This window comes from Cupressus sempervirens, chromosome 6, assembly GCF_028749045.1.
Source record: "Cupressus sempervirens isolate cs-2001-9-10 chromosome 6, ASM2874904v1, whole genome shotgun sequence".
Classification (NCBI taxonomy): Eukaryota; Viridiplantae; Streptophyta; class Pinopsida; order Cupressales; family Cupressaceae; genus Cupressus; species Cupressus sempervirens.
Window position 1 is genome coordinate 539,665,436 of NC_143123.1, and position 144,179 is coordinate 539,809,614.

The 144,179-nt window shown below is 36.7% G+C and overlaps 1 protein-coding gene across 2 annotated transcripts; it reads right to left on the reverse strand.

Annotated features, from left to right (window-relative positions):
* Positions 1 to 4,737: 4,737 nt before the first annotated feature.
* LOC149553384 (uncharacterized) lies at positions 4,738 to 121,522 on the reverse strand. Of its 2 annotated transcripts, none has more exons than XM_089788851.1 (8): positions 121,242 to 121,522; positions 120,623 to 120,767; positions 120,360 to 120,456; positions 67,447 to 67,564; positions 67,096 to 67,238; positions 5,910 to 6,012; positions 5,728 to 5,793; positions 4,738 to 5,563 (listed from the first exon to the last, which is right to left on the reverse strand). In XM_089788851.1, the coding sequence occupies exons 2-8, from the start codon at positions 120,744 to 120,746 to the stop codon at positions 5,120 to 5,122; spliced, it is 1,095 nt and encodes a 364-aa protein (XP_089644977.1). In that variant the 5' UTR covers positions 120,747 to 120,767; positions 121,242 to 121,522; the 3' UTR covers positions 4,738 to 5,119. The 2 variants fall into 2 exon arrangements, with proteins under 2 accessions (XP_089644977.1, XP_089644976.1); XM_089788850.1 differs by having other exon boundaries at positions 121,226 to 121,522.
* Positions 121,523 to 144,179: the final 22,657 nt, after the last annotated feature.

The window sequence follows — 144,179 nt, forward strand, 5'->3', positions numbered from 1 at the left end:
ACAGGGAGCCATTGCCATTCCAACAATTGACAAGCAGACAGCCAATGGAGGGCTTAGACTTGCCCAATTGTTGGTGCTCAAACCATCATTTGGCTTGGGTATGTCTCTCATCCCAACCCTTGGGAGGTGAGTCACGAATAACTACTTTTAGATTCCTTATTACTACCCATTTCCCATTACTCCTTGCTTCTACCATGAGGCTTCTAGAGTGCTTTAGTTCAGCTACCTATGATTTTGTGAGGTCCTCATAAGGAAATATCTGTGGGAAGAAGAGCTTCTTCTTTGCCTTGAGAGCTTGTAGTCGATCAACCAGTGAGAGAAACCTAATAAAAAGCGTGCCATCATGTCCAAACCATACTCTGTCTAATGTAATATCGGAAATTCCTAGTTGCTTACTGAGAAATGAGTAGCCTATGGGGAAAGGGTCAATGGAGGACGAAGGAAGACCTCTAACCCAAAGGTTGAGTTCCCTGAAGCGCCTAACTCTATCCTCTGCCAACTTCTCTTGGACTTTCGACCTCAGAAAAAGGCATTGTGCTAGATTTTTTGCAAGTGGAAGCCCAAGTTTTAATTTGCTGCTCTATTTCAATCAAAAGATATGTTTGTTTATTAACAAGCTCAATCTGCTTGTCCTTGAGGTTTCCCATATCCCTGAAATCATCAATAATGGAGTTGATATCTTTTGTAATGCCTGTTGTTTGTGTGGTAAAAGTTTCAGAGAGGTCTTGGATGCATGAAGAATTAGCCACAACCTATTGGTTCAAATCATTCAATGATTGAGATAGGGAGTGAATAGTGTCCTGGAGAGTTTGATTCATTGATTCATACTTTTGCAACTGCACTAAGAGACCTTGGGAAATTGTTGAGAGAGAAAGAGTAGTGACTTTCAAAGCTGCATTATCCTTCTTCATTAATGTCAAGCGATCAACTATCTGTTGTAGTGTTGTGGGATCGGGTGTGCTTCCATGATTCAAAATAGTACTACGCAGTATATGAATAAACAAAACTAATCCATATATTAGTAAACCAAAGTAGATACAATACCCGACATTCTGTCAAATAGTTCCCATACTATCTTGTTTTGTAGTGGATAATCTACTTGCGGTGGATAATCTACAAACTAGAACTAGAAACAAGAGATCCCTGCATGGTGAGTCAGATTTTCAACCCTCTTTCACAAAGAAACAAAGCCCCACATCTGCGGGTCGAGTAATAAGGGTTAACAACGACAACCTTCAAACTCTCAAAAGATAACAAGGGTTAAAATCCTTCTTCGGAACCCTCACATCCTTCTCTGAACACACAACCAACGAATCTAAAGGCACTCACGAAAAATAAATCTCAACGACCTTTGGCCATGAGAACAACACCAAATCAGTCGATCCTTGAAACCCTGGATCTACTAGAGCGCACTGGTTTTACATGAAGCGCAAATAATGAGAAACTCTAAAGCCAAAAAATGCCAGTCATACAGTCAAAGAGAGACTATGCCATTATTTTCGTCATTATTTTCGTTGATCTGGAGACTTGCACGAGATTTTCTCGATTGCCCTTAATTTCTCAACTGCCCTCACACCCTTCTCTGAACAGGCAACCAACGGATCTGAACACATAGCCAAATGGAGATGGACTAAGATGAAACAGTCGATGGCCCTACGGGCAGCTCGACAACTTTCTGTCTCCTCCCACCCATTCTGGCTAAGATCTGAACACGCAGAGAAGATAGAAGAATAGCTAAAGAATCAACCTGCATGCCTAGGGCTAAAATGTCTTACATACATGAAGAAGATTTAAAGAAAGTGTAGTGATGATGTAAGTGTTGATAAGTGTATGGTATCCAGTGGGCACTTGAATGAGTTAGACTCTCATAGTATAATGTTGGTTTGATTATTTTACATTTGATTAAGTGTTGAGATCATGTATAAGAAAGACAGTTTGGTCACTAAATGAAGAACCACAATATTAATCAAGCTACTACAGTTGTCACTGAGCAACTGATGAAGTGAAGAATGTGTAGTGTTAACCAAGCAATTTTGGTGTTAATCGAGTCCAGTATTGACCTGGCAAGATGTAATGTTAACCGATCACGAACAAGGAGAAAAAGTTTATAAAATATTTAATCTAAGGTCGACATTTGATGAAAATAAAAATTGTTCAAGAAGTTTCAAATATAAGGATGAAGTTAGTTATAAGATCAACAGTTGGAGAAATTCAAAGATCTGATGAAGGAGATTTAACAATTTGAATTGGAGCATAAAGTTCAAGGTGAAAATTAATTTTCCAAGCGTCTAGATTCAATGAATCTAAACTTGATGAAGATTTGGCAATTCTGATTAAGTGACAAAACCTAGAAGATTCTAGAGCGACAAAAAATATTTAAAGGATGAACACAATGTTCATTTTTGTTGATCAAGTTGAAGAAGAAAGTGATGGCTAGAAGGAGAACCGATCATAACAACATTGTGAAGATCAAGCAAGATAAGTGTTAAGTTGATGTGTGAAGTGTGTGAATCAGCCAGAAATCAGAGTATTGAAAGAGATTGAGTGACATGGAGATTTGAAAAAGCAAGGTAGTGTTAAGGCCTGACAGATCATTTCATTGTTACTTTATAATCATTGTAGCAGAAAATATCTTAACCAAGTGGACCTAATAGTCTCATTGAAATCCTCCATGGTAACATTTTGTTGAATGTTTTGTAAGTCCTTTAGAACAAGTCACTCTTTAAAAAATTCAAAAAGTGATAAGGTCTAGATGATCTTCTATGAAAATCCTCTAACAAGGTCACATTAATGATGTGTATGTAACCATTAACAAGGTTGGCTCCTAACATAGCTCACTTAAGAAGAGTGAAATTTTTGTGTTGTTGGTTCCCAAGTGGTTTTTCCCATAACAGGATTTCCACGTTAAATACTTGTGTCAAAATTGTGTGGATGCTTATTGTGTTGCATGTTTATCTCATGTCTATTGTTTATTGTTGCAAGTCAGTATAAGCTGGAATTTTATTCTATTCTCGGTATATTAAGTTGACAGTTTAATGCAAAGTTTATATTATGATGATTAGATCTAGTCACCGAGTTAATGACCTAAAATTTTGAAGTGTTTGAGTTGGTGAAAAATGTTTTAAGGCTTGTAAGATAACCGGTTATAATTATTTGGCAAGGTGAGGAAGATGGAGAATTTGAAGATGAACAAAGTCTACCACAAATATTTCATCAAGAGTATGAGAAGATTGTTCAATGAGCGAGTTACAAAATAACGATGGCCAAGTCTACAAGAAAAGAAGAATTATCAGTTACTTGAGTTCCCTTGAAAAATTCAAGTTCAATTAGATTATGAGGAATAATCCAAGTACATGAAGTACATCTTCACTTCTGTAAGTTTGAAATCATGACAATGAGAAGGTTTCAAATAAGTTAGCGAAAATTTGTGAAGATGAAGTAAATTGTGAATGAGCCATCACAACTAAAAGCTTCATAATGTTAAGTATTAAAAGACATTTCCTCATCATCAAGGAGATGATCAAGTTTATAAGATAGCCATGTTGAAATAGTGCACACTCATCTTCAACCAGTTGGAAGACTACAAGTATGTGTGTCCACACACAATCAATCAAAACATGCTAAGTGTATATGTGGAGTCTATATCATATCTCTTCCAAACTTATTATTTTCTCATTGGCTCACATTGCAATTTTCTGATTGACCACAAGGTGGTGCCTTCATGTAATTGGATAAGCAATTAATGTGTGTAGTCATTAGTTGGATTAGAGCTTTGTTGAACAAATCTGGGCCTTTAAACTTGAATTGAACTTGGTCATCCAAACTTTAAACAGCCAAGACCTTCTCATTTGTACAACTAAATTAGATTAGTTTTAGTAGAGTAGAGGGAGAGACTTGTTGAAATTGTTGATATAATATTATCAAAGTACTTGATAATTCATTGTTAGTCTTCATGGTGGATTACTCGTGCTCCTTTGGAGTATTGTGTGATTTCTACAATTTCTCATTTAGCAAAGAATTCATTCCATGTTGAGCAGTAGTTTAATTATACGAAGGTGATTGTGGATGTATTTTTGGTTGAACTCGACCCATACCAATAATTACATATTGATTATAAATTTGCATTGCATGATCAATTGGCATATTTATGAATTTTACTTTGATTATTGTTTGCACATAGATGTGTCCATTGATGGTGTTAATGGAATAGTAATAGTTTGAACCTCTTATGTTTACCTTCTAGCTTGGTTGATGTTGATGGCTAAACTAAGTTCAACAGTAAAAACATTCACTATCTTTTGCATTCTAGAAGTAAAATAACTTTCTAAACCCTTTTATCTCTTTGCAATTTATTTGGTTGAATAGTTGAGTTAATGGCCATTGAATGAATACTGTAAATCAATTTTTGATGTCCTACATATCACATCATCACGGAGTGAAAGTCCAAAAAATACGAACAAACTTTGGGGTTGTCCAATTTGATCACACAATCAATAGATATTGTTTAGCATATGAATGAACTTATTCTAGAGGAAGTTTGAGATTTGGTGTTTCATTTAGAATACTAAGTATTTGATTCTGCATATGGTAGTTGCATAAAACTCACATCAACGGGTCCTAATACCATTATCATTCTACTGTGTTGGCATATTTAATCAAAGGGGAAAGACAAACTATTAAATATGGGTAGAAGTCAACACACAAAATTATTAACAAAGAAAAATCCGCTATAGAATATTTACCTCGTAAGTAGCCATCGGCATGGTTATATTATCATTGTATTCTAGTTACAAGTTCTTATGAAGTGTATATCTATATATAGAGAGGGAAGACATGCTTAATGACCAAAAGAAAGAAACACGGAAAAACAAAGGTCCCGCTCGTTGCCAACACTGACAAATGAAGCATCTCTTACCACTGACAATGTGATAAAAGAACTCTGTAGTTGTATTTACACCAAAACAATAAATTACTGTTCATACATTTTTTTTCACTAATGCATTCTCAGCTTCCAGAAAGATGGCTATTGGGAGTTACATTTATAAAAATAATGTTTACTAACAATTGGAATTTGTAAGACCAGAAAGACGATAGCTACAAGAAAGTAATTTATGAATAGTCACCCATTAATCAAGGCATGCCAAAGCTCTTGTGGAGAATTTGTAAACAAAGCTTCAGATGCATTTGACTTGGCGAGCCAAAACCCTCTCTTTACTTCACTACCCAGCTGACCCACAAACCACTCGGCATGACCATGAAGTATTTGATGTGTAATTACCAGGGTTTCTTCTTTTGCATATTGAAGCACGGGAGAAATCTCTCTTCCAAGAAAAATCCCTGGCAGTAGTTCTGGTCCCCACTCCTTTGTAAACCGTTTCTCTTTACCAAGAGACTCGTTGCACAAGTATTTTGGTGTTGATGCTTTACAACAAGCACATTTATGTAAAACCATCCAGTCATTTGGTGCCACAGGTCCACCGGCTCCATGTTCTACATGCTTAGCAAGTGCTCCGATATGCATACTTCGTAAAGACTTAGCTTCCCAATCAAAAACCCTCTCTTGCTGGCACAGAAAACATACATAGCATTATATTAAATCATGAGATTCAAAGATGAATGTTGTCCATCAATAAAAACAATTTATGTAAGCAGCAAAATAGGATTTTAAAAGTAAGAATGGTGCTGTAAAATAAACGAGGTATGTCCTGAGACATAGTTTGCTCTGACCTCAAGTGGCATATTCAAAATAAGTCCTCGGGAGCCACTACATCTTCTGTGCTCATAAAGGAGCACCTAAGGAATAAACAAACAAACAAACAAGGGTTTGAATTAAAGAAACATCATCAAAAAAGAAAATGTTACAATGCAAACGGTATTAAATAAAACTGAATAGAAGGTAAAATACTCACAACAGAACCATAGAAATAAGAGGAAGGCATTGCAGCGGTCGCCACCAACAAAGTGCCAGGGTGTAGACCTGGTCGACCAGATCCTAATTTCCTTTCTAGCATGCTGCACCCAACAGTCTTGTCAAAATCATCCAATGCACATAATATCCTTGAATTATATTTACAAAAATTGAGAATAAGGCCAGTTTAATTAAGCAATACGGGCTCGTGGATTGAAAACATTGATGTTATCACATCTTTTTGAAATAGGATTAATAATAAATTAAAAGATGAGATTTTTTTTTTTAAAAATTAATTAAAAATATAAAAGAAAATTAAAACTAACATAATTTAAATAGCTAAGTTTAACTAATGGTCAAAAGGCATGAAATGAGAAGTGATTCTCACTCTCAAATGTGAGATATAAAACGGATAGAGAAGAACTTCATTTGAAAGGTGGATAGATGGAGGAAGGAAGAAAGAATAGAGAAAAGGAATTCAAGAATCATTAGTGTAAGAAGAATGGAATGAGAAGAAGATAAGGAAGTGACTGTTTCAAAGGGACAGCCATGATGAAGGGTTATGACCCACTCACTAGGTGTTATTTGCGAAAGGTTGTGACCATTATGAAGAGGTATGACTTTCTGTCATATTGGAAGATATAAAGGGGAGAAGGATTCATTTGAAGATACTAAAAGCGGGCATGAATTTGAAGAATGATATGTTATTCTCAAAGGGCAACAATGAAAAGTGGTAACTAAAATCTTATGAAAGGTGGTAATCCTTCCACCAATAAGGTATAAAGGAGAATTCATTCCAAGCATTGAAGGAGAATTTATAATTGGTAAGAAAGCATCATTCCTTCCAGCCTGAGGCAGACAAACATTAGTTGAAGCAACTAAAGAATATCTTTCCTATTCATAGCAAAGTTAAGATTGAATGTAAAAAACATGAGAAAATCCAAAAGGAAGAATATTAGTGCTGATCTAGAGCAGTCCTAGAGTAGATAAATATAGAGATCATTTCAAATTTGTTTTGAAGCATACTAAAAAAATGTCCGAGACATATTGAGAAAATGTTTGAAGCATATTGGAGTGAACTTGTAAGCGGCAAGGCAAGGTTAGACCCTCTTTTTGGCTCTTCCTAGCTTATGAGCAGCAAGGAACGGTTAGGCCCCCCTCTTGGAACATGGGAGCTATAAAGTAGAGTGAGGCCCTCTTTCTAGCTCTAAGTTGCTTATGAGCGGCGAGGTGGAATTAGGCCCCCTTCCTAGCTCATGGGAGTAGAAAGGCAGGTTAGGCTCTTTTAGCTCTGGTGGCTTATGAGCATCAAGATGAGGTTAGGCCCCCTTCCTAGCCCATGGGAGCAAAAAGGTGAGGGTTAGGCCCTTTAAATGGCCCCCTTCCTTGCTCCTAATGAACCTTTTGATGTGCTTACGTTTTGCAAATCCAAATACTAATTTTTTTCTTCTTTGATCCTACCAGCCTACATGGTGAAATTAGTCAATGGATGCATTCTAGTAAATGAAAAGTGATCTAACAATACGCGTATGCTTTGTGTCTGTATATATCATGTGTATACTTTGTGTCTTTATGTGTATGTTCTATGTTTGGTTCATACTTGATGTGTTTCCAGTTGTCTGCTACAATGATTAATTCAAACATATTCCTATCATCATGTGTTCTCTATTTTTCATTGATTTAGAATATGAGAATAACTAAGAGTGTTTTTTTAATGTCACAGATGTGTCATGCTTTTTATCTTCATCTTAATATAATCTCTAGTCCGGACACACTAGGATTCCCCTTTGATGTGCCATCAAAGACAATTTTAATCCAACCATTACCTGGTGCTAACCAATTCATCAATTTGTCCCAAGTGATTGATAGATGAACCTGTTTCAGCCCAAGTACAGGCCTAAAACTTGTATAGGTCCAATATATCTAAATGATACTCTTGACAAGGTTGTACAGACGTTTGGCCACATTTGTAAGAAAGGCAGCCATACTAACCTATTTAGAGATAGCCTTTTCAATCAGATTGAAGATCTATAACAGACTTCCCCCTTGTCTTGGAAGACGTTGATTTCTTTTTGCCATACCTCCCATATTAATGTTGACAAACCAATGTACCAAATAATTGAAAATAAGGACTAGCTTTTCTTTGTTCTCCCCATCTACTGCAACCAAGACCACCATTCTTTTGGTAAACAGATATACAAAATAAATGCAAGATATTGCAACTTGTAATGTCCCCTTTTCGAGACATTAGAGAATTTTTAGGCCAACCCATATTTATATTAATATTGACTTATGGAAAACTTAATGCAGAATCATTGAAGTCAATTTAATATTATACATGGGGTTAATAAGAGACGAATTGACAAAAGCAAAAGGACGGGAATAAGGAAGCTAAAGAGTCACAAATTGGGTCCTTCAAAGGAGGATCCCATTTTGACCATGCTTGTATTTGGGAGTTTGTTTCAGATTTCTCTTTGAGAAAAGGAGAAGCTTTGGCTTTTAGTTTTCCAGAACCTGAGGATGAAAACCTTCAAGCTCTTCTCAATTGATCGAACACCAACCCAATTCAGCTTGGAGTGCTGAAAGATCCCCAATACCAGAGGTCTTGGAAATTTTTGTTTGTTTTACAATTTGAGTCTTTGGCTAGCATTTGTCATCTCTAGAAGACTTTGCTCAATTCTGATTTTTATTGTTTTCTTGCTGGTTTTTCAATTGTTTTTGGATTTTTGAAGATATATGGAACAATAAAAGATAACTAACGGGCACATGACGCTTGAGTCACCCCTTCGAAAAGGTATATGTACACCGTCCGAGATGGACTTTGGAATAATCATTGTAGTCATTGTATTCGGATTGTAATCATTGAGTGCATATATGAATAAAGTATCTGTTCTGCATTGAATCGTGCTATACTACATGTGTTAAGTTTCTTACCATGTACGGTAAACATTTCGTGTTGTTGCCAGACGTACCTGGAACAAAGGAATGGTATCAAGATTAATGCCGAATTTGCTTAACAAGGATAGGAACAAGGTTAAAAATAAGCATGAACTACGTACAACACAAGAAATTTTAATTTTAGCACAGCAGGTAGAGGCTTCAACAGATTGTCGAGAGGCACTGAAGGGGTGAAGAGGCACAAACGAAGGGAGTGCACTCACCTAGTAGGCTGAGTGCCGAGGAATTGCTAGAGGAGACTCAACAACGATTAAATTTGGTGGAAGAAACAAAGGAGGAGTTTCTTAACTTGTATACGCCGAGGGGAGAGTGTCTGAACGGAAACAAAATAACTCGCACGGCTCGGAGTACCAAGGGAGCACAAGCGTAGAGTGAACTCTTCGTTCCTGACACGCCAGACGAACAAATACAGGCGGAGAATCGAACAACTTCATTTGAAGAGGACCTTTCACCAAGCAACGCGGTTGTTGGAAACAAGACTATTATACAGAACAGCGCGGGTGTTCAGAACAGCGTGGGTACACATGTACCTCAGAATCAAAGAAAAGTAGTGATGGCAGGTCCTAAAGAAAAATTACCCAAGTTTAACAATGATGGTACAGCAGATCCTATCCGACAATGCAAAACATGTGAAACCATATGGACGGCAAATGGCAATACGGATGAGGACGATTGACTTAGAGAGTTCCCAATGACCCTACAAGGTGTGGCAATAGATTGGTTTTCCGACACCGATCCTCAGAAACTCACTACATGGGCGAACGTTAAAAAAGAATTTATAGCAAAGTTCAGATTGCTTCGGGACGATAATGAAATAGTAGCAGAGATATATAGTACTAAAGAAGGGAAGAATGAAACAGTCCGGGCCTATGCCAAACAACTGAAAGAATTGATTGGGAAGATGGAAAGTCAACCAGCGGATGGTTTGTGGAGGGGCTATGACCGGCTCTAAAAAAGAAGATGAAGTTAGTACCACCGATGTCGTACACTGACGCCTATAGTCGTGCAATGGATTTAGAAAGTGAACAAAAGACAAGTAAGAAGAAAAAGCATAAATCCTCTAATTCAGATGATTCATCCTCTGAAAGCAACAGTAGTGATGAGGAATCGAACAAAAAGGTGCGAGCATTATAGAAAGATATGCTTTGAATGATGAAAGAATTTAAGAATTTGAAAAAGAATCCAAACACAGTGAAGGGAGAACCGTGGTGCACAGATTGCAAAGAGGATGGCCATACGAAGGGCTCATGCCCGAAGAAATAGTTTTGTAACATTTGCCAAGTGGCAGAACATTCCTTGAAAGAGTGCCTGTTTAATATGAAAGCAAAAGGACACCAGTAGGTGTTACTAACGCAGGAAGCGTCCAACAGCAATAACACAAGCAACGATGCAACTTCGGGTGGATATCACAACAATAAGACACGGAAGGGGTGGAAACAACAACAATAACAACGGAGGCCGGAGTCGAATACAGTACGATGCGAGTGGACAGTCGATGATACAGTGTCAGGCATGCAATCTTTGGGGTGACTTCGCTAGGGACTGTACTGCAAAGGAGACGCCACAGCTACTGTGCAAATGGTGTGGTCCAGGGGACCACGAAGATTCAAAATGTCCAAAACAAGGGGTAAATCTATTAAGCATTGAAATGTGTGATGAGAAAGTACTGGCAGTTACACGGGAACAGCCAAGGAAAGCGAAATATCCGGATGCAGAAGAAGAGAGGCTACAAAAAGCACATACAGAGATAGAAAAGCAGATGAAAGCATAGAAATCACAAGTAAAGGACACTACGGAAACTTCAAAAAGGAGCTTGGTGGAACAAAACATGATGAAACAGATAATGCAAAAAGAAGTGTTGATTAAACTAAATGACCTCCTTCTCACAATGCCACAGTTGCGTACGGCCATTATGAATATGACACCGTCCCCAAGAGTGATGGAGGAAGCAAGGAATAGTAAGGGAACAACAGCAGTAGACCCGATGCTATTGGCACTTACAACAAGAAGACACCCAACAGTAGTGGAGATGGGCATTTTGGGTACTATGCTGACGGATACAATTGTAGACAGAGGATCGGGTGTGATCGTGCTACCAAAAGATATTTGGAAAAAGCTTGGACAACCCACTCTATGGCCATCTACTTTCCAGTTACTCACAGCAGATCAACATGGGATAAAGCCGTTGGGAACTTTGATGGCACAGCCAGTAAAAATTGGGACAACCATTTTTACTGGATTTTGTGGTCATCCCACTGAAGAGAAAGGGTTCGACGCCATATTGGAACGGGGGTCGCTGGTGCAAGCAAAGGTAAAACATGATTGGAAACGGAACACCCTGTCCATGGAGAAAGGAGGCAGGAGATTTATAATCGATTTGCATACACAAATGGTAGGGGAAGAAGCAGCGTCGTCGGACTCAGAAGGCGAAGGCGAGAATAATGACGAAGGAAAAAAGAGGATGGAACCAAGTGAAGAAGGGGTGTTGAGATTAGGAGGGTCAATTGATGACAACCTGGATTCAGTGAACAGACTGCTACACTGGCAAATGGAAGATTACGAGGTCTTTCTGAGCTGCAACATGTTGGGTGTTGAAGAAGAAAATGTAGGCAATGAGTTGCCGAAGGAGTACAGTGAACTAAAGGAGGGAGAAGTGCAGGTGGATGAAACACCGGCCCATATGTTCAATGAAGATAAACTGATGAAGTACGAAGAGCCTACAATTAAAACAATGAACTTGGGTGATGAGGGAAATCTGAAAAACATTTTGGTGGGAGATGATTGGAACCCAGTGTTGAAGGCGGCAGCATTCAAAATATTCATGGAGTACAAGGATTTTTTGCTTCGACGTATAAGGACTTAAAAGGAGTACCACCAGAGCTATGTGTCCATTGGATACCATTAATCGAAGGTGCAATACCCGTGCGAAAGTGACTGTACCGAATGAATAAGAACTATGGAGCACGGGTCACGAAAGAAATCGATAGGATGTTGGAGGCAGGAATCATTTTTAAAGTGCAGACAAGTGACTGGGTATCACCGATCGTGATATCCCTGAAAAAGGACACAACACAAATAAGAATGTGTGGATTTTCGATGTCTAAATGCCGTAACAATTAAAGACCCGTTCTCAATACCATTTACAGATAGCATTTTGGAGGAAGTAGCAGGACATGAAATTTATTCATTCATGGACAAATTCTCAGGGTACAATCAGATATCCATCGCTGAGGAGGGCAAATTAAAAATGGCATTCATTGTGGAGGATGGGGTATACGCATACAACAAGATGCCATTCGGATTATACAATGCCCCAACGACATTCCAAAGGATTATCTTACACATATTTGATAAAATATCTATCAGAAGTTTTAAGGCGTTCTTAGATGATTGGTCAATTTTTAGCATAGAGGAGAAACACATAACGGCGCTCGGAGAATGCATGGAGAGGTGCAGACGAGCAAGATTGGCGTTGAACCCAAAGAAGTGTAGGTTTATGGTGCCACAAGGAAAGCTGCTCAGACACATAGTTTGTAAAGAAGGATTGAAGACGGATCCAAACAAGGTCTGCGTAATCTTGGAGATGCCACCTTCAACGGATGTATCGGAAGTAAAGTCATTTTTAGGGAACATCGGTTATTACCGGAGATTTATTAAAAACTTTGCAAAAGTTTCTTATTCGCTAGACGAACTCACCTGCAAGGGTGAACCTTACAAATGGGAGGCTGAACAAAATGAAGCTTTTGAGGGACTGAAAACAAGGTTGGCCACGGCTCCAATTTTGGCCTATCCAAATTGGGACAAAGAATTTCATGTTCATGTAGATGCATCAAATTATGCTATGGGAGCAACACTGGCACAAACTGGTGACCACGGATTGGACCATGTAGTATATTTTGCAAGTAGATTGTTATCAAAGGCAGAGAAAAACTATAGTACGACGGAGCGAGAGGCGTTAGGGATGGTATACGCAGTGCAAAAGTTTAGACATTACTTGTTGGCCACTCCATTCGTATTCTACGTTGATCATCAGGCGCTGCTAAACTTGGTAAATAAGTCGATTATTCAAGGAAGAATAAGTAGATGGTTGCTATTATTACAAGAGTTCATATTTAAGATCGTGGTATGGCCAGGAAAAAGTCATGTGACTGCAGATCACTTGTCGAGAATAAAATCAGGGGAGCCACCTGAGGGAATTAATGATGATTTTCCAGATGCGCAGCTATTTCATGTTACAGTACTACCTAGTACACATATTGGAGAATATCTATTGACGGGGCAGTTTCTGAGTGACATACCACCAAATGAGAGATGGAAACTGGTGCTGAGGAGCCAGACGTTTGAGTTAATCAATGGGCTATTATACAAAATGGGACCGGATCAGATTCTAAGGCGGTGCGTCCTAGAGGAGGAAATTCCAAAGGTACTAAAGGAAGCACATGAAGGACCAGCAAGACACATGGGGCCAGATACAACTGCGCAGAAGATAATTCTTGCAAGACTATGGTGGCCAACCATATATAACGATGCCAAGGTGTGGGTTGTTGCATGCGATACATGTCAGCGAGCCGGGAAACCATTGAAGAGAGACTTTATGCCTCTAAATCCCTCGCATGCATAGGAACTTTTTGAAAGACGGGGATTGGACTTCATCAAAACCAGAAGGTGCCAATACATTGTGGTAGCAACAGAGTACCTGACTAAATGGGTGGAGGCACACGCATTACCGGATAACTCGGCAGTAAGCACAGCAAGATTTATTTATGAGAAAATTATTACAAGGTACAGGATCCCTCTGCAGATGACAAGTGATCGGGGAGGACACTTTGTTAACCATGTTATCCGAGTACTTACTAGTGAATTTAAGATCTATCATTCATTGTCAAGCCCGTATCCAAGAGCTAATGGACAAGCAGAAGCAACGAACAAGATCCTAGTCGAAGTAATTTATAAATCCTGTGCAATTGAGGGAGAAGATTGGGAAGAAAAGTTACCATCAACCCTATGGGCGTACCAGACTTCATATAAAGTAACTATAGGACATACCCCGTTTCAGCCGATGTACGGACAGGATGCAATGGTAACAATAGAATTCATGGTATCGAATTTGAGGATAGCAATTGAGAACAAGTTGGGCGACATGGAAGGCTTAAGGGAGAGATTGTGCAATTTGAACAAACTTGATGAGCGACGGCTGCAGCCACAGCGGGCCATCGGAGTTACACAAAACAGGTGGAAGGCATGGCACGATAAGCACTTAAACAAGTTTCAACCGGGCTAGTTAGTATTGAAGTATAAGGGATGGAATGAAATCAGGCCTAGAAAGTTCAAAGTCAGTGGGTCGGAGCGTACAAGATACGGGAAGTTGGATATAATGGGGCAATTAAGTTATGGACACTAGACGGAAATGAAATACCAGATGCAATAAATGGATCGAAGTTAAAAATATACCATGAACGAAATGGTCCCTTCGCCAACAAACAACTAAGAAAAGAAAAAACGTCTGTAAATAATGTATATATGTATAATAAGTAATAAAATATAGAAGTTGAACATAGTTTTAAACTGCCAAGTAATAAAACTATAGTTTTAAAGCATGAAGTAATAAAGTAGTAAAACATGAAGGAACAGGAAGCAAAATTTGGAATATGACTGGAACTATAAACATTAAAAAGCAATGAGAAACAGGGGCTACCGTATGGCCTTAAGGGTCATAATATGAAAGCAAAATCCAAAATTATTATTGGGAGAAGTTAAAGACCATATGGCCACTGCTGAAATAAGGAGTTAAAGACCGTACGGCCACTGCTGAAATAAAGAATTAAAGATCGTACGGCTAGGTAAAGACACATTATGAGCAGAGTCACAGTACGTTGGAAAGATAGAAAGAAGAGTTATAAAAGACCATACAGCTAGAGGAGAGCCAAAAGAAATTTGAAGCCGTACACCTAGAGGAAGAGCACAGGAGGAATTGGAAGCCGTACGGCCAAAGGAAGAACACATTAAAAGTAGAAAACCGTACGTTGGTGGAGAACAGCATAGCCATACAGCCAAAGGTATATGAAAAGGCAATCATACTGTGTTAAAAAGAGAGCACTGTACGGCAAGACAGTGGAATTGAAGCCGAAATAAGGACCATACGGCCATCCAGGAAGGAAAACAGGAGTCTACGAATTTATTACATCTTCAAATTAGCAATGTAAAGACCATATGTGTATGGTAAAAGGAAGCAACCAGAATTGGAAGACCGTACAGTCGAGACAAACATTTCAAAACGGGACCGTATGGTGACACCGTACGGCCAGTGGAGACCAATATATGCCTAAGGGAAAAAAAGTAGAATAAAAGTGGAGACACGAGACCGTACGGCTGGAGGCACATAAAAGGACAACCCCATACAGTGTTTTAGAAAGGACTCGCGGCGAGATAAGGAAGCTGGAAAAGGGCCCTACAGCCACAACAACAAAGCAAATAGGCTGATCATGTACCGAGCATTCAAAAACCATACGGTGTGCAGTGGAGACAATTGAAGTCCGTACAGAATACAAGATTAAGACTAGTCATTGTTTAAGCCAAGCCATACTAGGAGGAGCCGATTCAGTGAAGGAATTGTGTAGTTGTACTTCACTAAGCTTAAGGGAAGCCGTACAGTACAGACGCTAAGAGAGGAATTTGTAGCAAATTTTGTATGGAAAACAAATGCCCTAACGGTTTGTGATTTATTCACAAAACGACAAAGAAGTGACAATTATGCAATCAGCTGGAAAGAGGGCTTGGAAAAAGAAACTAGACGAAGACGCTGCCACGAACAAGAATGTGAAAACATTGCCATCAGAATCCGTGTAGCAGTAGGGACCAGTGCAGTTGCAAGTAAGAAGAAAGTAAAGTAACCAAAGCAACCGGGAGACATTCCTACAGTACAGAGTGTTACATTCGAAAGGTTAAATGGTATAGAATGACGGAAGTGATGGTAGGAGACTCCAGACAACCACCAAGTGAAGGCTAGTATTCGTAAAGCACAGGTAGAATGGGTAGTGCAAATGTCAGTATTTTGCATCAGAGACTACGAAGGGTTTTTGCGCATAATGATAGAAACGTATGACAGGTTCTCTCAAACCAATACGTTAGAATATCTTGGTTGCAATTTAGTAGTATCATTCAAACCGGCTGATTTTACACGGGTATTTGGCATACCTGGTCATGCTCAAGGCGGAAGAAAAATAGAAAGCAAACCAAAAAAGATGAGCCATGAAGTGAAGTTAAGTTGATACAACTTGTGTGCAGAGACCTGTCGCAGGCAGAACAGGAAGCTCTTTCAAACACGTCCAAGGGCAAAGGGTTAAAGAAATCTAATATTCAGGAGGGTCACTGGCGTTGTTTGATAGACATAGTGAAAAGTCGCCTCACAAATTCGAGCCGCGCTTTGGATATCTCTTTCCCCCATGTAGCAATGATGAATGGCATTTTGCACGGCAAGGTATATGACAAGGCCGCATTGTTGGCCGAACGGATGTCGGAATTTATGACATTGCAGCACAAAACATTTTATATGCCGCATTATGCTATCGATTTGTTCTTGCATGCAACGACACGGATGATCTCCAATGATGCACTGGAGGCCAAACCGGGACCACTCACGCCTGGCAAACCACCTATTATGCAGTGGAGGCATTTGGATACACTTGGCACTAAATCCATCAGACAAAAATGACCAAGGCCAAACGGTGGGAACACAGATAGTGGTCTAGAGGAGACATCTTCAGAGGAGAGTGGGACTAAGGGGGAAGAGAGAGAACAAGGTAGAGGTGATCACTACTGCACCATTGAGATTTCCATGGCCTGTACTTTCGGCTATGACACACTTGGTTCCTATGGGCATACATGGCATTCCAAGGTTTGGTCAGTTCAAGCAGCCAGTGGTGATGACACCAGTTTCAGCTACGACACAGCCCACCATAGAGACACAAGCTATAGCGGAGGCACATCCGTCACCAACGGAGATAGCAGCTCCGAAGGTAATGATGGAGCCGGCTCGTGAGACTCTACCAGAGATAAGAGATGAGATTTTGGTACCTGATACGGAGATGGACATAAAACAAGGGTAATGGAGGTATCAGCAGGCGAGGAGTTAGGGACATCAGGTGTTCGATTGGATGTAGTGGGTTCTGATGTGGTGGTTAACTGTTGGCATCACCTGAGTGAGACAGAGAGCCGAACCCAAAAGTTGAGTGCTTACTTGAGTACACAGTTCCACCAAACCCTGGCGCCTCAAGTGATGTACATGTCGACACCCACATGGGAAGCAGTTCCGAAGAACCCATTACAGGAGGTTGGGCAGACACAAGGTGAGGGAGTACCGCACAGCGCTGTTGAGCGTATGGCGGAAGCAATGGAGAGGGCTATGGGTGCACAGCAGGAACACCTAGTAGCGCGGGAGCTAGGGATGAGAGACATTTCTTGCTGATGTAGCAGCTCTAGCAACTCGGGCTTGCCAGGTGTTAGACTCGACAAAAACTCAGGCGTTGGATTCAGTGGTGAAGGAGCTGGAAATGGTCATATCTTTTATGAGGTTGGGATTACAATTTGTTTTGAGGAGCGAGGATGGCCGGATCTGAAGATTGCGGAGATGCGGCAGGACTGGACCACGACGAGAGATCCTGGTATGGAGAGCCGGGTAGAGGCTTTGACTCGTGAAATAGTGAAGTTACACAAGGAGGCGTATTACACTCTTCGGAAGAGTCAGGCAGATCAGGTAGCAGCTGAGAGAGCTCAGGAGGAGTCAGCTGCCAAGTTAGCTTCAGAGAGGGCAGCCTAGGAATTTGAGAAGGTGCCCTGGCAATCCGAGAGGACAGCCCTATTAGACAGATAGAGTCAACTACAGAAGTTGGCAGCAGAAAAAGAACAAGTGGCAACAGGAAAAGAGAAAGAGTTGGGAGAAATTGCAGAGATGATGCAGTCAACCCTAGAGCTTCAGATGGAAGCAGAATTAGAACTAAAGATTAGGAAAGAGCAAGTCTACAAGCTACGGGCAAAGCTGAACAAGTTGAGGGCACGGACGGCCACTACGCCAGGGACGCATCCCTTTGTTTAGTATTTATGCATTGATGTATTTTGTTTATTTTGAATTGTGTTGTATTGTCGTCCGAAGACGACTTTTCTTTTGGGGGGGATGATGTTGTCGATAAAACATATATTGTAGCTGACAGGTATAATAGTATCCGAACAGGGGTGTGATGCTTAAGTCACCCCTTCTGAAAGGTATATGTACACCGTCTGAGATGGACTTTGGAATCATCATTGTAGTCATTGTATTCGGATTGTAATCATTGAGTGCATATATGAATAAAGTATCTGTTCTGCGTTGAATCATGCTATACTACATGTGTTAAGTTTCTTACCCTGTACAATAAACACTTAAAATGAGGATCCCATTTTGACCATGCTTGTATTTGGGAGTTTGTTTCAAATTTCTCTGTGAGAAAACGGGAAGCTTTGGCTTTTAGTTTTCTAGAACCTGAGGACAAAAACCTTCAGGCTCTTCTCAGTTGATCAAACACCAACCCAATTCAGCTCGGAGTGCTGAAAGATCCCCAATACCGGAGGTCCTAAAAATTTCTGTTTGTTTTACAATTTGAGTCTTTGGCTAGCATTTGGCATCTCTGGAAGACTTTGCTCAATTCTGATTTTTATTGTTTTCTTGCTGGTTTTTCAATTGTTTTTGGATTTTTGAAGATATATGCAAAAATAAAAGATAACTAACAAACAAATGTGAACTACATATAATAAACACATTCATTATTGAAAATACTTGACAATCTGGAAATGCCTCAAACTGGACCAGGCATAATAATCAGATTTTTGCATTCGAATAGAAAGATTGCCAATGTTGATTGCTGCTGCCCACAAATGCAGTTGACGCCAATTGAGAAAGGATTTTACAATTGCAAATGATGATACTTTGCAGTTCTCAAACCCTTGTATGCACTTTCCAATCAATGACATGGCCTGATAATGTAGAATGATGCCCAAACACAAACCGACCTGCCTCAAATACAGACACCTCAGCTGCAAATAACGGCCGCCCAGCTAAAAATGGGTCTCCCACAAATGCAAAGTTGTCTAGGAATAAATAGATTGCTCCTCTGATCTCACTGCTCAGAATTCAATCACCCAAGGACTTGTTGAGGTTTGCGTCCCGACAATCCAAACTTGAGGGTTTCGTCCCAAGCCACAAAATCGCTCTCCCAAAGCAATTCCAAATATCATAAGTTCAAAATGTCAAAAGATACTCCACAATTAAGCTCTCATCTCCTTATATCTCCTCCCAAATGTAAATCAAACCCTAGAGGAGAAATATACTTTGCACTTTATAATAAAATAATATTTTCTCAAATAAAGGCGTCCAGCTAGAGGGAAAACATTACTTTATTAAAATATCATAACTCAAGGAGCCAAAAGGTCTCCGGATAGTGAAAAATAGGTTATAATAATTCGAGACCTTTCCAACAAGCTATAACACATAGGCATATCTGACCAAATGAGGCAATTATCCCCTCATTACTCTGAAATGGCTATATAAATAGCCTTATTATAATTTATTTAATAGCTAACTTGGGAAATATTTAATTATATTAAAATATTTCCCATATAATCTCTAATAGCCCAAAACAACTAACAAAGCATGAAACTAACCCCCTGTCTCTGTCTGAAACCAAACAAGATGGGTCAACTAGCAATCCCATCCCTAAAATCTAGGGGTGCTCCTGGAAACTAGGGAACACGCCCTACCCTCTTGAAACTGAAACCAAGGAATGGTCCCCTGGAGCCTCAAATCTAGAAACCATCACAACCTTCTAAAAATTAGGGAATTCCCCTAAAATCAAGGAACTACGCCCAACTGGTCCACAAATTGCCTGAAACACCAAATCCGGTCACTAAATATCCTGTGTGAGTTTCTATCCACCACTACTAGCCTACGAGATCCCCATAATAGGCTGACTCACATGTCTCTACTAGGACAGGCTAAAGAGGGGACATGACAAGTGGATTCGAGACGGAATTCATCATTGTGCTTATAGTTTCCTTTTGAGATTTCCACTGTATAATTGTTTTTAAGATTGGATTTGGATATCTAATCATGTTATTGTATTGCTGGTTATTATAATACAATAGAAAATCTGAATGTTGTTTTGGACGGAGTATTTTTAACGAGCATTTACTATTTATATTGTTGGTTTTATTTGCAAAAGATAAATGTATTCTGAAAATTATTTTTGAGAAAGTTTGGGTAAAATATCCATTCAAGATATAACAGTGGTATCAAAGCAGTGTATCTTGCCATCCTATGAGGTTCAAAAGCATCAATGAAATTCTCATTAAAATTCTTACACTTGTGGGTCTGATTATATTGTATTATTAGAGGAACTTATTTCCTAATGCGAGATGATATTGCAGAAGATTATTTAGGGTGGAAATTTTATCAGACAGTCAGAATAAAGATTAACTCTTTTGAAAACCTTCATGGCATGAACTTCGTACAAAAAGGACCTCGGTATTATGTCATTGTGCAACTTCTTACAAATTTCATATTGGTGACAGAATATCTTGGACTTATCATTACCGGTTGCAGAACGTATCAAATTTCTATTGATAAAGACTAATACTTAATTTAGATTTGGGTATTGGAAAGAGATTTTTGCTGAAATTCATTTAGGTTATAGAAAGGTAATGGCAAACTTTTGAGCTTATTTGCTACTGCCGAAGAACATCAAACAAAGTTGCCGAGAATTGAAATAATATCGGTGGGGCTTGATTTCTATTAATAAATCATCGCGAGACCACATTTTTTTAATTGGCGAAGGCAAATACTATAATGGGATCCTTGAAATAAGCTTCCACAGAACTCTTGTGTCTTGTAGGAACACTAATTTTTGGGTGTTATGAATGCTCTCCTGAAGCCGTTTAACAATCCCATGGAAAAAGACTCGAGCAATGCCTCAGCTTAGAGCCGATAATCATGGAGGGATCATTGTTGTGAGTGTTAGAGAAATTATATTAACTTTTAGAGCATTACAAGTCATGCGTAGGTTGGAAGTTGTATTGAGTTTGTCGTCTTTTTTGAAGAAAGAATACAACTCTTCAATGAAAATTTGTAGAAGGTTTTTGTCAGGTGTTTCTTTGAGCACTATAGAGTTGTAGCCCTTAAGCAGTTAGTGGTCTTGTCGCCATGAGCTGATATGGTCTTGGGACCACCGTTGAATCTAAATATTGGTTTAAGCAGGAACAATTAGTGACTTGACAAGATGTGCTGAGTGCAGACTTTAGGCTCGACATTTCACAGAAAGGGAGCAAGCTCACTTGGAAACCCAGTCGAGTATAATCGCTCATTGCATTACGTTGAGGAAGTTAGAAGATTGGTGGAGAGAATTGTGTTTTCTAAAGAGGGGAATTGTGTATTTTCAAAGCAAAAACTCATTATTGTCGTGTAATTGAAATCGTCATGAGTAAAGTATATGCCATTAATTTTTAAGCATTGAACATTTGAACATCTATAGGAGTCTGCAAATTTGAGGTGACATTAGGTTCTATTTAGTAGTAACAGCAACTACAAAACCAGACGTGGTGGATCTCATAATTATTGTCTGAGAATACTTTTGCAAAATAATCCTTATAGTTCTCACCCAGAAAGGCTTACTCGTGTACTGCTAATGGCAGAGCATTGATAATGTCAGTCTGATTCCAATAGAAAGCTCTATAATTGGGCCCAAGTTTTTAAAATTTGGTAAAATTATAATTTATTACCCGCCAAGACTTAAGCCTGACATTTAGTCTTTGTTGTAAAGGAACAATTTGACGTTATAGCATTTGAAGTGAAGTAATATTTCACAAAGGTTGAGAACAGAACTATCTACAATCAACCTGAATGCTGGAGAAAAAATGATATTGACACCAGTGTGTTGGTCAATTTTACTAAGGGCAGGTAGTATGTTCCCTGGTTATGTGGCTACCATGTTATAACTGAACGCAGCAGAGCCATCCCTTATACACATGACACGATATTGAGCTTACAAATGCTTTCAAGGCATTACCAGTGGGGAAAGAGGAAACAACAGTATAGAATGTGTTAAAAAAAATTATATCATGGCTGTTATTCTTTTAACATGATATGATGCAAACAGGAGCTCTTTCCTTGAGTGGAGAAGAGTTTTGAAATACAGATCTTAAAAACTCTCGCTTGCCCCGCATAATATTGAATCTCTTTCATTCTCAACTTTAGATATTGCTATTTTAGTATTCATAACCATTGACATACTGTCTAGAGAGACACAGGTTGTGGAGCTTGAAGAATCATCACTGATTTGTTGTGAACTCTTTGAACTTGATATCAAAGAAACTTTATTCTTCTGAACAGAGAAGCTGGTAGCTGATCCTCTAGAGCTCAAGATATTATTGATAGGGTTCTTCCTTGTTGGCTATCCACCACTTTCATGCATAAGATCATTGGCTACTAGTGCATCCCCTAACAAAGCATTATGAATAGCATTCTTAATTGATGATTTAACACCAAACTCCAGAACTTTGGGGATAGAATAATTCAAATCAGGTTTTTTATTTGCAATTATGGGATTGGGCCCTAATGCAGAGTCCTCAGATCTTTTTTGAAGAAGAAAGTCCAGAAATAAACCCTTTTGATTGGTCAAAGCTTCAGATGAATGAACTATTTGGCATTTTCCTGAGCTGCAAGTAGTGAGGAGCATAACAATTTAAAAGTAGTATGAATCTGGAATTTATTACAGCAATTGAATCTGAATTTGCTTGTCGAAGATTACACATATAAGGATTGTATGTTCCAGCATTTTCTTCTGCTAAAATAACAGCTGATAATTGCTAATTCAGCTAAACTCAGAGAGACCAACATTCCTACAAACGACTTGAGAAAGTCCTTGGAAGGAAAGGGGTGAAACAGGGGTACCTCTTCTTTGTTGTAGCAGACTTAAAATGGCATCAAATGACAAACTAGAGCTAAAACAGGGAACAAGTGTTCTCAACACATTGATCCAATTGGAAGTATCTTTGACCATGGTCGAACAATTACCCCCTGATTTATTGTAGATTGCTCTTGTTCCTACAATGACAAGGTTGAGTCATCATAAGTGGTTAAGGCATTCAACGGGTGAGGTAAGGCTTCTGGTTACTTCTTGTCTGATGGAGGTCATGAGAATTTTACTGCCGCATGAACCCTATGAACAAGAAATAATGAAGGAGGTACTTCAGCTTATTATTGATGGTTTTCAGGATTTTGGGGACATTTGAAGTCATCACTTCTAAAGAAGGGTTGTCATACTAAAAATATTTGCGGAAATCGGATAGTGCAATCTTAAGCTTGATATGGGATTGTATGATTTTAACTCGCACCATGTTTCAGCATTTCTTGGGCACAGCTGGGAAAGAATACCATGCAGTATTTTTGCAGTTATGGAAACTATTATGGTTATGACCATAAACAAGACTGATACTCATTTTCAGCCTCTTATGCACATGTTAGTGATTTCAGGCAAGAACAAGATGCTTCAAAAACTACTTGTAAGTTGGTCAACCAGGCATTCAAGCAATATGAGCCAAAATTTGAGAAGTATAAACAAAAGCGGGCTAAAAAAGAGCTAAATGCAAGGGAATTACAGGTAGTATCCCAGGAAAGCAAGAACCAAATGAGGAAAGAGAAGATCTGCTTTACTTACAAGCATATTTGGTCACTCATCACACTTGTGAAGATAACAACGAAGAAGAGTCATCTCAAGAAGTGCAGATCAGCGTTGAGGAAGTTGAGGAGCCATTAGTCCAACTTCAACATGATGAAGATTGTGAGAGGGAACTCGCCCTAGATGATGGTAAGGATTGTACTAGCATCTTCTTTGGTGAATTGGAAGTGATTATTGACAAGTGTTTTCATGAGAATGTCTATCTACAAGATATGTCCAAAAATAAAAACGAACCTCTCTATGAGGGTGAACTATTTGAAAACAATGGCGTAATAGTTGATGAGATAATACATTTGAACATAGAGAAAAATTCTAAAAATAGTGCAACTGAAAATCAAGAACTAGAGCAAGGCGATGTTACTATAGGGGCTGATTTCAAGGACTAGTAAGAAATTCCATTTGAAGTTGATGATTTCGGAGTGCATAATTCAAAGGATAAGCTGAAAGTATCAAATGATATGGTCATTGTAGCCTTCATGCATTTTAATAACACCCATAAAAACATTGAAGAACCCGTGTGGAAAGTTAAAAGTATTGAAAAAGAGAAAGGTAATAGTGAATGGAAACAATATTGCAAACCTTCACTATTAAGAAGGCATTGGAAAAAATGAAATCAGATTACTTGAAATTGCTCAAAGACAAGGATACAGCCATCAAACATGCAGAAGATAAAGAGAAGGCGATAGATGAGTTATGTCTCCAACTTATGACACGATACTCATTACATCAGGCTGAAAATCAGTCTAGGACAGCCACTTCCCAAGAAGATAATCAAGAACCTACGACTAAGGAGATCATACAAATAATAGAAGGGAATCATACCCTTAGTGAGAATGAAGGAGAGCATAATTTATACATTTCACCTTGTCTATATGAGGTTCATTATGCTAAAGAAGACTACAAGGACCAGCATGAAGACAACCATGAGAACTCGGATTTTTGTGACAGCAATTGTATATCTTCACAATGCCACAGGAATACAAATGAACCAAATGGAAATAATTTACAGATTTCATTTGACGATGATATTTTCATTAATGGAAGTAGTGATTTGGTTGATGGTATTCATTGCAAACCAGGAGATGAAGGTTCTTACAGCTCACCTATTGTTTTGCCACCAAGTTCTTATGATATGGCAGTCACCTCCTTACAGATCAGTGATTTTATTTTTATGCATACCCCAGTTAACACTAGCTTCTCTGCTTGGTCTGCAATAATATTTTCAGATTTGGCTCAGCCTTTAGAAGATGGTGAGTTGCAGATTGATCTCATCTTGAAGCACATACCTTATGAGATAATTTTTCTTCTGGTACAAGGCCACAGTGACAACATGGGTATCATTCCTATTCTTGATTCAGATTATAGCAGCAGCTTGTGGTGGTCTTATGAGTTGGACTTCACAAATATTGGAGATGTTTTTGGTTTTGGTGGGGTGATCTGTGCGTTCAGTTCGCTAATTCACGATGATGAAAAGTTAAAGACACCCATTTCTACACCCAAGATCATGCTGACAGGTTGATTTCGGATCCAGGAGTTAACAAGATGGTCGTACACATCATGTGCACTACGATGAGTTGCTTCACTATCTAAGATTTGACACAATTGTGATCAGAGTAACTCAGCATGTAGGTACAGGAGTATTTTTCAGGTTGACATGGGATCCAAGGATCTTATTGGCAGATGAGTTGCATTCTTATTTCACAATTATCAATAGGAGTTTAGAGAAGCTTGCAGAATGATAAGGTATTCTGGTATTGATTGCTTGAGGGTAAGCAATCTCAAGGAGGGAGGACTGTAATGTCCGCTTTTTGGGGGACATTAGAGAATTATTACGCCAACCCATATTTATATTAATATTGACAAACAGAGAACTTGATGCAAAACTATTAAAGTCAATTTAATATTATACAAGGGGTTAATAAAAGACAAATTGGCAAAAGGACAATGATGGGAATAGGGAAGCTGAAGAGTCGCAAGTTGGGTCCTTAAAAGGAGCTCAGTTTGAACGTGCTTGTATTTTGGAGTTTGTTTCAGATTTCTCTTTGAGAAAAGGGGAAGCTTTGGCTTTCAATTTTCCATAACCTAAAGATGGAAACCTTTTAGGCTCTTCTCAGTTAAATGGATGCCAATCCGGTTAAATTTGGAGTGTATTCAAGACAGAATTCACCATTGTGCTTACAGGTTCCTATTGAGCTTTCCAATCTGACTGTGTAATTGTTTTTAAGACTGGAATTGCATATCTGGCCATGTTATTGTAACAATGGTTACCATAATACAATAGCAAATCTGAATTTTGTTTTGGACCAATGTAACCCCAGTACTGGGGTATGTCGAGACAGGGTAACGCCGAGACGAATTTCCGGGACAGGGAGAAAATGGGCCTCATTTTTGGGACGGCGGGGGGACAGCCAAGGGACAGTGGCAAGGGCAGGACGGGGCAAGCAAGATGTTGTATAGTATACATATAGAATTTGAAATGTTTGTTATGGAATGATGTTTCAGTAGAACATACCAAATTGAAATACTTGAACATATCGAAATTGCAACATGAACTAGAACAATTGAACATTCAACATAGTAACATATTACATACCCAATAGTAACATTCAAAAAACAAAATTCAAATAGAAATCCGAGTACCCATTCCAGCAGAAGCATGGTTGTGGAATGGCGGAGGTGGGGGTACTTGGGTGCGCAAGTAGCCGGTGCGGGGACGCCTCAGGGACGGGTACTTCAAGGTTTCGGAGGTGGGTGCAAGTCCCTATGTAACACTGTTTTGGACTGCGTATTTTTCATGACATTTGTTAGTTAAGTTATTGCTTTTATTTGTAAAAGATATATGTTGTTTTTCAAAAATTGTCTTTGAGAAAGTTTGGGTAAAATATCCATTTAGGATATTACACAACTCCTACAAGCATAATTACATTGATACTAGACCAAAAAATAATGTGCGGTAATCAGCTTTTGTTCTCCTAACCATTTCCATAATGAGATGAACATACACTAAAACAAAAAGGTTCCATCCACCCAACTATTGCATTTTCCCTCCACTTCTTGGAACTCATAAACCCCACAAGCTGTCATTTTTGTGCTTCAAATCATCTCAAACCAATTTGTATGGTTGTAAGTCACACTTCCTTATCATACGTGATGCTCCACATGAAGAATAGGCATAGGTAAGGGGAAAGGATAAATTCCCCAATGATAAAGCCACAAAACTCTCCCCTATCCTTGCAATTGTTGTTCGGCAAAGTTCGATGGTTATGGGTACGGGCATGGTTGTGTCATTTCATTGGCACCATGTCGGATGTTATAAATATGGCATACACTTATGTAATTAGCATCATGTTGGTATTGAACATTATTACTTTGTACGGAAGCATTTGATAAATGAATAATACTTTACTTTGTTAAGTCATGTTTATTTCCTATTCACCTACGGGCTGAACATTTGGCGTCATTGCCAGTTCGAATCCAAAGTGGTAGCGAATGGAAGGCCGAGGATAAATGGGAATACCTGTACCAGACAACTGGAAAACTAATGAGGACGAGACAACTCCTGGAAGGCGGGCACGAGGCGGCCCAGAATTTCCATATCATATACCGCGTAAGCCTTGAAACCTTCGTACAAAGAGAAGCCATGGAAAACGAGGTTACACAAGATATTGTGTGGGATGCCATGCATGCAAGCCCAAAAACGAACAGGTTCCTAGACCAACTCCCTATTTTTGCACAAAGCATACCTGTCACAGAAGAGATGCAGGGAAGAAGTGGAGCAAGAGGAACGTTGCCAACAAACCCTCAAAAAATTTTATGAGAGAGATGCACGGCGTAGCAAAAGTGAACCATGAGCTTTTGAGCCATGGTGCCAAGAGCACTCAAGAGTCTATAACTGTTGCATGAGTCAACCACATGATGTATACAAACTGAATAAATAAAAGAGTATTTTGTTTTGTTTTTTTTATAATGGTTATGTCAAATGCCCAACCTCTTAAATAAAAATAGGAACTTGAGGGAGGATATTGATGAATTATAATCTGTGCGTGGAGATTTAATCCAAGCCGAACGAAGGCGGCGACTAAGGAAACTTACCAAAGAACGGACTATAAGAATCACCAAGTGTGGTAGAAGGCAACCGCGCAGGGTGGCGTCAAAACCACCTAAGGGTGCCATAGATCGCCTGAATAGCGGCTACAGAGCAAGGAGTTGCTTGAGGAAACACGGCACAAATTAAGTGTGTTCAAGGAGACAAGGGAACAGTTTATACATTCACCCTATACACCACTGCGAGAGGGAACCCGTGAAGTAGGAAAGGAAGCAAAGCCAATAGAGGACACCGCGGCACAAGGAAGTGTCGAAGGGACACTGCACAGTGGTTAGAATAACCCGCAAGGACCAATTCTTAACAGTTCCGAGACACAATCGGGTGGTACATACAACTAATCATTAAAGGACAAGAACACAATGTCTCAAAAACAAAAACTCCCGAAGTTCACAGGCGACGAGAAGGAAGACCCCGTACGACATTGTCGTACATGTGAAACCATATGGACCGCCAACTCAGTCACAAATGCGGACGAGTGGTTGCAACAGTTTCTAGCCACACTATGGGGAGTAGTGGTGGATTGGTTTTTTGATATGGACAAGGCGAAGATCAACACATGGGACAATCTCAAAAAAGAATCTCAAGCGGAATTTCGACTACTACGAGATGACAACGAGGTTGTCGCCAAGATCTACAATTGCAAACAAGGGAAAAAGGAAACCATACGAGCCTACAATCGAAGCCTCAAGGATCTTAGCGGGATGGGTACTCAACCCACTGATGAATTAAAGAAATGGTGGTTCGTAGAAGGGCTCCGTGGGGCACTGAGAAAAAATATGAAGATAGTCCCGCGCACATCATACATAGACCTACAACCGTGCCATGAACTTGGAAAGTGAGGGCAAGACAGCAAAGAAAAAATAACTAGAAGAACATTCCATGCCATAGAGAAGAAAAGAAGAGTATCCCGTGGAGAAGAGGAGAGGAAAAACACAGACCCACAAAGAGGAAAGGGAAAAACGCGTTCTGAGAAGAGGAAAGAGAAAATGCATTCTGTAGAGAGGAGAGGAGAAACATAAGCACCTTCCACGGAGAGGAGAAAATGGAAGCATTCCACAATTTAAAAAACAAAAGTGCCACGAAGGGAGAAGGAAATATACACCGTGGGAGAGGGATAGAGAATACGGGAAGGCTGAAGCACGACATGTTGAGAAGAAGCAAAAAGAGAAGCAACCAAAAAACCTAACCGCCTTTGCTGCAATAAACAAGAGATCATTAATCAGTTGGAGTATGGAGTCTGCAAGGAAAAAGAGACAATGGAAGGATCAGTTGAAGGAGAATAGAGCCAAGATAGACAAGAACGCAAGAGTATTGGCCTTTGGAGTCCATGTTGTAGGGCCAGGAGCATCGAGTAGCAAGAAGCAGAAGGTGCGTCCTAAAGTGCAACCATCCACACAAAAGGCTGACTTTTCTCATCTCACAGTATAGTTTGAAGGGTTGAATAACTAGTGTTTTCCATATGGTTGTTTGAGACGATATTGAGAACTATGATTGAGACATACAGCAGGCACAGCAGAACAAGTACATTTGTATACAAGAAGCATGACTCACCATCTCCTTCAAAGCCCGCGATTTCACTAGGGTTCTTGGCATCCCTGGCCAAGGAGGCCGCAAAGTGGTAACTACGAACCACAAACTTCCACAAGAACGAAAGGAGTACTGGGTGAAGTTGGTGGGATGCGACCTCACGCCAGAGGAATTTGAGTCTATCATAAAGGGTACTAAGAGTCAAGGACTGCGACGGGACTTCATCCAGGAAGGCCACTGGCAATGTATCATGGATGTGATAAAGAGCAGATTAACCAGGGCGAGTATGGCTTCAGATATCACCCTGACAGATTACCTTCATGAATGGCATTATGAATGGTATGGTATATGATTGGGAAACCATCCTCGCTAATAGAGTGGAGTAATTCATGACACTGTAGCATTGCACATTCTATATGTCGCACCATGCTATTAGGTTGTTCCTTGAAGCGGCACTTCATCAAATCCCAACGGATGAGTTTGAAGTCCCACCGAGAGAAAGATTGGCGATGGGAGAACCCCCAGTATTCTACTAGAAGCATTTGGACACGGGTGGCATGATGGTCGGCCAGAGGAGGGTAATACAGAGCTTAGATGCCTACGATGACACAAATAGCGGATGGGAGGATACCACGGAGAGTGGTGGGACCGATTTAGAGGGAGATAGCACTTCAGCGAAGGTTGGGCATGTAGAAGCAGGGTCCCCACCTTAAACAATTTTCACGCATCCTCATTTGCCGACTTTCGTGCACTTGATAGCCACCACCCCCATGTCGCTTATTCCTCCATTCGGTCAAAGGCATGCACCCGTTATGACTCCACCCACGGCCATGGCAGTGAGCACAGTATCGGCTCATACGGAGGTGGTCAAGGAGCCATCCCAACTAACGACCCCTGAGGGAACTCTAGTCGTGGACATCCCTATTGATTCAGTTGCCCTTGATCTAGTAGTTGCATAGTTTGTGGAGATGCACTAGGCACCAGAACGCAAGCCTCAACTTCGACTAGACGTGATTGGCACAAAGAAAGTTGTCACTATAGCCTCATCCTTGCCAAACCCGTGATGTGGCCCAGCCAGCACAACCTGAAATCGAGTGTTGGAATACCCCAACCAACGCAACCTGAGGGTGTTGAAGTGATGGACCGAGCCAGTGTCTTCTTGAGACAGCAGTTTCGACTCACCTCTGCAGATATCGGCCCCTCGATCCAGTTCCCAAAGCGGGGAGAGGTATTGACAAGAGTATCTTCCATTCTAGAGCCATAGGAGTCAAGAGTACCACAATCTGAGGATGTGCCCGAAGATGAGGGGGTTGCACCAGAGGCAGGCATGGCTATCACAGAAGGGGTAGAGAGGGAGGTAAAGATAGCTACAAAGATGCTTACTCAGGACAGGGTGAACTATGGGTCAAATGAGGGGAGAGCCATGGCATACATTAGGGCCATGGAGGTTGTACTAGAGAGGTTGAATTATTGGACAGCGTGCTTTGATCCGTAGAAGGGAGTTGCAGTTGATCCAAGCTTATATCCAAAGGAGTTGTCTAGAGCGTTTCCGTTCTTGCTTTGAGGCTAGCGGGTGACCAACTATGGAAACATCAGAGATGCTGGCTGATCGGACTACAGAGCTCGAGTTGGGACCATGCGACACTACTATGGAGAAGCTTGCACATGAGATAGTAAGAGCGTATAAAGACGTCTACTATGCTCATCGGTGTGTACAGGTAGATAAAGAAGTAGACAAGGTTGCAGCTACGAGGTCCAAGGTAGTCGAGGTAAAAGCTTGAGAGGAGCTAGCTGCTGAATTGTCTAGTCAACAGGCAGCATGGTCAGCAGAGCGAGCCGCGTTCTTGCAGGATAAGGAAAAGGCTGAAAAAGGATTGCAAACAGCTCAGACTCAAGCTGTAGAAGCAACATTTCTACTCAAGGAGGTTGTGGAAGTCAACACACGGACACAGGACTTACGTATATGCAACAATCAGGTTTACAAGTTGTGCCAATTGCTGAACATGAAATATCCCTTTTCGGATATTTAACTAAAAAAAATGGATGTAAAAGTGCAGAGTTAAATCCGAACAGTAAACCAATATTCGATACAAATTTCAGAACCTTAACCGACTTGTAACCCGCAGATTTGCATACAAGGAAACTCATAAAACTTTGTTTTATTTCTCCAATATTCAGAAAGTACATATATAAACCAGGAGTTAACTCAAATAACCATCAAATGCGTTACTATATTATACAACAGCAATACAATAACATGCAACTATCCAAATGATCCAATCTTATAAACAGTAAAAAAAATCAGATTGGCAATATAGATAAAACCTGTAAGAAGGCTAGGTTTGCGTCCAACCTCCAAAGCTTCTTCAAGGGTTTGTGTCCTCAAAGAGATAACCAGTATCTATTTCCAACTCCCAGATTAATATTTGTTTTAAATATTATAATCTTCCTTACATCCCATGTGGAGTCTATTGTACCTTTATCACTTTTCCCAATGTGATGCATGCTCTTTTAAGCAATGTGGGATAAAGCATCTTTTTGTCCTTTAGTCACTTAAGTGAACATAGTACCTTTTTAAATAAAGTGACAAGTTAAATGAACTTTAATAGTCACTTAGTTAGTAAACCATATAATCATCAGGCATTAAAATAGCTGACCAAATGAACTCGGATAATCACGTGCAATAGCTCTAGGCGAGACGCTTCCAAACCAACACTGAGGTACCGAGAATACTATGTTTTGTTTACTTAGTAAAAATAGTAAGTATCCAAACAACCTACCAAAACTGCTATGATGGGTCTGAAACTGGAAATGTCTAGGCCAAACCTCGAACTAAACCCCGTAAAGAACCTTTTCGCCCTCGAAACCTAGGCGAAGTGAGTTGGCAACATAGAACTATAATGTCCTAGAAAAAGGGGACATTTCAAAGCCTCCCTTCTCAAAGATTGCTTGCCCTCAAGCAATCTGCTCATACCTGTAGAAACCAAATGCCAGGATCCCATACTCGCCTTGAGAATGAGATTCTACTCCTCAGCCAATGTAACCCCGCATGCATCATCCCAAATCCAGAATGGTGAAACAATACCAAAGGAATTGATGTGCCAAATGACTGAATGCCAAGATCCCAAGGCTCACCATTAAGGGAGACCAATTGCCATATGTTGCTGCCCTTGTATCAATACCCTCAATCAAAATGAATGTCTCACTCCTTAAGTGACCCTGCGAGTCTCTACTATCAAGTGAAGATGGCAGCTCAGCAATATACCAATATCCACCACAAGATGATAACACCCAAACTCTCCTCCTAGCTCCCCGACAAAAGGCAATACATAAGGATGCTCCCCTTGGATCCCAAGTGAGAACTCGTGCGCTGTCTGAGATACCACTGACCAACCCCTATAATATCGGCACCACTGTACCACTCTTGCAATATCTGTACCGATGACAATGACAAATCTGGCCAATCTGACTCCGCCACTATATCACCCTGGTGGAAATGGAGTAATCCTAATCTTTGGGACTCTAATGTGTCAGAAGGTTGAAACACACAGATCATAGTCCTATGACTATGTAACAACACAACATAATCCACCAGATGTTAGATACGATTAACACCTGGATCCCCGATCACCCAATACATCGTGTCAAACCTGTCACCACCTAGATCCCAAAACAATCGAACCCCACATCCATTCGCCATATAGAGATAAAAAATATCTGGGAGCATCTATAACACAACATCTCTCTACAGCTCCCGCTAAACTCCCATGGATATGTTAACTAGCCAAACCATCATGCCAACTGACACCATAGTCGTCCTGTAACCATGTACCCATAAGAAAACTTTGTGACATAGAAGTAGCAAACCATGTTGGATACATATCAACATGATGTATAACTGACAGCTTTCCCTGCAAGTAATCCCTCACAAACAGCTGAGATGGACGCTTGTAGCTGCTAATTCCACCTTTTGAAGATGGTGAATACCCATCCCACAAAGGATGGTATAATTTCGGAACCAATCCACACCGAAGTATCATCAAGTCCTCCGTGCGCAGGTCAAAAGAAAAATGATGAGCACTCCTCACTGTGTAATCGCGATAAAATGCTCCAACCTCTATTAATGGCTCATTACTAAAAACACTTGAATCAAGCAATTGATCCCTCTGACTCTGAAAAACAACAAGTCGACAATCAAAATCAACTGCATGGAATGAAGTGACAGATTTGCTCCCAGGAGATGGAAACAAATCAACATGAGAGCTATATTCCCAACCAGATGACACTCTGCAAATGCCCTGTGTGGATGACGGAGTAGCATCGTGTACTACCACACAACTCTTAGGAGAATCCACCATTGTGACACAAGAGCTATCGGTAAATTGTCCTGTATCAACTGTCACAATACTAACCTTGGGAGAACACAATACAACTAGTGGTTCTCTACTGTTCTCAACCAAAGCACTCATCCCAGCTGAAACCTTTGTACCTATATCTATGATAGATGTAACCACATCCCCACTACAACCCGTGGATATAAGATCCTTATCAACTGCCTCTATATGTAACTATACTATATCTACTGTTGGTCGAGATTGTGCGAAACTCAACTCCTCTATAAGCTTCTCAATCTGTAATTGTGACTCTTGAAGGGCCAACTGGGCACTCTGCAACAAGTCCTAGTCACCTCAAGCTCATGAGTGAGCTTATCAACCTTCTCCTCGTTTTCCTGCAATGCAACATAACAAATGCAATCCCACTCGAGAAGAAAATCTCTATCTGCAAGTAGATGTAGGTAATTTTGTTTCATCATTCCAATTGCCTCTCAGAGTGCATGTATTTCTGCAAGGGAAAAAACACTATCACCATGCTCATCTGTCAAAGGAGTACCCCAACCATAGGTGACCAATATTTGACGAGCAACATCAAAATGCTTAACGGATGTGGCAACCATCCTGTCATTAACCTTCAATTGGCTTACTAAATGATGATCCCCTTGTGACGAAACATTTCCACACAAATCTTCCAATTTGTCATCCGCACTGTAATATGAGGCTGAACCAATGTCACTCACCATATGATAAGCAGCATCGTGTATGCTATCATCTAGGCACTCAATATCTAGGGTTTTGTTGCTATGCACCTCATAAGATGGCTCAACTGGTGAGGTAGAAATTGCTGATATAACAGTATCTTCACGCACTTCCACTTCCAAGGTGACTGTGTGTCCATCCACATCATGATCTTGGGATTCATCGTCATCAAATGAATTTTCTGATTCGTTTCCTAAGGTCTGATTTTTGTTCTCCATAAGGTCAGTTGTATGATGGTCACTAACTACTGGGAATTCATCATAGAGGCTTCTAGATACTATAGAGACCTCTTGTTCCTCTTTCTCTTTGTTCTATGATGTAGTCCTCTTAACAATGGAAACCATAAATCGTGCCACTTTGTCTAGTTTTGTGGGGTCTAAAATCAATTCATTCATCCTTTTTTTATTTTCATCCAACCTTTTCAAACTTTGTTTAAGCTTCTCCATATTCTTGTCCCACTGCTTCTAGGTTCTTGAAGTAAACATGATTAACTATCTGATTCAAAGGTCCAGTTCACTGTAATAAACTTCACAAATAATCAGAATATAGATATTATGACTGATAGAAATTTTGACAAACAGTTGTTACACAACCAGCCCCTTTTCAATGTTAATACTTTATTCATACAATAATGTCCCATTGAATGAAGTGACTATATCAACCCAAGACATCGTACATTTCCAGGAAATACATCTTCAGTTTTGAATACAAGAAACGATGCTACGTATTTCGTTCATATTATGTAGTCACTGGATACCATTGTACTATCATCTATTGGATTTGAATTTAAAACGTCTACTGCTGGTGAAGTCTGAACCTGTGAGTACTGATGCAATTCGTAGCAGGCCCTTGACTATTGTTAGGAGGCTCCAATTTAGAACTGATGGCACTTAATTTATGCCTAAATATTATTTCGTTCACATACTGGTCGATAACCCCCGAGAAAGTCTGATGACTTTGTGTGTTGATGACAGTTTAATATGTGCAAGTAATGTTTGAAATCAAGGCTCAGTAGTTGACAAACAGTAGTTTTTCCAGAACCAGTTCCACACACAAGAAGCACAGGCTCACGCTACTCATAGCAACACTCCACAAGATAGAATAATCTTCTCAAGCTTTTAGTGCTCACAATTTTGCCGAGAGCTTCCAAACTGTTAGATGACAAAGACAGGTTTACAATCTCCTGCGACAGAATGACTTGTCTTCTCTTTCCCAGCCGGCAATCTCCAACTGTGCATACACGTCCAATGTACCACTCCAACGTTATGTATGATGCCGTCTTCCCTTGTACGAATGCAGTATATCACTATTGCCTACTAGTCACCAGATAGTCATGTGTCTTTTTGCAGTCCTCGACTAGTCACAATAATCTGCAAATAGTAAAACGTTTTTTTTTTTTTCCTCTCCTGTTGGTGCAACCCATGAGCTAACATCAATAACCGACTACTCTGGGTGTCGCATTAACACTGCTGTAATGATCTTTGCTGAGCTTTCTTTTAATACATACTGCTGATCTATGTATGAAGGAATTTTTGTCAAACAGTTCATATGCAAGTTTTAATAATGTTTCTATGTATATTCCTATGATGAGTCTCAAAATTTCATATTGCATGAGCACCGAAATTTTGTGAAACAATTTTGGTGCACACTCAGGGACATTTAAATAGTTTTTCCCAAATACATATTTGAACAGCAAAAAAAAAACTAAATTTAAATCCACCAACTGTACTGAGCGGAGTTTGTAATTAAATCAAGATAGATAATGACCAAACGTGGAACTATTTATGCAATGGTTATCAAGGTCAATACACCTTCCCAACCAACACAACGATGATCAAACCGAAGAATACATTATTTCACAGTCTTGGCAATGTTAGTCTTCGAAATTGGAACTGATCCGAACCTGGTAGTTTGCCTTCTTCACACACAGACGTAGACACGACCTCCTGTACACGTGGTAGGACTGTCTTCAATGGCGACACCTGTCTATATTCTTTGTATCTCACACTATGCTGCTAGATATTCAACACGTTCACGCCCTACTGCCCTCGTGGACAACTCGTAAGCCAAAGACCCGACTTCATGAATGTAGTATGCTGGTCGATAGGAAGAACCCTACGCCTGGCGATGTATTCACAGGAGTTCTCCACAATGGTTAATGTCGGTCATACGTGCTTAGTTGTTTGACGTGAAAGCCTCAAAATGAGGTCGTAGCCTAGCTCCAATCTCCACGAAAGTTCAGTCACTCGTAACTCTTACACAATAATTTGTGAAAGACCCGCCTTGCCGTTTTAAAAAAAACTGACAATGAAAACCCCCTTTAGCCGCTCATGTTAATAGAGTATTCCTACTGATTCACTCGAGCACTATAATCCTCCATTTCTTGCCCTTATTCTAAACCGATTTTCTACTTCAATGAAAGACTAGGTTTTTGTCCAGCCTCAATACAAATTCTTTTTCCGAGGTGTTTCGTCCTTAGAAAAGCCAGTCACATTCAGGCAACCAGCAATTTATCAAATCTTTTGATTCAATTTCTTATGTCTGGATAAAACTTCACAGGCTGGCAAGAAAACCAGCTCTAATACCACTGAATTATCCCTTTACGGATATTTAACTAAAAAAAACTAGATGTAAAAGTGCAGAGTTAAATCCGAACAGTAAACCAATATTCAATACAAATTTCAGAACCTTAACCGACTTGTAACCCGCAGATTTGCATACAAGGAAACTCAGAAAACTTTGCTTTATTTCTCCAATATTCAAAAAGTACATATATAAATCAAAAGTTAACTCAGATAACCATCAAATGTATTACTGTATTATACAATAGCAATACAATAACATGCAACTATCCAAATGATCCAATCTTATAAACAGTAAAAAAAGTTGGATTGGCAATATAGACAAAACCTGTAAAAAGGCTAGGTTTGCATCCAACCTCCAAAGCTTCTTCAATGGTTTGAGTCCTCAAAGAGATAACCAGTAACTGTTTCCAGCTCCCAGATTAATATTTGTTTTAAATATTATAATCTTCCTTACATCCCATTTGGAGTCTATTGTACCTTCATCACTTTTCTCAATGTGATACACGCTCTTTTAAGCAATGTGGGATAAAGCACCTTTTTGTCCTTTAGTCACTTAAGTGAACATAGAACCTTTTTAAATAAAGTGACAAGTTAAATGAACTTTAATAGTCACTTAGTCAGTAAACCATATAATCATCAAGCATTAAAATAGCTGACCAAATGAACTCAGATAATCACGTGCAATAGCTCATCGGAAAGCTCTCGGTGCGACGCTTCCAAACCAACACTAAGGTAACAAGAACACTGTGCTTTGTTTACTTACTAAAAATAGTAAGTATCCGGACAACTTGCCAAAACTGCTCTGACGGTCTGAAACTGGAAATGTCTGGGCCAAACCTCGAACTGAACCCCGTAAAGAACCTTTTCGCCCTTGAAACCTAGGCAAAGTGAACCGGAAATACAGAATTATAATGTCCTAGAAAAAGGGGACATTACAAAACATTTCAGGGACGCAACCTCCTCCCTAGTCTATGTTTGTTCCTATAATTGTATGTTGTCTCCTAATTTTGTTAGTTTTGAGTTGCTAGTGTTGAAATTTAAGCCCAGAAAACCATGAAAATAACCAGACATAAGAAAGAGACAAAAACTGAACTAGAGAACACCAAAAATATCCTGGGAAAACCCTTCAAAAATGAAGGGAAAAACCCAACCACACAACACAAAAATATCTTTATTGAAAATGAAATGTTCAAGTGTACAATATCCTTTGCATGATGCAAATATATAACAATAGGAAACTGTTCACATGATAACCGAAAAGGTCTCTTGAGATTCCTATAACTCCTATAATTAATTATGACTCTTCAAATATTCATGCCTCAATGCATGAGAATGGCACATGTCATTTACATTTAATATTACAAATTAAAACTTAAGTGTCTTTTTCAGTTGAACGTAACAATAACGGTAATAACATTCATATTTCCAAAGATAAAGATCTCTATCGCAGCTGCCATTTTCAACAGCCAGGAGATGACTTTGCTTTTTTGGGGGGATGATGTTGTCCGGCAAACTGGGTAGTTAGGTGATTATGGGTACGGAAACGGTTGTGTTGTTTCATTGACACTGTGTCAGATGTTATAAATATGGCATACACTTATGTAATTGGCATCATGTTGGTATTGAACATTATTACTTTGTACGAAAGCATTTGATAAATGAATAATACTTTACTTTGTTAAGTCATGTTTATTTCTTGTTCACCTACAAGCTGAACAGCAATGGCCATGAAAGATGCTAGACCCCAACACTACTCTCGAACTTATTGGTTCATAATCCAGTTTGCCTCTTTTGTAGTTACCCAGCTCAAGATACCACTCTAGAAACAAGGACGCAATATCTTCATTGGTCGTATATTTGTAGTTTCCCTTCAGAAATTTGTCCCCCAAAACAATGGACACCATGTACATGAATACAGCATCTTTGAATTTGAAGATGTGCTTCAACCTTTCTTCTAAGACTTCCCTAGAAGGCAACAACAATTGCCTAATGAGATTTTTTTTCAGGACTGGTGAGAATGAAATGTAAATTTGTTATTATTAATGTTAATTTGTTATTAATAATAAATATACCAACTTTACCAATCAAAAATTATTATAAATTCTAGTTCACAATTTTGAAAATTATTGACACCCCATCATTCGAGGGCAAAGACAAAAACATTTCTTTATTGAGATAATATCAGTCATGCAGAAGAAGCTAACAATGAGGATTTAAAGATTATAAAGCTCCAAGGGTTTTCCATCAGATTGATAAAGAATTCAATTAACAAGATTAAAAATCAACATTGCTTGAGGGCGAGCAATCTTGGGTGGCGTGGACTATAATAAGCACTTTTTGAAGTAAGGTTTGACAATTAAAAAAATGATAAAATTAAAACATGAAAGAATTAAAAATAAAACTTAAATTAAAAATGTTTTAAAAAACTATAAGTTAATAGAACATAAGTAAAATTTAGTTAAGTTTAATGAATGATCAAAACACGTGAAATGAAAAGTTGTCATTCCCTCAAACATGGGATATGTATACATAGAAACATACCTATATGTACATATATGCATGAGAATATGAACTGTTATATATAAATGTATATGCAAAAAGATGAATATTAAAAGATTAAGTTATATTTGTTCAAGCTTCTATGTTTTGCATCATAATGAAATTAAATATGCTTCAAGGATATGCTTATGAATCCTTTTCAATCGCTTAATCAATTAGTCAATCACTTAAACGATCAATTTCAACTAATCATCAAATCATCTTATCTCTTATTTATGATCGATCGAGCATATCTACATCTCTAATATCAATCAACCCTCTTGTCTACCACCAACATTCTTCACTTCTTACTAACTATTATTTTCTTACATCCTATTTCATCTTTCATCTAGCAATCTTCTTTATCTTTCAAGAGATCATTCGGAGTTTTAGTGCATAAACAATCTCTTGAGGGAGCATCCTACCTCCATCTCACATTCTATTGGGCCATGTTGGGGCATGACCTAAGCTGATTTTTTTCTAAATTTTCTTTGAAACACTTAGAAGCACATTGTCCCAAAGAGGTGTGAAATGTATACAATACAAATCGTCCAACACCTATGAACGACATTATTAGCATGTGTAAACTCTATTTAAGAGTGCTTTGTTAATACAATTTATTAATCCGACTTTTAACAATTCCAATGACCTCTCCTCTTTTTACATAAATGACAAAGGGTATTCGGGCTAACTAAATAAGGCAGTGAATAGCTGGCCCAAAACCAAAGCTTCTTATGAAGAACTTAGTGAATGGATGAGATTGACATCACTCTGAAATTGTCTCTTATGTACTTGAAGGTCACTTTGAAAAAGGCTTTGAAAAGATGTCTGAGGTCTACTCTTCTATACCAACATACTCCAACTTAACCTGTTGCTCAACCACTTGCTCTGTTAAGAAATAATACTTGATTGGAATATGATTTTTCCTTGAGTGCGTAACCAGATCCTTTAAGAGGTTGATTACGCCCATACTGGAATGCTCATATTCAATCTTAATATCCTTTAATGCATGTTTCATTCATAGAACCTATGTGCAAGAAGCTATTGCTACAATATATTCTACCTCTATTTTAGGTAAAGAAACTGAAGCATGTTCCTTACTCAAATTGGATACCAAACTATAACAAGGGAAAATGTTGCTCCAATTGTGCTTTACAATCAACACTACCAATCTAATCTACATTTGTATATATTGTAAGGGTGAAATCTTCACCTCTTGGATACCAAGACCCAAAATCCATAGTACCCTTTAGATATTTAAATATTCTTTTGATAGCATATGCATGAGTTTCTTTTGGGGCTTCTTGAAAGTGTATCACCAATCCTACTGCTTGTACAATGTCAAGTCTTGTAGCTATCACATATAATAAACCTTCAATCATGGGCCTGTCGATTCCCAAAACTGCAGATTAGAAATCCAAGAGCCTAGCACTTCTCCGATAGGATTCCGCAATCAATTTTGGCCAACGAACAAGAATCACCTTGATTCCCTTGCACATCAGGCTCCGCTACACCTAGGTGGGTAGACCTTCTCCTCGAACCTGATTACTAAGTTCAGATAAAGCAAATTTAAGCTTTGGAGTTCTCCGGCTGGCAAGGGCCTTGCACTCTATTAAAATGAAATTGAATGCTAATTGTTTGAATTGACTAAATTGCATAAGGTTTTAACAATGGATTTGAGGTTTGTAAGAAGTTATAGATTTTCTAACTTCAATAATTAAAAGTCCAGTGCCTTTGCTCATTCATGCAATAGAGTCAACTTCAGTGAAGATTATCACATACAACTTTATAAAGTTCTATGCACTAATACTGTCAACAATTTAATAATCAAGATGCGACAAACCAAATATGTATGCAATCTTAAATTAGTCCAGATTGAGCTTTAACTCCTCTGGTAGGGAGACAAACTGGACATAGATACTAAAACAATTTGATATTTCACTATATCTATGATGATCACATTTAAGATGCTAAATGACTGTGTCCACTTATTTGATATTTAAATTGTATACAGAATTCAAAAAATGATTATAAAGGACAAATCATCTACAGTTTAATTCTCCATGCCTTCAATATAAACAAAAAGCATAAAAAGGCTTTTATTTAATCATTAAAATATAATAAATAAATTTATTTTACAAAGTCATATTTAAGCTCCTTATCCCTCCATACAAAATAATTATATTTGTTTTTCTTCTCTAGAATGTTTTTTCCGAATATGTCTCGATGTTTTATCTCTGCCACTATATATATCCCATTTTTCTAAAATTGTGACTTTTCAAAAAGTAGTATTACACCTCTTATTAATTAATTGCACCTCTTCATTTTATTTCATCTTTTAATATATGAGACTTTAATCATATTTTGACGTCTCTAATATTATAATAAACAGACCCATTGACCATTTTGATTATTAGGCTACAATTCTCTTACCGTCAACTCATATGGAGATTGTTCAAGTCACAGCACAATATATCCAAAAGCAAAATTATTTCAATTACTAGTGATATCGAAGGCAGCTATTGTGAATTTCCTTAATCGCATCTTTCCAACTTTTGACTTTAATTTATTTGATTTGGCCAATACATCCTAAAGGTTATCGGCTATTATTTATATCATTGATGCTTAGCAAATCCTTGCCATATTAATTTGTTATCTTGTTTAATATATATCTTCATGGGAGACACCATATAATGATCTGGGAAATATTTCAATTTTATGTGAGAAGGCCACTGCAAAACCCCCTTACTTCAACACGTAACATAGTTGTCCGCAGGTTTTCGACATTCATTAGTTTCCACAAATCATATATGTCCTTTTCTAGCATTTATTTCTTATACCATACATTGGCGGCAACACAATAATGGCTCTTAAGTGACTTCTAACGATATATGCAATTCTCCTCGAAATCTGTTGCTGAAGATATTTTGTTCTCATGGATTCATAGATATGAATATATTGATTTAGATTGTCATCTCATCATCCTGTGTGTTGGGAGTCCTTAACATACTATTCTTTCATGCTTGTGTATTCATTTTGTTTGTTCATTATAAACTATACTAGAGTTGTCGGGTTTCTTCCTTTTGATGAAGATGTCATCTTAGCCCTTTGAAATATAAAAAATTACATGACCTTCAAACTCCTAGCAGCACCTCATGTGAATGGAACTCCAGATTGGTATTGTGCACACATCCAGGTGATGCTGATAGGACAACAAAACTGTCAACTGCATGGAGTCACTAAGCAGAGACCACGTGTGTTAGCAAGGTTATTAGCTTTTTGCATGTATTATACCATTGTATTTACTTCCATCAGGTGAACATGTATCGACAGAATCACAATTCACTGGATTTGACTAAAAAACTCATCTGAGAACAAGTGCATATGACTTCTTCATGGTGTTGAGATACACTGCAGAAATCATATGAGATTTGGAGTGTAATGTCCCCATTTTTAGCAAGTTCTTGCAATTCCAGATCAGTTCACCATCACAACCCTCATGAGCCGACAGTGGGATTTTAGGGTCTTAGTTGTATGGTTATAGGATTTCCAACAACCTATGGTGTGTTTTGGCTCCATTTGAGGGACTTACTATTTATAGTAAGTCAATCTGTTGGTTTCGATGAGCTCCGTTGAGTTAGAGGAGTTGGGGGATGCTCTCAGTTTTTATTTCAGGCTTCCGATTTGGACTCCAAGAATCTTGGAGGGAGCATCTATTTATAGTAAGTCACCTCATTGGGTTCATTCATCGTCTTTCGTCATCACAATCACTTTGGTGTTCTCAGATTTCAATTCTGATGCTTCTTCAGTTGTTTTCACAAGACGGGTGAATTATTATTATTATTCGTCTAAATACGTTGAAGTTGTTATTTTTGTTGGTGTTGTTGGTTGGTCACCTCGATATCATAGCTCCTTGAAACCAGGATGAAAAGTTTTAAATCGTGGGAACAAGAAACAGTGGCCTTGCATGTCAAAATATTGAGCTATGGTGGAAAAGGTCATTTTTTGAGCCAAAAGCAATTAATAAATTATATTAATGGCACTTTATCATATTTTAATGTTGTGCAGAGGAAGTTTCTTAAGGGAAGTTCTTTTGGGAAATAGGTGTCATTTGGAGATTATAAATATGAGGACATTTGATGAGAAAAGCATCCAATTATTGGATTATCTTATCTTTCTTTGTTGTCCTTGTGACACTTCTGAAGTACTGATTTTTGTGCCCTTGTTGAAGTATAATGGTTTGGTATCTATAGCTGAAGTATTTTAAGTTCAATTTGAGATTGCTTGGCAAATTGTGCTAAGGTATACGATTTGTCATTTCTCCTACTGTGTTAACTGTTGCTAAGGAAAAGTTTAATTTTTCTTGTTGTTGGAGGTTGTTTTGGAATTTGTGAAGAGATTCACTGGAATTGTTATATCAAATTGTGTGCTAGTTAATTTGGAGTTGGTTGAGCGCCAATTTATATCTGTTGTTGGGTGTTATTTTCTATCTGCACTTTGGGAGCAGCATTTTCCAAATCTGCAATTGCATTTGTTTGTCGAAGAATTCTTTGTTGCTGCTACTCTTCATTTCAGAGGGTTTCAAGGCATGTCTTACCAATAAGTTCATGGATTGTAACTTCTAATTTTTCTAGGTATTGTTGCTTTAGATAATAGGGGATATTTTATCAACTAGGTTGTTGGTATTTTGTGAAAATACTCAATATCTAAGTTGATATTGAAATCTTGAATTTTTCAATTGTATATTCCCTCTATAATATCTAAATATTTGAGTTGAAATTATTATTGCAAAATCTTTTCATTTTCTGCTATATTCTTGTATCAAAATTTCAAAATCTCAAGAAAAAAAAAAAAATCAAATCTTCAGCACATACTGTTTGAGAGCCAACAGAGTTTATTTCAGTGGTATCAGAGCTTGCTTGCAAAGTGTTTGACGAAATGTCAAACAACTGAATTATAAAAGAATTTGGTGTTTGACAAAGTTATAACCGGTTGGGGTTATTACATGGAGCCAAATGCACCATCCATGCTTTGTCTAACGTTCACCAGGCCTTCTTCATTGTGAAAAAAGAGAGTCCATCTGCAATGAAGCTTGTTTGTCTCTCTGCAGCATACATCTAACATGATATCTCTACCCATCCTACTCCAAATGCCACTATAACAAGGTAAACTATATAAAAGCATATTGAGGCATTGTACTGTTTTAACCCTATTTGGTTCATGACTTTAGAGAACAGTAGCATGTAGACAAGAATGAGAAGACCAGTTCCAACTACTCCAAGTGTTCCAACAAGTGTGAGAAGACGATCAAAACCATCTGCAAAGGAGAAATCATCGTACAGTGTTTTCTAAGGTATTATATCATTTCTCATTTCTCGTATTTCACAATCCATTCCTTAACTATAACATCTACAACTTCGAGTGGCTATTTTGTTATAAGAACATTCACCCTTTTGTTGTAATGCTTCCTTTTGACATACATAGTTGGACTGTAGTTAAAAATGCTTGCTCTTCTCATTCAGCTTTTGCAACCATGTGTGACAAATATAATTTATTTCTCCAAGCCCATTGTTCTATCATTCTGGAGCTTTAATATAGGCTCAAGTGGATATCAACAAAGTCTAAATTCATTATATTCATCAAACTTTTTCTCTAATGGATACCCATATTTTTTGCAAAAAATAACAGCTCCGTCAGGGCCTATATAAAGTTCGGTTAGCCTTTGGAAGATTCATCATCCTTACTAAATTTGCAAACTATAACCATGGGATTACTCATTGGATTGCAATCTTCCATCCTAAATTCCTTCAACATCTCCTTAATATGCTTGGTTTGTGAAATAAATATGCCTTCATTTGATTATGAAATTTGCAACCCAAGAAAGAAAGAGAACTCCACAAGCATTGACATTTCGAAGTTCTTTTGTCTATTTGTGACAAAATCTTGGCACATCTTTTCTTTGCTACTATCAAAAATAATGTCATCTACATAGACAACAAAAATCAACAAGCTATCTCTAACATTCTTGATATAAAAATTGCTATTCACAATTCCCCTTTCAAAGCCTCTCATGAAGATAACTATAGAGTCTTGACTACCAATCCCTTGAGCTTGTTTTAATACATAATATGTCATTTTTGGCATGCAAACATAGTCCTCATTCTTTCACATCCATGTGTAGACTTTAAAGTTCTTAACTAGTAAGGGCTAAAAACATCCTTATAGATTCTATATGAGCAACAAGTGCAAAGGTTTCTTCAATATCAGTTTCCTCAACTTCAGCATATCCTTTGCACACAAACCTTGCTTTGATTCTTACAACTTGGCTATCCTTGTTCAGTTTATTTCCACAAACCCATTTAGTACTAATGACATTCTTGTCCTTAGATCTTGGGACATGTTCCCAAAATTCATTCTTCTCCATTGATCCAATTCCTCTTCTATGGCCCTTATTCAAAACAAATTTTCACTTGCTTCTATAAAGCCCTTTTCTATTTTGGATAGCAAGAAAAATTGCATGCTCTATTGTGTTAGCAAGCCTCCTCGCTTGAATCTCTATATCATTGTCCCCAACGATCAAGACTTCTAGAAGGTTCTGATGGAGCCCAAAATTCTAGTCACCATTTTTTATCTATAAGAGTGAGAAAACATGAAGGATTTCTTAGCGTGAAACATTGGCAAATGACTAACAATCAAAGTGCAATCCCAGCACAATGAAGGCTATTCTCAAAGCCATGAGATGTAGAGTTAGACCATACAACCATCATAAATATCCAGTACAACAGGTTGCACCAAATAAAAACAACATCAATAAGCAGAAAGTGGTGGAATTAGCATAACTCTCCTAAGTTTAATTTCATTGGAAATATTCATGGGGTCTACTATCATGCCAAATCAATTGTATAAGCATAAAGAAAGGTGAACAGCAGATTACCATACATCAAACAAATCAACATCAATCATATTACCGAAGAGCAGTAAAGTTAAAAATCAGATGTTTATTCGATGAGCCCTCACTCAGTCATCTATACTCAACAAGCAATATACAAATCAAGATTTGTATAAAAGTTTATTACAGTATCTAATACACACAAAGATAAGTGTGTTGGCAGCCAATGCATACTTTAAAATGCAAACTTTTGACTCTTTACATGCAGATATAAAAGAGGTATTTTGAGATCAAAGGCTTATTCCAGCAGGCATGGCAATCACTCTTGACATGTCTTAAGTATACAGGAGGAGATAGCATATATACATCATTCTGAATATTAAGTGTTTCCAGCGAGCAAAGAGAGATACAGGTGGATAGTTCAGTAAAACGGTGACTCGTATCATATATACAATATAGACCTCTGCATTGCAGTTTATAAAGTCTGTAGTTGAAGTTAGTGATAAGAAAGTTTCAGGATTCAAAATAAATAACATATCAAATATTATCATTATAAAGAAACACAACTATGTTACAAAAACTGACAGACATAAGTCCCTACCATGAATGATAATCTGAAGACACGAAGTGACACAAGAAATTGGGATGAGATTCGAAGCCTGGGATGATATAAAAGACAAAAAAATGGGACATATTCAGAGTTTCGGGGAACGCACAATAACAAAAAATTAGTCAATATCGAGAGCGTTTCTTCAAATGGAAGTATAGATGAATATTTGAACACTAATATTGCTTGAGTGGATCTTAAAAAAATTGATATTAGATGATGATAGGTGGGATGATGTGGAGTATGTGTTGGATTTCACCAAGCCAATCATGTCCATGCTTTGCTTTGCTGACACTGATGAGCCGTGCCTCAAGGATGTCTATGATGCCATAGACACCATGTTGGAGAGGATAAAAGTGGTCTGATATAAATTTTAATTTATAAAACATTCCTCTATCATTGTTTATTGAGAGATATCTAAAAAAATTATCGACATAACCTACATCAAGATAACTTACATGAACATCATTTCATATCCAAGGTGATACAAAGAAGAAAGAAAGATCTTGACAACACCTTTTATAAAAGGGTGGAAGCAATTGTTCTCCATCGCCCAAACAAAATGACCACACCTCTTCACCTCCTTGCCTATGCTCTCTCTCCCAAATACTATAGCTTAGAGGTACTCACTATTTTTTGTAGAGTACCACCATATGGTGATACTAAGGTTGCTAGTGTGTACAAGATAAGATAAGATAAGATAATGATATTAATGTCCAATAAAAGACCAAAAAGAGGTCTATGGGACTGAAAGATTCCTATATTCTGCACCACTTCATTCTCTTTGATGAGTTTCTAGTTGTCATTTGAAAACTTGATGTGATCAAGCTTTTTCTCGTTTGAGTTGTCGTAAATTCTCCTTTGTAGATTGGCACATTCTGGAGTCTCTAACACTTTAAAAAACCTTCTCGATGGTGTCCGGATGTAATCTCGAAACAACTTTCCATCAGCACTTTTAACTCTCTTTTTTTCAAGCAAAGAGCTTGGTGCATTCCCACACAAACTCAAGTTCTCAAACAACCATTGGGAAATGGAGACCAAATGAATTACTGCTTCTTTTGATTCGAAGCACGCCTTCTTTACTTGATGTCTTCATTCTTTGCAAAAATTGTAGCATATCTTGACTTGCTGCAACATGAAAGTTTCAATGGGATTGAATCCATGAAAGCTTTGAGATTTTGACAATGGATAACAAATCTATGAATAAACAAGGTGTTCAAAGTATTGATTAGATACTCATGGAACACATGTGATGGTTGGAAATGAACTGGAAAGCATATGTTAATAGATGGGAAGGACCAAAGTCAAACTTTGAAAGATGAATTGCATGTGGGCAATGATGGGTTTTTGTGTAAATGGCCAAAAATGCAAGCTATGCACACAGGGATGCGTGCAAATGAAGATTTTGGTATTTAAAAGAGTGACCTTTTACCAAAATTGAGTTCTCTAGAGGTAATTGCAGGTGGTAATTACTTGAAGTACACATATAATTAGATTCGGAGGATGTAATTGCATGTGTTGGAAAATGGATGAAATATGCATTGACATGGAAAAGTGAAAAGTGAAAGGATGTGGATGCACTTGCATTCTTGGGAAAAATTCTTCAACTTTCTTCCAAAAAGAAAAGGAAACCAAACAAGCAAGCAAACAAAAAGAAAAAAATATGCACAAAACAAATAACATATCTTTTGCTATTAACTCGAACATGACAAACCTCAAGATACAATTTTGTTTTTAGAGTTTGGAGAAGTTTCAAGCATTGAAAAGAGAATATTTCATCTTATTTATAAAAAAAATGCAAAATATATGGCATGCCTTTGAACAAATGGACAAAGATAAGCCAAAATATGCAACAAAATAGCAATGTAAGCAAGAAAAGACAAGCAAAGTTAAAATCTTCTACTTACTTGGAGCTCAAAGAGCCAAATGTGGAAGAGAGAGAAGTTGAAATGAAAGACTTTTTTCCAAATTCGAATTCTCCAAACAACTTTTGGCTATTTCAAAGCTTGCAAATGTGATCCTCCAATGTCAAATACGTGAAGCATTTTTACATATAGATGCCAAAAACATGATCTTCAAGACCTCCAAATGCAAAACATTTTTTAAAAACTCATGTATTTGGGACATTTTTGGGTAAAAAGTGCCCTCTAGATACATGAGCATGAGCCATTTTTGAATAAAATGGTCAAAAACATGATTTCCAAATGCATGTGTATACATTAAAACTCAAAAACGCCCCCATGTTGATGGATTTCGTGGCTTGGAAAAGAAGATGTTTTAGGCGTGTTTTGTTAAAAACATGCCCTCCAAATGTCAAAGAATGAGTCGTTTTTGGCTTTGAGATGCAAAATCATGGTCTCCAATAACATTTGCATGAGTTAAAATGCCCAAATGCATTCTATTGAGGACTTTACATGTTCAAAATGCATACATATGAGGATTGGGAAAGCAAATCGCACTCCATGGGTGGCATGTTTAAAAATGCATGTAAATGGAGTTTGAGATGTAAATCGCACTCTCCCAAATATATTGCAATATGTATTATGCTTTGTGCGTTTTTGGGCTTGGAAGGCAAAATTGTGGACTTAAGGATGCATTCGAGTGCAAAATCGCACTCTCCATAGGGCATTACATGCAACACATAGCATTTAAAAAACCATTTCTATGCAAACCGCACCCTTGGATGGAAATTACATGTTTTAAAATTTTGGCTTTTATTTGCCAAGTCCATAAATTGCCTTTCTAGTGCAAATCGCACTCTCAAGAGGTAATTACATGTAAAGGGGATTTTTTATGCAAAGTGAACTCTAGGAAGTCCATTACATGCATTTCTAAGCCAAAATCGGACTCTAGGAATGCATTTGCATGAAACCATGTAAAAGACATGTAAATTGAGTTTGCATAACTTAAGGGACCAATTAAGTACATGTTAAAATGAATTTTGAGTCAATATTTTACTTAATTGGGTCAAAAATAATATTTACACTGTATAGTTTATATATCATGTGCAAATATTATTTCAAAAAGTAATATTTAGCTTAGATGTTTTAAAAATAAAATATATAAAGCAACTCTAAAAAATAAATTAAACTATATAGTTAATAAAGTCACTTAGTAAAAAATTTAAAAGCAACTCAACATGAAAATATAACATTAAGTGCTCTATAGTCAAAGTGATAAATTTTAGTGATAAAGAACTTAAAAACATAACATAAAGTCAATTTATGTTATATTTTTCAAAAAGTGAATGTCAACATTGCAATTGTTGTCCTACATTTTGTCACCACAAATGTGGGTAACAATACGAAACTTTTTCAACTTAGTTTCATTTTTTTTTCTGAATTATTTCATTATTTAATTGGATAACATTGATCAACCAATCGACTCCAATTGATATTAGGAACCTTTTTATTGAAGGCTTTCGTCAAGTTTTTCCATTTTTCGTTTTATTAGCCTATGCTTGATATTTGAAGCCTTCAACGTCCTTTTTTCTCGCTTTTGAGTGTGTTTGTTAGCTTTTGGTCTTATGGTTTTGTTCAAATCATTGCTTTTTGTTTTCCTTTCGATTCGGTATATCTTAGGGCCTAATCTAAGTTGGCAATCAAAAGATATGACCATTTTAGTGTCCAAAAGGTGGACTCTCCAAATTGCATAATTTGAAATATCATGTTATATTTTAATTTTGACATTTACTTTTTGAAAAATATAACATAAAATCACTTTATGTTATGTTTTTAAATTACTTTATCATTTAAATTTATTACTTAAAATAACTATAGAGCACTTTATGTTCTATGTTTTAGTTGAGTTGTTTTTTTAATTTTTCACTTAAGTGATTATATTAACTTCATAGTTTGATTTATTTTTTAGTAACTTTATGTTTTAATTGAAACATCTAAGTTAATTTTATTTTATTTTTGAAATAATATTTGCTCATAATATGTTAATTCTATTATGCAAATGTTATTTATGACTCATATAAGTGACATTTCCTCAAAAATCAATTAAACATGTGCTTAATTGATCACTTAAGCTTAAGTTGTGCAAAACATGTCTCAACACATTTGCATATAAATATGCAAATGCTTCTAGAGACCATGTTTTTGAACTAAAGGCATGCAAATGCATGTAACTTAAAATGTGCAATGGGCCTTCAAGAGTGAGACTTGCATATTGGAGTGTTTTTAAAATATGCAATAACCTCCAAAGAGTGTGTTTTGCACTAAAAGGCTTATTTTAACAAGTTTTTATAATATGCATTGCTCATCCTAGAATGTGTTTTGCATTTAGAGGATAAGTGCATGCTTTTTACAATTTGCCAATGCACTGCTAGAGTGTGTTTTGCATAAAAAGCCCAATCCATCTTATTTAAAATATGCCAATGCACTCCTAGAATGCGTTTTGTATGAGAAGCACAAATACTTGTTTTTAAAATATGCAAACTCCTCCTTAGAGTGTGTTTTGCATCTCTTGTCATACATTAACAAAGATAGAACCTGAATTTGAAGATTCAAGGGCAAAAAACTTCATGTTTTCCCTCTCCAAGAACACATTTTTCACCAAAAACACCTAGATGCCCATGTAATGGCTTGAAATCTCCAAGATCAAGGTAATTTTTGCATATTTTTGCATTCTCATGGCCTAAGTGTTGATTCTCACGAAAAAATGTTGATTTTTATGATGTCTTGGAGCCACGTTTTAGCAAAAAATGCTCATCCACGGTTTTGGATTTTCCATCCATGTTTTTGCTTTTGTGTAACATCTGGATTTTCCAGGGTCTAAATTAACATCAATCATACTCAAAGATTACAATTTTAACTTCAACTTCATAAGAAGGTAGTTACATCATTCATGTTCATGTGAAGAAGATTACCGTTAAAGTCAGTGTTAGAAATGGAAAAAGAAATATGGAAATAAGCAAAAACCAGGAAAGAATCTAAGTGAGTTAATGCATGAAAAGATATTACCATAAAATAGGAGAGAGAAAGCTTCAAGCTCCAACACCATGAGACAAGATATTTGGAAAGGGGAAAGCAAAGAAAACCCCTTGTGACATTATGAATGAGGCATGAAAAGCCTAAGAAGAGAGAGAGAGAGAGAGAGAGAGAGAGAGAGAGAGAGAGCAATGCTCATACAATAATTGAGAAAAGGAAGAAACCTCATTGTGTATGAGAGAAGAGGGTCATCTCTTAAATAGAGATGAGAGAGAGGAGTTAGAATGTACCTCCCATGTCTATGAATGCCACCATTCATAAGTGTGTGAGGCCAAGTGTGAGATTCCTCTTAAGGAGGAATAATCTAAAATTAGAAATTACAATAAATATTTGTCCTCACATATTCCACTAGATGACAAAAAAGATGTAGTGGAAAAGGACAAAAAAAAAATATATTAGGATACCTTGGCTTATATCCTAATATATTATAACAATAAAGAAAGGAGTTCTAACCTTGGTTTATAAACACACCAAGGAAAGATTACAACTTCTAACACCCCCCTTTAATCTTTACTTGGGGTAATTACATCAAAGGGTATTAAACCCATAATTTTACAAAAATCTGCAACTTAATCTTCAATATGAAGTAATTTGATTGTCTTCAAGCCATATGGTACATTTGCGGATCCAAGAGAAGTACATGAGTCCTTTGAATGTGGAAGCATAGACACATCTTCATATGTGAAAAATCGAGAAGGTTCCTTGATGGATCACTTGAAAAAAAAGTAGAGAACAAAAAACAAGACAAATATCCACGAGTAGAATGCCATCATATATGCAAATTCGAAATCCTTTTGAATAAGGATAATAAAACTCTCATAGAGAAACAATGAGTAAAACATGTTACCACAAAACAATGGAGATAACCTGTTATCAAGTTAAATTACATGCTCAAAAAAATTGTCAACAAAGACAAATTGAGTAAAAAGCTTGATCAATGCTCTCATGAAAAGTATATTATACTAATGCAAAAATGACCACAGACAAGGCCAACTAATGATACTTGCATCAATATTGCATCAATCACGTGGATATAGACAGTCCACTTAATGAATCATCCCACTGCAAGTTAATGGGTGATCAATCCATAACATGCATGACTCATGATCTAAGCAATAAAGTATGCAGATCATTATCACATTAATATATGAAAATAAAGTAAAAAGAGAGACATGCTGATCAAATTAGAATTATCATGATTTGTTAGGATAATCAAAAGAATGGATTATGAGGATATAACAACATATTGCCTTCAAATTGAATCAAAGTATCTGAATTTGGAGGGGAAACTCCAATAATAACATCCTCTTCATTGAGGAGCAAAAATGGAACAACATGGAGGGAAACTCCATAAATATATTATCCTATCAAAATGGAATAGATAGGATCAAATGGAGGGAAACTCCATATAAAATGAGTGCATACCAATATAGGATGGAGGGATACTCCATGGGCCAGATAAGGAAACTATGTATCAGTTATACTGAGGGGACCTACATAGTTATCCTTGAAAAAATTGGCTCCCTATGCAACTCAAAAAAAATATCATATAAATCATGTAGATCAGTGGTATAAAACCAGAAAGTGCCAACATGGGCATAGAACAATGCTATAAAAGCATAAAAGTGCAACCATGTGCAGATAGATCAATTAACTCAAATCATCAAATAATGAAGGCAGGATTTGTGTTTGAGGGGGAGGCAAGAATGGGGGGAGAACCTCTTCCATGGTGGCGAAATTCGCATTCTTTCCGCCAAATCCGGCTTCGTATAAGATAACGGTTGATGAGGAGAGGGGGCGGTTGATGATGACGGACGTTCCACAGCGGGAGAATGTGGAGGTGCGGAAGCTGCCGACGAGGATAGGTCAGGAGATAGTGGCAATGTATGTGAGGAATCCCACGGCTTCCTTGACTCTTTTGTAACGGTCCCTGAATAGGCACAGAAATTCCTCCAGTTTCCCAAATTTGTGGCGTAGATCAAAGAGAAACTGCAAATAGAAAGTAGCTCTCCAGGCCTTAAGGAAGGATGCTCGGGCTGCTGTGCTAGATGAGAGAAGATCAAGAAGCCGAAGCTATAGTCGCAATCCAAGGAGGACTAGAAGGCATAGTCCAGCATTGGAGGATCGCAGGAGCATTAGTCCTGTATCTGACAGTCCAAATAGGCCGAGTGATGACAGAGGTAATGCCATGCGAAATAGTCGCAAGAGTGATAGCCCTGCATCAGATGATGGTCATGGGCCAAGGGACAGCCAACACGGTTATCTGGCCCTTGTCAAAATGCCTATTTGAGGCGCCAGTCAATTAAAATAGATGGCCTGTCAAGAAAATGCCTATTTGTTTAGATCTGGGCAGCAGCAAAATGCAAAGAAAAAAAATCCGAACATTGTTTAGTTATGAAAGGTTGTAACCCATCAAAAACTAGCATATATATTTGAACATTTCAAACAAAAATTAATGTAACAAAATGATACTGCAAAAAAAAGAACAAGCCTTCCAAAGAGGGTTAGATGAAAACTAATAGAAAATAAGAAGTAACCTGCACAAATTAGAGCAAACAGAAGTTAAACGGGTTTGGCGGTAAACCAACCAAATCCAAAAAAACTTCAATTTCTTCCAACTTAAGAGATTTTTAAAAAAAATTAGTGAAATCTCTTTCAAGAGTCTCCTTCGAATCGTACCTTCATGCAAACACTCAAAACAAAGATTAAACTGCTCTGATACCATGTTAGAAATGAAAAAAGAAATATGGAAATAAGCAAAAACCAGGAAAGAATCTAAGTGAGTTAATGCATGAAAAGATATTACCATAAAATAGGAGAGAGAAAGCTTCAAGCTCCAACACCATGAGACAAGATATTTAGAAAGGGGAAAGCAAAGAAAACCCCTTGTGACATTATGAATGAGGCATGAAAAGCCTAAGAAGAGAGAGAGAGAGAGAGAGAGATAGAGAGCAATGCTCATACAATAATTGAAAAGAGGAAGAAACCTCATTGTGTATGAGAGAAGAGGGTCATCTCTTAAATAGAGATGAGAGAGAGGAGTTAGAATGTAACTCCCATGTCTCTGAATGCCACCATTCATAAGTGTGTGAGGCCAAGTGTGAGATTCCTCTTAAGGAGGAATAATCTAAAATTAGAAATTACAATAAATATTTGTCCTCACATATTCCACTAGATGACAAAATAAGATGTAGTGGGAAAAGGACAAAAAAGAAATATATTAGGATACCTTGGCTTATATCCTAATATATTATAACAATAAAGAAAGGAGTTCTAACCTTGGTTTATAAACACACCAAGGAAAGATTACAACTTCTAACAGTCAGTTAAAAAAAAAATTCTTAATTAAATACTTGAAATACTTTTTAATGAAATTACTTCAAAAATTGAAATCACATACCTCGGAAAAACTAAGACTGAAATTCATCTAAGTATGCTTCTACATCCACCCAGGTTAGTCCACAAATATAATATAACAATTTCTCAAATCGATTGCTATCTCAAATATCATATGATGAATATCACTAAATACCATTATAACTTAAATTAGGGCATCACATATCATCTTACCAATTAGGGCATCAATTACCATCGGTTTATTTAGGGCTTTTGGTACTGCTTTACCACTTAGGGCTTCCGCAACCACGGATTCAATTTAGGGCTTCCGCGACAACAGATTTATCTAGGGTTTCCACGACGACGGATTCAATTTAGGGCTTCTGCAACCACGAATTCAACTAGGGTTTCTGATACCACGGATTCAGTTAGGGCTTCCAATACCACCATATCAATTAAGGTTCCAGCTATCGCACAATCAATTAGGGCTTCGAATTTATTTTCCTTCCGCTTGCTTATCTGTGACAATTTCTCAAAATTAGATATTTACTTATATTCAATATTTATTTATATAAAGTAAAATGATGATAACAATGAAATACTTCAATTAAATCTTACCTTCTCATAAACAAAAATGATAATACCTGATTTCTGATAAACAATTGAATGCATGGCTTATCTCTCTCTGACGCATATCCAACATCTTGAGAGAGGTGAAACATTGTCAGGGGCTTTAACCACCCAACCTCGGACCACAACAAATCCCCACACGCTCTCTAACGAGAAAGGCCCTCCCTACCCAAAATAGACAAGAGTCATCTTACCATTCTCTGAGCATCAAGATATATATATATATCACGCCATACGACTTGGCAGCAGGAGATCACCATAATAGGAAAACGCATAAGCTTCATATTAAATGTTAATATTTTTAAGTGTCATAACTAGTAATGGATTATATTAATGATGATTCCCTTTTCACACCTAGTCACCTATCTTCTCGGCTACACATCCGGATGAGTCCCCAAGTATCCAGAATTCTCAAAACAAATGGTTCTATTTATTCAAGAAGATTACATTCAATCATTATTTCACATTCTGAGATTATATTCTTGACAACATTCTTCCTGAGTGAAACTTGCATAAGCTATAGAAATGTTTTATGTGGCATTATATGAATACTGATGTAAAGTTCTTCACCTCCTCAACCTATTCAGTCCTCCAAACCGGTGATTTCCAGGTGTAAACAAAGATCACAAAGATACTTACAACTTCTTCGCCACATACATTCCTTGGTGTGGATTCATTTATCATCTCATTAAGAGAGAAAAGAATGAATTAGGTTCTAATCAAGATTGTTATTCAAGTTTATTGTAGCTTATTCAAGGTTATTACTCTAAGTTAAAAACAAGGATTATCAAGAGATATTAAATAAGAATCTTCTCTAATCGTTTCAAATTGAATGAAAGAAGGTGGGTTCAGAATTTGGCTTAGTACTTTCACAACTTGGGATTTAGTTATAATTTGACTCCAATATATATTTGCCAAATTGTACAGCATGGTTTTCATTACTAGGATCAGAATACAAACGTATAAATATCTAACTTCATCTCACATTCCCTTGCATCTCAATGAAACTGTATAATAATAACAATATCCTTATCTTCTACTACTGTTGTTATAGAAAAGAAAAGCAAAACTAATCCTTTTTGAAAACAAGAGAATCAATATAAAGCTTGACAAGATTATCCAGAAGAACGACTTCAACAAAAAAAATGGTTATCACATAACAAATGTTGATAGTGCGTCTTTAAAGGATTAGACATCTACAGCACATACACATCACCTTTTGCAATCAAATCATATTTATAAAACAATTCACATGATAAAAACACACCAAATGTTATAACACTGAACAATTTTACAGAAACCGTCTCTGACCTGCTACTTGAATGATCTCACAATGAACCTAAAGAAAAATGCATCGAACTCCTGTCACTGTAATCTTCAGAAGTATGTACTGATCATACAGGACAAGCAACACGCTTAGCAACAACAATATAATTATCACATAGATTAGAGATTATAGGCACACAAAATGATCAAAAACTGATCATACAGAGGATGCCTGAAGCAGATAAAACAAAAACAATAGATATTGTGATGCATGAAGCAGACACGATAATCTCCCCCCCTCTTCCATGATAATGGCACACACACTTTGAATAATCAATGCACACTTCAATCTCTCCTCTCTACGCAACACTAATTGGAAGGATGTTTAAATTCATAAGAGAAAGAACCCCCCCTGCCGGCAGTCAAAAAGGAACTATTAAATAATAATAAAAAGACTGGCTTCACGTCTTCCTACAGTTACAAGAAGAACCGAGTTTCTTTGGTTTCTGCCGGTTACTCAAAAGATTAATAAACTATTTGAATCCAAGATGACCAAAGAAATTATATCGACTATGAAGAGAGAAGGAAATAAAAAAGAAATGTTTTTAATGTCTGGAACTAATACGGAAGTCTAGAAATAAGCCAAAAGTTTGACCCTATGGCTTCCAAAACATAAAAGATGTAACACCATTCGAATTCCTAAGTCTAAATGAATTAAAAACATAAATTCTATTAATCATGCCAACAATAATCGGTTAAAAACAAGAATAACGAAAGGAAGAGAATAGAATTATAAAATTTAAAATTCGAAGATTATAATAATATAATTGTTAAAATCCGAACATTGTTATAAAATACAACTTTCAAATTTATTAAACAAATTATATTATGACAAAAGATAATTCTAAAAAGAAAATTTAAGATATGTTTTATAAATAATTTAATTATTTTAATTAAATTATTTATTAAATAACACAATTATTATAATTAAATTATTTATTAAAATAACTCATGCAATTCCACAGATGTCTTCTGTTGCAAGTCTACCTGCCCAGTGATGGTGACATCCTGTCTAATTCTTTTCTGACAATGCTTCACCCCTTCGGCATGCTCCTTGCAAGAAATTTCTCTGTAATTAAATTATAAATTATATGATCATAAATAATCATAATAGTTTACCTTTCATCCTAATTTCATGAATTTGCGATTAATGATCAACTAACATGTCATCTGCACTTGAAATCATAACGACCAACTAACTTACCATTTCGCCAGATAATATCAAATTAAACTCCCAACTGACTTCATGTGACCTAAACGTCTATATTTCAAGCTAAGTCAAAAATTGGGATGTAACATTTTGGATCTATGTTTTATCATTTGGGGAAGTCATTTTTCATTCACAAGTCCAAAATGATCAATATATATGCTTTTGTGAGCCACGTTTGCAAAAAAACCCAGATTTTTGTGTGAAAAGGGCACATTTTTGTTAAAAACGCCCAAGAAATGGCATTCCCAGCCCATACATTTCGATCAATAGGGGTTGTTTTTGAGCTTTAATACATGCTATTGCCTTTGGAGATCACATTTTTGCATTCCCATGCTAAAAACATTTCATGTTCTTACATCTTGAGACCACATTTTTTGTAAAACAGGTTTTATTTTAGGTGTTTGAGAAAAACAATTTGCATTCAAGTGATCTTTGACCACGTTTTTGGCATTTTCATTTGCAAAAATTCCATTCAATGCTCATCAACATTCATCATTACAAGATTCAAAGAGTAAAATTAAGTTGTTTGTGGATTCAAATTTGGAGGAGAATTTGTCTTCAAAAACTATTAATCCTCCATATTTGGCTCATTAATCTCCAAGTAAGTAGACAAGTTCAACCTTGCTTATTAATTTATGTTTATCTTGCTATGTCGTTGCATATTTTAGTTTGATGTTGCACACTTGTTCAAAGATATGCCATATAATGTGCATTTTTCCTTTAAATATGATGAGAGCCTTTATTTGCACATATTTGGATTTTCCCTGAACTCCAAATTCGAATTTGCACTTGAAAGCAACTTGTTCATTAACATGTTTGAGTCTAGGTCCAAAGGAACATGTTTGTTTTGTGCTTGTCTACTTTCCTTCTCGTTTTCCTTCTTTTGGAAGAAGTTGTAATTTCTTTCGCAAGAACTTAAGTGCATTTCACTTCACTCCACTTTTCACCTTTTCATGCAAGTGCATCATTTCATTCCATGTCCATCATTACATTCCATAGCATATTGCATCTCGTCTCCACATGCGATTACATGTAATCTCACCCTCCATCCACACTTACATATAATCTCATTCTTCATTCCCACTTATATGCATTTCCATCCACTGAACCTAACTGCATGTTCGCATCAAGTCACAATTACATGTAAATCACTTTACATGTAATTACATCCAAAGAACCCTATTTTGACTAAAGGTCACTCTGCAAAAGTCAAAAGACATCCATTTGCATGCATCCCTATGTACCTAGCTTGCAGTCTTAGCCATTTACATGAAAACCCATCTTTGCCCACATGCAATCCATCCTTCTAAGTCCAAGTTTGCCCCTTTCCATCCAAATACATATGCTTTCAGATTCATTTCCAGCCATCATATGTGTTACATAAGTGTCTAATCCATACTTCAAACACTCATCCCTCATGGATTTGTCTTTGCAACTCAAATCCAAAAGTTTTCATGGATCTAATCTCATTGGAAGATTGTGATATTGCTATCAAGATTTAACTGTGTGATTTTTGAGTCAAACTCATTGATCCATGTTTCATGAGTAGTGATGCAACATGAATCCATCTCTCATGAGAATAAATGGAACACTTAGCACTCATTGGATCTAGGTGATGCTCACAAAGGAGAAGCACCGAGACTTCCCAGGAGGTCACCCATTGGAAGATGTTTTCATCTTCATGTTGTGGCGCACTCTTCAAGATATGTCAGAACTTCTTCAAAGAACAGAGGTATCCCATCAAGAAGACATGTTTTGATTCTCAAGAAGCAGTAATTCATTTGATCTTCATTTTCCTAATGGTTGCCCGAGAACTTGAGTTCATGTGGGAATGCGCCAAGCACTTTGCTTCAAAAAAAGAAAAGTAGTTGAAAATGTTGATGGGATGATTTATTCTAATTCTACATCCGGACACCATCGAGAAGGTTTTCAAAGTGTCAGAGACTCCGAAATGTGACAATCTACAAAGGAGAATTCACGACCACTCAAACAAGAAAAAGATTGATCACATCAAGTTTTTAAATGGCAACGAAAAATTCATCAAAGAGAGTTAGCGGCGATCAAAAGATGCAACACCATGACCATCAAGGTGAATGCAGTGACACAAAATACAGGTACTCCCGGTCCTGTTATCATCTGGGATCACATCATCAAGTACAAGGCCTTTGCCGAAAATCTACAGGATTGATTCATTCAGAATCAACAGTTTTAACTTTCTTCTTCTGCTTTCATGTTTGTAGATTGGAGAGGATGTATTGCATGAAATTGTGTAATTATATGTAAATTGATTTATATGTCCTTATGACATGTAATCCAATCATTTCTCTCATTTAGTTAGAAAAGGTCAAAGTTGGTTGAGTTGCTCCCTCTTTTTCCTCCCTCTTTTTCTCAACTCCTTTGCCTATATAAAGGAGTGCCCCCTCATTGTAAAATCATCTTTTGTTGCATGCAAGAAAGCTCTTCCAAACTTGTGCAAGCATAACTTTGATTGTATAGTACGAATTTGGGAGGAAAGTGAATAAAAGAAGCAATTGGATTTAAAGCTTTGACTGGAAACAATTGTGATAGCACAAATTAGAAGCTTTGACTGTAATTTGTGCCTATTGTCTTTAATTCATGTTATTATTACGTGTTCAATAATAGAGCATAGTGAATTAAGAAGCAATTAAAGTTGAAGCTTTGACTTGGAGCGATTGTGGTGATACATAGATGAGGAGCTTTGATTGTAGCTTGTATTGCTATCTAAAATTCATGAAAAATAGTTAGAATTCCATACTTCTGGAAGTCTTTGTGCTCCAATGGTAGAGGTTATTCTTATAGAATAGGTTAAAATGGTACTTAGAGCCAAACTGGTATGCTTTCAATCAGCCTTTGAGTTGGCGTGAGTTCATCGGTATTACCGTTTCCAACTATTAGCTAGAAGTGTAGTTAGAGATTTCATCTTGCCCATTACTCGCTCCGCTGGTAAGTGGATTCTTTCCTGAAAGCTAAGAGGAAAGGATACTAATAACACCCCTCATAAATCTCTCAACTTCTTGTGTACCTTGAGTTGATCCAATGAATGGTGAGAAGGGGGAGCCTTCCCTCTAAGGTAGGAGAGACTTTGTCTCATACGCTGTGGCTAGTCTACCTATTTTGCGACTCGATTTTCACAAAAATGTCGGTTGCAAAATATCCACCCAACAACAATATAACATGATATTTTAAATATGCAATTGCATCTGGAGTGTCCACCTTCTGGGCACCTAAATGATCATATCTTTTGACGGCCAAGTTCGATTAAGCACTAAGATATATACCGAATCAAACGAAAAACTCAAAGCAAGGGATTGGACAAAACTAAAGACTAAAAGCAACTAAACACACTTGAAAATATAAAAAAGGATGTTGAAGGCTTAAAAAATCAAGCATAAGTTTAATAAAATGAAAAACAAAAAAAACTTGACGAAAGCCTTCAGTAAAAAGATTCATTATACAAATTGGGGTTGACTGATTGATCAATGCTAGCCAATTAAATAATGGACTAACTCAGAGAAATACAAAACTAAGCTGAAAAATTTTTGTACTATTACCTACATATGGTGATAAAATGCACGACAACACACAAAAATACCAACCCTAATTATATCATTTGTTGTGTCTATAAAGTGTTTAATCTTCAAAAACAAGAAACACGTAGCTAGGGTTACAACAATGCATGAAATGGCGAAATTGGATTAAAGCTATTTGTTTCACAATGCAAAAATAACCCTAAACTGATTGCTAACAAGTAATTTACATCCATTTACATCATGTTTATACGCAAAAACAAGCATAAATCTGTCCAAAGATGGAAGAAAATGAGCTATAGTTCCATCGTTCTTCAACTAGACATCAACTTGACTTTGGAATATTTTCACCTTGAATACTTCAATTTAATCCTCCTTCGAGCATGCAACTAATTGATATGCCCAAGGAATGAAAATACGACACAAAGCCACATGCAATCTAACCAAAAATAGTGCCTACGTGCAATTTTTTCGCAACATGTCACGTTCCTAGAATTTCAGAGGCTGCAATGAAATTCGGAAAAAGGAGGCTCAAAAATTGACTAAGTACCAGAAATTTCAGAGGTAATTTCATGTCCGAAAATTTCAACTCCAAAAAATGACTGTTAAAATTCAACTAAAATTTTCGGTTATGCCCAAAAATTCTAGGCCCCCAAAATGGCAAAGTGTCAAAACTGACTAAGTGCAAAATTACTACACTTAATATTTGGAAAATTTGATCGTAATCATTTGGAAAGATTACCAGGTTTGTTGCACAAAGCCAATCAATAATTTCCTTTTACTCCTCATAGTCGGGCATGGACACAAAGTTCAATGGTCTTGATCACTTTATATGCATTCACCAACTGCCCAACTATCTTTATTAGTACAATCTATCTAAAGGGTATCTTAGAAGCTTCTTGGGGTGCACTGTGCTTCCACAAATCCCGCTTTCACCTTTGTTGTTGCCTCTACTAAGTCTCTTTGCATAATCACCCTCAATGAAGCAAATAATGGCGAATGTGAAGGCATCATTGACAATCCTGTATTCCTTGCTCTCTAAATCCAAGTTGTCCTTCCTTTAAAGTTGTAGGTACACATGATAGGGTCAAAAAGATGAGTCGCTTGGATTAACCTTCCTATGCAAACTTGAATATTCAGCCCTCAAACCAAGATGTGGTCATATAGAACTTCAGGTTATACTTAACCTATCTAATTTGTTCATCCATGTTGTCACTAAGAATGGTACCCTAGTCAATGCAAGCCTTTCTTCCTTTGATGGTTTCAATAATGTGGATCATCCACTACTCAAAATCGTATCCCTCTGGTAGACCCCATACTCGGCTCAACATTGTAACAACTATCCTCATGTCACCCTTTTGATACACTCGATGCATATCTATCTTATCCACTTTGTTTTTAGGCATCTTAATCATGAGGTACTTTTTGTTAGCCCTATTATATGCATCTTCAGTATGATTGTCAAACCATCTCTAACCGAATTCCTCGGAAATAGGGAAGAATCTACAACCTTCTGCAAATGGAATACATCCTCAATCACATCTAGTCTCAGATCCAACACAATGTCCTCGCTCTTGTTCTTCACTACCTTCACATCTAAGACATAATGGTGGGCTAGTGTCATGATCAAGTCGAAAGACAAGACTAACACAGGGTGTGCAATTGCGGCAACAAGGCCAGAAAGACAATTTGGTGCAGTCTCCAGATCTACCTTGCGGTTAGTTGCAATGTTGCCAAAAGGCCTCCTAGTCCATATGTCAAATGTTTATATCAATGATGTCTTGGAGGGCATTGTTCATTCTTGGTCATCTTATGGTACGCTTTGAAGTGGTACTTCATTGGGAGGATAGTTGCTTTCTGAGGCTTCTACGTGCAAAATGCATAATCAACAATCTTTATTGAAAGAAAAAAGCCACAAATTTATCAAACTAACAAAGTTAACCTACTTGACAAAAACGAAAAAACCAAAAGTCTGAGTCTGAAGGCCATTTGCACAAGTTGTCTGAACCCTCTTCCAAGTTTCGGACCTGTCATAGTTTGAAGAATTGTCAAACAACAACAATCTAACGCTCTGAAAAAAGGCATGGACAACTAAGTGAAATGAAGACATGCAGGCTTCAGACTTGTTGAAGTCAAACTTTCAGGGTCTTGTCAAACTTTAAGACCAAGGATTTGGGGTTACTGGAGGCTACGAAGCAACAGGATCCTGTCAAACTGTCACACTATGAAAGTCGTATAGGACTTCACAGAAAAGAGTACAAAGCGTAAAGTGTAGAGAAGTGGAGGGTGGCAGAGTAAACAACATATGGCAAGGTTCGGACCTTCGCACTACGAAAGTTTGAAAGAACTTTGAAGAGCGAAGCAAAGGACGAAAAAGCATAAGGAAAATGACTTCTTACTACTAATACACACTAGTGAACATAGACCTAGATCAAAACACAAAAACAAAACCCTACAACTAAGGACTCGAGCCCTAACCAAAGAAAGGAACATGAGGAAGAAGAAAACTAGGAAACAAGAAAAATCAAACCCTACCTAAAAACGACTAAGAAGGCAAGATCCCCGAAGCCAAGACCAAAGAGTTTGAACAAATAGATCAGAGACTCACAAAGGGCATGAAGGAAGATCAAACAAGCACACTCAAAGTCACAAAGGTCACCTAGGTCATAGATGTTGTTGAAACAAAAAAGACTAAGGAGGGCAAAATGACTCAAATGAGGCCCTAAAAACTGTTATTTATAGAGCGATGCTTCGATGTGACATCAGCAAGGGGGTACAAGGTGTTCAACCTTCATAAGTCTTACAAACATTGGACTATGAAACATCTGAACACTTCGCACTTGTTAAGTCATGAGCAAGACAAGAAGGGGCCTCTGAACCCCAGATCTTTCGTGTTTGAGGGGCCCGATGACCTCTGAAGTCTGGCAAGTCCAAAAAAACCTGCCTAGAAAACTATGGGGGAGGCTAACACAAAAGCAAAAAGACAAAACTCAAAAAACTAACAAGGGAAAAGATGAGAGAAAAAAAATAGCTGGGCACTTGACAAGAGAGTCAGTCAATCAGGAGCCTCTCTACAAGGACCCACAATCTAAATGACAAACTACAAATCAAGCTCAAAATCTAACCAAAGCAAGAAGACCAAAGAAAAAGGGGGGTCTCGGGTGTGTTGTGCAACCACAAAAGGACCCAAATAAAAAGTAGCACAAACAAATTTATAGAAATTATTATTTATCAGTGTAACACCAATGTTGGGGTACATTGGGACAACGAGACATTGGAATGAGTTTCTAGGATGGGGGGACAATGGACCTCAATTTTTGGATGGTGACAAATGACTAGGGGAGAGCTTGGCAGGGAGGGGTGTTGTCTACTGTACATATAAAATTTGAAGTGCTAGTTATGAAATGATGATTCAGTACAACATACCAAATTTAAATACTTGAATATAGCAAAATTGCAACACAAACTAGAACCATTAAACATTCAACATAGTAACATGGTACACACTCAATATTAACATTCAAAAATCAAAATTCTCAACATAGTAACATGGTACACACTCAATATTAACATTCAAAAATCAAAATTCACGTACACATCCCAACAGTGGAGTGGTTGTGGAATGGTAGAGATGGGGGTACTTGGGTACTCTAAGTACTTGGTGCGGGGACATCTCTGGGACACATACTTCGAGGTTTGGAGGGGGGTGCAAGTCTCCAAGTTTCACTATTATTTTTGTACTTTTTTCCAACCAAAATAGAGACATACCTAAGTTGGCCTATGTGCCAAGATAAGCTTGGATAAATGTCATAGATGTACTATATTAAAGGTACAAAGAAATTCTTTGGCATCAATGAAAAACATGCTAAAATTTCAATACCTTTATGTCCAATCCACACGTAAGGTTAAAAATGAGTCAACAAATACAAATAGATAATCTATAGGTAATTGTGTACTCTCACATACGCAAAGAAACTAAATTATAGTTAATAAAGTGAACTTCCAAACGCACCAACAAAAAATTAGGATGATTAGGGTTAGTTATAATGTAAGTAGCAATAGTGATCATATTGATAGCTCAAATAATCAACTCATACTGGAACCTTATCATTACATGCAATAATCTTTTCTTCTATTTCTATCATTATCATTTTGTAAGCTACCAAACTAACAGTTTGGAGTAACAAGCCCACAACCATGGTGAATAAGCCAAAGGGAACTTTTTCACACTATTAAAAAAATCATAGGAGAATCTGAGATCTCTATATAAAGGAAAACAACAATCACTACATACATTATAGGTGAGTATAGTAATATATGCTACCAATTAAAGAAACAATATTTCCACATTCCATCATTTAGAGAGAAGTGTTTTCTGGATTTGATCATGAACATTATTTACGCATCAACATTTGAATCACACTACATGATCCATCGTCGAGATGAGAATAGTTAGGGGAATACAAAAGAATGGACCATGGAATGTGATTTCAAAAGGTTGATGCAAAAACAACGTACACAATTGAATCCAGAAAAGGCTTCACTTTATATGCTACCAAAACAAGTAGGATATCCAATGTGGATAAGAAAAATAATAGAAGACCATGAATATATCCTATGATGTGGCAAGAATATATAATGCATAAAAAGAAATAAAAGCCTATATTAAAAGAATTCCATATAGAAATTAATGACTCGGGCGCCTTCCATATATAAGCAAAGAAGAGTGGAAATGATGATATTTATTTATTTTTATTTGGGTTTTGATTTATTTTGCTCTTTTTAAATTTTCACAGGGTGAGATTTCATATCAGCTATATCTGGTAATCTCTTCAGCAACACACAATGTACCAGATACAAAAACATATATGAAATGCATACAAAGAGTATCAAATCAATTTCTAAGCATATTTGGTAGAGTGAACAATGTATTCAATAACATGGCATTCTCTGGAGCATTAACTCTAAAGCAGGAAGATATAGTTTTCTGCCTACCTCCAAATCAAAATTGAACAAGCATGCTATCAATGGTTATTCTAAGAGGTTACAAGATACCACCAAATTCTCAATCCCTATACTGACCTGCATGCCCATGACAAACATTCCTCTTCTGAGTTGATGTTAAAACTACATGGTAGAATTTCTCGAGCCAAGGCCAAAGCAGTTTCAAATTCATCCAGAATCATCTGCAAGTTGAGACCAGCAAGAGCGAAGTAGCAAGCACACTGGATAATGGATACAACAAACATTTTTCAGAGTCTTGTATAAACAATGTGAAAGGAAAATGTCAATGTTCCAGACTAGTGACATACAAATTTGTGATATATATGAAGTCAATATACCACGCTTGGAAATAGAGAACTCAAGCAAAATAACCAGTAATTAACAAGAATTTAGTACTTACATTGCCAATAGAAATTGTACAATACCTACCAATACACAAATGACACTAGCCAATTCACATGAATAGTTGGTGATAACATTCAATGTGCGAGAAGTCAACCCAGTACGAGGGGGAACAACAGAGAACTTTGTTGTGCAGACTGGACATCTGAAAACAAAATCAAGTAGTTATTTTCAAGCATAAAGCATCATCAAATTCTCTCTACACCAACTCTTCGTTGGTGATATATCATTTGAAAAGCTTTCTGATAAAAAAAATTTCTACTACAAATCAATGGAAGTTTTCAAAATTTCAGCATCCAATATCTACAAACAGTCTCAAGCCATAGGACTATCCTTCCACACATTTATCAAGTCTTAAGTCATTTATTTGCAAGAAAATATTTTTAATGCCTTACAAAGGCCCATCTTTATCTGAAGCTTTGAATACCGAAAGATAACCAACAAATATTTTATTATCAGGTATTTGCCATTTAAAAGCTTTGTTTTTACCATAGTTACACCACCCTGGGGGACGGGGGGACAAGTTTCCAGGATAGGGGGACAGAGGGGCCTTAATTTGGGGATGGCAGGGTGACAGCGGGGTAATGGCAGCCGGGGGACCGGGGGTGTTGTATATATTATACATATGGCACTCAAAATGCTAGTTATGAAAAGATTTATTGCAATATAAGATATAAAGATGTAAAAGAGTAAATACTTGAACATTGCATTGTATTGGAACATCAAACATTGAACATAAATAGTCAAATCAGCAAATAATTAACACCGGGACGTCCCCCCATCCTCGGCAAAGGTGGTGGCACCACTGGGGACGGGGGAATGAAGTCCCCAAGTCCCCGGTGCGTGCGGCAAAAGGGGGGGGAAGGGGGGGGTTGGGGTAGCGTCCCCGTGTTACTATGATTTTTACTACTATCTAGATAAACATCTAAGGAGTTTCAACTGATAATCACTTCAAACTGGCGGACTCATTCAAAACCAATGACATTCTTATGTCCATTCTCCAAAAATTTAAAAGTCAATTGCGTTTGCCAAAATTGAGATTTATCGGCCTCATAACAAGACAAAAGTCAACAAATCTAAAGTTTGAGCCATAGTGATGATCTGTTAGGAAAAGGTCACGTCTATGTCACTATCTATCATATTGTCAAAATCCTTCATCCATGGATTATGCACTAACAAGAATTTGAAACAAAAAACATAAGCATATATATTTCTCAAGAATTTCCCAAAAAACCAAACAATAAGTATGTTTTCAACTTCTTAGCATAAAACAGCAAAAATACAGAAGAATATTTCAAATCCAGAAAATAAAGGAAAAATTCAAACAAAAAAAATATGTTGTTTTATATTTAAAGTTGTGTTGATTGTGTGTATATGCACACATACACAAAACTTTAAAAAACAGACTTAATACTATATTAAAAATAAACTCTTAAATAGAGTTTAAAGATGCCAATGATAGCAAAGTTGTCTAAATAAAGGCAACATCTATATAAAGAATCGAATAAGAAAACTAAGAGTAAAGCCTAAATGACCATTAACTAAGGTTCTAGAAAAATGAGCTAAATTTTGCAAGAAACTAAAATACTAAAATAATTTTAATACCCTCCCTTAATGGTTATTCTATCAAGTTATCAACTACCTACAGAAGACAATACATGTCATGTAGCCACAAATACTTCAGAGCATTCTACTATTGTTGAGACCCTCCCCAAGTCTACAGAAAAAAATACTTCGGAACATTCTACTACTATTGAGACCCTTCCTAGATCTACAAAAACAAATACTTCAGAACATTCTACTACTGACAACTGTTGAGACCCACCCTTAATGGTTATTCCACTACTGTTGAGACCCTCCCTAGATCTACAAAATGTCAATGACCAAGAGTATAGTAGAGAATAAAACAAAGAAGATGGTCCCCTTCTTCAGAATGGTTTGCAACAAGAGAGTACAATCTGGCATTGACCCTCCTAGAGTCCACACAACCGCTGACCGGAAAGCATCACCAAAACACCAAACCTGATGTTGGATAATAAAACTGTCCTTCCCTAGAAATAGAGATGCACACTGAGAATAGTTGTCACGATTGAAGGTAAATCAGCCAACCCTCCAAACTTTGCAGATGAGTTGGATGCCCCTAAACAGACAGCAAGATACATGATTTGAAGTTTACAAAGCATCATTTTTTCAGAAAAAGCAGTAAAAACCCTCAAACAAGAACATGTGTCATGAAATCCCACGTGAACTTCACAAATTACAGAAACCAAAATCAATTTCAAGCAGAAATAACGACCAAAAGCCAACACATTTTTTGAGGTGAAAGGTTGATCAAAACCAAACACAATTTTTGAGGTGAAAAATCGATCAAAACCAACCACAAATTTTTAGGTAAAAATTTGATCAAACCAAACAGATAACTAGTACAGAATACAAGACACACATTAACATACAAAAATCATTTTTAAGGAAAAACAGTAAAACCTTGTCAAACACAAGAGAGCCCTCTCGAATTGCAAAAAAATTGACTAGGGTATACAAGAGCATACCCTTAATGTTTTCCCATTATAAACCCTCCAGATAATTTTTTAAGTAGGAAAATTTGTAAACCCCATTGAACCCATAACTTCAAATCCAATTTTCGCATTTAGGGTTTTATGTGAAAAATATATTGTTGCAAAACCTAAATATTTTTTATGCAAAAAATCATTAAAACCCACAGGACATTTTTTGGGAAAAATTATTAAAACCTACTCAATTTTTTTAAAGGAAAAAATTATGAAAACTCACCAGATAATTTTTGAGGAAAAAATTATGAAAACCCACCACATAATTTTTAAGGGAAAAATTTATTACAACCTAGCGGATAATTTTTGTACAAAACTTATTAAAACCCTTCCGTAAGGGAGTCATACCCAGACTGGCTCCCACTCTATTGTCATGAAACTTTTAAAACGGAACTAATATTGTATTAACAATGAACTCTTAAATAGAGTTTACAGACACTAATAATAGTATGAACAAAAAAACAAAGTCGTCTAAATAAAAAACTGAACAAGCAAACAAAAAATGAGACCTAAATGACCATTAACCAAGGTTCTAGAAGAACGAACCAAATATAGCAAGAACCTAAGATGCTAAAATTAATCTAATAACACACCAAATGTACACCATGAATTTTGAAATATGGATTTTTCTCATTTATTTTCAGATCACTGATTAAAATGCACACTACACGGTGCATTACTATATAGTTCAACAGCTAGGTTTAGACCCGAAATCAATTACAAATGTCAACCCACAAAAATATAAACTCCAGAGCAACAGAGCAGACAGAGACAATGAGACAAGGTGCTATGAAGTACAACCAAGTAGGAGGCTGCAGTTCTTCTTGATGAAACTCCACATTCTGCTCTCTCCTAATTCAATCTCTTACAATAGCTACTGCAGCTACTTACTTTTGATGGTATTAAGTTGCTAGTTTTATTTAAATGTTGGTATTTCCTCAAATAAATGGGAGAAGATTTCTGCTTATTAAAATTTAAAACTAAACACTATTTCACAGTGGATTTGGAAATTCTTTGTCAAATTATTGTGTCATAAGTTCTACGTTGATATATGAGTTGTATTCTTTCTTTAAGGTGCATACCAAGAAGCCAAATGAAAGAGTCCTCACAGATTATATCCCCAAATAGAGTACCATGTAATATCTGCATTACAAATTTAAATACTTTGCAAATAAATTCTTTTTGTCACAAATCAGAATTACTAGAATAAATATAAGATTTCCAAAAATCAGATACAATGCAGCAATGAAACACAAATACTCATGAACTATGCACACAAGCCCCCATAATTTATTGCTTTTTCCTTATTCAAAGAATTTAACAAAGACAAGCTCACCGAGAGCATTTTGGCTCTATTGGGGGAGATGTTCCACCAAGTTGAGAACAGACACAGAACCAACACAACCATTTACTACATGACTATGGCTTGGGCATTGCAGCTGGGAGAAGAGAGAGCTATCATAAGGCTGATAATGGAAACAATTGTTCCAAGGGAGGCACTGGTAGGATTTGATAAAATCTTGGCAAAATCCATACCAGGATTAGGAATAAATTTAGGGGACAAGCAGAGCTAACTTGAGAAGATTGAGTGCACAAAGTACACACCATTTGTGTGGTGTTTTGATGAAAGATTCAGGAACAAAAGGTTTAGAGAATATCCCAGAAAGGCTGGTTTGCAATGAAGATGGTGGTCATGATTCAGTTTCTTGAAGAAGAAATTGAAAGAATGAAACGAGAATCTGGTTGGACTGCAGAGGATGAAACCAGACTTCAAGAGAAGCTCCAGCAAAGGAAGGAGGCGGGTGACAGAGGTGAGAATTTCACAAAAGTAAAACTCAATGTTTGGCTGGGTGGCCGAATTGCAGGCGTTGTGGCACAGAGTCGACACTAAAAATTGGTGAATGCCCTTCAATGGCACCCTGAATAGTCTTGTTCATCTTCTGTTGGTCTGGGGGTTTTTTGTTTGCACCAGTCTTACCAACCTTGAACTCGGTCAGGCCCAAATTGGGCTCGGACTTGATCTCAGTAGCTGAACTCGGCAAGGACTCGGCAAATTAAAAACCCATAAAATTCAAAGACTTTTAAGGAGTTTAAGTTTTTTTCATGCATCATTTAGCTAATTAACATCAAATACACAATAATTGAGACAAATAGAAGCTACTTTGCACACATATACAAGTTTTCATAGATCACGTACGTATAAATGCAAATTTTTGAAAGAAATTACTTAAAGTTAAACTGAATAACATAATAGAAATCCGAAATATAGTGCAACTATCAAATGTTTACATATCCATGGAATCGAAAGTTCAAAACATATATCAAACGAAAGGCTCACAGTAGCCTATTTCTTCCTACAAGTATGCCTAAGATAGGTCAAGGAAGACTCTAGAGCCATCCTCTCTCCCTATCTGAGGTTGAACCTCATCAAGATCATCCTCATCCTCATACTCATCCTCATAATCCTCATCATCAGAGTCGGATCCATCACTCTCGGCCTTAGGGTCCTACACTACGTCTCCTTTGTGCTCTAGCCTCCTCCACTGCCATCGCCACTATCTGATCCCAAAACCCCTATAATCTTCCCTCAACTCTTCTATCTCTATTCTTTGTATTTGCAAGTGATAGAATGACCTTTTTAGGTCTTACTCATGCTTAACATACCAAAAAAAAATTAAAATTATTTTTTTTGTCTATTATAGATGTTGGTCGTCGACCAAGTTAGGCTCATGGGACTCGGCAAGTCAGCCGAGTCAGCCAAGATTCAGCCAGGACTCGGCCGAGTCCTGAGGCAAATACCTCGTTTTGCTTGGCTTGCCTCGAGAGTCGCCTAGTCCTTGCTAGACTCGTCAAGTCATGTAACACTAGTTTACACTCTTTACATTTTTTGTCCTTGTTTTTGTTGTGGCTTTTTGTAGATGTTTTGGGAATGTTCATGCGTGCTTTCATGAGGGCATGGAAAATGCTAGATTTCTTATGTTAAGTTTTTTGTAATTACCACTGCTGCTACTAATGTACATGACTAGCAGTGGTCCTCAAATGGTGGTTCTTTGGTTTGCTACAATAGAGGATGGTCGCTGGCCTGTACTGTGCTTGATTATGATTTAATTTCTGCATTGTAACCTTTACTTTGAATAAAAAAATCTTATTACCGAGAAAATTAAAAATTAAAAATTAAAAAGTATAACTTGCTAAAGATTATAAAACCATTTCCCTAATCACACAAGAAATGGGAAATGGGCTTACAAATCATTATAAAACTTCATGGAAAAGGGAATTAGATGGCTAGTTTTAACTAGCAAGTAAATTTGACATCATTGGTGGAGATGAGGTAACAATTAATAAATGTAATTAAAATTTCCATTAATAGCCATTCAACAATGATAACCTACACAACTCATTGTACAAAAAATGTGAAAACACCCAAGTACCTGCATTTTAAATGAACATGTGACTTCTCTCATGCCAATGCAACTTGTTTGCTCTAGAATTTTCAATAAATTGGCTAGTTCAAGGAAAAAGCATGTGATTGAAATTGAGCTTTACCTTCTAATTTCAAAAGAAGTATTACCCCAGATTACCACTTTAACATCCTAGAGGTACAAACCAGGTTTGGATGCGTTTGGGTCCAAATATGCCCTTCAAATATGATCTGGATGCATTCTAGATGTGCATCTCAAACTATGGATGTGCCAAAATGCACACTAAGCACATCTAGAGAGTATCCACAACCTTGGATGCACATCCTAGCTACATCTGGAGCGCATCTAACCCAAGTCATAAAATGTGACTTAAAAAAACATTAAAATAAAGTTTTTCTATTTTTTGCTAAAACCTTAAAATGGCCCTTTATGAGATCATTCATGTTAACATATGGTAGCATTGGTGAAAATTCAAGGATAGACCTCACAACTATATGTGTGCATGTATGTATATCAGTTCAGCATGTGAACTGATATACATACATACACACAGACAAACACATTATTCTTGCCATTAACAAAATCATCCTTGTAATTAACCATATTGTCCATGTCATACTAAGTTTGAAACTTGATCATTCTCTCTTGAATCAAGCATTATAACTTTACTAAAATCGATCATGCATTGGATCGAGATTATGATACTTGCCTTATACAAAACGGCGACTATGTTTATTTGTCAAATAAACAACACCAGATTAAGATCGATGTTGATATTTGTTTGTTTGTTAAACCATTAACACCCGATTAGGATCAAGACCTTTGGAAAATAACCACAACTTACCATTGTATCTCTTCAGATCGAATAGACGTATTCGCCCTATTATGGCTATTGGTGAGTATATTTATATGAACAAAATCAAGAGATAAGAACCATTGAAATTCATAAATAGTTTTATTTCTGCAGATTGAACTTCAAAACATCAGTAATAAAACCATCAAGACTTATCTCTCAAATCTGAATATTTATTTGGTGCATATACGTTCCGAATTACAATGACATGCAAACAATATTGTAGTCAGAATAAAGTAACTATTGTGTTAGTACTTGTTAAAAGCTAGTCGGGTTGGGTAGTTAGGAGGTGAGAGAATTCATCGATTGGTTTTTCCAACCAACCGACCCTTCTATAAGTACTTGGAATATTGTCAGTGTACTCATGATGTTTTTTGGTATTAATAAAGAAACCATTTCCTCACCTACTAGTATTGTGGTATTACAGGTACATATATGTTTTGCTTTATGTGTATTTCAATTGCATTATTCTGTATCATTTGCATATCTCTATGAACTTGAGTCATATTTCCACTCTACATTTTTGGTGTCGTTGCCTAAGTCCGACCCTAGAGGTCAACAGGATGGAGTAATAGGAAGGCCCTTTTTACCACTCATACAAGTAACAAATAGTGACGGAGAAGAAGAAAAAATAACCAGGGAAGATCAGTTGATACGTGATCTTGTGACGGCCTGGGAAGTTGTGGTCGATCAATACGTACAAAGGGAAGCCCTTGAGAGAATGGTCCCTGACGGTACAATACGTGACAAACTTTCAGTGCCACCAGCTGTGTACGATCTCCTCGGAGAGATTCCTCACCTGTTAGCACACAATTTGTTACAGGTGCAGGAAAGAGGTAAGACACAAAGGGAACGAAGGAGACAACAAATACTCCAGCAGTTTGCTAAAAGGAGAACCAGGGAACGCAACGTGCAGGAACGTGAAAATTCCAAAAAGGGAAACAAACACTAACACTGATTAATGCCCCTGATTCCAAACATATATCTGAGGCGGGTACGAGGAGAGGAAACTAAGGAAGAAATCGCTTTGAGGACACTACGTCTCCGACAGCAGGAGAGACGTCATAACTTGAGGGGAGAACAAGGGGATTCCACCAGGATCCAAGAAGGGTTGATGGAGCATACAATTGAAGGTATAGCAAATTTAAACATCTCAGAGACACTAGGAAGGAAGTTAGGATACAGAAATCCAAAGACACCTATACGAAGAGATCTCTGACTGGAGCAAAGTTCGGAAGAAGAAGATACTTTCAGTAATCAAGAATCAAGTTCCTCGTCGAGAGCGAACTTCTAGTCAAGAGGAACTGTTCCATCGGGAGGGAGTGTACCATCGTGAGGAGGTGTTCCATCCAGAAGAAGTGTTCTGATAAGAGGGAGAAAGCTCCACATAATGGCAATAGACAAACAAAAATTGTCAAGGTTCACAAGGGACAACTCAGAGAACCCCGCTCACCACTGTAAAACATGCATAATAATATAGCAAGCGAACAGAGAAAATGACGCAACAAAATGGCTAAAAGCTTTCCCGGCCACACTAAGGGGTATCGCCATTGATTGGTATACAAATTTGGAGGCAGTAAAGAAAAACACATGGAACAATATCTGCATAGCCTTTGAGGAAGAATTCAGACTCCTAAGGGATGATGACGAAATAGTAATGGAGACTTATAACACAAGACAAGGGAAGAGTGAATCTGTCAAAGCCTACAATAGAAGGCTGAAAGAGCTGATAGGGAAACTAGACAACAAGTCGGCAGATGGAATAAAGAAATGATGGTTCATTGAAGGATTAACACCGTCCCTTCGGAAAAAGATGAAGATAGTCCCACCATCAACCTTTAGGGATGCGTGCACTCGTGCCATGGACATAGAAAGTGAGAGTAAAACTTCCAAGGCAAGAAGGCATGGAAGTGCAAGTGAAAGTTCCAAAGAAAGCGAAGAAGAATCCAAAACCATTCAAGCCCTAAGAAAAGACCTGGGGCAATTGATGAAGGAAGTGGCAGGGAGTAAAGAAGAAAAGAAAGAAGGGAGTTAAAGTTTTGAAGAAAGCAAAGAAGAATCCAAAACAATTCAAGCCCTGAGAAAAGACCTAAGGCAATTGATGAAGGAAGTGGCAGGGAGTAAAGAAGAAAAGAAAAAAGGGAGAGAACTTTGGTGCATTGATTGTGAAAAAGAAGGCCATACAAAAGGAGCATGCCCGAAGAAAGCATTTTGTGAGATTTGTCAGGTACTGGAGCACACAAGTAAAGATTGTCCCTACAATTTAAAAACACAGAGCGCTCAAGTATTCCTAACCGAAGGGAAGCAATTACACCACCCTCCACTCCTCTAAAGAATACAAATATGAAAGCCTCACTAGGAGGTTACAGAAATAACAGGAGAGGAAGTAATAATAATAGCAACAACAACAGCAATAACAACACACCCCGCCATCCAATCCAGTATGATTCTGAGGGGAGACCGATGATCCAATGTAGGAGATGCAATGAATGGAGACATTTTGCACAAGAATGCCAAAGCGGAGGAGGATAAAATGGAGGGATGCTCTATAAATGGTGTGGGCCAAGCAATCATGAGGATGTGAATTGCTCGAGACAGAAGGGGGTAAATATGTTAGACATTGAAGATCTAGAAGGCGAAATTTTTGCAATCACCAGGATGCAAGCCAGAAAATTAACCTCTCCAGATGCTACTAAGGAGATGAAAAGATTTCAGGAAGCAAAGGACATTCAAGATAGCATGGGAGAGGGAGGAAAGACAAGGCCGGAAAAACCTACTTCAAGTTGGGGTGTACCGTATATTGTGAGGCAAGTATTGGAAACTACTGGAAACTACTACCCCAATGAAAATAGGTGATTTATTAGAAACATTACCCAATTTCAAGTAGTGCTAACACAAGGGGCAAACCGAAAGGGACAACCTCCAAGAAAGAGAAGGAGAAGTACAAACAGAAGACAATACCCTGCTCACTATAGGAATGGAGAGAACACCAGTGGTAGTAAAGATGAAGATACTGGGGTGCAAGCCTTCAAATACTATTGTTGATGGAGGTTCCTGCATAAATGTCTTATCAGAAGAAACATGGAAGGAAATAGGGAAACTTACACTTTGGCCACTGACATTTCAACTAGTGGGAGCCAACCAACATGGAATCAAGAGTATAGGAACGTTGATGGGGCAAAAAGTCATGGTACGCAACAATTTTTTCTAGATTTTGTGGTTATCACTTTAGAGAAGAAAGGGTACGATGCCTTATTAGAAAAAGGATGGTTGGTCGCAGCAAAAGCTACCCATAACTGGAAACGGAACACTCTATCTATTGAGTCCAAAGGCAGAAAGTACATCATAGATCTCAAGAACCAGTCAGTAAGTCAGGACTTGGCATCAGAATTTGGAAGAGAAGACTATGGAGGGATGGAACCAGATGAGGAAGGAGTGCTTAGATTAGGGGAATGCTCAGAAGATGACACAAGTTCCCTTAATGGATTATTTCACTGACGGATGGGAGACTGAAGTTTTCCATGTGAAATGTAATATGCTAGAAGTACAAGATTCTAAGTCGGGAGAACAATACATGGAAGGGTACACAGAGTATAAGGAAGGTGTGGCAACTCTCAACAAGACACCTACACACATTTTTGAAAAAGCGGTGGAATACAAGGAGGTCAAACTCCAAACTTTAAACCTGCAAGAAGTAGATCAACCTAAAGAAATTTGGATAGGGGATGATTGAGACCTAGTGTTGAAGGCGGTAGCCCTTCGAATCTTTCTGGAGTATAAGGATGTCTTTGCTTGGATGTACAAGGACTTGAAGGGAGTACCCCCGAAACTGTGTCCATTGGATTTCATTGGTACCCAGAGCAAGACCAGTGCGAAAAAGACCTTATAGAATGAATAAAAACTATACAAAAAGGGTTGGGGAAGAAATCACAAAGATGTTAGAAGCAGGGATAATATTCAAAGTACAAACAAGTGAATGGGTATCTCCTATAGTCATATCACTCAAGAAGGATGGCGCTCAAATTTGGATGTGTAGATTTCAGATGTTTGAATGCGGTGACAATAAAAGACCCATTCCCCATTCTATTTATTGATAGCATTTTGGAGAAGGTAACCGGCCATGAGATGTATTCCTTCGTGGACAAATTTTCAGGGTACAATAAAATTAGCATTGCGGAGGAAGATAAGCTAAAAACTATATTCGTGGTTGAAGATGGGGTATATGCCTATAATAGGATGCCCTTCGAACTATGCAATGCGCCAGCCATGTTCCAGAGGATCATACTACATATCTTCGATGGCATGTCAATGGAGAATTTCAAAGCCTTCTTGGACGACTAGTCGGTTTATAGTGGGAAGGAGCAACACCTCAAAATTCTTGGAGAATGCATGGAGAAATGTGGAAGAGCAAGACTAGCCCTCAATCCAAAAAAAATGCAGGTTTATGGTTTCACGCGGCAGACTTCTTGGGCATATTGTTTGCAAAGAAGGATTGAAGACAGATCCTGATAAGATCATGGTGATTTTGGAAATGGAAGCTCCGTTGAATGTAACAGGTGTCAAATCATTCTTGAGCAATGTAGGATACTATAGAAGGTTTATTAAAGGATTTGCCAAAGTGTTAATGCCATTGGAGAAATTAACCAAGAAAGGAGAGCGGTTTGGGTGGACGGAAGAGCAAGAGGACACCTTCCAAGAACTGAAGAAAAGATTAGTTGGGGCCCCTATTCTCATATATCCCGACTGGGACAAAGAATTATGGGTCCATGTGGATGCATGCAATTATGCAATAGGTGCCACCTTGGCACAAACAGGGAAGGAAGGGCTTGATCATCCTATATATTTTGCAAGCAGGCTCTCTAAGGCAAAGTGTAACTACAGTACCACAAAGAGGGACGTATTAGGTATGGTGTATGCAGTACAAAAATTTAGACATTACTTATTAGCTACACCCTCTACATTTTTTGTTGACCACCAAGCACTAATGTACTTAGTAAACAAGTCAGTGATCCAAGGGAGAGTAAGTAGATGGCTAATTCTGCTACAAGAGTTTACATTTAAAATCATAGTCCGACCAGGAAAAACTCATGTAATTGCTGATCAATTGTTAAGAATCAAGTCAAGAGAAGCCTCTGGCAGTGGGTTGTGCGAGGACTTTCCAGATGCACACCTATTCCAGAGCACGGTGTTACCTCAATGGTATGAAAAAATCGGACAATACTTATCAACAGCAACCTTCCCAAGAGAAATGCCTGCAACCGAGAAGAGAAAAATTGCCTTAAAAAGTAGCACATTCCAACTAATTGAAGGGTTATTGTACATAATGGGACCGGACAGAATACTCAGGAGGTGTGCGATAGAGGAAGAAATCCCAGAAGTTCTAGGAGAATCTCATGAAGGATTAGTGGGAGGTCACATGGGACCGGATACTACAGCAAGAAAGGTACTCTTGGCGAGACTCTGGTGGCCGACATTGTATGCAAATGCGAGGGAATGGGTATTGAGCTGCAACACTTGTCAGAGAGCACGCAAACTGCTAAAAAGGGACTTCATGCCACTATTACTATCCCAACCACAAGAATTATTTACACAGTGGGGACTAGACTTTGTGGGTCCCTTACCGATAAGCAAAAGCCATCGGTGTAAATACATAGTGGTGGCAATAGAGTACCTAATGAAATGGGCTGAAGTACGTGCCCTTTCGGACAACAGGGCCAAATTTCTATATGAGCAAATAGTCACAAGATTCGAGATTCCACTCCAGCTGACAAGTGACAAAGGAGTAAATTTTGTGAATCACACTATCAAGTATGATGACAAGTGAGTATAAAAAATTTCATTCCTTCTTAAGTCCTTATTATCCAAGGGCAAATGGCCAAACAGAAGCCACAAACAAAGTAATAGTGACAATCCTCTATAAAACGTGTGGAGTAGAAGGGCAAGCCTGGGAAGAACGAATTCCGGTGGTGGTTTGGGCGTACAGGACTACTTTTTAGGCCACTACTGGACACACTCCCTTTCATCTTATGTACGGATAGGAGGCAATGATGCCAATGGAACATATAGTACCAACCCTACGAGTGGCAATTCAAAATAGATTAGGTGATGAGGAGAGTCTCAAGGAAAGACTATATACTTTACTCAAATTGGACGAAAAGGGGACACTTGCTCAATGAAGTACAGAGGTGGCCCAGCAAAGATGAAAATTTTGGCATGACAAACATTTGAAGAAAATGAATTTTAAACAAGGGCAACTGGTACTAAGGTATAATGGAAAAAAAGAAATAAAACTAGGAAAATTTAAAGTCTGATGGTTAGAACCATTTAGAATATCATAAATAAAGGAGAATGGGGCAATAAAGTTATCTACTCTAGATAATAAACCTATCAGAGACCTACTAAATGGGTCTAAGTTAAAAGCATATGAAGAAAGGAATAAATGGGCAACCAGCGATTTTATAAGTACAGGAGGAGGAAAGGAACAAGTAAGTTTAAGCAAAAAGTGACGAACTAGAAAACATTAATCCTAGTCCATATAAAGAGGTCACCGTACTTAACATAGCTATCATACCAAAGGAAGCAGCAATCGTACATCCTGCACCAGAAGAGGAGAAAACGGTCGTACGAACATCCATACAGCTTACACAAAAAGAGGAAAGCGTGGTCATACAAGGACATCCACAGATAGTAGGGTACGAAGGTGATAGCATATGGAATAATGGAAAAGTACAGACGAAGGGAGCATCCATACAAAAGGTAGAGACATATGTACGAGAGGCATCCATACAAAAGGAAAAGGAAGAAACATTCGTACTGCAGAAGGCGATCATACGACAAAAGGTATTAAGGGGAAAGAAGGTGTTCGTACGACCGTAGGAAGTGTCCATCTAGAAGGCATTCGTACGGCAAGAAGTATCCGTCAGGCAGAAGGCATCCGTATGGCAGGAGGTAATTAGAAGAAAGACAGTCATACTCACCATCTCCAATGCAGGAAGCAGCTCAAGGTTGTTAAGTAACTTGGATCGTTTCTACAAATGTAATAACATGGCCATTGTTATTGATGTGTTCCAAATGCAGATTTGGATCTCATATAAATATGAGAGGAGACATGTCTCTTCAACAAACATGTCTCTATAGCTAATCATCATTCGTTAATAAACAACTATATGGATAACTCACCTTTAAGCATATATGTAATATTAATATATTAATCATATATATAATATATTATTATATAATTATATATAATGCATAATATATATAATATATAATATATATAATATATTATATATTTAAGATATTTATCTTAAAGATAATTTACCATCAATCCAACAAAAGCTACAACAAAGTAATGTCTCGTTGAGACATGACTCTACATGACCAAAGGCTATGTAGGGTCATGTCCTCATTTGATCACTGTCAGTGTATAAGAGAACACAATTAGTTTGCTTCTCAATCGACAATCATGTGGTGGTAGCAGAATTACATTCAAGAACTTCATAACATAATAGTCTCTTTTGATTTTAAGAGCCCAATTAGTTAAGTAAAGTCATTCATAAATAAATAGACCACATACACACACACACACACATATATTCTTATCAATAATATGAGACATAAAACATATAAATCATGAATACAAATACTCAATGTAATGAGTATATCACTTCAACTGATGCTATACTTCAACACTCCCTCTTAGCAAGGGAGAAGTGACAAACATTTATGAGATATCAGAATCAAGGATATCTACGCACAACATATTATCTGACTTTAACACTTTGAAATAGTGACTTGTCAAATAACTACAATCACAATGTTATGAACACTATCATAACATATATTACAATCTCTAATTGTCCAAAACAATATCTAGAGTAATCATAATGCTTTCGTTATCAATGACTTCCGACGTATCCGGAACAAAAATGTCATAATAACAGGCCTATCATTTGCAAAATCATCACCTTACAAAGATTACCTTATGTTTGTTCATTATCATGGTGTCTGGTAAAATCCGACCCAAAGAACCATGATAACAGTTCTACCATTATAAGATCGTCATCTTATAATGGTTACCTTCTATTTATATATGTCAACAAAAGATCGTCACCTTTCACTACATATCATATGTGAAATAGTAACCACTATGAACCCAGTCATAGGGTGGTACAAAGGGTTTTCACCTCAATTTTCTCTCATAGCAAAGAATGCATTTCAAGGAGTTTCACTTAGAATTTCTTCTCATAGAGAAGATATCATTCACAAACGATTGCATCTCAAAATTTCTCCCTCTGAAAATCGATCCTAGGAAGTCAAGTCCTCTAGTTACTTCATCGGAAATTCTCTTCACACAAGGATCCCTCTCAAATTCACTCTGAATCAATTGTCTGATTTTCTAGTGATAATTCATCACTTCCTCATGATATACATAGGAGTAGGCCCATCACATCACCCACATGTATTTCTAGACTCCCTCTAAGTATAAATTTTCTAAGCTCTTGCATTGTCTTGGAAGAAGTGTCATACTCCATTTTAATGTAGAAGAATCTCATAATCTCAATCATCGAGGATGTTTTCTTTAAGATTGGAGCTACTATCATTAGATTGAGTCTGCACAATATTTGGTAGCATATGTAAAGTACTAACCTTCTTTTCCTGTAAGAATATACTCAAACATAAAGGAAAAGATCAAAGAAAATAATCTTTATAGTATGTATAAAATTACAAATAAATGTAAAAGATACAATTACTTATCTGCCCATGAGGGCCATGGAATATCTCATTTTCTATGGATGGTTCAAGTGGGAATGAAACATTGCCTATTATTCCCCCACACAATGTGAAATTCTCATTCTTATATCATTGAACACTTTTATATCACATCAAATTTGACAACTTCTTTCTAAGTTCCAACTTGCTCTTTTCATCCATTAAAGCTCCAAACATTCATCAAGCTTAATAGTAGAAGCAAACATGTCCTTCCATTTTCTTAAACTCATCTTATGATTCTTAATCTCCCTCTTTTTCCTATAAGAACATTCTCGGAAGAAAGATCAAGGCAAAATAGCTCCTAAAACATAATTATATTTCTCATTAATATTACCATGATTCACATTGTAACTCATATTATCATTATATAATTTCCAATATAGTATAGATCACACAAATATTTATTTTAAATAGATATTTAAATATATATACATATATTGAATATATGTATATTTTAATCTATGCTTTCAGTATATTATTTCTTCATTTTATTATCAAGTATAACCATATCATATTAAACATATGTGTAAATCTTTATACAATTATCAATAAAACATATCTCATGTTCTTTTATATACTATTTCCAAGGTTATTATATCTCCCCTTATTACATATTAATAATGCAAAGAATTTAAACAATGAAGAGAAAACTTTTTGTATTACACCATACATACTTCGCCTAGTTATACTTACCTTATGACTTGGTTGGCACGTAGATTAGAGTAGAGTATGACATGTCAATGATATTCCCATTGCATTTTTTATATGTTTCTCTCTAATATCAAAAACAAGTCTCTACCCCATCGATCTTTGCTTGGTCTTAGCATCCAATACCAAGTATGCAATCTATTGGTAGTCCACGTGGATCTTTTCTCTATATAAACTCTTGATATAATATTAATATTATGTGTAGTTTGTCAGTTTTAATGCTTCCTCCTTCGCCTTTCTTCATCAACAGATCTAGGAATAGGCGGAATATCGACAATATCAACAATCCCTTTGAGCACGTTGACAACATGGACCATGATGGGCCTTACATCCTTATCATCCTAAATACATCACACACTCATAATGGTCACCTTTCTGACTACCCGCTCACATGAAATAATTTTGTATTAGTGCCCATGAGATCCTATGCCTCTGTTTGAATCCTTCGTAATGGCTTGACTGCAAAAAAAATTATATTATGATTTTATTTTATTCCTTTATCCAAATGTTCATGCAAGGCGCTAAATAGGCGTGATATCTTTTATTATTTTAAATGCCTATCATTAAATCAGAAGTTTGATAAATGGTATTCATGGTGACGAATATAGTCTTCCCAAGTACTTCTCCACCAAATGAAATTATTGAAATGCTCGACTTGTCTCCTTCTATAGCACGAACTCCACGCCACTACCATTAGCAATCAAGGTATTAACAAAAAATCTGTAACACACTTATGGCAATGTCTTGTTCGGATGTCTGCAATAAGGAAGGGATTTACTACCAATATGATCTCCTTCCTTAATACCAAGGCCTTATGTTTCCCTTGAGATCAATCAATCATATTCTCTAATCTGTGATTAAGTTGACGATATCATTTTGACAATAATGTTACTATTTTGCGAATTCACAAATCTCTTTCATTCTCTTTCGTAACCCTCAAAATCTTCCATCCCTTAATACTATTGTGAAGGAATTCTTATTCACACTTGGCTATTGATGTAACTTAGTAGTTCATCCTATGTTTGACTGCAGCAATCTACACAATCACCGTCGCTTACTCCTCTATCAATTGTCAGTAGCTTGGGGTCAATATTTATATAGCGTTCGATGTAAGTATTCTCTCAATTGTTTCTTACTCTTCTTGTGAATAGAGCTCTTTGTCTTGGTGCCAATTACCTTCCATTTGGTCCCTCCTTCAATGATTTGTTAGAAATATGATTGTCTTTCTTTTCTTTTCTTTCTGCTCGTAAAGGATGCACTTTTGTTACAAATGATGAGGTGTCAATGTATTTAGTGTAGTCAATCATAATCTTATTTGAATATCCCTCGATTCACTTAGTTTCTTCCTTCGTTCATCGCTTGTTTGCATGTTTGTGCGATGGCTATGAGTCTTTTGAATCGGGTTGCTTCCCCATGTCTATAAGTTGTCTTGAGTGGTTTGTTCCTACGTTGTCTTATCTAGACCGTGCATCTTCTAATGTTGATTTCATTTCTTACATTTGCAGTCGGCTCTAATACCATGTTAAGTAACTTGGATTGTTTCTACAAATGTAATAACATGGCCATTGTAATTGATGTGTTCCAAATGCAGATTTGGATCTCATATAAATATGAGAGGAAACATGTCTCTTCAACAGACATGTCCCTATAGCTAATCATCATTAGTTAATAAATAACTATATGTATAACTCACCTTTATGCATATATGTAATATTAATATGTTAACCATATAATATATTATTATATAATAATATATAATGCATAATATTATATATATTATTTTACATATATAATATATTATATATATATATATATAAGATATTTATCTTAAAGATAATTTACCATCAATCCGACAGAAGCTATAACAAAGTCATGTCTCATAAAGACATGACTCTACATGACCAAAGGCTACGTAGGGTCATGTCCTTATTTGATCACTGTCAATGTATAAGAAAACACAATTGGTTTGCTTCTCAATTGACAATCATGTGGTGGTAAAAAAATTACATTTAGGAACTTCATAACATAATAGTCTCTTCTTATTATAAGTGCCCAATTAGTTAACTCATTTATAAATAAATACACACACACACAAACACACATATATATTCTTATCAATAATATGAGACATAGAACAATGTTCATATAAGTCATGAATACAAATACTCAATGTAATGAATATATCACTTCAACTGATGCTATACTTCAACAAGGACCGTACAGTGGCAGTTCATATACACACATAGGTTGTACCACATTGCCATTTGTGGAAGAAGTCTGTTACCAGCAGTCACATCACGTGGAACGATTGGTACAAGTGGCAGATACAAACAGTTAAAGAAATTTTGGATTTAACGCATCACCACACAATGGTGAAATTAAGCATAGGAAACCCGAGCAAAGGGAACATTATTGACTCCAAAAAGAAAAAGCCTGCGGCATTGAAAGCAAAGAAAGAGATAAGGAAGATGGCAAAGGGCAAGGGTAAAATAGCACAGAAAATCACTACCGAGAATATCACATTTGAAAGTGTGATGGGAAGCGAGTGCAGGACTTGGTGCGAGAAAGCAGAAGCAAATCATCCTCTAAAAAAGGCATTATGCATAGCAGAGGTAGACAAAATAATTTTCATGCCAATTTTTGAATTAAAAGAGTTTGAACCTATACTACGGAATTTAATCACAGGATATGATAGATCATGCCATAAATCTATAGTGCAGTATTTTCAGCAATGGGTGACAGTCTCTTATTAAACAAAGGAAATGAGTAGGGTTTTCGAAATTCCCAATAGAAAGCAAGAACTAGAAAAAACCCTTATGACAGTAGAGGACAAGAAGAAGTGGTTGAAACTAATGTGTTAAAACAATCTTTCAAATCTGGAATGGGAAGGTATTTTGAAGAATAGTAGGGGTCTCAAGAAAGTCTTCATTGTAAATCATGAATGGTGATGTATTGTAGATTTGGTGAAAAGTAAGCTCACAGCCGGACTTCAGAAATTGCCCTTTGGATGTTGCCTGTGGTAGATGGACTGTATAAAGGACAGTCATATAACTAGGCCCAATTTCTTTCTGATAGACTTCGGGAATTCATGGAGTTGAAACACAAGGCCTTTTACATGCCACATCATGTTGTGGCTTTATTTTTAGGAGTACAGACTCAGGTAAGCAGTGAGCATCGAGGGACATTGACACTAGCCAATAGGGTGGAACCCTACAAGCCTGCTATGACATACTGGTTCCATCTAGACACCATGAGTGTAGGATCTCACAGTGGTGGCAAACCAAAGAAAAAGAAACTGAAACAGGCAGTTGTGGCTGAGACACATGAAAAGGATGAGAATGACGATGAGAGTTTAGAAGAGGAGGCCAGCAATACAAATTCATCTTCCTCGAACTCTTAGGAGGTAGAAATCCACTTAAGTTACTTACAAGGAACCCCAGAGGAATTTTTTTACCACCTGCCGAGGGACCACTTCCAACTAGTTTATTAGAATCTCCGGAGATTTACCATAACCACAGCATGACTAATGAACCTGAAGGAACGGCTACAATAGTGGAGAGAGTCCAAGAAGGAGCAGGCGACAAGCAACAGATTCTAACATGGGGGCTTCGAGATTGTCACTTTCAAGGGTGGTACATCTAATCTCTCCAGAATAGCACACCCGTACCAAAGTAATAGATCTGAGGTGCCAGACAAAGTGCGCACATAAGGTGAGGTTGCAGACACCTCTAGGGCCTATAGTAGTACATTTAGTTGCCCTCGTGATGCAATCAACAGGAACAATGGATAAATAGCAGGGAGAAATTCACCCTCAAGAGAGTATGACGACTATGGCTATGGCGAATACAGTTATGGAGGAGGCCGACAGATTACTTGAGGAAAAGGCATGGTGTCTTCCCCCCTACAGGTAGTTGTTGAGGAACAAGTAGAGATACAAAGCGAGCATGGGGAATCTCCGGACACGACATCTTTTGCAGCCAAGGCAGAGTTGCTTCTCATTGAGTTGCATGTCATGGAGCACTCTACCAAGGAGCTCATGCAACAGGCTAGGTCTCGAAATCTAGAAGTTGTCATAACAGCAACGAAAGCTTTGGTCACATTTATGCAGACTGGCTGTCATACAAAGCGAGTGTAGGGAATCTCCGAACATGGCATCTTTTGCAACCAAGGCAGAGTTGTTTTTCATTGAGTTGCATGCCATGGAGCACTCTACCAGGGATCTCATGCAACAGAATAGGTCTCGGAATCTGGAAGTTGTCATAACAGCAATGGAAGCCTTGGTCACATTTATGCAGACTAGCTTTCATACAGATTGGGCACTATTAGAGCAAGGTGGATATTCATAGGAGGACATGACCACAACATGGACAAGCAATTCTATCAATTCCAGTGGACAGGAACAATCGTCGCCTCTCATGGAGGACCTTGCAACTATAAAGTTTCCTTTCAGGGGATGTTCTTGTAACTTCAATAGGAAAAAAGCTTGGCTAAGGTGTGGGGGCTAGAAAGGAAAAATCTTGAACATCAGTGGGAAGCAAAAAAAGTTGCCATGCAGGAAGCCTGGAAGATAGAGAAAGTTGAACTAGACAGCAAAGTCGCCATAGTAGAAGCAAAAAAGATGGACGCCTTATGAGTACTACAATGTGTTTGGACAAAACGAAAGATAGTTGAACGTGACCTGCAATGGCTACGAGGAGCTCCGAGCACAAGGATGTCCTCCCATCCCTCTTCTTAAAATCAAAGTTCTTTTTGTGTTCCATGTTCAGCAGTCCTCTAGAAGACAACTTTTTTTGGGGGGGATGGATGAAGTTGGAATAAAGTAACTATTGTGTTAGTACTTGTTAAAGCTAGTAGGGCTGGGTAGTTAGGAGGTGAGGGAATGCGTCAGTTGATTTGCCCAACCAACCGACTCTTCTATAAGTACTTGGAATATTGTTAATGTACTCATGATGTTTTTTGGTATTAATAAAGAAATCATTTCCTCGCCTGCTGTTATTTGGATATTAGAGGTACATTATATGTTTTTCTTTATGTGTATTTCAATTGCATTATTCTGTATCATTTGCATATCTCTGTGAACTTGAGTCATATTTCCACTCTACAAATTTACTAAGATTAGTACAATAGAAATTTGTAATGTCACAGTCTAATATAAGTTTAATAGTCACTTACAGTTACACCTAAAAACATGTCATTTTGCTTGCTAGTTTGCTCTCATCTCATTTTCTCTCCATTTTGGCATTTTGAATGGCAGTTGTTTTTTTCCAAAGGGCATTGTCCATGAAGTGTTATATAGCTTCCACAAATGAGATTTAAGCATCTAAGATAAGCATTTGACCATATTATTTAGTCTTTTAACGAATCTATTAAGATTTTTATGAATTTTTTCAAGTTTGTGATGATGTTTTTCGATTTTTTTTTCTAATTCTTGAGATTGTGATGATATTTTCAAGTTCTTTTCTATAAAAAAATTTGAAAAAAAGAAGATAAAGGATTTCCTTTATGGAGATTTACCACGAGGATTTCATAAATTCCATGAGAGGGTGTGTTCTGAAGCATAATTTTTGTAATTATGAAAAAATTGCTTATATTCTCGAGTGAAACATCACTTTATGGACCCTGGTGGCAAAGGGACTGCAATGTCCAAGGGCCCAAATAAAAAGGGGTTGCGTCCACACAAATATCGGCATTCATAAAAGAACAAGAAGAAGCTAATAAAATAATTGGAAGTGGAAAACAAAGTGCTTATCCTTTCAGAAAGAAAAAACAATGAATGTACATATTCATACAATAGCAACCAAATATTCCTTTTTGCCCATACCCTCTACAAAAGATAAAAATCAAAGGGTCATTACAATCCACCCTTCCCAAAATTGTGTGACCTCAAGCAATGCCAATTTTCTTCCATTTTTTTAATTTGAGTAGCTTATGCTACACGGCTCTAGTATTAACGAATGCAATGAGAATTCGAAATGTTTGCAATTTTAAGACAAGTTTTCTCTCATCTTCTAGATAAAAGAATCAAGGCCATCTTTGTAACGGTATCAAACTGATTTGGGTTGACTAACGTTTTCCACTGATTTCATATCTTTTGGGTTTTTTGTAATTATTAGATTAGTTTATAAAACATAATCTTCATATGATATCTATAGAATCATTTTTAAAATTAACACATTTAGAGAAGAAATGTAATAGGTCCACCCACCCAAAGTCATTCTACACTAAGCCCAAGAGCAAAACTTTAGCCCTCTTGGCCCCAATGGCAGGCAATGTGGACATCCACTAGGGGTCCCTATGGGGTGCTTGTACCTGCGTTCCTTAACTATGGTTTATCTCCTAAGATTTAATAGTCATCATTAGAGAGTCGAAGACAACACCATAATGGAGGTTCCTTAATTGTCCTATCTAAGCCGAAGACTGTAACTGGCCTTCTTCGTGTTGATGGCAAGCAACATGGACATCCACCCAAGGTCCCTACCTAGATGGTAATCCTCAAAATTCCTCTTTTCCTTGCACCTTTTTTAAATGATGAAAGTTCACAAACAACTTATTGATCCTATTCATTATATAATATATAAATAATCATTGAGGTTAGTCAAACCACATTATATACTGAGGTTACAAACATGTTGGGGAAAGAGACATAATGGGTCAGCCGAGAGCCATTTCTAGACTAAGCCCAGAAGTGGTTGTCTACCACACCCCTCTTGTTTGGCAACCTGTACCTAATTTTCCCAATCATGTCCCATCTATCTATAAACAATTATTATATTGTGGAGTCAAGCAAATCTTGTAAGGTGTTACTAGGCTCTATAAGTGCCCTCTTTGTCCTCGGCCTCAATGGTCCTACTAGAACAACTTTCTTACAAACACCTCTCCGCCCTCCTCTTACACCTCAAGCCCTCTCTCTTGCAAGGTGGGCTTCAAATAGTCAAGAACATCCTATCTACTACTATAAGCATTCAAGTAAGCACCATCTATTACTCATGTGCACACGGATATGATTATAACACAATTAATTGTAGGAAGGATGTTGAAGATGCCCGATTTGTGTAATGTCCTAAATCCAAATTTTAGTAATACTATTAAATCTGGAAATTAAATTCACAAATATTACACTTACTTCACCAAGAACACCCAAACTTGTTACTTACTCTTGCGTAGAAATTAAAATGAAACTTTATAGAACATCAATAAATATGAATTTTGTGATATGTGCATTCTATAATAAGGTATGAAACTGATCTATTATAGTAGCAACATTAATATATTTGAACTCCAGTTCATAAGAAAAACACACAAAAACTATTACAGCCAAATACCACCAATGTCACTGCAACACCACAAACTGATATCTATAGAAACCCCTCAAAACACATCTAGAATTACTGCAACAATATTAATGAATCCCTAGACACACACAATAGAAAATTGTTGAAACTGCTAAAATCTTGAAGCTTGAATTGCAACCTCTCAATGAAATTGCTCTATGGGAACAATGGGGTTTCGTCCACTATCCACCTGAACTCACAGGTTTCTGTCCACAAGTCTTCAATCTCCATCTATCTACTGGAGAATTTCACAGAACATAAAGTTTGTACAATGAGAAATTGAGAAGCAGAACATATCCCATTTTCGCAGGCATTCTTTGTATTTATCTTGTCCTTAATCAATTTGGTGGGAAAATCATTAACTAGAAATATTACAAATTCCACTCCGCTCTTACTTTCTAAATCTGCATTTGGTGGGAAAATGATTACTAGAAAATATTTATATTTCCCACTTATCTTGCTTTTCAAATTTGTGCTTGATAGGAAAATCATTAATTAGAAATATTTCAATTTCCTATTGCAATATCAGTGGGTAACTCGTAATTGGAAATATTTTAAACTTTCCATTATGGCACGATTGATGTGATTTTTGTTCCACTACAACATACAAAATCAAATATCCAAAATTTTGAGGTGAAACACCAAACACTCAATCCTGTTGAATAAGATCACTTCCCGTGCTAAGCTTGCAAAGTAAAATCATTTAATGACTCCAAGGTTCCCTTCAGTTGTGGATATTGGCTCAGTTTGCTTCTAAAGATTTGGCTTCACAAAATAAAAATATAGTTTTTCAGTTTTCAACTCTTAGCTTCTACTTCTACTTTTAACTTTGAAATGCAAGGAAGCATGAATGGACTTGGACTCTACTAGATGCAATCATGTCAGCAACTCCACCCACCCAGTGCAAGCTTCTACAGTACACTTAAATGATTTTCAAATCAATATGTCCTTTTCAATCTCATCAAATAAATGCAAACTAAAGATTAGATATCAAATTAAGTACAGTACTTTGAAATGACTAGCTCGCCACACAAGGCACTCCTACGATCAGCAAGAGGCTAGTGCCCTAGATTACGTTGAGTCAATCAAGTGAACATCCACAATTACTCTCATCCAACTACACTATTCTAAGCTAATTCTTAACAACTTGGAATGAAATATATTCTAAGTGAATAAGTGAAAGAACTATGCAATACTCTAAAAAGATCACAACAACTGGCCATGCAAGACACAACAATGATAAGTAAAGCAAATTTTGCATTATCTTAGCAACAGTTCTCCAAAATCTCCCCTGACAATTGATGTGAGAAAGCCTTTATATGGGGGGCCCAATTACAATGAAAGGCCAAGACTACTTTGAAATCAAGGGTCAAGATTAAATCGCATAACCCCTAATTAGTGTATGCATAACCATAGCTACAAATATTATATGTCCACCTAATTATAATAAAGCACCACTATGTAGGCCAATAGAAAATTTCCATTGCTTTCCAAGGACCAATGAGAAAATTTAGATGGATAACCAAAGAAGGCACAATAACAAGTTGACCAATGAGAAGAGCGCACTTGTAGAAGCAACCACTACCTAGTAGACCAATGAGAATATTCAAATGCTTCAAAGACCCAATCAAGAAAAAGGCCATGTAAGCCTATGCCACTAGACGCCATTGGGCTAATCAAATTAGGCATTTATTTACAAACTAATGAGCAAATTTAGGGTGTTGTGGGCCTATGCCACCTCATCACCTTGGGAATTGTGTTCCTAATCATCTTCCATTTCATATTCAATAGTCCTCAACACAATCCCATTAATTATTTTCATGGGAACATTTGGCATCAATCCAAGCCTGTACTCATAGTAGTTCACTTCACTACTATAAATAGAACATGATTTCTTCCAATCAACTTCACTATGTAAAGTTGTGAAGCCCAAAAATTAAAGTTGCATCCAAATGCTCAAACATGAGAGGATTCCCCTGCATAAATTAAATCTCTTTCACTTTTCCTTGAAGTTCCTCCATAGTTATCCTCTAATTGTCATCTACCTTCAAGTGAAATATGGATCTCACATATCGAAGTACCTTATTCCTTACCTTCAAAATGGCATCTCTTGTAACTGAGCAGCAAGGTTCCACTTGCCTAAGTATATCACAACTATAAGTAACTACTTAATTTTGTGCAATGAAATCAACCTCTTGTCCTATTTCCAACATTCAATCTTTTATCAATGTATGTAATGGTACCTCCATGAGTCCCTGTAAATGAGAGAGAATCTCCTCTTGACCAAATGAAAAGTCTCTACATTGTCTCAATATCTCTTAACTTCATTCTTACAGCGAGAGCATAGAATTATAAGTCTTGATAAACCCCTTGATGAATATGATTGCTTCCTTCAATATTCAAGTCCTATAATACTAGGCATGGGAGGATTAAAATCTGGATCATCCTACTGAAATGGGTTCATCATCTATTGAAGAATCTCCTTCAAATTCTTGTTTTCTTCTTTGTACTTTCTTTTTTATTTCCACCTCCTTGTTAATTCTTTCCTCTAGAACTTGGATGGATCCGAGGGCTTCCTCAACTTCTTGCTTCTTGATGGTTTACGCCAACTTATACTCCTCTATGTCATACTATCCTGGCTCAATCTCTCCCCTGACACCAATGAGAAGAGAGCACTTGTAGAAGAAGTCGCCACCTAGTTGACCAATGAGAAAATTCAAATGCTTCCAAGACCCAATCAAAAAAAACGCCATGGAGGCCTATGCCACTTGGCATCAATGGGCCAATTAAAATTAGGCATTTATTTAAACCAATGAGAAAATTTAGGGCATTGTGGGCCTACGCACCCTCGTCACCTTGGGAATTGTGTTCCTCGTCATCATCTTCCTTTTCATATTCAATGATCCTGGACACGATCTCATTAATCATTTCCATGAGGACAGTTCGCATTAATCCAAGCTTGTACTCATAGTAGTTTACTTCACTACTATAAATAGAACATGATTTCTTCCAATCAACTTCACTATGTAAAGTCGTGAAGCCCAAAAAATTAAAATTGCATCCAAATGCTCAAGCATGGGAGATTACCATAAAGTAAATCTCTTTCATTTTTCCTTGAAGTTCCTCCATAGCTATCCTCTTATTGACATATACCTTCAAGCAAAATATGGATCTCACATATCCAAGTACCTCATTTCTTACCTTCAAAATGGCATCTCTTGTAACCGAGCAGTGGGGTTCCACTTGCCTAAGGACATCACACCTACAAGTAATTGCTTAATTCTATGCAATGAAAGCAACCTCTTGTCCTCTTTCCAACACTTGATCTTTTATCAATGTATGTAATGAGACCTTCATGAGTGCTTGTGAGAGAGAATCTCCTCTTGACCTGATAAAAAGTCTTCACATTGTCTCAATATCCCTTTGTTTCATTCTTGTAGGAAAAGCATAGTATCATAAGTCTTGAAAAACATCTTGATGGAAATGCTTGCTTCCTCCAACACTGCTTTCACCCATCTCTTTGCCTCTTGTCTTACAAGTCCAACTCCTTCAAGTCCTATAATACTAGGTCGGGGAGGAATAAAATCTGGATCATCCTACTAAAGTGGATTCATCATTTGTCTAAGACTCTCCTTCAACTTCTTGTTGTCTTCTTTATACTCTTTCTTCCCACCTCCTTGTTAATTCTTTCTTCTGGAACTTGGATGGATCCAAGGCTTCCTCAACTTCCTACTTCTTGGCGATTTGCCCCAACTTATACTCTATGTCATACTCTCAAGGCTCAATATCTCCCCTTGACTTGTCCGCATTTCGGACCACCACTTGAGCAATGTCAATCTATATAGAATCCTTGGTGACATGGTACAACATCTTAGTTCACCCTTTGTTCTTCTCACTATCATCTCTTCTATCTCTTCTACATTTTCAAGTGGCTGCTCAACTATAAACCAAATCACCATTTGACTCAAAAACCACGTTGGTGTCATGACCTCTCCCTCTTTTCCTCTTCTTGGTCTTATCCTTGAATCTTTGATCTATTTCCCGCTTTGCATAAACCCTATGTGGCTAGACCTCATCATCTTCTGAAAGTGTCTCCAAATCAATAATATCATTTCCTTCTTTGATATTGTTCATTATGCGGAGGGAGGGGAGTTGATCTCTTGCTCATCATGATCTATTGGAGCATAATTGGATCTCTTACAATTTGTAGACTCACTAACCACAAGAAGAAGTCACCTCCTACTCTATTGTTTGCCTTGATGTTATGTCCCATGTTGGAAGCTTTTGTTTCTTTTGATGTGACTCTTGATCGATAAATTATTTTCTTTTCTTCTCCTTTGCTTGTGGAGGTCTACTAGCATCTCATTCATTGCGCTGACTCTCAAAACCAACACTCATCCCCTATGGCGGTCCAAATGATTCTTCCTCAAGTTCAATCATGTCCTTCATAAGCTCATAAGTCAATGGAAGCCTTATTGCTTATAGGTGAGCTACTTGCCCCCCCTGCAACCATATCTCAATGAATGCTCTAACAGTTACCATAAGTGCATCCTAATTTTTTTCACTTTAATATGTCCAACCAATATGAGGAATGCCATCCTTGTTTGCCTTCTCGCAATCAGGTTGGAGGTACTATCTATCATCTTCCACCTAATCGAGAATCTATTTCCACTTGTTTGATCTTGTCAACTTAACTTACATCCTAGAGAATGATCTCTTGTTTATCTCCATATTATCACTAGCATTAGCCCAATGATCCTTTGGGTGCAATAATCAAATGGAGAGGGTCAAAGTGTTCTCTTCCATGATGCAACCCAAAAAGAATAAAATTCTAACTCTACCTCAGTTGCCTCTGCAACTTCAAGAGTCAAATAACTCTCACTCCTACGACTGAGTGGAAACAAGACTCCCAACCTTTGTTTGCGTTTCTAAATCCTATCATATGCCAACAATTATCTAGCCACCTCCATTAATACAAGCTTATTAGTTGGGAACCTGAAAAGCTTCTTGGGCAAACTGTGCTTTCTAATATTCAGATATAAGTAAAGTTGGGAAACTAGATAAGCCACAACCTCTACTTCTTTACTAGATCTGCTTCTTTTGGCATCCTTCTAAGTGGACACCTTTGCAATACCCTCACATTGTGCATGGCACATACATCATTAGCAATCCTGAAATCATCCTTCTTGTGAAGATGGAGTTGGGGTAGCAGTCAAACCATGAGTTCTCCCTTCTTATTTCCTAGGATATCTACACATCCATGTCAACATGTAGAATAGGTAGGTCATGTAGAATGCCTTAGTATGTGTTATTGTTCATCAGTGTTGTTACTATCATCCATGCCCAATCAAACATCTCATTTCCATTAAGTAGCACCTCCATGCACTAACTTATCCAAATTTCAAATAGTGTTGTCGGTGGACTGCCCATTACCCTGTTTAGCATCACTATTAAGTCCCCCACATCCTCCTTGAAATCAGTCATTGTCAACTTGGGGAATTAGGACCAAGTTCTCCCAGGTCCTACCAACCACTCCTTGTTGATGAGGCAAATGTAGTCAGTGGATCTGTTCTCATACTCTTTCATAGCATCTTTCTTTGCCTTCTGAACGTCCACCTTATGTTCTAGGATATTGAAGGCCCCCCTCATTGCATCCACTGTGAGAGTAATTGTCACATTTCTCTTTGGTGTAAGGACTTCCCTTATTACTAAATTGTAGTTCCTTGCCATCTCTAGGACCAATTCAGTGCACTGATGCGTTGGTGGGAAAATTGAGGCCTGCACTATGCCATTCTTGATCATCCTCTTGACTTCCTTGGACAAGTTGTCTCCTTATATTCTGTCTCTTATTACCCTCATATCAAATGGTCCAAGGTTAGTGTCACCGGATTTGTTCTCATACTCTTTCAGGGCATCTTTGTTGAGGTAAAGCATGATTCCGATATCATAGATTGTGTATCAAACTTCAAGTGGGTTGCGCTTCATGTCTTAGTGTTTTCAGTGGTCTTAACTCCCTTTGCCGTAGCTGTTTGCTCAATTCCCATTTTGTCTTGTGTTGGCATGCCCTTTGTTTTATTGACTTGAGACCTTTGGCCTTGGGGTGCTTTCAACTCCTCTGTCCATTCCTGGGTCTGCAATAAATATCGTAGTTGGATTTAGCTTAATTAAATCTGGATTAAAATCAGAGATCAATGTTAGCTGGAAAATTAAAATCAGAACTCTAAACATCTGTATCAGAATTATAAAATTAAATGATTTGGAGTTGTGATATCCCTAAGACCTTCAAAAAACTGATCCATTTTCACTTCTAAGTGACTTACTGCTCATGCTAATCTGAATTCATCCTATTGCTAGCCAAAAAGAAGTAATTAAAATCCAACAATGAGGTGTGATTATAAGTTATGCAATTCTGAAAATGAATGTAGACCTATGTAAATGGGAATGAAAATATGATGAAAGGATGAAACCTCAGAGTCAGAGCTACCTTCCTTGGACTTAAAGCCTGCACTAATCAGATTTGAATCGTTAGTTACTAGTGCCTAACTGAAATTGAGGTCATGTCCATTGATAAATGGTTATAATCAGACCTGCAATCAGAAGTAAGCTCGCTGGTAAACTCTTTCAGTTGTCCACAAATCAGAGTTTCAATACTGATAAAGGCTTGGAATTAAAGTCCTATATAGCACTGGCAATTTATTGAAATTGAATCGCCTTGCTGGTAGCTGCTTGAAATTAGGTTCCAATTCACTGATGCATGACTGTGAAAGTTGTTTTTAGCTTGCAGATTTGAAGGAGAAAAGCTATGGACTGATCTCTGTCATCTCCAGAAAACAAAATAATTGAAACGAACTCCACAATCTGCCTTGAATGGTTCAAACCCTCTGAGTTTTCCTGTATTTGCAATTCAATTTATGATCTTTGAATCGTGGTGATTTTCCATGTTCATATAGAAGATCGTTTGGATATGATGCAATTTAGTTTTAAATATTTGGAATCCGTCATTTAATGGCAGCTACTTCACGTATTGAATCCATGGCTATATCATTTAATCCAATCCTCTCGAAATTTGGAGCCTCTTATTGAATCGAACTCCCTTCTGTCATTGTTATTGCAAATTTGGCTTTATATGTTTGGCCTCTATGGATTAAGTTTGAAACATGTTTAATTTACAAAGGCCTTGCATCAAACTTTGCTCCTCCAAATCTGTATTAAATTGATCCCCTTATCTTGCAATTGCATCAAGTTTTGAGCCTGCTCGAGCATTTAAATCATGTTTGAGACCCTTTCCTTGTGTTGCGCCCAATATTTGGACCTTTTATTTCAATTAGAGTTTTAGCACTTCTATTGGGGGCCCTATTCAAATCATTTGGGGCCTAATTAGGCCACACACTGCATGTTTAAGGGGCCCATTTGGATCTGATCTGCCTTTCAACATCACAAACCTCATATAGGGCTGGGTTTGATTCTATTTAATGCCCAGATATGCTGCAATTGAATGGGCCACACATTACATGTTAGCATGAATGCTAATGGTATTCCTATGGGGGAGTATGCTAGCATTGCTAGTGAGATGTTTTTGTGCTCATGTGTTGCATTCATGACTGTGTTTGTCATTGATGTCAACATATACACTGTTCTACAAAGATTACCAGAATTGCAAAGGAAGAAACATTCAGCGCAATCAACAGTCAACGAGTTGGGTTTTGCGCGCTTGGGAAAATATTCATTGATGTGTACAATTGTTACAGTTATATGCATGGAAAGAGATGTGAAGACATGTTAGAGTTGGCAATGTTTTCTAGAAGTAGCTTTCAAGGAGAATTTCTGGAAAGCGGGTACTGGTAAGTTAGTTATATTTTTTAACAGAGATGGAAGTCTATTCAATGCAATTAGAGGAAGGTTAGAGACAATGTCAAGATGCTATGTTCAAGATGGCGAAATCAGATATTCGATTTGGGCCGACTTATGAAATTTGTTCAATGTGTTTGTCCCTATGAGCCGACTATTGATAAAATCATTATGGGAAGTGTTAATTGTAATGTATCATATAATGTAACATCTTAATGAGATCCTATATTATTCATTGTAAATTGAGAAAGCCTCAAGGAGGACTCGATACTTGTTTTAGGACTTGGTATAAAGGAAAGATAGTTTCCTTGGTTGTTAGTGCGGAATTGATCAGTGAGATCATGTTGTTGTATATGCGAACTTGAATGCAAAATTGGCTATGAGAAGAGCAGAGATTGATGTTAAGGATGTACTATGAGCTTCAAACTAACTATATTGGCAGAGAAGTAGTTGTTTAGTCAGTCCATAATTTGGATATGTTATCCTGAAGATTGTTCAATGAAGACAATCTGAGGCAATTTGAACAGTGGGTTCAGCTGTCCTCCTTTCAGCTCCTAACAAGGTTGGCACAGCTTCTAACAAGGTCGGAATCTCCTGACGGGGATTCAAAGTCTACTAACAAGGACTCATATGTACTGATTGTATTTCACTAGTTACTAACAAAGTCCATCCTTCCACGAGGAACTTTTATATTAATACATCATCGTGTGGACATCATTCCCACTGGGGTTTTCCCTTTGATCAAGGGTTTCCCTGGTTAACATATCTAGAGTTATTGTGCATGGTTATCCTTCTATGGTTGTTGCATCTATTGTTTACATGTTTCAGAATTAATTAAGATATTGAGAATTGTTTTAAGTGCACAACTGATTCAACCCCCCCCCCATTATCTTTGGTGGACTTTACTTTCTAGCAATTGGTATCAGAGCATCAGGTCCTTGAAGGGAAAAACTTAACAGCTTGAGGAGATCCATGGCTTCGTATTTTAGGAAAGAAAGTCTGAAGTTTGATGAATTACTTATGACAGCTGGAAGGAAAAGATGAAGACTCACTTGTTGTGCATAGGTCCATAATATTGGTTTGTTTCATTGAATAAGAAGAGTTGATGGAGATGAGCTTGACTACTCCGAACAAACCAAAAAAAGATCTATTCATGTTGAATATGCTTGCTAAGGAGGTATTGTTGTCAGCTCTTTCTGAAACAGAATATGGAGAGGTAAAATCTTTAAAGCTTGCACATGAAATTTGGAATACGTTACGAAAGATATTTGAAGGTGATGAACATGCTAAGAAGGCTAGATTGCAGAGTTGGATATGTATGTTTCAAGATGCTAAAATGCAGGAATATGAAACTATAAGCGGATATTTTGGTAGGATATCTAAGATTTTTGTTGGAATTAAAAGTTGTGGTGGAACTAAGACAGAAGATAAGATTGTGTGGAAGATTTGGAAGACCTTGTCACCTGCTTACCGACAGAAGGCACAGATGATTGAAGAAGTTATTCCTTGTACACCTAACTTTACAAAAAAGACTCTTCTTGCAAGGTTGCAAAGACCTAAACCGTGGATGAAACAAAATAAAGGATTACCTAGAGTGGAAATTGCTTTTAGCGTACAGAGAGACAGACCTACATTGACAAGAAGTGAGTAGAAGTGGAAATTATGCTAGTGGACAAGCAGCAAAGCGAGAGGAAGACAAGAAGATTAAAGAGGGACTTACCCTACTTATGAAGAGAGAACATTAGAAGGTAACAAATTTGTTCTTTGTTGGACATGTAAAGAACTTGGAACTTGGTCATTACTCTTCTAAATGTCCTAAGAGAGAAAAGAAGTTTAAGCCTAAAAAGCCTTACAAGTCAAGAATACCTAAAGATTGCTTCTTTGTTAATGAGGATGATGAACTTGATTTTAAGGTGGGGAATTTCCTAGATGATAGTGATAATGAGGATGATGAGATGGGATTTGTTGCAATTAAAGAAGAAAGTTTTGAAAAGGAAATAAAAGAAGAAAAAGAAGAAAAGGCCTTAGTATCACAAATTGAGAAGAATAAGTTTGATTGGATTGTTGATAATGGTTGTTCCCATCATATGACTAGTGATATAAACAAATTTGCTGAATTCAAGTTAGAGTTGGAAATAATGCAGCATGTCACATAAAAGGAAAAGGGTCTATTAATCTTGGTGGAAAGACTGACACTGAGGATATTTACTTTGTCGATGGATTACAACATAATCTTTTGAGTGTTGGACAGCTTGTTGGCAAGGGCTATCAGTTACAGTTTACAGAGAAGACTTGCATTATCAAGGATAAGAATGGCACATTGATTGGTACTGGTACAAGAACTAAAGGTAATTTATTTCAATTGAACCCGACTGAAATGACATGTTTGGTTGCTAAAGTGGATGACAGCTGGCTATGGCATAAGAGATTTTGTCATATCAACTTTGATAACATTGTGAAGATTAGTACAACATTTGCAATTAGAGATTTGCTTAAGATTGTGAAACCTACTAATATGATTTGCAAAGAATGTATGTTGGCAAAGCAGAAAAAAAGTTCATTTCCAAGCGAGATGTTTACTACTTCAGCGAAATTGGAGATTGTGCCTACAGATTTGAGTGTCCCTACAAGAAAAAGAGCTTTTAATGGTGAAAGGTACTTTATGCTTCTTATTGATGATTTCACTAGAATGATGTTGGTTGCATTTCTTAGAGAGAAATCTACAGCTTTTGAGAAATTCAAGATATTTATAAGTAGAGTTGAGAATGAATCTGGTTTGAAGATTAAATGCTTGAGATCAGATAGAGGAGGAGAATTTATTTCAAATGAATTTAACTATTGCGAGGATAATGCTATAAAGAGATAGCTTTCAGCCCCTAAGACTCTGGAAAAAAATGTGATAGCAGAAAGAAGGAACAAATCAATGATAGAAGCAACTAGAGTAATGATGTTTAAGAACAATGTATCACATATCTTTTGGAGAGAAGCAACAAACACTACAGTATACACTATAAACAAAGTGCAGATTAGACAATGGACTAGTAAGGCATCTTATGAACTATGGTTGAGACATACACCTACTATGAAATACTTTAGAATCTTTCGAGTAAGAGTTATATTAAGAGAGATGATGATATTGGGAAGTTTGATTCTAGAAGTGATGAAGGAATGTTTCTTGGATATTCGTTGAAGAGTAAGGCATATAGATGTTTTAATCAAAGATTGAAGACTATTGTTGAAAGTGCTAATGTGAGAGTTGATAAAAAGTTTAGAATTCAAGAAAGGATACTTAATTATGATTCTAATGGGGAGACAAATCAAAGAACTAACAATCAAAATGTTGAGTAGGAATTATTTTATGAAAATGACACTAATTCACAAGCTAAATTACAAATAGAAGAATCTAGAGCAGAAACTAGAATTGAGCAAGTGACACCTAACACAAATGTGGCAAAGAATCACCTTGTTGAACAAATCATTGGAAGTGTGAACAAAGGAGTTATGACAAGGAAAAAGGTTAGTGAAGAATTGTGCTTAATACCTCAAGTTGAACCTAAGAAAGCTGATGAAACTTGTAAGGATGACTTTTGGATAAAAGCTATGAAAGAGGAATTAGAGCGAATTGAAAAGAACAAAACTTGGGAATTTGTTCCTAGACCTAAAGATAAGAATGTTATTGGAATTGAATGGGTATTTAGAAACAAGATGAATGAACAAGGTGAAGTTGTGAGAGAAAGAGCAAGACTAGTTTGTAAAGGATATTCACACCAAGAAGGAATTGATTTTGAGGAAACTTTTGCACCTGTTGTTAGACTAGACGCAGTGGGAATGTTTTGGCATATGCAGGTAACAAGAATTTCAAAGTTTATCAAATGGATGTCAAGTCAGCTTTTTTGAATGGAGAACTTGAAGAGGAGGTATACATTGAACAACCTTATGGCTTTCCTTTGACAGAAGAAAAGGATATAATTTGCAAACTGAAGAAAGCGTTGTATGAACTAAAACAAGCACCTCGAGCCGCGTATGCAAGATCGGATAAGCATTTGACAAATTTGGGATTTGCAAAATGTAATGCTGATAGCAATTTGTATCTAAGAAAGAATGAAGATGGTTTGTTGATTGTTGTAGTATTTGGGGATGACATTATTTTTTGACGTTATGATGAAGTTGGCAAGACATTTTTAAAAGAGATGAAGAAAGAATTTGAGATGAGTATGATTGGAGAGATGGAATATTTATTGGGATTACAGACTGTGCAGAACAAAGATGGCATTTTCATATCACAAGCTAAATACCTAAAAGACTTGTTGAAGAGATTTGGATTGGAGAATTGTAAACCTATTGAAGCACCTATTATAACTGGATGTAAGTTATCTAGCAAAGATGAATCCCCTAGTGCAGAAAAAAATACAGATCTATGATTGGTGGATTGGAGTATTAGACACATACTAGACCTGATATAGCTAATGCAGTTGGAATTGTAGCAAGATTTCAAGAAGATCCTAAAAAGGCACCTTGCAGCGGTAAAAAGAATTTCCAAATACTTGAAAGGAACTCGTGATTATAGTTTATGGTATGACAGAGCACATGATCTCACACTGTGTACGTACACTGATGTTGATTGGGAAGGAAGTGTAGATGATAGAAAGAGCACTAGTGGTGGAGCATTCTTCTTGGGAGGAAGATTGGTTTCTTGGCTAAGCAAGAAATAGTATTGCATTTATCAAAGCATAGCAGAGACAAAATATGTAGCAACAATAAATAATTGTAATCAGATTATTAGGATGAAGCAGATGTTGAAGGATATTGGATTTGAGTATACTGAGCCTGTTATCATACATTGCGATAACACAAGTGCAGTGAGTATGAAAAAGAATCCAATTTTGCATTCAAAGACAAAGCACATTTCAATTATCACTTTCTAAGAGAAAAAGTAGCAGAGAAAGATATCAGATTGGAATACGTTAGCACAAAGGAGCGAATAGAAGACATGTTTACAAAACCTTTGGCTAAGGATACACACGAGTACTCAAAAGGTATGTTTGGAGTTATGCCCAACCTGCTTCAAAGTAGTTAATGCAATGATTGCATCAGTCCCGTATGTAGCAAAGCACTATTTCTTTTGTCTATGGACTAGATGCTTGACGCTTCTCCTCTGGGGGAGTATCGTTGTTTGAGCTAAGTCGTTGAGGACTCTTGGTACTGATATTTAACAGTGTCTTTGGACACTTGAGCTTTTGCAGATCGGATTAGAAATGATTGAACTTCGAGAATTGACATAATGATACCTTTGTCATTGATGTCAATGGGGGAGAGATTAGTACATGAAAAACATTCTTTATGTGGGAGAGAGAGTATAACTTAGGGGGAGAGATGTAAGTAATACATGTAAAACGTTAGTTGATGTCAATGGGGAGAGAGTATAGATGTTTATGTATGGGGGAGATTAATACCTTCTTGCATACTAATTATTTTATGTACTGTGTGATTGTGATTAGAACATAAAAAACTCTTTACAACCTATCTAAGATTGAGATGTATGGTTGTATCCATGGGCAACATAAATGGGGGAGTAAAGGCAGATGAGGAAGAAATGTATTTTAGTATTCATGGTACTTAGATGTTTTTCATCTTATATTGCCATCAATGCCAAAGGGGGAGAATGTTAGCATAAATGCTGATGGTATTCCTATGGGGGAATATGTTAGCATTGTTGGAAAGATGTTTATGTGCTTATGTGTTGCATTCATGACTGTGTTTGTCACCGATGCCAACATATACATTGTTATGTGAAGATTACCAGAGTTGCAGAGGAAGGAAACATTCGACATGGTCAATGGTCAATGAGTTGGGTTCTACATGCTTGGGAAAATATTTAGTGATGTGTGCACTTGCTACAATTATGTGCACGAAAAGAGATGTGAAGACATGTCAGAGTTATGCATTGTTTTCTGGAGGTAGCTTTTAGAGAAAGTTTCTGGAAAGCAAGTACTAGTAAATTGGTTATATCTTTTAGCAGAGATGGAAGTATGTTCAACACAATTAGAGGAAGGTCAAACACAATGTCAAGATGCTATGTTCAAGATGGCGAAATCAAGTATTCAATTTGGGCCGACTTACGAAGTTTGTTCGGCGTGCTTGTCCCTGTGAGCTAACTATTGATAAAATCATTATGGGAAGTGTTAATTGTAATGTAACATGCAATGTAACATCTTAATGAGGTGCTATATTATTCATTGTACATTGAGAAAGCCTCAAGGCCAACTCAATACTTGTTTTAGGACTTGGTATAAAAGAAAGATAGTTTCCTTGGTTGTTACTGTGGAATTGATTGATGAGATCATGTTTTTGTGTATGAGAACTTGAATGCGAAATTGACTATGAGCAGAGTAGAGATTGATGTTGAGGATGTAGTGTGAACTTCAAGGTAACTGTATTGGCAAAGAAGTTGTTCTTTAGTCAGCTCAGAATTTGGATATGTTATCCTAAAGATTGTTCAATGAAGATAGTCTGAGGCTAGTTGAACAGTGGGTTTTGTTGTCCTTTCAACTCCTCACAAGGTTTGCGCAAGTCCTGACAAGGTTTGCACAGCTCCTAACAAGGTTGGAATATCTTGATAGGGATTCAAAGTCTCCTAACAAGAACTCATATGTACTGATTGTATTTCATTGGCTCATAACAGAGTTCATCCTTTTACAAGGAACTTTTATATTAGTACATCATCTTGTGGGCATCATTCTCACCAAGGTTTTCCCTCTAATCAAGGGTTTCCCTAGTTACCATATCTAGTGTTATTGTACATGGTTATCCTTCTATAGTTGTTGCATCTATTGTTTACATGTTTGAGAATTAATAAAACTATTGAGAGTTGTTTTAAATACATAATTGATTCACCCCCTCCCCTCTCTCAGTTATCTTGGTGGACTTTACTTTCGAACATTACATGCAATAAGCCCAGATTTTGAGTTCAAATGCTAGCTAGATGCATTATAGGGCTTGGCTAATTTAAGATTTAGGTCCTAGCCTTTGTAATTAAGTTCACATGCTACATTTTGTGTTCATTGGTTCACAAACATCTACATGAATCAATTGAAGGACTAAGATTGCCTATCAAATTGGCAAGTTCTACGAATGGCATATACATATTGGATGTCAAGAAGACCATCTACCAAGATCACTCAAGTTGACTTGGATGTGAAGAAGACCATCTACCAAGGTCTCTCAAGTTGACTAACAAGGTAGGATAGATTGAGTTGCCCATCCCAATGATATGAAGCAGTACTTATGTCTAATGCACTCAGTTGTCCAATGTCAATGCACGTTCCTTGACTTGTCAACTAGTTTGTGCAAACCATGATAATCCACACCAAGGGAAATATTTTTCTTAGTCTCCTTGTCAATTATGTAGCATTGGTGATTGCTAAAGATGACATCTAGATAATAGCAATGTCATGGTATCTCACTAAGAGTAGATTACGCTTAATGCCTGGAAAATAGTACACATTGAGAAAAATCAACATTTACTCTCCAACGAATATCCACACATTCCCTTTGCCTACTCTCCACTGCCAAAAATTGCAAGATCTTGAGAAGATTTACTAGTGTAATACACAAGCCAATGTCCAATTGGTGAAGTGACATGATCTTTTGGATCTATTTACCAAGCAGATGCCTTGGATTGATATGTTGGCCTTTTGGTCATGAATGCATGAAAGGTTGACGCTTTGTATGCTCTATGATAGAAGCAATCTATTAAGGTCCCCCTTGGTTGGATTTTTTTATCAACTAGCATTTGTGTTTAATGATTCTTCCTATGGCCCATCTTACCACAATAATGGCATGGCATTCTTCAAAATATATGTTGCATCCTCCTAGTTGTTGTTGCAAGATTTTTACACCATCCCCCCATTGCAGATGGGGAGCCCCTCTTTTTGCTTTGGCAGTAATAATGCTCTTAGGTGGTCTTTGATGGTCTTGTTAGTAATTTCCAAGCCTGTTGGGAAGTCAAATCTATCAAGGATATGGGTGAGATTTGGGCTAAGCTAGTTAAGAGTATGGAGTTGAAACCAAGTGATTTGTAATGAAATGAGTTAGAACCTTTCAAAAATCCTTGTTCCAACTTCAATTTGACCTTAGAAAGTCAAGAAAGCTTGTGGCAGGTAACATTGTTGAAGTCGTGTTAAATCCTAAAAATTTGGCTAAGTCTGGAATTTTGTTGGCAGCTCCCAAAATCTAGAATATTTACTATAACTCCTCTAAAGCTGAAATCTATCTCAAACATCCTAACAATACTTATATAATATATAAGTTAAAATATACGAAAGGAAATAAATGTAGCTTAACCTTTAAGTAAAATATTATTTTCCATAAATCACTTTGCCCTCTGAGCTAAAAAGATAGATTAAGTCTGGATGAAGAAAGCAAGATGCGGTAATAATAGGAATTCCTCTACTGGGAATTCAGCCCAAAATCAATCCTCTAGATCCACAATTTCTAACACATGTTCAATGACGGATATGGGGTGCAAAAACAATCTAAGACTCCTTCATGGTTAAAAAGGGAAGATTGACTAAGATGAGGAAAGCAAAAACCAGTGGAATTCCACTCATCCAAGAAATTCCTCTATTCCAAAACCTCCACCAAATGAAACACCGAATTTTTGAAGCAGTCAAGCGTCCAAGTTGTGAGGATAGAAAATTGATGATCAATTGGATCAAAATGATGAAATTGCAAAGGTAAGAGGTGAATTTTGAAGCATGGTAAGGCATATAAAGGGTGGCAGAATTCCTCTCTTCCAAGGAATTCCGCACTTAATCTTTCCTATCTCGCCAAAATCTCTGCCAATGATCTCTGCCAATGAAAAACTCAGCAGCCTCAATGAAGACAAATAGCCAAAGTGTGAGAATTTCAAATTGAAAGGAGGTTGAAGTGATGAAGGGAAAGGGGATAATGATCAAAAAAAATTGAGCAAGAAAGGGCATGAAAAGATGGTGGAAAGTGCTCTCTTCCAAGGAATTCCATCCAAAGTCTTTCCTCTCTCACCAAAATCTTTGCCCCTATAATGAAGACAGACCTTGACCCAAATAGAATGCCCAAGTGGAGAAGGGAGATAAATCAATATAGGAGGAAGGCAAATGCTAAGATTTGAAGAAGTTTAAAGATGAATGATGAGGAATTGAAGAAGTCAATATTGAAAGAGAATCACAAATTGGCAGAATTCCTCCCTAAGGAATTCCTCTAAACTCAAAAGATTTGTCCCTTCTACATGAGTTGTCCTTGTAAAATTGATCTATTTCAATAGTTTGGTGAAGTCAGTGGCAAGATTTGAAGATGAAAAGTGGACAGAAATTGAGGAGGATTTATGTTCTTTTGGACAAGAATGGCACATGATCAAATCAGGTTAGAATCCCTCTCAACCAACAAATTCCACCATGAACTTGAGGATGAAAATGGATGCAAACCAAACTCCCTTCTAATCCTCCAAAATGAAGAAATCTGCCAAGAACTTGTGGATTTACCAATGAAAGAAGGCCTTTCAAAGAGGCGGAATTTTTCATGGGAAAGCAATTTTATTTCTCACATCCCAAAATCTCTGCCATGAGCTGAAAATGTGTTGCATCCCAAATCAGGAAGAGCCCATCACAGACAGTGAGGGCAAAGAACAATGCATGGGTTGTACCCAGTAGGGCCACCTAGAGCAAAGAAATACTCCATTGGGGAGCTTTGTAAAAAAAGAGAAAATTTTGTTGACCCTTTTTTTGAGAAATGTAAATGAAATTTTGTTGTGACACTTTATGGGATTATGTAAACAAATGCTATGAAAAAATGATATATTTTATTTTATTGCACATGATCAATTGTCAAATACTTGTATCTGTGTCTATCTTATTGAATGAATCATATATGTTTATTACAAAAATATTATGTGACTTTGTTTCCTCCAGAATGGGAGATAACTAGGATAGTTTGCCACAAAAACTAGATCACCTAATAGCTATGATGATGCAAACTCAAGACAGGTTGGACGCTCCTGAGGACAAACTCAAGATCGCAGAAGGGTCAAAAAACAAAGGATCAGAATTTAGATCCCAACGTAGGCAAAAACACACTCACCACACCCACTCCAAGAGAGAGGAACAACAAACGAGACACACTCACCACACTGACTCCCACAGGGAAGAACAATTTGACCACAAGGCACACAACACAAGGGGTAACCAGGGGTTAAGGATCGTGACTAATGACAAAAAAAGGTTAGATCGCCTTAGTTTGACCGAACGGCGTCTGGAGACGTAGCAAAGGCCTGGTTGACAGGGATGGAAAAGTATTTTGAGATACGAGATTATTCAGAGGTGCAAAAATTTGTTTGAGGGTCATACCAACTGATGGGGGAAGCTGACAGTTGGTGGGAAAGCAAGAAGGCAGAATTAAGGCTAACCAAAACATTGGTTACTTTGACAAGATTTGTCCAACTTTTTAGGCAGAGGTGGCTTCCATAATTATTTTATGAGCAAAAGTTGGCCAAGTTTCAAGAACTCGGACAGGAGGATAAATTTGTGCATAAGTACACCGAAAAGTTCAACAAATTGTTGAAGTACATCCCTAAGTTACAGGATAATGAAACGTACAGGCTCATAAAATACATTATGGGACTCAACAACAAAATTGGGGGACCCGTTGATGTACTCTGCCCGACTACCCCAATGGAGGCATATGAAAAAGCAGTCCGGCAAGAACTGAAATTAAAAAGTGATGATTCCATTAGAGATAAGAATCAAGGAAAGGACAAGTGGAGTCATAGCCATCAATTCTATAAACGCAAAACAGAAAAGGAGGTAAATGAACCCTGAATCATTTTAAAAGGCCAAGGGTAATAGTAATGAAAACCGAAGCAACAAAAAGGAATAGGTGGGAAGTTGGAAGAATACAGAACCAGCAATTTCCTCATCTATTTAATGTTTATAACCAAATAGTTTAGAAAAGAACTTTTATATGTTGTATATATTATTGTATTTTGGTTATATGTTGTATATATTATTGTATTTTGGTTTTCCTCATCATAGAGGACAATGACTCATAAGGGGGAGAGTATGTCACATTCCTTTTTATTTAATGCTTTTATGCTCATCTCTTACTAATTGATGCACTAGATGAGATTTGTTATTTCCATAATGGTTTTGTGCTTGAGCCCTAAGCAGGAAAAGATCTAAGCTAAACAGTGGTTTTGTTGCCCTAAATAGTTTTGAATATTATTATATGGTGGTATAACTTTTGTGCCCTAGGCGGTATATGTGGACTAACCATGGTTTTTGCATACTTGCCCTAGGCGGGTTCCAATTTCAGAATTTATGGTCTCTTAACTTAAAATTCTCAATTTGTTTGGTTGGTTATATCTTAATTATGATCAAAACTTTTGGTTATAACATGGATTAAACTTAATGTTAATAGCAAGATGTTCACTGATATAGTAATGTAATTACATAAAGATCTTGTTTACTTAAACTCGTTATCAAGGTTTAACCACTCATTCTGATTTGATGTAGGGAGAACGTGAATCAACTCGAAGGGAGAAAAGGTATCAACGAAAAAGAGGATGTTGGATGATCAATTTCCAGACAACCTGAGAATGGTAAGACCTGACAAGTTGTACCTAGTGGCCAAGGTGACCAAACACTCGATCTCTCCTCTATGTTCCTACCTAGCCATCGAACAATTTAATATTGTAGACAAATCCTCTTGATCAATCTAGTCTCATAGAAAGCCAGAACAAAACCCATTCTATCTTGTTTCTCAACCTTACCGATTATGAGAATTTGCTCACCCCCCTAGTATTGACATATAATAGCAGTTGGAATCTCATTGTAATTGAAACATTAGGAAATTTAAAAATTTAAACCACCTTCTACTTGGTAAGGAACCCATTCTCTATCATAGTGTTACCATGGAATTACCTTTCAATGGAAATTTCCTCTCTTCGCCATAAGTAACCTCAATAAGGTAATTATCTAATTCTATTTCGAATGTGGAATTAAAACATCTCTGATAGTCATTTTTATTTCTCAATCTATTCCCCGCCAACTTTATAATAAGATTACATTCCTTATTAGACATCTCTTATTACGTTCTAGCAAACCTTAGGGAATAATTAATTTCCAAGAAAGAAACTTGAATCTGAACATTGAGGAACCTTGCTCGATGAAGAGTGAGCAAAGGAGACGAGCTGCATCAGAAAATTTTGGATGGTGTGGATGCTCAACAAAGCCTGGATGTAAGGTGACGGGGAATTAGGGTGGGATAGAAAACGGTTTGAGCACTCTTCGATGCCCATTGGATAGAGAAATTTGAAAAAGGAAAAAGGGAACCAGAACGTAGGAAGCCGAGTGGAAGGAAAAACTTCCAGAAGCTGCATAGCAACGATAGCGATTGAGGACAACTAGAGGTTGTGTGTAGTCATCAGCACCTCCAAACTACATCTGACATAAGTTAGAGGAACGTAAACTAATTTCAGAGAACTCCTCTTTAGAATTGTATTAGCTTGAAGGAATGAAGAAATTTTACTCTCGATGATAGAGGGAATAAAAAAAGAAAATTTGAATTTAATTTTCAATTTATTATCTCTACTTTTCTTATCACTATCTTAGGGTTATAAAGTAGTGCTGGTAAGTTTTCCTTTTGTCTATGAGCTTGACATACACATTAGAAGTAAAAGAAAAGACTCCTTTTGGTTCAAAATCTCTGCCATATAAAGCCGTTTCAAACTGAACGACACTAAGTCCACAGCACACAAGCAGTATACTTTAATGGAAAATACAATCATCTTGGTTTTAAAACAAGAACTTCAATTTCAGTAGCTCTACTTCACCCATTCCCCCTTGCTGCTAAGAGTTAGCCATAAATCGCCAACCTCTAAGAAGGTATGTGAGGGAATCATACTATCCAGTTTATCTCCTTCCTGACAGCTAGTTCTAGAAAAACAACAATGCTCATTAGAACCATGATTAGGGAAATGACTGTTCAGTTGACAGATGGATCCTTGTGAGGAAACCAGTAACCTCATACTTTAAAAAAAAAATTATTATTATTCAAGAGTGCTCATTCATAGCTAAACCGCTTTACAAACTCAAGACTACAGGAGGGTAATCCTGTGCCAGTAAATTAGGTGGCACGGAAGTTGCATGTGTTATTCTTTCAAGACTTAGTAAAGTCAGAGGAAGAGTAACAAAATCACCATCACATTACCACATTTATGCCACTTTTGCAGTAATCAAACAGCAGGCAATTGTTCAGTAAAATTTGTAAACCTCTTAATAGTTCTCAAGTGGAGAGGTCAATCATGAATAACCATAACATTAGGAAAACAATCATTCCACGATTAGAATGGAGCCAGTAGAATGGGAACCAAGAATCAGAGCAGAATTCAACAGACCTAACTGAACCTTAACAACAACCTAAGGATACGCAGGAAGGTGAGGAGTTGACTCCAGTTACTGGAAATCCTTGGCCAGGGTAAGATAAAATGGACATCAGAATAGAGTCGCTGGATACATCCATGACAAAAGTCATACTAGAGCAGCGACAGGCTATGGAGTGCGATTGATCACGATGTAAGTGTCTACACCAGATTCCCAGAAAACTTGACATCATCATCTACCATCTCTCTCAGAGGGTTGGGTCAACTTTGGATCTCGAAGCATCCTAGGAATGGTCGAATTACGATCCATGGTCGGGTGTTTAAACGCCCCAGTGATGCCTTTTCCCTTGACCAAGTCACAACCGAAGATTTGGGTGCATTGTTCGAGCAAAAAACCCTCTATCAAACTCAACATCTGTACACATTATGTGAGTACTCTACTTCAGTTCATTGCAAGTACTTCCAAAATTTTAAAAGGGAAAAGTATGCCATTAGAAGAGTTGAATTTCTGTTTTCTTATATAGTAGTTCATTAATTTCTTTCCTATTAAGATAAGATAAGATAAGCTAAGAAGTAAATTGATAATTGTTAATTTATTTTCAGTATTCACCCTTGTTAGGTATTGTTAGAGTTACTGTTACTATGCCATGTACTTTCATTTCGTGAAAAAAAATATTACCCTTCACTTACAACTTCTTATAAACAAGTACATCACAGATTAGCAAAACTTGAGTTTTTTTATTCATATGCATATTACAAAATGAAAGACAAAGAGGCCAAACTCGCACAACTGGAAGAGATAATGAGGTGATTTTTTCCCCTTTTCCCATCACCAATGGAGACGTAAGTGCACCAAAGCTAATTTGGAGCGAAGAAATGACTTGGTGGAATTCCTCTCAACCTAGGTATTCCACCCAAGGTTTGTCATCTAGAGCTAAAATCTCCACCATGGAGAAATTCAACTCAACATGACCAAATTTTAGGATTTTGATCTAAACCATTTGAAGGCAGAAAATAGCCAATTTCAACCAAGGAGAAAATCAATCAATTGAATTTGACAAAGAGCTGGTGAAAAATAGGCAATTTATGTGCCTAAAAGAACCATAATTAAATCTAATTACCTCAGTGATCAAGTCGGGCAACAAGATGAAAAATTAAGTTTGAATTAAAATATTTTGATTGGCCTAGAAAAGACCAAGACAAACTAATGTAGACCTTCCTATTCAAGTTTGAAGGTCTATATAACGGGGACAGATAAAGACTCATTTCAATGCGAAATGCAAAACAACTTCAGCTCTGCTATAGGCAGTGGCTTCTACTCTATAAGCAGTGAATAATCTCTTCTGAAGAGCAGATCTACCCATCTTTGAAACCAGAAATTTTCATCTTTGACAGCAATTTCAATACATAGAGAAAGGCTTGGGGAGGATTTTAGGGGGTGAGAACACCACTGATTGTCTTCAAAATCAAAAGAGTAAAGTGCTAGAGGAAAGCAATCGGGAGGATTTTAAGGGGTGAGAACACCACTGATTATCTTCAAAATCAGAAGAGTAAAGTGCTCAAGGAAAGCATTCTGGGCTAAGAAATGAGGAAAGATCAGACTTTGAAGGGTGCTAAAAGAAGAAATCTGAGTTGTGACAAGAAAATCAGATCCTAGGAAAGTTGAATTCTCAATCAAGTTGCTTTAATAGGAAGAAAAAGCTAAATCTAGATGCATTTTCATTTCATGCAAGCTCTCAGATTTTCTTCATTTCATTATACTTGTCAATTTTGTGAGCTTGATGCATTTTTCTCCTTTGTTTTGCATGGCAAATATGGAGCAAGGAAATGACAGCAAAGCTAAACTCAAGACGTCAAGCAAGAAGAGAACAAAGGATTGAGCTCAAGAACTTCAAATGAGAAGGAGATGCAAAATTAGATTATTTAAGTACAAATTCAAGGCAAGATCGAGATGAAGTTTGAGAAAGCAAAGAACAAGAAGAAAGAAAAATCAGAGAAAATTTTCATCAACTTGCATTTCCTCTGGAAATCCAAGTTCGTCTTGAAATGTCTAGCTACATGAAGGAATTCCACCCTTAATCTTTCCTCTCTCACCATAACGCCCTTTATTTTGGGACAATCTATCTTTTCCATTGTCTTTGGCCAATAGATGATTGACCAATGGGGGGAAAATTGTAATTTTGATAGCATATGTTGATGTGCTGATCATTACTAGGAGTTCTGTATGGATGATTGCAGCAACAAAGAATGATCTCAAACAAGCATTTGACAAATAGATATTGTCTTAGATTTGAAGTGTATAAGAAGAAGAATCAACATTTAGTATCTCAAATGAGACAATGCGAGAAATTCAAGGTGGAAGATTGCAAGCCCGTTTCAACACTAATGGAGACAACAACTTTCTACACATGTTCCATCACCTCAAATGAATACTAATCTTTATTGCTAACTAATTGGAGTCTCATTTTCTAACCTATACTAGGCCAAATTTTAATTATAGGGTAGTCAGATAGGCGTCTGCCACCATCCCAAAAGCATGCATCCAAGTATCCAATATAGATAAGGATACAATACGGCACAACTAGATGTCACATACCATACCCACACATGCCCAAAAAATCTTGATTTTCCACCCGTGACGGATGCTGTGTGATTTGAATTTTCTTAATTTGATGTCTAAACTTGATTTTAAAAGCCTTCAATCATGCAGTACTTTTATTTTTCTGGTACTACAAAAACCTACATCAAATGTAGAAGACAAATAAATTGTTTTTTTTTCAGTTACATATTTTTTGCATTATCTTCCAATGCAACTCTATACTTTTTGCATATTGTAAATTGTTATATCAACTTATAATTACTTATGTAGCAATTATGAATTACCTGCATATATTGCTTTTAAAGTAATGAAAATCTTCTTAGATAACTTAGAAAATTGTGTTAAATATATGTCTACATGTTTTTTATAAATGTCATAAAAAATGATTGTATCCATACCATATCCATAATTTATCTATATGTCTCCAAGCAACTTTAATTAATTATGCAATCAGTTATCTTTCAAGGTTTATGTAGGAACCTAACGTTTCACACTAGAAAGGAGCAAAGGTAGTTTTGAGATATATCCATGTTACAGTGAAGTACGACATGTAATACAAACAGAACGATAAAAATTCTTCACAAGAATACACAAATGAAGATTGTGAGAGATATTTGAATGACAAGAAGTCTACTTCAAGATGTGTTTTCTTTTTGCAATTTAGTCTAATATCATGGGATAGTAAAAGCAAGTCACTATTGCTCAAGAGCAAAATATCATGTCATAAGTGGAGCTATCTATTAAGTGATATGGTTATATCGCATCTTGACAAGCATGAGTGCACCTAAGACACAACTTATGGTTATATTTCCCAACAATCAAGAATCGATAAAGCCTATTCGCAATCCATTTTATCATGAGCACACTGAACACATTAATGTTCAGTGCTACAACATACATGAACATGTCAAAAAGAAAAATATTCAACTCCCATATTGTTCCACTCAAAGACAACATGCTGACATTTTTACCAATTAACTTGTACTCTTGAAAAAATATGGTACAAGGGAAACTTGTTACAATAAATATACAATATTGTTGTTATATATATTGTGTGTGTGTGTGTGTGTGTGTGTGTTAGTAATAAGAACACATAATTAACATCAAGTGGTCGGTTTGGTCAGTTTCACATAATTAACTATTTTCCCTTATATATATTCCACATTTGATGATCAACAAATCAATTTTATTGCTTCTCACTTTAATATCAATGAACACCCTACAGAAGGGTCCAGACCATAATGGGAGTCTCCATTATGTTTCTCACCTAATTCAATTTGTGTCTGCGACATCCTTTCTCCATTTCTCGGTTTTTTTACTTTATATTAGACTTTTGAAGGTGGTAGGCTGAGCATTTGCTTTGAGTTTGAGTGTGCATTTAATCTTCAACCCATTCAAACATAGTTACCAGGTTCAAAAAAATCTATTTATGGAGGAAGTCAAAAATCCAGACCAAACTGGATTAAGTGTGTCTCAATTGAATTGCACTAATCCAATCTGTTGGTAACTGTGGTTTCAACTAGGTTGTGCTAATCCATTTCATATCACAATGTCCTAAGATTTGTCCAAAGGTCAATTTTAGGTAGCACACAGAAAGCTCTCTTGTGGCACCAATTTCAACATTCTTTTCCCTTGTCAACTCAATGATAAGTTTAGAGACACCTTCAAAATCATATTGTTCCCAATTTTCTCTGAAATAATTTGGAGAGAAATTACAAGGGCCTGAGTTTCAGGCAAGTTGCTGGAACGCCTTTCAAACTCTTAAACAAAATTAAGAATATTTTTGCCATAATGATCTCCGTAAACCCCTTATCTTTCACTAAGAGGAGATACATGAGCTCAACCTCAACGTGAGATGACACTACTTTTTAACCCATGTTCCATCTGATGAAAAGGTAACCATTAGTTGATTACAACACCACAAAAGTTATTGCACCTGAAAACTCATCGCCCCATGTACAAATGTCAAAGGCAGTAATTTTCATTATTCAATTGAAAAGATGTGGATTCTCCCTGCATTGTAGGCAGCAGTTAATACAAATGTTTCTAAACAAATGGTTAGAAATCTGCGAATAAAATCTTTTCATCCCTGACTCTTAGGGTAAACACTTAAACTTGCAGTAATCATAACAATCTTCATTTCTCTTGTCTAAAATGCAATTCAAAAGGCTTAAGCAAGATTGGCAAATGAGAAATAGGCAACCAAGATCCATTAGCCTATGTCTGATTTATAAGTCTGTGCAAAAGTGATGAACCAACCACAGTCACTGTTCATAATAACTTATAAGCCATTACTCAAAAACATCATAAAGCACACTGTTATTGATGTTAATGCTGATCTCTCAGAACCTGTTCAGCTCCAAAGATCTATAAGACACGGGTGTCCAATTGCCCCTGCACTGTTTGCAATAGCTGCTGATTCCCTGTATTATATTATGAGATCGGACATTATTTATCCTCCTATCACAGATTTGAGACTGCCTATCCAAGAACAACTATTGAATGGTCAATTTGCTGATGATACAGCTTTTTTCATTGAGCTTTCCGAAGTCAACTTTGATAACACCTTAAAAAGATAGCCCTTATTTCTCATCCTATCACAGGTCTGAGACTGCCTAACCAAAAACAACTATTAAATGCTCAGCTTGCTGATGATATGGCTCTTTTCATCGAGCCTTCTGAAATCAATTTAGATAGTACCTTAGAAAGATTAAATCTTATCTGTGATACTTCTGGTTCTAAGATTGCCCCTCATAAATCTGTGGTCATTAGTTGGAATAAGACTCCTCCTATGTAGCTTGCCGCAAAAGGGTGGGGCTGGTCTGATCCTTTCAAGGCTGTTGAATATTTTGGCATCCCCTTCGCTGTTTCTCCTTCTCTGCTAGATATGTGGAATTGGGTTTACAAGAAAGTTAAGAAAAAGCATACAAAATGACAAAGTCATCTCCTTTCCTTGGCAAGGAGAATTCAGGTTGTACAAAAAGTGATGGCATCCCACGCTATTTTCCATTCCTCTGCCTGGCTTTTTGCTAATTGTAAACAAGTTGCAAAAAAATCTGAGTGAGATTCTTTGGTCTGATGATAAAGACAATAGGAAGAGACATAATGTAGCATGGAATTGGTGTTGATATGAAGGCTCAAGGTATTGCCTTGGCTTCTAAATGGATTTCAAAGCTTTGCAAGAGGATGAGCCTTGGAAAGTTCTAGTGAGGAACAATCTAATGTTATCAAAGCAAAAAAAAAAAAAGTAAGATTTGGGGCCCCATAAGATTGCGGGACATCCTCTTTGGCCAATTCGAGGTTAGGGTTTATAGTTTGAAGGTCTTCTCTTCTCTTTGGAAAGCTTAGGCTCAAGTCAGGCACTTGGTTTTTAATAGGTCTGCAGTATCAAATAATCACAATTTTATGTTGGAAATAGATCACGATGGTGAAATATTAAATTTAATGGCAAGCCCTTAGCTCTGCAGCAGGGCTGCTAAAAGTTGAGCTGCCTTCAATACTAGTATTCATGATACTCTGGCCCATCACAAAATGAGTTCTTGGGAGCATTTCCACAGTAAGTGTGATTTGCCTACCTCTCAAAAGAAAACTTATACAATGATTTCTAATGCTCTGAGTGGGAACTTCCCAGGGAAGTTAATCACTAATGACGATCTGATGAATAAACTCATTTGGCAAGTTACCTCTAAATTCAAAGATGTCCTGGTCCCTGGGAAGTTAATCACTAATGACGATCTGATGGATAAACTCATTTGGCAAGTTACCTCTAAATTCAAAGATGTCCTGGTCAGCAAACTGTATCTTGTGTTGGTTGGCTAGCAGTAGGCATGTACACAGTTGAATAAAGATTGTATTCTAAACTGGTCTAGATCTAAACGGCAATCTATCTTTAGTCATCTTTGAAACCTGTTGAACAAAAAAAAGCTGTTTGAGGTGGTTGCTGATTCTTAAAAAGCTAGTTGTTCATAAGGTCCTACAGTCTTGTGCTTTGTCTATTAGAACTTGTAGTTTTTGCAACATGTCTGAAACTTTTGAGCGTCTTTTATTTTTATGCAATTATGCCACAACAACTTGGTCTTTGATGTTTGGTAACCCTGTTAATTGGCTTGATGATTCTCGCTTTTCTTGGTCTGAGATTCTTGCTGGCCATGTAGATTCTTTCGTTGTTGCTTTAGATGTTTTTGGCTTGTCTTGACCAATGAGACTTTTTGGTATTTGTGGAAAAGGAGGAGAGGAGTATTTTCAGGGCAAGAGGAGGTACCTTACTGAGTTCAAAAGTGAATTTCACCTTCCTTACCATAATGTTGCAGGTTTCTGTTGCTATGGAAATAGAGACAGATTTCAAGATCCTGCTGAAGGAAGTAGTCACCTTGGCGTATAAATCTAATATCCCATCTGCTCACTTCTTCCCTCAAGGAAGGAACAAATTGAGTCAAGAAGTGTGCAGCTGCCCCATTAATACATGGATGAAAAGATCACCAAATTAGGGAGACAGACTCCAAAAAAGAAGCATGACTCAGCGGAAGTTACAGTTCCAGCAGACACTATTGTCCCTCTGCTCAGTACTTATGAATGTGATCAGGCATAATGCAGTAACAGTGCTATTGGCCAGTGGCAATAGCTGCCTCTAATCTGTTTTATGATGTTATATCTACACTCCAATTATGTCGTAACAATGCCTCTATGTTGTAAACTCTTTAATCATGTTCTGATGGATTTTTGGTAATACATTCTGATACTCTTTAGTGCTCCTCGTAATGTACTTATGTTTCGATGCACTATTTTTAACATAAAAAAAACATCCTAAAGCTGACATACAAAGCAGAATGGACAAATGTTTATGACTGTCAACAAAGATTGTATTGAAGCCATGCAACCAGGGGATGTATCACTTGTCCTGGGGAGCTGCTGTCATTCCCCCACCCCAATTGCAGAGATGCACTCCGTATCCAAATTCTGTCAGCAATTACAACTCGATAGCAACTATTGATTTGCTTTCAAACTAAATAATCGTTAGGGAAAAAATTCTAGGAAAAAATTGCAAAAGTTCCCCGATGTAAAATCCTTATAAACACTCTCATCCCATCATCTGCCATGAATAATGCTTGTGTCAAGGAATGTATGGGCCCCCTCCCAACACATCATTGGGTAAGGCAAACCTCCTTACGTGACATGCATGTAAAACTATTTAAGTGTATCTAATTGCGTAAACATATGAGTGTACAGAGATATTTTAATCCGTTGCTAGAGGATTTCTCCAGCAGCAGAGGTTTGGACTGGAATATGCAACCAAGTATGCGTTGGAATTGGAACTGCAAGCCTCGCCCGGTCAAATAAAATATGTTATCAGCAATGTCTCATGGGCCCATTCTTCGTAAACGTCAAGATGCTACAATCTCCAAAAAAACAATCAAAACCAGATGCATTACATTATAGCAGCGGTACGGCTGGCTCCAGTTCTCGTCGACGTCAAGACAGCATTCTGCCACCTTCTCAAACATTTCAGATGTACATAAGCTTGTGTTCCTGCATTAAAATCCCAAAATGCTACAATGAGAATTCATATGCCCACTTTCATAATACAAAGACTTACCTAGTTAGGGCACCCCTCAACTAACCGCAATTCCCAAATATTCTACTAAATCCAGCATTAAAAATAAATATTACAACTCGCATATGATCAGAAACACACCGCTGCAAGCACAAGGTGATATCAAACGCTCCTCTGCCAGTAAACTAGCTTCACCCAACACAGAAATTGGAGTTGATTCCAAGCAAATTCTGCAGATTGGATCAAACTGCTCACCCCCTGTCATTTTCTCTTCGTACAGTTGCACCTGAAAGAGAATGATAAGCTTATAATACATTCGCCGTTTCTAGGCTAATATAATTTTAAAAAATAATTTCCAAATGCATTCACCGCTGAAAATAAAGATTTGCCTTATCTTCAAAGAACATGTTCTCCATCAATAGGCAACGTTTTGTATAAAACACATGAATTGGGTTTTAAAACATTGAAAATTTACATATAGATTATGATCCAACTTAGATACAGAGAATCCAGAATTTCAAAATCTATAAAAGTGTATGCTTCATGAAAAGCCCCTGGCTTCATATTAGTTATACAATATTACCATGCAATTGTTTTATATCAATCATGATTTCTGCGAAGTCTAATACTAGAACTGACAGAATTTGGCTAAAACATCATCCAAATGACAGAATTATAAACAACCACGAAAGGAAAAGTGTTTTTCCTAAATACATTCATGGCCCAAGTCAAATTGCGTATTACCCAGTACAAAACATACAAAACGGCAGATTCTTGGGTCGTTTTCCTCCCCTTCCCTGTCTTCTTCTCCGTCTTCTTCCTCTAAAATGCCTGTGAAGTGCACTCGTATACTAACATGCTTATTTTGATAGTTGTTGCTTATGTTGTAAATAGGCGGAACGTCCCCATCGCTCCATGTAAATTTTCAGAGGGGTTTTCCGTTTTGAGATGAATGTGCAGCATTCTGTATGCCATCCATTGGAGTCAATTTTAGGCACTCTAATTCATTTGTCGGTGTGACAATACCTCTAAATGTATGTCCTTCCTACTTGAAACCATATTGAAGTTTTGTAGTCTGTGGTTACCGGAATAAATTGTTAATAAAAATAAAAAATAATAGTAATAATAATTTTTCTTCTAAGAATACAAACCTCTTTGAGGAATCTAAGATTATGGAATTACATTTAAAACATATGTAAAAGGTATGCGTAATTTAAATATATATAATGTATGAGACACTTAAAGTGTGAAAGATATATATTATTTAGTAATCAATGAATATTGTTTTAAAATTGAAAAATTATTGAAATTATAACATGAAATATATATATAATATATAAGCAATCATTTGAGAGGTGTAGATAGCTAAATCTATTTACAGATTTCTCTATAGAGATCGTTGAACTTTGAAAGTTTTAAATGAGGTCATTTCAAATTGTCATTTGATGTCCCTTATTTTCTTTTGCCAATGGTCATTCACTAAAAAATTATAGCACTTATGGTCAAATGTCCCAATAGTCATTACAAAATATTCCAATAGTTGTTTGTACACATGGACCAATTACCAACCAAAAAAACTAATAAACGATTGGTTATTAGTACATATGTGATGGGCTATCGGTGCATGTGTGATTATTTTTGTGGCTCCTTTAATATTAGTAATTTGGGGTTAAGAAGATAAAAAGGTCACAATTATTGAACTTTGGTCAATTATTAGGTACTTTCCCCTATGACATTTTGAAAGTACTTTTGCTCGTGTATCAAAGGTCTCAATAGAGAAATGATAGCTTGAAAATAACTATACATATACTTATAGGGACCCAAACATAATTGAAGCAAAATCTCCAAAAGAACAATAAAAAGTTTTCATACCCAAACACACGTGTTAAGTTTATAATGGGAGAGAGGGTGAGAAAGAGGGGGAGATATACGAATAGAAATAGAGAGAATGATGAAGAGGGTTTGTGGTTTAACCAAACCAATTACTAAACTTGTTTGTCAAGGTCTTTAATAACCATCCAATGGTCTACTCACAAGTGGCCTTCCCAAGGCTTCACTTACAACTTGTCGTCTACCTTCCCAAGGTTCTTGACAGTACAATCCAACACTTCTTGATGGAGTTACAAATTCACAATCCTAACTAACCTTGAATCCTAATCCTTCCCAAGTGTGTGTTAGGAATAGGAAATACTCAAGGGGAGTGAATCGGTATTAGACAAACATGTGCCCAACTATGGATATTATTTCAATTCATAAGTCATTATATATGATCAAACTGAAAAGTAAACATAACAATAACACAATGCAACTCATAACACCATTATTTGTTAACTAAGGAAACCCTGGCAAAGAAATCCCCGGTAGGGATGATACCCACAAAATGATCCACTAATCAAAAGTATCTTGTGAAAGATATTGACCTAGTTAGGAGTCTATTACATATGTATAGTGTATATGTCCTTGTTAGAGGACTAGACCTTGTTAGAAGCCTCAACCCTATTAGGAATTGGTATTACAATTACAAATGTAGCAAGTTGAGCCCACTGGTCAAACATGCATATACAATGATATATTCTTTACTCAAAAAAACTATAGATACAAAAACCTTTCTAATAGTGTTGATGTCTTCAATATTTGATTTGTCCTTTGTAGCTTTCTTCACAAAAATTTGCATGTATTATTTTTTATTTGATAAAACATAAAGTTTTGCATCATACAATAATCATAACATAATGACATAGTCATCACACAACTTCACATACAAAACTCTTTCCTTTATACCTAAATGTATCATCCAATCAACCTTCAACCTTCTTGCATGCTTCCCAAAACATAAAATCACTTCATTCTACATTAGGGTTAACATCTAGGCTGTCATCCCATTATAGTTGAGTAGTTATTTTGGTCAACCAAAATAATTCCTTAACACAATTAATCATTCTCTCAACTCTGTCATGTTTTGTCTGTGCAAACTTGTAACTAATAAATCGTTGATATCTCTATCTGTACAAGTCATAATAACTTGTGCTCTCAAATATAGAATCCCCATACCATGTACTACCTTCTATTAAGTGTGCATGTGCAAAAAATTTGTCAGTGAAGTGTGCTAACCATAAAGATGTCTTTGTTGGTAGTTAATCTTCATAACACTTTGATAACTTTCTAAGTCTTCATACAAAAACATGTCTTCATATCTTGTTGTCTTGATACAGGTTAGATGTTGCCATAAATGAAAACACTGAAGTATATCCATACTATCCTCTTAGCCAAATTTCCAATAGTCTCCTCCTTTGGCTTTGATGGCAACATATAGGAAAAATTGGTTGAGTCCCAAAAATCTCCAAGATTACAAAATTTGTGAAGTTATTCACATGGCCATACAAAATTTCAAAATGTGGATCATTTACATTTATATTACATCTTTTACAATGCACTCACCCTTAGTTTATGATCTACCTTATATCTCCTTATATATATATATATATATATATATATACAATTTTCCATACATACTACATACACTTCCCCTTATATACAATTTTCCATACATACTGCATACACTTCCCCTTAGACATCAATGACAAAGGTAAGTCAAAAACTATATACATGTCAAAATTTTGAATCTAGCTCCAATTTACTATGTTGATGGACTAGTTAACAATGCAATGCAATCAAAAAAGCTTCTCTTCAAGTTGATTAGGCCTTTATCTCATGCATTTTTCACTTAATCAAATACATTGATAAGTGCACATAAGTCATAAATGCTAATTCAGTGGCTTGAAAGTCTGAATAAGTAAAATGTTCATATGATACCTTCGCCTTCATGCATTCATCAAGTTGCTTTAGCACTAGATCAATCTTCAAGGATAAATGTTCTCTTAATAGAGAAAATCTCTACAATATCTTCTCCTTTCTTGCCTCCAATATTATGTGTGTTGAAAAGAAGATTGTTGAAGTATAGAAATGAAGGAGATTATTAAAACCTATCATGGAATAATCTCCCTCTTTGGCATTAATGGTAAACCAATACCAACAACAATACCAAAAAGAAACTTAATACCTTGTATTGAAATCTCTTCCTCTATTGGTATGTGTCTTTCTTCTATATAGGCTACAGACTCTTTTCTTCTTCAGATATTCAGTGTAAACTCTTCTTTTGTCACTTTCACCTTGTTTCTAATCTTCTCTCTTTCCCGGTACTAATCTCCCTCTTTCTTGGTAATGTTATATTTCTCATGTATCTCCCTCTATATATTCTCCCTCTTTGACAACAATTCCAAAGACTTGTCATCTTCTCATGTAGATATCAACAATTCAGGTTCTCCCTCTGTCACCTTTCATGTGACTGTAAATCTTTTGTTTCAACTCCTTCCTTACTTTAGATAATTCCTAAAGTAAGATCCATTACATCAAGTTGTAAAGTATGCCATTCAACTTAGTTGATGTAGGGAACTATTCTTGCTTATTAAGTGGATTTGGATAGGGGTACACTCCTAGCTTACCTCTAAGATATTAATGTGCATCCTTAGGTAAAGCTTTTATGAATATATATCAACTATATGTTCCTTTGTATTCATATATTCCATTCTTACTTCTTTGTCTTGAACCAGCTCTTTCATGTAATGATACTTGATTGTAATGTGCTTTGTCTTTGTATGCATCACAAGGTTCTTAGATATTTTTATAGCACTTGTATTGCCACAGTAGATTACCATAGATTCAGTGATTTCTTCCTTCATTCCTTTGAGTAACTATTTTACCCATACTACATTTGTACAATTCACTGTAGCAACCACATATTTAGCTTTAGCAGTAGATTGTGAAATACAACTGTGTTTCTTACTAATCCAGGTAACCAATCTTTTTCCAAAGAAAAATGCTCCTCCACTTGTACTTTTATTGTCATCAATGGTTCCAGCCCAATCAGCATTTGTATAGGCTCTCAATTCAAACTTGTCATTCTTCTTGTAGTATAGATCATAGTCTTCTATACCTTTCAAGTATCTTGGTGCTCCTTCTATACACCATATAACTCAACCTTTCTCTAGGTACTCTTGTTATCCTTTCTTTTCAAATCCTCTTCATCAATTAATCAAATCATAGCATTCAGAATAAATTTGCAATTGTCTCACCAACAAGTAGAAGGTTTGACATCAGTGACAAAATAATGATTGTTCCATGATAGGTTTCAACAATCTCCTTCATTTCTATACTTCAACAATCTTCTTTTCAACAATCTCCCTCTTTGGCATTGATGGCAAACCAATGACAAGTCTTTGGCATTGTTATCAAAGAGGGAGAATATATAGAGGGAGATACAAGAGAGATATAGGATTACCAAGAAAGAGGGAGATTAGTACCAGAAAAAAGAGAAGATCATAAACAAGGTGAAAGAGACCAAAAAAGAGTTTACACAGAATATCTGAAGAAGAAAAGAGATTGTAGCCTATACTAAAGAAAGATGGAAATTGATAGAGGGAGAGATTTCAATACAAGGTATTAAGTTTCTTTTGGTATTGGTTTGCCATCAATGCCAAAGAGGGATATTTTTGAAAAGAAGATTGTTGAAGTATAGAAATGAAGGAGATTGTTGAAACCTATCATGGAACAATCATTATGTTGTCACTAATGTCAAACCTGTTACTTGTTGGTGAGAAAATTACAAATTTGGTCTGAATGCTATCATTTGATTAATTGATGAAGATGATTTGAAACGAAAGGATGACAAGAGTACCTAGATAAAGGTTGAGTTATATGGTGTATAAAAGGAGCACTAAGACCAGGTATGACTTTGATGATATAGTGTATTGTTTATCTACTTAAGGCTACAATAAAAGGATAATTAAGTAAAGACAAGAATAAGACTAAGTAAAGAAATGTGTCTGCCAAGCCCGACCAAGCAAAAAGTTGAAGCTGAGTAAGTTAGTTCAGTCCGAGCATAAAGTTGGTTGTGGCCGAACAAAGCAAAATTTAGTATGTTTTGAGTGAAGGAAGTTGAGTATGTGTCGAGCAAAGGAATTTTAGAGTGTGTCGAGCACTAGTAAGACTTAGTGTATGTCGAGAAACCTAGTGTTGACCAAGCACCAAAAGATAGTTATTGTTGAGCAAACAATATGTTATTGCCAAGGGACAGTAAAATGAGTTTGATCAAAGATTTGACGAATATGAGCCAACAAAGTTGATTTCTCGAATTGTGTGAAGTGTGTTGAAGATAAGTATGATGAGTTGGTGGCACAGAATTCAAGATAAACCATTTTGAGATGAATTTAAAGAGGAATGTAAGGGAATTTTATAGAAGGAATAGAATGGAAAAGAAGGTAGATTAAATTAATCTAACCTAACACTAAGATGGATGATTGTGGTTAAGTGATAAAAGATCAAAATTCTCTATATAAGGAGATAGTATGCTAGAAGAAAAATGTCAAAGTGTGAACCAAAGATAGACAAGGAATCTTTAGGTATTGCTTCATTTGGTGGCCGAAGGAATGAATCTATAGTTGGCATACTAAGCATGCAGGCTTAAGGAGGTAAAGGCTTGAAGGGTGAACAAGCTATCAGAGATGAAGGGGAATGAATGTCGAGCTGAATAAGAGATTTGTAATATGCAAGTGAGTTTTTTTGTTATTAGATGAAGCCCTGTTGTTACTTTCTAACAATTGTGTCAGTCTGGATAAATCCTTTGGATTAAGGTTGACCTAATAGTCATAAGTAAATCCTTTAACATGGTGACATTCTAATGGAATGTTCTAAAGTCCTCTAAAAAGGCTCATTCCTAATAGGGTGATTGAAATCCTTTATCAAGGTCACATTTAACAATGTGTATTGTAACCTTGAACAAGGTTGGCTCCTCACAAAGCTCACTTCAGAAGAGTGAAAATTGGTAGCATATTACAGGTGGTTTTTCCCAAATTGGGTTTCCACATAAAATCCTTGTGTCAAATTGGGTGATTGAATTTGTGGTATTTCATGTTTGCATTTCTGCAAAGCTCATTTGATCCAAGACAATAATATACTAAGGTTTGAGATATTGGATGATCAATGCATGCACATGTACTTGTTACATACTGAAATTTTTTATCTATGCATTTGGACCTTGGATAACTGTTTCACCCCCCCTCTTAGTTATTCTAAAGTATTCCAACAATGCACTCATCATGGATTTTGCTAATTCTTTGCTCTAAGTTAATTTCTTGAGCATTTTCACTTCTTAACTCACTAACCATACTTTCAATTCATTTTCTTTGTCTTTGATCTGTGAAGTGAAGGTTTGAATGTACTCATGTAACAAAGCACATTTCTCATATATTTCTTTACCTTCATGTACACACTTTTTCAATTCTTTGATAAATGTATTGAAGTTTTTCAAATCATCCTTGAAATTATTATATACCTTGCTGAAGATATTTGCATCATGTTTAGCTTGGGCTTTCATAGTAGTTCCACTAATGTCTTGAACTAAGAGTCAAACTCTTCCAATACTTTGTTTTCCTTTCTTTTTGGGTCACTCTCACTAATTTGTACTGATATCAGACTTCGCATCTTATTTGTTATTTTCTCAAGAGCTCTCAAGTATTCTTGGTTTCCTTACTCTTCTAAATAATCTTGCTTATTGAATAAGTTGAAATTAATCCCAACTTTTTAATATCATTATCTTTTGTTCCTATAGATATCATTCTCTTTTGTTCCTACAGAGATGCTCATCATATTTGCCAAGAGTTAGTCCAATGGGGACTTAGATGAGATGGGAATCTCTTTACTAGGCTCCTTGGTGGGTGTGCCCAATTGTAGTGTAGGTTTTGACTGTCATCTTAAATTTTGATCGGCCTTCTTACCTCTATCACTATGTTCTCTACCTCTTTCTCTTTTTCTATAACCTCTTGCAAGGTTTCAACTTGTTTTGTTGCTCCTTCCTTCTCTACCTCTACATGCTTAAGCTATGATGCAAATGATGAAGTCTCCTACACAATTATCTTTTATTTTCTCTTTAAGTCATCATCTGCAGAGTCAGGAGTAGGTGTCAAGTTTGTATAACTTGGCATTGTGTCAGTCTTTTCCTCGTCTTTTTCTATTCTAACCTCTCCTTTTTCCTCTGTCTCTCCTTGTTCTGTATCATTTTTCTTATTTTCCTCTTATTCCTTCCTTCCTTCTTCTTCTTTCTTTTCTTCTTAATATTTCTTCTTTTTTGCCTTCTCTTCTTCTCTCTTTTCTTCTATTTGAGGACTAGAACTTGAATAGTTAATAATTTATTCACTACTTGTTAAGTTTCAAGATTTGCACCCAATACTGAACTGAAAGAGTTCAGTAATCCTTACTTAACATGGGAGTCATTTCACTATGTGATACTTGCTAATGAAATGAAACCTCTGGGTTCTAGGCTGGCTCCTATTGGATCTTTCAGTGAAAATCTCTAAAAAAACTTAATGAAAACTTGCAGGGGAAAAGGTAAGAAACTGCTAAAATTAAACCTAAAACCTAAAGCTTAAAATAAGAAAAGGAGGTGATACACCAAAAGTGATTATGAAGACTTTAAAAACACTTGACAGAGAGGATTATATAGCTATATGAAATGCAGATAAAGCACATCTTCTTGTAAATATTTGCATAAATAATTTATGATAAGGTTCCAGTACTGAAACAACAAAAGAAGGACAAACTAACACCTCACTTTAATTAATTTCATCTTTAAACACATATCATAACCTGCAAATAAACTTACTTTCCTAGAAACAGGTGCTTGAATAAGATAGAAAGACAAGGAATAGTGAAACATTCTCAAGTTAATCTATCAAATCATTCATAAAATGCACACAGAACTTGCAGAAAGGAAAAAGGCTTAACACTGAACACAAAAAAAAAAAAAAAAAAAACATCATCACACTGCTATCACTTGTATTATGTCTCCAAAATGATGAATTATAGACCCTGTAACAAAGCTTAGGACTTAGAGAAGAAGTCTCCAAAACTTTATCATAAAATCAAGAACTCTAAAAAATAAGCTACAAAACTCAATAAATACAATACCCAGCTCCTTGGGTCGTATGCAGAATGATAGCCCCAAAATCAGGGCTTAGAACCTTCTAAAATAATTATCTTTTTTCCAAAAAGCTCCATCGAGTCATAAAGAACCTTGTGACTCACTCAAAACATATCTAAAAATGCTCTAACAGTTAGCAAATGTCTCTTAACTGTCATGGTAAAGCCAAACTCGACCTCAAAAAGCCTATATTTCCTCCAGATGTTCCCAATTGACTTATGACTTAAAGACCATTACATAAGAACATGATGACTCATATTTTCTTTTTTGCATTTGTTAACAAAGAAAATACTTAAATGATTTATATTTTCATCATTTAAAGTATTTCTTTTACAATACAAAAATATTACAAAAAGGAAAACAAAGGAATCGCCTTCTTTACTTTTAAAATAAATAAGAATATTAAAATGTTTAATCATTTTAATATTCTATTTATAAAGTGAAAACAAATGCAAAAAAAAAGACCTCACAAACTCCATATTCATTACGATAAAAAAAAAATCTATCATATAGCCCACAGACTTCAAGGTTTATGGAAAATGACATAGGGCATAGAAAAGGTTACCATAAAATTGACATTTTTGCATCTTTTCATTTTGGAGGGTTCTTTGGAGCTATAGATAGAAACCCTTCTAAGAGCTTTTGAAGAAAACGAGGGTTTCAGTTTTACATGAGCTGTCATTGTAAGGATTTTGCACTGTCTTCTAGAAGGATCTGTCATGAAAGGAAGCTTATTTCTCTGGTTTTTAACTGGCCACCAATGGTGCTTGCTGGAAGTAAAGCTCTGCTATCATTTTCTTTTGAATAGATTCTTGCCAAAGTTGTTCTTGTTTCATAACATGTTTGTTGTATTGCTTCTTGCTACTCTTTTGCACGCCATCGATGATGATATACTGGTCTTTATTTGAGACTTTGTTGGTTTACTTCGTGATCAAGCCACTGCTTGCTATTAAGGGTTTTAATTTTGACAACTATCTAGGTTTTGTCACCATGCTTTGCTGTGTTAGCCACAAAATATTTACTGTATTTGATGCATAAAATACATTTCAGTTACATTTTAATGTATTTTGTTCTCTGCTACATATGGGTTTGATTTTTCCTTAGTGAATTCTAGAAGTGATCTTGCATTGTAACAAAAACCTAGGTCGGGTTTCTCAAGAACTAGGCTTTAAAAAACCTTTAAATGGTTCTTTCTTAGCTCGAACTACACCATATATTCAGTTTTTGGCTTGCAATAATGGGTTGGTTGCATCAAACTAACCCTAAATGAGTCTTAAAATCAATGCCATTGCTCGAACATCTTGTCCAGAAAATCATAGATTAGGAAACTCTATTTACTTAGTCACATTGACACCTTGATGTAGGTACTCACAGGCTGGAACTTTTTCCTCCTTTGCATTGATGTGTTTTCCGTTAAAATTTTGTCATTGTATTTCCAAAATAAGAAAACATGGCTTTGAGATATTCTTTGAACCAGTATTTGTTTGGGTACTTTGCTTAACCCAAGCACATAATATCACATGGCCTTCAGATGTAAACTTTACACTGTTTCTTAGTATATCTGCTTCAGTCGACCTGCATCACCTTTGACCCATGATATTTTCTTTGTAGACTCGTCACACAAATCCAATACAACTTCTACACCTTTATCTGATGCCACAACAAAGAACATATCTACAACTTCTTCAGGGACATGAACTATATAGAAGTCTTTCTTGTCAAGTTGTAACTTCTCAGCCTCAATTTTACTCACATCCAAGATAGTGTATCTGCTTCACAGTTATTCCAGGAAGATGGATAGGTGTACTGTCCACTATGTATGATGCACCTTGAATTCTTGCATTTGAGGAACTGAAAACTGAAAGTTTCATCACCCTTGATATATTCTTTAATTTATTTTTTAGATGTACTGCTACTACTTGATTTTGTAGCTTCTAACAATATAGGTTTGTCTACTTCTCCTGCAACATGGAAAGCAACTCTTGTTTGTGCTAGCAGATATCCATCCAGTGTGGCTAAATACATATCACCACTAAGAAGATTTAGATGTGTAATGAAATCCATTAAAATTCTCAGGGGTACTCCTAAAGCTAATACTCCAAATCGATTTATAGAAGACAAATTTCTAATAGAAACCAATAAAAGGAGTAATAGTTCCTCAGGTTAACCAAATGCTAGGACCAAAGTACCAAGTCCATGGATTACTATTAAGAGCTATGTGCTATGAGTTGTATGATAATGGAATTGTTTCCCCTAATGGTAGTCCTATTGTAGCACTAGCCTTCTGACAATACCATTGATATTGTTGCCTTTAAGAAGCCAAATCTCTTGCATTTGTCATACTCTTGTCTCCTAGTTTGAAGCTACAATTAAATTACTAGGTCACATATCCGAGAGGTTTATTTATTTAACCCTCCAATGTCGTATGTATACTTGTTACATCATCATATGTACATTTGGCTTTTGGTTTATTTTATCCTCTAGAGTGGGTAGTGAATGCAATCAACCATAGTCTCATCTAAATTGTGATTGTCCCTCCAGATTGACAAACTATGACTGATCCATTGTTGAGTTTCATCCATGTTTCTATTTTTAGGAATCTTTAACAACAGTTTGTTTCTATGTAGAGTTTGTAATGATGAGCATCTAAAATACCTTGGCGTTATGACACCTTGTAGCTATGAGTTATATGATAATGGAATTGTTGATACATGGCTAGCTAAATCTAAACCTCTCTTACAAATGATCAATTCCCCTCATAGCCCATACTCTTATTTTTTTCTTCATTTCTTTTGAATGCATTGTGAATTTCAGCAGTGAAAAGGATAATTGTTTCATAAGGTTCGAGCACGGGCTTGTGACACTCATAAAACCACTTGTTTCTTCAACACTAGATTTTAATATCACTACTTAATTTCTTTTATAATGGAATGCATTGACAGATAGAGTATATGTAGGAATATAGATAGGTAGTCATTGCTTAGATCCTTTGGGATCTAACATCATTTTTCTCTCTTTTTTGCAGCTATTGGAGAATGTGGAGTTTGGAGCTGGACGAGTACGGCAAGGAATCCATAGCTAGTCAAAGCAACAGGCAATGATTGGTTATCTCTACTCTTATTTCTTCCATTCATATGTATCTATTTCTGTAATTCCTTATGAAAGAAACTTAGTAGAATGAGCTATACTCACGGCTTGTGTGAGATCTTTTCTATTCATGTCAGTTCATTTCATTGTTTGAAAACATCAAATGTATATTTGAAAATGAATAATAGAAGGATGTTTCTATTTTTTAAATGAAATGAATGACACTTTTGTACTTTCATGGCATGTATACTTAAAATTTTACACATGTGCAAAATTTAGTAACACTACCCAAATTGTCAACTTGACCAAGAGATATGAAGGGGTCATCACTAGGATCTATGGTGATTCTAGCTCCTCCAGTTACCATAACATCATCTATATCCTCTCTTTTATTGTCTTTTCATCTGTGGTGCCCATATGAATTGTAATTGTTTCATCTTTTTCTTCTTTATCTTTCATTGTAGGGGTGTCAATGTAGATTTGTGGTGAACTAGCTACTATCAAAGTAACCTTGTAGTCTATCATCACCTTTATTACAACTTCTTTAGTCTCTTTATTTACTTTCTCATTTTTTCCTCCCATTATAACAATTGCTCTTGTGTTATTTCTTAATAAAGGTTCTACACTCTCCATGATATTCTAAAAATGTTCTTCACTCTAAATTTCACAAAGTTTTCTAAGAATCCTCTCTCTTATTGTCTTATCTTCTTCTTTGACTCTCTTCTTCCTATTCTTAAACCTCTCATATGAGTCATCTTGTATTTGTCCTTGAACATTGATAAACTTCTATTTAAATAATATCATACACCTAATTATTGCATTCTCTAATTGTTATTTTTGTAAATTGTTATATTAATCTTAGAATTTTTTTAATTTGGTGAGATTTCCATCATTTATGATCATGAAGTTCATGTTCTCAACCTTAGGTTTCCACTTCTTCATGCCTTCACTTGCATCTTCTAGTTTATCCTTCTTTGTTTCAAATTTAGATTATTCTTGTGGAGATGTGATATGTCCTCTCATTTTCTTCATTGTTTCCACTGCTTTCTCATGTGACCTCTTTTGTTTGCTAATGTATGTTACAATTATTTTCTTCCTTTTTTCTAGGTCCATTGGCTAACTCTTTTACTCTCTTTGGTTTATGTGAGTCCCGCTTTCTTTTTTTTACCTCAATAGGTGTTGTTGTAGTGGTACTCCTTGTAGTTCTTCTCTATGTTACTATCGTAGCAGGTTGTACTCTAGTTAAGTTGACTTTTTCCTTTGATTTCGTAGCTGCTACTATTGCATAAGCTACAATAGGTGTTTGAGATAATGGTACTACTATTGTCACTGCCATTGAAAGTTTGCTTTCGATTTCAAGTGGTTTATCCATTTAAATCTCTATCTGTCCACTAGTTTTGATTTTCAGAGTTGTGTCTACTACCTTTTTGTGTTAGAAATGCTTTAGAATAACTAAGAGGGGGGGTGAATCAGTTATTCAAGGTCCAAATGTCCTATTCAAACTTTTCACTAAGTATAATGAGTCCATTCAACCATTTATTCATCCAAGCTTTAACTTTTCTAATTACAAAGTTACTATAAATCAACATGCAAGCATAACACATAAGAAATCAACACATAACACAGTGATTTACGTGGAAACCCAATCTAGGAAAAACCACCTATAACATGCTACTCAATTCTCACTCTTCTGAAGTGATGCCCTATGAAAGGCATGCCCTATTAAGGGCTTATAAAACATTGCTAAATGTGACCTTGTTAGAGGATTTAACCAACATGTTAGAAGTGGACCTGGTTAGAGGACTTTAGAACGTTCACTTGGAATGCCACCTTGTTAAAGGATTTACAAATGGCTATTAAACCAGCCTAAGTCCATAGGATTTTTAGATATAATACAATTGCTAAAGAGTATTAGAAAATCTTTGACTTGACTATAACATACAACTTAACTTGTAGATCTCAAATCACTTCTTAGCTCATACCATTGCCTGGCCTTCAATCATCGCAATTCTGACAGTTTTCCCTCCTTTCAAGCTTAGTCACCTTGAGTCTCCATGCTCAATGTACTAGTACAATCATCTCTTAATGACCACTTATAGAAGCAGAGCCTCTGTGCTCTTCCTTCTTCTAGATGTCTTCTCCTTGACACCTTTCTAACTACTTCGCAGTTTGGCTCTTCAGCAGCAATAGTATCAGCAACATTTGCTTCTTGGTCTATGAATCCTTAAATAGAAGTCTTTGAGTTCCTTTTCTCGCTCAATTCTTCCATTCTTTAATTTCAATTCATATGAATTAGGTAGGATACATTGCATCTAACCCATATTTTGTTTCCTCTAGAAACTTCTTGAATAATCTTTTAGAATTCGCCCAAAAATAGTTTACATAGAATTTTGTACCACCAGCTCATCATCCTTATCTTCCAACTCATTCACAAAATTCAAGGTAACCACTTTGTCATCTCAGATTTGGTGAATCTTCGTCATTTGAAATAATGCAGCAACTTGGCACTATTGAAATATTGGTGCTCAACACATATTGTGTTACTCGGCATCAACTATGTTTTTCCTAATGCTCGACACTTGAAGACCACTCGGCACCAACTAAGATTATCTGATGCTCAACACCTAATCTTCACTCAACACCTGAAGATCACTCAGCACACACTACAATTTTCTATTACTCAGCTCCAACTGAGAATTTGCTCAGCTTCAACTAACTTGCTTGGCACCCACTAATGATCTTAGTTTAAGCTTTGTAGTCAACATTGTTACAATTTCTTCCTCCAATGTTTCTAAATGTGACCAACCTTTGTATCTTTGAGTATGTTATCAATACATCATTTAACCATTGTCTTAACTGATCCTTGCAATTCATTACGACATCATAACTCAACCTTTCTCTTAGGTGCTCTTGTTACATCTTGTTGATCAAATCCTCTTCATCAATCAATTAAGTGATAGTACTTGGATCTTATAAGCAAATGTCATTCCTATGAATAGCAGTTTGACATCAATGAAAAAACAATGATTGAAAACAACAATCTTCTTTCTTTGCAACAATCTCCCTCTTTGATCTTCAATAATGAACTTTTCAATTAGATTTCCAACAATCTCCCTCTTTGGCATTGATGGCAAACCAAATTGATCAACCATCAGAATAAACTATTCAACCACAGGCTAACTAGGTTAGAATAGTAAGTCAAATGCTAAAAAGTAATAATATCTTCACCTCTTTCTCTATTATTCTGATTGCTTAATTTTCACTTCTCCCTCTTGGCTGATGTATCCTTGTTCTTTGTTTTTTTTTTTTATTGCTCATCTTCTGTTGTTCTGATCAACTTCTGATTATTTCTGTCAACTTCTCCCTCTATCTTCTTTTGATCAATTTTTGCCTCATACTTCTCATCACTAAATCATCAACATGTGATCATTTTCTCACAACTTCTCCTATTGATCAATTTTCTGTTATTTTTCCCTCTTTGACAACAATGCCAAAGACATATTAGCATCTTAATATACAAGTGTTGCTTATGCAGGTTCATTTCATTTCTCCCTCTGTTACCTTGCTTGTGACTAATTTGGAACTTCAGTACTTTTACTACTTTAGGCATGAATCCTAAAGTAAACATCCTCTACATCAATGTGTAAGATCATCAACATTCAACTCATTTAATGTAGGGCAGTCTTGTTTTTGCCTCAAGTAGCCTTAGCTAGGGGTATCACCCCTAACTTACCTCTAAGATACTCAAAAGAATCTTTAGGTAGTGCTTTTGTGAAGATATCAGTAATCTGTTCCTTTGAGCTAACATATTCCATCTTTACTTGTTTGTCTTCCACTAGCTCTCTTACATAGTGATACTTGATTGCAATGTGCTTGGTTTTAGCATGCATTATAGGGTTCTTTGATATGTTGATAGCACTTGTATTCTCACAATAAAGTATCATAGGATCAGTTAGCTCTTCCTTCATACCTTGCAAAAAATGTTTGATCCATACAATATTAGTGCAATTTATAGCAGTTGCAACATATTCAACTTCAGCAGTGAACTGTGAGATGCAACTTTTCTTTTTGTTGGTCCATGTAATCAACCTTTTTCCCAAGAAAAGTGCTTCTCCACTGGTGCTTTTTCTATGATCAATGTTACCTCCCTAATCTGCATCAGTGCAAGCTTTTAGTTCAAACTTTTCACTCCTCTTGTAGTACAGAACAAAGTCATCAATTCCTTTTAACCTCAATATTCTCTTTACTGCCATTACGTGATTTTATCTTGGATTTGTAGAAAATCTTGCCACTATTCCAACAGCTAATGCAATGTCTGGTCTACTATGTACAACATATTGTAACTTTCCAATCATTGATCTGTACAATGTCTAATTCACTTCAGCAGACTCATCATTCTTTGATAGCTTATGTCTAGTTGCCATAGGTGTGCTAACTAGTTTTGACTCTTCTAATCCAAATGTTTTGAGTATCTTCTTGATGTATTTAGATTGGGTCACAAATATGCCATGTTTCAATTGATGTACTTGTAATCCAACAAAGAATTTGATGTCTCTAAACATTGACATCTCAAATTCATGTTTCATTTGATCAGTAAAATCTTTGCAAAGAACAACTTTTCCTCCAAATATTATATCATCAAAAAATATTTCTGATATCAAAATGTCTTTACCTTTTTCAGTTTTGATGTATAAGTTGTTGTCTTATGTTCTCTCAAATCCTATCTTCACAAGATATTTGTGCAACCTCTCATACCATGCTCTAGGTGCTTGCTTCAATCCATAAAGTGCTTTGTGCAATTTGTAGCCCATGTCCTTGTTCTTGTCATCTACAAATCCCTCTAGTTGTTCTACATAGACTTCCTCTTCCAGTATACCATTCGAAAAAGTAGACTTCACATCCATTTGGTAGACTTTAAAACCTTTATATGCAACATATGCAAGTAATGTTCTTACTCCTTCCATTCTTGCAACAAGGGCAAATGTTTCCCCATAATCTAGTCCTTCTTATGCATAGCCTTTGCAAACTAGTTTAACTTTGTTTCTTGTTATCTCACCATTCTCATCAAGTTTGTTTCTGAACGCCCATTTAGTACCAATCACATTCTTATCAGCTGGTCTAGGAACTAAGGTCCATGTTTTGTTCTTCTCAATCTGATCTATCTCCTCTTCCATGGCTTTATACCAATCATCATCTTGTAGTGCATCTTTCACTATTTTAGGTTCAACCTTGCTCAACAGACATGATTTATTCCTCAGTCTATTCCTTTTCATTGGTATAGCATCCTTGTCACCAATGATTTGATCTGTAGGGTGATGTCTTCTCACATACTTGGCTAACCTTGGTTCTGTCCTTCTTTCCATGTTTGATCCTTCAGCTTTAGAGTTATTTTGTTCTTCTTCTTCTGGCATTTCATCATTCCCCTCATGTATAATTTTTTCAGAACTAGATTGTGCATTCTTTACATTCTGTAGCTCGACTTCTAAATGCAACTTGGCATTCACTGACTGAGACTTGGCAGATACTAAAATTTGTTGCTAATTCCCAACTTGATTTGCAACATTGTCTTCAACAGTCATTCCTTCATAGAAATATACAAAAAATCTATAATCTTCTGATTTCTCGGACTCATCAATTTGAATTTCTGCATGCTCATCAAAATTTACATTTGCACTCTCCACAATCTTGTTAGTGTTAGTGTTCAAACACTTATATGCCTTACTTCTAGTGGAGTATCCAAGGAATATGCCTTCATCACTTTTTGCATCAAACTTGTCATTTTTAGTATCTTTTAGAATATAGCATTTACAACCAAATACTTTGAAATGTCTTACATTAGGTGAGTGACCATACTATAATTCAAAAGGTGTTGCATTTGTACCTTTCTTGACTTGGACTCTATTCAGTGTGTAGACTGCAGTACTTATAGCTTCTCTCCAGTATTTTAGTGCAACATTTCTCTCCATCATCAAGGTTCTAACATAGTCAATCACTAACCTATTCCTTCTTTCAGAAATATCCTTCTGTGGTGGAGTTCTTGGTGCTGATGTTTGCCTTTCGATACCTTTGTAATTGCAAAATATTTCAAATTCCTTTGATGTGAACTCACCTCCTCTATCTGACCTTAGGCATTTTAGGTTCTTTCCTATTTCCTTCTCAACTCTGGTCAAATACCACTTAAACATTTGAAATGCATCAGATTTTTGCTTTAAAAACATAGCAGTCATCATCTGAGAATAATCATCTACAAGTAGCATTATGTATCTATCTCCTAGGTAGCTTTGCACTTCTATTGGATCACATAAGTCTGTATGGACTAACTCTAGTACTTCTTTCGAAGTGTATGTTTTTCTTTTGAAACTAGACTTAGTCATCTTCCCTAGTTGACATTGTTTGCACATTGTGTTTTTAGGTTTCTTTAACTTGGGAAACCCTTTGACCTTCTTCTTCTTGCTAATGTTGATTAGATTATCAAATTTAACATGACACAGTCTTTTATGCCACAACCACACATCATCAAATATGACAAGACATGTTGCATCTTTTGTATCTAGGTAAAATAGATTACCCCTAGTTTGTTCACCTTTTCCTATCAGATTTCCACCAGTGTCATAGATCTTAGTAGTTTTGTTTCCAAATTCAACTTTGCAACCTACATTTCGTAACTATGATACACTCAACAAGTTGTAAATCAATCCTTCAACATAGTATGCATTATCACATGAAATTTTCTTTGTGAGTTTAATAGAGCCTTTTCCTTTGATTTGACATGGAGCATCATTACCAAATCTAATGCTATTTCCATCATATTGAGTAAAGGTAATGAACTTACTTTTATCTCCTGTCATGTGATGTGAGCATCCATTGTTTATGATCCACTTGTCATTCTTGTTCACACAAGTAACCAATGTTATTGCTTCATCTTCATCTTTATCTAATTCATCCTTCATGGTTACATAGACTACTTCATCATCATTCTCATTAGAATCTTCTTCAACAATGTAGCATCTCTTGCCTTTCTCCTTGTAATCTTTGCTATCATCTTCTCTCTTATTCCTATACTTGTTTCCTTCTTTGTAGTTCTTCTTTTGTGTACACCTTGTAGCAATATGACCTACTTCATTGCAATTGAAACATATGATGGGGAGCTTACCTTTGAATTTACCTTGGCCTCTATGAAATCTCCTAGCTAGTAGTGCCTCTAAATGTTCCACATCTTCCTCATCTACACTGCTATCACTAGATGCATGTTTTCCCTTTCTTCTCTTCTTGCTTGATGTCTCCTCCTTAGTGTCTTTTATCTTCATCTTGGCCTTGAAGGTAGATTCAAGGTTCTCTTGTCTGTAGTTATCAAAATTGGATAGTTCAAATGCAATAAGTCTTCTCACTATTACTTCAAAGGTTAGTGTGTTTCCTTGTACACACCTTAGCTCTTGGATGGTGGAAACTCTAATAGCATAGATAGGGAGCAGAGTTCTTAAATATTTGCTAATGATAGTTTCTTCTTCTAATTGACCACCTAGACTTCTTATTGCACTTACCACTTCTTTCATTCTTGTAGCATATTGAGCAACATTTTCACCTTCCCCCATTTTCATGTCATCAAACTTTCCTCTTAGACTTTCTCTCTTTGCTCTCTGGACATTCTGATCTCCTCCATAGATATTTGATAAGCCTATCCACATTTTGAATGCAGTGTCACAATCTTTGATGTCATCATATTCTGCATAATTAAGTGCAGAGGCAATTTCTAGCATTGCTTGATTGTGTTCCTTCTTTTTATTCAAATCATCTACAGTAAGAGGTCTTGTTGGATTTACATGTTTTGTTCCAATTGAGGTTTGTGCATAGTCACCTATTGATCCAATGTGTAGTTTCATCAGACTTTGCCATTCAGCGAAGTTGTCTTTGTTGAGCTTGGGAACTTCTCTCTTGGACATCTTGATCTTCCTGCTTCTAGTAACTTGAAACTAAATCAGGAGAGGCTTTTATACCAATTGTTAGAAATGCTTTAGAATAAATCAGAGGGTGGGGGGGGGGGGGGGGGGGGGGTGAATTATTTATTCAAGGTCCAAATGTCCTATTTAAACTTTTCACTAAGTATAATGATCAGCCCATTCAACCATTCATTCATCCAAGCTTTGACTTTTCTAATCAACAAGTTACTGTAAATCAACATGCAATCATAACACACAAGAAATCAACACATAACACAATGATTTATGTGGAAACCCAATTCAAGAAAAACCACCAATAACATGCTACTCAATTCTCACTCTTCTGAAGTGATTCCCTATGAAAGGCCTACCCTGTTAAAGGCTTACAACACACTACTAAATGTGACCTTGTTAGAGGATTTAACCACCCTGTTAGAAGTGGGCCTGGTTAGAGGACTTTAGAACATTCACTTGGAGTGCCACCCTGTTAATGGATTTACAAATGGCTATTAAACCAACCTAAGTCCATAGGATTTTCAGATCTAATACAATTGCTAGAGAGTATTAGAAAATCTTTGACCTAACTATAACATACAACTTAACTTGTAGATCTCAGATCACTTCTCAACTCATACCATTGCCTAGCCTTCAATCACTGCAATTATGACAGCTTGCCCTCTTTTCAAGCTTAGTCACCTTGAGTCTCTGTGCTTAATGTACCAGTGCAATCATCTCTTAATGACCACTTATAGAAGTAGAGCCTCTGTGCTCTTTCTTCTTCTAGATGTCTTCTCCTTGACACCCTTCTAACTACTTCGTAGTTTGGCTCTTTAGCAACAATAGTATCAACAACATTTGCTTCTTGGTCTATGACTCCTTAAATAGAAGTCTTGGAGTTCCTTTTCGCGCTTGATTCTTCCATTCTTTAATTTCAATTTGTATGGATTAGGTAGGATTCATTACATCTAACCCATATTTTGTTTCCTCTAGAAACTTCTTGAATAATCCTTTAGAATTCACCCAAAAATGATTTACATAGAATTCTGTGCCACTAGCTCATCATCCTTATCTTCCAACTCGCTCACAAAATTCAAGGTAACACTTTATCAGCTCAGATTTGGCAAATTTTTGTCATTTAAACTAATGCAATAGCTCAACACTATTGAAATACTGGTTCTCAACACATATTGTGTTACTCAGCATCAACTATGTTTTACCTGATGCTCGACACCTGAAGATCACTCAGCACCAACTAAGATTATCTAATGCTCGGCACCTGATCTTCACTCAACACTTGAAGATCACCTGGCACACACTAGAATTTCCTGTTACTTAGCTCCAACTGAGAATTGGTTGGGCTTCAACTATCTTGCTCGGCACCCACTAATGATCTTAGTTTAAGCTTTGCAGTCAACCTTGTTACAACTTCTTCCTCCAATGTTTCTAAGTGTGACCAACCTATATATCTTTGAGTATGTTATCAATACATCATTTAACCATTGTCTTAACTGATCCTTGCACTTCATTACAGCATCATAACTCAAACTTTTCCTTAGGTGCTCTTGTTACATCTTGTTGATCAAATCCTCTTCATCAATCAATTAAGTGATAGTACTTGGATCTTATAAGCAAATGTCATTCCTACGAATAGCAGGTTTGACATCAATGACAAAAAAATCACTGAAAGCAACAATCTTCTTTCTTTGCAACAATCTCATTCTTTGATCTTCAAAAATGAATTTTTCAATCAGATTTCCAACACTTTGAAGTCCTCTCTAATAATACCTAATTCCTTGAGTAATTCATCCCTTTTCTTGTTCACATTTTTCTTGATTTCCTTACTATACAATTGTCCTTGTACTTCACTTAATTTCTCTTTAGAAGTGCCCCATTTAGAACACTCTTCATCTCTCTCTGATTCTAAAATCAGTTTGGAATATCATTTGTTCACTCACTTTATATCCTAGAGGGTCAATGAGCTTCACCCTAACCTCTTCTACCTCCATGAAAGTTAAACTTATTTCAACCATAAAGCACAATTCATATATGTACTTTTCTACAATAGCAAGGGGTATTCTAAATCTTTGTTTCATTTCTACCTAAAAATATTTCATCATTCTTGTTATATCATCTATTATCTTGTTAGTGTGTTGTTTTCTAAAGTAGTAGGTAATCATTTCTATTGTACACTTGTTATAATATCAGTCATAATTAGGCATTCTAGGGAATCTCCTCACCACTTGAAAGAATAAATGCATCAAAAGTGATTCAAATCTGAATATGATTGTCTTTCTTTTCTTGATTATGTTCCAATTATCAATCAATTATTGCTTAAGAATCTCACACATGTTGACTTTCTCTTTTCCTACTGTCATCATGTAAGTTGCATGTATAAATCTAGTAGGTACTAAATTTACCCTTGATTTGTAGTTCATCTTATACCCAATGATCTTGTTGATCAACCTAACATCATTTTTCTTTATCTTATCCAGTCTCATGTTTCTTCCACCTGATATAGATTCTATGTTAGTCTCAACTAACTTCTTAACATTCTTCTCATTAACAGGGTTACTAACTTCATTTCTAGTCCAACAATTTTATGAATCAAGTCATTGGTAATCAATATAGGGATTTCTCCTACCCAAAATTTACCTTTATGAATTCTGCTCAATATAATTCTAGTCCATTCATGCTCATCAAATTCTTCAAAGAACATGTTCTTGTGATATTAAGGTTTTCCAAGAGCTCAAACCCTTGCTCGAAGGTTAAATTATTTTTATATACTAGACTCGTGTCCTTATGTATGTCATTGTCTCCAGTTGAGACAAATATATGCATGAATATCTTCAATGTGTAAAACCCTATTGGGAATTTGTGAAAAAGCTCCAAGTGGATCATCTCCAAGTGAAATATAAGGGTGCTTCTTTAATTTATATCTAGGTATCTCATCAACATCATAGATCACTGTAATTTCTATTCTTTCAAATTTAAAACCTTAAATTCCCTTTAAAATACAATTGTCCAAGTGATAAATACCTTTGAAGATCATAAAATTAGAACTTGTGAAAATTCACTTACAATCTTCTTCAAACAATTCAAATTCGCTCTCAAATTTTCTTCTTAGGGCTCCCCAACTCTTTGCATGATCAAATGGTGTCTATTCAATCGATTTCAACCATTAAATCTGATTCTATTTGATTTTGTATTATTTGTGCAAGTAAGAAAGTCTTAAAAAATTGTTTTCCTTTACTAGAGATTTTTTTTCCTTTTGTGCACTCACATATGAGCTCCAAATGACATGCACTTTTAATTGTAGCTTCCTTTCATACATATCATATTGCCATGAATGTCACAAATCTTAATTCAACCTATCAGGGGTTAAATAATTTTATGATGTCATTTCCCTTTTATTTTCTAATGAATTGATTGCTTACATTGATAAGGGTTTTTCAACTACTACCACTAAGTTCAACTTCTTCTCAGACGAGTCATTTGTCTTCTTTTCTACCCATATCTGTGTGCTTGTAGGTGACTTAACTTTAACAAATGTCTCATTGAAGTTCTATATTTTCTCTTTCAAATTTTCTTTTTGTCTTTCAGTGTTGTTTCATTCCCTCGCATATTGTTGTTTGCATTCCTT

What these genes read in the sequence shown, in the direction of transcription:
- LOC149553384 (XM_089788851.1), bottom strand. Translation starts at nt 120,746, where the DNA reads ATGACAGGGGGTGAGCAGTTTGATCCAATCTGCAGAATTTGCTTGGAA. An exon ending in AGCCGTACCGCTGCTATAAT is followed by an intron (nt 67,565 to 120,359) that starts GTAATGCATCTG and finishes TTTTGTTTTCAG; the next exon opens with ATGTCCAGTCTGCACAACAA. An exon ending in CTTATTTCTATGGTTCTGTT is followed by an intron (nt 5,794 to 5,909) that starts GTGAGTATTTTA and finishes TTTATTCCTTAG; the next exon opens with GTGCTCCTTTATGAGCACAG.